Source organism: Lissotriton vulgaris, chromosome 8, assembly GCF_964263255.1.
Source record: "Lissotriton vulgaris chromosome 8, aLisVul1.2, whole genome shotgun sequence".
Classification (NCBI taxonomy): domain Eukaryota; kingdom Metazoa; phylum Chordata; class Amphibia; order Caudata; family Salamandridae; genus Lissotriton; species Lissotriton vulgaris.
Window position 1 is genome coordinate 1,529,583,382 of NC_141696.1, and position 141,837 is coordinate 1,529,725,218.

The 141,837-nt window shown below is 41.2% G+C and overlaps 29 non-coding genes across 29 annotated transcripts; all 29 read right to left on the reverse strand.

Moving 5' to 3' along the window:
- Nucleotides 1-14,883: 14,883 nt before the first annotated feature.
- Nucleotides 14,884-14,956, reverse strand: TRNAF-GAA (transfer RNA phenylalanine (anticodon GAA)). Its single transcript has one exon. It is a non-coding gene; the product is annotated as a tRNA-Phe (tRNA).
- A 1,674-nt stretch (nucleotides 14,957-16,630) lies between these two features.
- On the reverse strand, nucleotides 16,631-16,703 carry TRNAF-GAA (transfer RNA phenylalanine (anticodon GAA)). The gene has a single exon. It is a non-coding gene; the product is annotated as a tRNA-Phe (tRNA).
- Nucleotides 16,704-17,792: 1,089 nt separating this feature from the next.
- TRNAF-GAA (transfer RNA phenylalanine (anticodon GAA)) lies at nucleotides 17,793-17,865 on the reverse strand. The gene has a single exon. It is a non-coding gene; the product is annotated as a tRNA-Phe (tRNA).
- Nucleotides 17,866-24,679: 6,814 nt separating this feature from the next.
- On the reverse strand, nucleotides 24,680-24,752 carry TRNAF-GAA (transfer RNA phenylalanine (anticodon GAA)). Its single transcript has one exon. It is a non-coding gene; the product is annotated as a tRNA-Phe (tRNA).
- Nucleotides 24,753-25,262: 510 nt separating this feature from the next.
- On the reverse strand, nucleotides 25,263-25,335 carry TRNAF-GAA (transfer RNA phenylalanine (anticodon GAA)). Its single transcript has one exon. It is a non-coding gene; the product is annotated as a tRNA-Phe (tRNA).
- A 2,254-nt stretch (nucleotides 25,336-27,589) lies between these two features.
- On the reverse strand, nucleotides 27,590-27,662 carry TRNAF-GAA (transfer RNA phenylalanine (anticodon GAA)). The gene has a single exon. It is a non-coding gene; the product is annotated as a tRNA-Phe (tRNA).
- Nucleotides 27,663-31,660: 3,998 nt separating this feature from the next.
- TRNAL-GAG (transfer RNA leucine (anticodon GAG)) lies at nucleotides 31,661-31,733 on the reverse strand. The gene has a single exon. It is a non-coding gene; the product is annotated as a tRNA-Leu (tRNA).
- A 508-nt stretch (nucleotides 31,734-32,241) lies between these two features.
- TRNAF-GAA (transfer RNA phenylalanine (anticodon GAA)) lies at nucleotides 32,242-32,314 on the reverse strand. Its single transcript has one exon. It is a non-coding gene; the product is annotated as a tRNA-Phe (tRNA).
- Nucleotides 32,315-33,404: 1,090 nt separating this feature from the next.
- Nucleotides 33,405-33,477, reverse strand: TRNAF-AAA (transfer RNA phenylalanine (anticodon AAA)). Its single transcript has one exon. It is a non-coding gene; the product is annotated as a tRNA-Phe (tRNA).
- A 2,254-nt stretch (nucleotides 33,478-35,731) lies between these two features.
- On the reverse strand, nucleotides 35,732-35,804 carry TRNAF-GAA (transfer RNA phenylalanine (anticodon GAA)). Its single transcript has one exon. It is a non-coding gene; the product is annotated as a tRNA-Phe (tRNA).
- Nucleotides 35,805-38,640: 2,836 nt separating this feature from the next.
- On the reverse strand, nucleotides 38,641-38,713 carry TRNAF-GAA (transfer RNA phenylalanine (anticodon GAA)). The gene has a single exon. It is a non-coding gene; the product is annotated as a tRNA-Phe (tRNA).
- Nucleotides 38,714-46,717: 8,004 nt separating this feature from the next.
- Nucleotides 46,718-46,790, reverse strand: TRNAF-GAA (transfer RNA phenylalanine (anticodon GAA)). Its single transcript has one exon. It is a non-coding gene; the product is annotated as a tRNA-Phe (tRNA).
- Nucleotides 46,791-49,628: 2,838 nt separating this feature from the next.
- Nucleotides 49,629-49,701, reverse strand: TRNAF-GAA (transfer RNA phenylalanine (anticodon GAA)). The gene has a single exon. It is a non-coding gene; the product is annotated as a tRNA-Phe (tRNA).
- Nucleotides 49,702-50,209: 508 nt separating this feature from the next.
- On the reverse strand, nucleotides 50,210-50,282 carry TRNAF-AAA (transfer RNA phenylalanine (anticodon AAA)). Its single transcript has one exon. It is a non-coding gene; the product is annotated as a tRNA-Phe (tRNA).
- A 509-nt stretch (nucleotides 50,283-50,791) lies between these two features.
- Nucleotides 50,792-50,864, reverse strand: TRNAF-GAA (transfer RNA phenylalanine (anticodon GAA)). Its single transcript has one exon. It is a non-coding gene; the product is annotated as a tRNA-Phe (tRNA).
- A 15,021-nt stretch (nucleotides 50,865-65,885) lies between these two features.
- TRNAS-GGA (transfer RNA serine (anticodon GGA)) lies at nucleotides 65,886-65,958 on the reverse strand. Its single transcript has one exon. It is a non-coding gene; the product is annotated as a tRNA-Ser (tRNA).
- A 3,421-nt stretch (nucleotides 65,959-69,379) lies between these two features.
- TRNAF-GAA (transfer RNA phenylalanine (anticodon GAA)) lies at nucleotides 69,380-69,452 on the reverse strand. Its single transcript has one exon. It is a non-coding gene; the product is annotated as a tRNA-Phe (tRNA).
- Nucleotides 69,453-84,980: 15,528 nt separating this feature from the next.
- On the reverse strand, nucleotides 84,981-85,053 carry TRNAF-GAA (transfer RNA phenylalanine (anticodon GAA)). The gene has a single exon. It is a non-coding gene; the product is annotated as a tRNA-Phe (tRNA).
- Nucleotides 85,054-91,364: 6,311 nt separating this feature from the next.
- On the reverse strand, nucleotides 91,365-91,437 carry TRNAS-GGA (transfer RNA serine (anticodon GGA)). The gene has a single exon. It is a non-coding gene; the product is annotated as a tRNA-Ser (tRNA).
- Nucleotides 91,438-91,946: 509 nt separating this feature from the next.
- On the reverse strand, nucleotides 91,947-92,019 carry TRNAF-GAA (transfer RNA phenylalanine (anticodon GAA)). Its single transcript has one exon. It is a non-coding gene; the product is annotated as a tRNA-Phe (tRNA).
- A 12,150-nt stretch (nucleotides 92,020-104,169) lies between these two features.
- Nucleotides 104,170-104,242, reverse strand: TRNAF-GAA (transfer RNA phenylalanine (anticodon GAA)). Its single transcript has one exon. It is a non-coding gene; the product is annotated as a tRNA-Phe (tRNA).
- A 3,418-nt stretch (nucleotides 104,243-107,660) lies between these two features.
- TRNAF-GAA (transfer RNA phenylalanine (anticodon GAA)) lies at nucleotides 107,661-107,733 on the reverse strand. Its single transcript has one exon. It is a non-coding gene; the product is annotated as a tRNA-Phe (tRNA).
- A 5,163-nt stretch (nucleotides 107,734-112,896) lies between these two features.
- Nucleotides 112,897-112,969, reverse strand: TRNAF-GAA (transfer RNA phenylalanine (anticodon GAA)). The gene has a single exon. It is a non-coding gene; the product is annotated as a tRNA-Phe (tRNA).
- A 3,992-nt stretch (nucleotides 112,970-116,961) lies between these two features.
- TRNAL-GAG (transfer RNA leucine (anticodon GAG)) lies at nucleotides 116,962-117,034 on the reverse strand. The gene has a single exon. It is a non-coding gene; the product is annotated as a tRNA-Leu (tRNA).
- A 1,668-nt stretch (nucleotides 117,035-118,702) lies between these two features.
- Nucleotides 118,703-118,775, reverse strand: TRNAF-GAA (transfer RNA phenylalanine (anticodon GAA)). Its single transcript has one exon. It is a non-coding gene; the product is annotated as a tRNA-Phe (tRNA).
- Nucleotides 118,776-121,616: 2,841 nt separating this feature from the next.
- On the reverse strand, nucleotides 121,617-121,689 carry TRNAF-GAA (transfer RNA phenylalanine (anticodon GAA)). Its single transcript has one exon. It is a non-coding gene; the product is annotated as a tRNA-Phe (tRNA).
- Nucleotides 121,690-123,946: 2,257 nt separating this feature from the next.
- On the reverse strand, nucleotides 123,947-124,019 carry TRNAF-GAA (transfer RNA phenylalanine (anticodon GAA)). The gene has a single exon. It is a non-coding gene; the product is annotated as a tRNA-Phe (tRNA).
- A 10,390-nt stretch (nucleotides 124,020-134,409) lies between these two features.
- On the reverse strand, nucleotides 134,410-134,482 carry TRNAY-GUA (transfer RNA tyrosine (anticodon GUA)). The gene has a single exon. It is a non-coding gene; the product is annotated as a tRNA-Tyr (tRNA).
- A 1,672-nt stretch (nucleotides 134,483-136,154) lies between these two features.
- Nucleotides 136,155-136,227, reverse strand: TRNAF-GAA (transfer RNA phenylalanine (anticodon GAA)). Its single transcript has one exon. It is a non-coding gene; the product is annotated as a tRNA-Phe (tRNA).
- Nucleotides 136,228-141,837: the final 5,610 nt, after the last annotated feature.

Below are 141,837 nucleotides of genomic sequence, written 5' to 3' on the forward strand. Positions count from 1 at the left end.
GTAGCATTCTATGGGGAGGACTGGACGTCCAAGTCCGGCTCAGGCGGGGGTTCGCATAAATCGCCCCGATACGAATTCCAGGCGCCCCATACAGATCTCCACATTCTGGGCTTGCCCCTGGCCACATACACCGTTTTCTCCCGTAGCATGCACCAGTCCATGTTGTTCTCCCAGAGGCTAAGAGAAGGGGGAGCGGGCGCGCCCCACTTCTGGGCAATGTCCCTCTTGGCCACCATGTTGCCTAAGGTGACCCATCGGGTCTGGGCCACACTGTAATCATTCGGACACCACACATTGAGGAGGCAACGTCGAGCCTCGGCCGGCAGGGCCACTCCAGTCACCTCCTCCATCACCTCATGCACTCGCGTCCAGTACCGGGCCACACCAGGACACTCCCAGATGATGTGTAGGAAGGTAGCAAGCATACCACAACCCCGCCGACACAGGCCATCCGTAGAAAGCCCCATATGGATGAGCCTGGGGCCGGTGATATACACCCTATGCAGGATTTTCAGCTGGACCAGACGTAGTCGCGCCGATATGGCCACCTCCCTGGGGGAAGAGGCCGCTGACTGCCATTCCTCATCGTCCATTTCTATGCCATCATTCACCCAGTGCATCCGCAGTCGTTCAAGCAGGTCCACCCTCACGTTGATCAGTTTTTTGTAGGTCAGGGAAATGGAGCTGTCCGGCATATGGCCGTCCAGCACCCGATCCTCCAGGGGCGAAGACTCAGGGATAGCACCACCGTCAGAGACGTGGGGGGAGAGGGCGTGGCTAAGCTGGGCGTGTCGGAAATATTCCGTCGGCGCCAGCTGATACTCAAGTTGCAGCGAAGCGAACGACTTGACCCTCCCCCGCACAACCATGTCACCAACTTTAGATATGCCGATGGTGTCCCACCGGTCAAAACCTTTGGTCTTCCACAGTTTCCCCAGCACATCAGAGTCATACAGGGGAGTGGCCAAAGTGATCTTATCTTTCCAGCCAAGGGTGTCCGTCACCGTGCGCCACGCCTGTACCATCGTTCTGGTGGGGCCCGTTAACCTGCGATCCAATGACATGGAATAAAGAGCTCTGTAGTAGTTACCGTCATTAACTAGCCACCGATCCATAGCGTAGCCCGGACTTACCGCGGGGCCATAGAGGCCGTGGTTAACCGCCGCAAGTTGGGACGCCCAATAATACCGCCGCATATCCGGTAGTGCAATACCACCGTCATAGCAGGTAATAGTCAGTTTAGGCAGTGATATTCTCGGCCGTCCATCCCACAGCAATGCCCGCTGCAGGGATTCGATCTCGCCAAAGTACTTGGTGGGGACTAGGTCCTGTGAGTTCTGCAGAGCGTATAGGAAGCGGGGCAGCGCCATCATCTTAAACAGTGCAGCCCTGCCCATCAAGGAGATAGGCAGTTTCTTCCATATCTCGACATCCCTCCGTAAGCGCTCTAGCGGTGGCAGAAGATTGCGTGTGTATCGGGCGCGGGGGTCGCGCGACACGTAGATGCCCAGGTACCGGAAGCCCTGTTGGGCCACCTGAATCGAGCACCCACGGGGGAGGCGCGGAGTGGCCCCACACACCGTGTATAGTGAGGATTTCGACCAGTTGATCACCAGCCCCGAGAGCGACCCAAAGGCACCCAACAGGTCAAAAACCACAATGAGCGAGCGACAAGGAGAGGTAAGATAAAGGAGGATGTCGTCCGCGTAAAGCGACACTCGTTCCTCGAAACCCGGCGACCACGTGATCCCCGAAACATCGGGGTGCGTTCTAATCCTCGCTGCCAGTGGCTCCAGCGCTAGTGCAAACAAAAGCGGCGAAAGCGGGCAGCCCTGTCTGGTGCCTCTGTGCAGCGCGAAGGAGGCCGAAAGCCTACCGTTAACAGCCACATTAGCCAACGGTGCAGAATATAACAGTCGGACCCATCCAATGTAGGATGGCCCGAAGCCCAACTTAGCTAGTACTGCCCACAAATAATTCCACTCTAGGGAATCGAAAGCCATAGTAGCGTCAAGTGAGGCCAGGACCGCCGGGTCGCGAAGCAAGTGAGCGCGTGCCAGAACTGCGTGGAGTCTCCTTAAGTTGAGCGCCGTGTTCCGGTGTGGTATGAACCCGGACTGGTCCGGATGTACAAGGTCCGTGATCACGCCCACCAGCCGGTTGGCTAACAGTTTTGCTAAGATCTTGGGTTCAGCATTTAACAGTGAAATGGGCCTGTATGACCGGGCCGAATTCCACGGCTTCCCTTCCTTGTGGATCACCACAATGGTGGCGAGTCTCTGGTCTGGGGGGAGTTCCCCCCGCTCGCGGGCCTCGAGGAACATTTTGCGCAACGGCGCGGCCAGCGCGTCAGCTTTTAGCTTGTACAATTCCACCGGGATACCGTTAGGACCCGGCGCTTTACCAGATCACAACGAGTGGATCGCCAGGGCAACCTCGTCATCAGACAGGTCTCGATCCATGTCCTCACGGTCAAGATCGGATAGGCAGGGGAGGTCAATATCTTCCAGATAGGAGGCCGAAGCGGATTCCGGGAGGGAGGTTGCGGAGGTATAAATCCCCTCGAAGTATTCAGCGAAGGACCCGGCTATAGCCGCCGGGTCCGTCAAGGTTAAACCGTCCTCACCCACCAGTTCCGGGACCACCCGGGACGCCAATTCCCGCTTGTCCAACCAGGCCAAGAGCTTACCTGCTTTATCACCGGAATCATAAATCCTTCCCTGCTGTTCCCTGCCCAAGGCCTTCGCTGCGTCAGCAGTGGTGGCCCGGAGCTCGGATTGTTTAAGCGAGATGGCATGAATCAGGTCGGGTGACGGGCCTAGCTCCAACTGAGCGTCCAGGTCTGCAAGGTCAGACTCCAGCCGCACCACGTTTTCATCGCGGCGGCGGCGTGCCTCCGCGATCAGGGAAAAGGCCTCGCCACGAATAACAGTCTTAAAGGCCTCCCATAGGGAGACGGCTGAGTCTACGGAGCCAGTATTCTCAATAAAGTACCGGTCCATAGCCTTGGTCAGGAGGGATCGGGTCTTCGGATCGCGAAAGTACCACGGGCTAATGGGGGCAACTCGCGAGGATGCGGGGACCTGGAAGTCAAACGAGACCCAGACCGGAGAGTGGTCCGAGATACCTCGGGCCAGGAGGCGCGCGGTGGAGACAGACTGCGCCTGGGCCGCCGGGGCCAGGACGTAGTCCAGCCTAGAGAAGCTACCGTGAGCACCCGAGAGAAAGGAATACTGTCGCTGTGTAGGGTGTAGCAGTCGCCAACAATCAATCATCCCCATGGAACATACAAAGTCAGGCATCCAAGACTGGGAAGGGCGAAGATCCCTGGGAGGAAAACGGTCGAGTTCCCCTGAGACAACCGAATTGAAGTCCCCACCCACCAGCAGCAATCCCTCGGGAAGACCTAAAATGGCGCCACCCAGGTCCCTGAAAGTAGTCTCCTGCAACCCCGGGGACACATAAACCAAAACCAAAACCAGTGTGCGGCCCTCCCATCTACCCACCAACGTCACGTATCTGCCTCTATCATCAGCCAGCACAGACTCCACCTCCAACGGAAGGGACGCGCGCACCATTATGCCCACCCCCCTGGAACCCGAAGAGAAACCTGCGTGAGCCACCATTTTGTAACCCCGTCTATTCAGGGCCTTGCATGCATGACCCACCAAGTGGGTCTCCTGTAGGAAAACTACATCTGGCGAGCATCGCTTAATCATTTGTAACACAACACCCCTCTTGATACGATCCCCCAACCCGTTTACATTCCAGCTCAGCAAATGAAGCAGTTTACCCCCCATCGTCAAGGACGCTCCGCGTCCCCCCCCCCACCTCCCACATCAGCGCCCAGTGCAGCGAAATAACATACCAAAAGTTCCTCAGCCAGAATAAGAGACTAAACAAAGAGAAAGTACAAAAACACACACCCCAACTACCCCCCACCCTGCACCCCTGCATCAGACCAAAATCCACCCCAACTAGCAGTGTGCCTGTCGCCCCTTAACTAACCTACAAAAAGCCCACGAAGGAGAAAGGAGGCATCCCATCCCCTCCCGTCATCCCCCATATCAATAACAAAATGAGTCAATTTAAGCAGCAGTGTCTAAAGTCGAAGCACCTCACGGCCTCCCAGTTCTCGGAAGACAAGTAGCCAAGAAATCATTCCTGTGCAGCCGCTCCTCCGGTGGTTCCCTCCGTCCGGTCGGTTGATTCAGGCCGTTCCTGGGGTAGGGTGTCGAGCCAGTGTCCCGCGTCGTCAGGAAAGTCGAAGAAGAAAGTCCGGTGGTCTCGCTCGATGCGAAGCTTAGCAGGATAGAGCATAGAGTACCGCAGGCCCATTTCCCTGAGTCTCCGCTTCACCCCGGTGAAGCTCTGCCGCTGTTTCTGAACGGCCTGGGTGAAGTCCGGGAAGAAGTTCACTTCCGAGTTCTGGAAATGGAGAGGGCCCGCGGTCCTCGAAGCCTGTAGGATAGCATCTCTATCCCTATAATTGAACAGCCTCGCAATGATGGGGCGCGGGGTAGCTCCCGACTTGGGCGGCCCACCAGGAATCCTGTGGGCCCTCTCTACCGAGAAGAACTTGCTCAGGCCCCCCGGTTGTAGGTTCTTCACCACCAGTTCTTCCACAAAGAGTTCAGTCGAATCCTCCTCGGCCTTTTCCGGTACTCCGGTGATGCGGACATTTTGGCGCCGCGCGCGGCCTTCGAACTCATCCAGCCGACGCGCCAGTACGCCGTTAGCCAGTTTCAAAGTGCGCACCTCCGTCTGTATATCCGAGCCATCCGTGACCAGGCTGGATGTCTTAAGGTCCAAAGATTTCACCCGGTCATTGGTTTTCCCAAGGTCCGTCCTGATGAGATTCAGTTCGATTTTCAGGGAATCGACCTTGCTGGATAGCTCCTCGCGAAGTGTGTGCACCTCCGTCCTCACCCCCGATATCGCACCCATGACGTCCCTTAACGTTATCTCGGAATCGTCCGGCGACTCATCTCTTCTCGGGTCTCTTGTTCGGACCACCTGCACCGGTGATCCCTTAGACTGGGAGAAGCGCTCGGGGATAGTAGACTGGGATTGGGACGGCTTCCTGTTGATCCGTTGAGTCTTGCCCGCATCCGAGCCACCCTTGCCCGCCATGTTGGCAATCACGGGATAGGGGGGGGACACCGGGGGGCGAAAGAGTCCAGCGGGGTATTTTCAATGCACACAACAAGGATTTCAAGGTCCAGAATCAGGATCGGCCAGCAAGGCGATCGAAGCTCAGGTGCACCCCTCGGGCCGGAGAAGCACTGGCAGGGAGGAACTCCGTATGGACACCGCTACATTCCACCCTGGCACAAGCGGTGCGGGAGGAGCCTCCGGAATCGTCGACACAACTAAGGCTAGGAATGTCCAATTTTCAATCCGAAAGCGGGAGCCGCATCAGGCCCGGCTTAGCGACCGATTCCTATCATTGTGGGACAGGATGGAGAGCAGGATTAATTCGGAAGATCGGGAGGTCTTCGGAGCTCCGAGCTCACGCGGCCATCTTGGTTGGCAGCGAAGCTCCTCCCCCCAGGACCTGGATTTTTAACCTCATATAGTAGAGATATGTTTTAAGGAGTCCTGTATCATTCCGCAATTAACTGGTGCAATGGGCAAATTGCAGTTTTGGGATCCAGGTTAGGTAGTTGTTTTTTTTAACTCTGAATGGACTAGCACTATATTACCCAGATATATTTGGCATGAGTAGGTAAGCAATGTCATCTGACTACTGACATCTGTATTCAAGGGGAGGTGGAAGGTAATGCAGACAAGAGTTTACTTTACAAAAAAGCATGAAATGGGAAATATTCATTGTCAAACCTGAAGGTAAGAGAGGTGGAAGCAAGTTTAGAAGGAGGACATAAAGCAAAGTCTATGTTAAATTGATTGTGTTGTAGATCAGTTGGAAAAAATTTGATGAATAGAGAAAAAGTACTACAGCTGATTCCAAGACCTATTTTGTTAGAAGCAAGGAACCTCTCAACTGTGCCGAAACCCGGGATTGAACCAGGGACCTTTAGATCTTCAGTCTAACGCTCTCCAAACTGAGCTATTTCGGCCTTCTCATAGCTGTGGTCTTCATACTTTAATTTGAACCATTTAACAAAATAGATGCAGGACCTGGATTTTTAACCTCATATGGTAGAGATATGTTTTAAGGAGTCCTGTATCATTCCCCAGTTAACTGGTGCAATGGGTAAATAGCATTTTTGGGATCCAGGTTAGGTAGTTGTTTTTTTTAACTCTGAATGGACTAGCACTATATTACCTAGATATATTTGGCATGAGTAGGTAAGCAATGTCATCTGACTACTGACATCTGTGTTCAAGGGGAAGTGGAATGTGATGCAGACAAGAGTTTACTTTACAAAAAAGGACGAAATGGGAAACATTCATTGTCAAACCTGAAGGCAAGATAGGTGGAAGAAAGTTTAAAAAGAGGACAGAAAGCAAAGTCTATGTTGAATTGATCATTTTGTAGATCAGCTGATAAAAATGTTGATAGAGAAAAAAGTACTACAGCTTATTCCAAGACCTATTTTGTTAGAAGCAAGGAACCTCTCAACTGTGCCGAAACCCGGGATTGAAACAGGGACCTTTAGATCTTCAGTCTAACGCTCTCCCAACTGAGCTATTGCAGCCTGCTTATAGCTGTGGTCTTCATACTTTAATTTAAACCATTTAACAAAATAGATGCAGGACCTGGATTTTTAACCTCATATGGTAGAGGTATGTTTTGAGGAGTCCTGTATCATTCCGCAATTAACTGGTGCAATGGGCAAATAGCAGTTTTGGGATCCAGGTTAGGTAGTTGTTTTTTTAACTCTGAATGGACTGGCACTATATTACCCAGATATATTTGGCATGAGTAGGTAAGCAATGTCATCTGACTACTGACATCTGTATTCAAGGGGAGGTGGAAGGTAATGCAGACAAGAGTTTACTTTACAAAAAAGCATGAAATGGGAAATATTCATTGTCAAACCTGAAGGTAAGAGAGGTGGAAGCAAGTTTAGAAGGAGGACATAAAGCAAAGTCTATGTTAAATTGATTGTGTTGTAGATCAGTTGGAAAAAATTTGATGAATAGAGAAAAAGTACTACAGCTGATTCCAAGACCTATTTTGTTAGAAGCAAGGAACCTCTCAACTGTGCCGAAACCCGGGATTGAACCAGGGACCTTTAGATCTTCAGTCTAACGCTGTCCCAACTGAGCTATTTCGGCCTGCTTATAGCTGTGGTCTTCATACTTTAATTTAAACCATTTAACAAAATAGATGCAGGACCTGGATTTTTAACCTCATATGGTAGAGATATGTTTTAAGGAGTCCTGTATCATTCCCCAGTTAACTGGTGCAATGGGTAAATAGCATTTTTGGGATCCAGGTTAGGTAGTTGTTTTTTTAACTCTGAATGGACTAGCACTATATTACCTAGATATATTTGGCATGAGTAGGTAAGCAATGTCATCTGACTACTGACATCTGTGTTCAAGGGGAAGTGGAATGTGATGCAGACAAGAGTTTACTTTACAAAAAAGGACGAAATGGGAAACATTTGTTGTCAAACCTGAAGGCAAGATAGGTGGAAGAAAGTTTAAAAGGAGGACAGAAAGCAAAGTCTATGTTGAATTGATCATTTTGTAGATCAGTTGATAAAACTGTTGATAGAGAAAAAAGTACTACAGCTGATTCCAAGACCTATTTTGTTAGAAGCAAGGAACCTCTCAACTGTGCCGAAACCCGGGATGGAACCAGGGACCTTTTGATCTTCAGTCTAACGCTCTCCCAACTGAGCTATTGCGGCCTGCTTATAGCTGTGGTCTTCATACTCTAATTTAAACCATTTAACAAAATAGATGCAGGACCTGGATTTTTTTTTTTTTTTTTTGGAAAACCTTTATTTGTAGAAAAAGTACACCGCTATTTAGCCATACATCCCGGAGGCCAGGCAGCATTAAGGCGGCAGGTAGATTCATGTACAAAACAGTGCGCAGAAGCAGTCAGGTTTAATTTTCAATAACAAACAACTAAAAACCATAAGGAATAAAAAGGTCCCCGAAGGGTCACCAAAGAACGAAGCGCCTAGGCACGGAAAAATTAGGAAGAGAGAGAGAAGAGAAAGAGTTGGCCGAGGGCAGTGCATAAGTAGTAAAGGGGCACAGCGGGAGGGGGTCGGGGGCCGCACATCCAACACAACTCAGAATAACAATCACAGTACGAAGGTATGGGGGGGATATCATTCCAGGATGTTCCGTCTGGAATCACGGGAAGGGTAGCATTCTATGGGGAGGACTGGACGTCCAAGTCCGGCTCAGGCGGGGGTTCGCATAAATCGCCCCGATACGAATTCCAGGCGCCCCATACAGATCTCCACATTCTGGGCTTGCCCCTGGCCACATACACCGTTTTCTCCCGTAGCATGCACCAGTCCATGTTGTTCTCCCAGAGGCTAAGAGAAGGGGGAGCGGGCGCGCCCCACTTCTGGGCAATGTCCCTCTTGGCCACCATGTTGCCTAAGGTGACCCATCGGGTCTGGGCCACACTGTAATCATTCGGACACCACACATTGAGGAGGCAACGTCGAGCCTCGGCCGGCAGGGCCACTCCAGTCACCTCCTCCATCACCTCATGCACTCGCGTCCAGTACCGGGCCACACCAGGACACTCCCAGATGATGTGTAGGAAGGTAGCAAGCATACCACAACCCCGCCGACACAGGCCATCCGTAGAAAGCCCCATATGGATGAGCCTGGGGCCGGTGATATACACCCTATGCAGGATTTTCAGCTGGACCAGACGTAGTCGCGCCGATATGGCCACCTCCCTGGGGGAAGAGGCCGCTGACTGCCATTCCTCATCGTCCATTTCTATGCCATCATTCACCCAGTGCATCCGCAGTCGTTCAAGCAGGTCCACCCTCACGTTGATCAGTTTTTTGTAGGTCAGGGAAATGGAGCTGTCCGGCATATGGCCGTCCAGCACCCGATCCTCCAGGGGCGAAGACTCAGGGATAGCACCACCGTCAGAGACGTGGGGGGAGAGGGCGTGGCTAAGCTGGGCGTGTCGGAAATATTCCGTCGGCGCCAGCTGATACTCAAGTTGCAGCGAAGCGAACGACTTGACCCTCCCCCGCACAACCATGTCACCAACTTTAGATATGCCGATGGTGTCCCACCGGTCAAAACCTTTGGTCTTCCACAGTTTCCCCAGCACATCAGAGTCATACAGGGGAGTGGCCAAAGTGATCTTATCTTTCCAGCCAAGGGTGTCCGTCACCGTGCGCCACGCCTGTACCATCGTTCTGGTGGGGCCCGTTAACCTGCGATCCAATGACCTGGAATAAAGAGCTCTGTAGTAGTTACCGTCATTAACTAGCCACCGATCCATAGCGTAGCCCGGACTTACCGCGGGGCCATAGAGGCCGTGGTTAACCGCCGCAAGTTGGGACGCCCAATAATACCGCCGCATATCCGGTAGTGCAATACCACCGTCATAGCAGGGAATAGTCAGTTTAGGCAGTGATATTCTCGGCCGTCCATCCCACAGCAATGCCCGCTGCAGGGATTCGATCTCGCCAAAGTACTTGGTGGGGACTGGGTCCTGTGAGTTCTGCAGAGCGTATAGGAAGCGGGGCAGCGCCATCATCTTAAACAGTGCAGCCCTGCCCATCAAGGAGATAGGCAGTTTCTTCCATATCTCGACATCCCTCCGTAAGCGCTCTAGCGGTGGCAGAAGATTGCGTGTGTATCGGGCGCGGGGGTCGCGCGACACGTAGATGCCCAGGTACCGGAAGCCCTGTTGGGCCACCTGAATCGAGCACCCACGGGGGAGGCGCGGAGTGGCCCCACACACCGTGTATAGTGAGGATTTCGACCAGTTGATCACCAGCCCCGAGAGCGACCCAAAGGCACCCAACAGGTCAAAAACCACAATGAGCGAGCGACAAGGAGAGGTAAGATAAAGGAGGATGTCGTCCACGTAAAGCGACACTCGTTCCTCGAAACCCGGCGACCACGTGATCCCCGAAACATCGGGGTGCGTTCTAATCCTCGCTGCCAGTGGCTCCAGCGCTAGTGCAAACAAAAGCGGCGAAAGCGGGCAGCCCTGTCTGGTGCCTCTGTGCAGCGCGAAGGAGGCCGAAAGCCTACCGTTAACAGCCACATTAGCCAACGGTGCAGAATATAACAGTCGGACCCATCCAATGTAGGATGGCCCGAAGCCCAACTTAGCTAGTACTGCCCACAAATAATTCCACTCTAGGGAATCGAAAGCCATAGTAGCGTCAAGTGAGGCCAGGACCGCCGGGTCGCGAAGCAAGTGAGCGCGTGCCAGAACTGCGTGGAGTCTCCTTAAGTTGAGCGCCGTGTTCCGGTGTGGTATGAACCCGGACTGGTCCGGATGTACAAGGTCCGTGATCACGCCCACCAGCCGGTTGGCTAACAGTTTTGCTAAGATCTTGGGTTCAGCATTTAACAGTGAAATGGGCCTGTATGACCGGGCCGAATTCCACGGCTTCCCTTCCTTGTGGATCACCACAATGGTGGCGAGTCTCTGGTCTGGGGGGAGTTCCCCCCGCTCGCGGGCCTCGAGGAACATTTTGCGCAACGGCGCGGCCAGCGCGTCAGCTTTTAGCTTGTACAATTCCACCGGGATACCGTTAGGACCCGGCGCTTTACCAGATCGCAACGAGTGGATCGCCAGGGCAACCTCGTCATCAGACAGGTCTCGATCCATGTCCTCACGGTCAAGATCGGATAGGCAGGGGAGGTCAATATCTTCCAGATAGGAGGCCGAAGCGGATTCCGGGAGGGAGGTTGCGGAGGTATAAATCCCCTCGAAGTATTCAGCGAAGGACCCGGCTATAGCCGCCGGGTCCGTCAAGGGTAAACCGTCCTCACCCACCAGTTCCGGGACCACCCGGGACGCCAATTCCCGCTTGTCCAACCAGGCCAAGAGCTTACCAGCTTTATCACCGGAATCATAAATCCTTCCCTGCTGTTCCCTGCCCAAGGCCTTCGCTGCGTCAGCAGTGGTGGCCCGGAGCTCGGATTGTTTAAGCGAGATGGCATGAATCAGGTCGGGTGACGGGCCTAGCTCCAACTGAGCGTCCAGGTCTGCAAGGTCAGACTCCAGCCGCACCACGTTTTCATCGCGGCGGCGGCGTGCCTCCGCGATCAGGGAAAAGGCCTCGCCACGAATAACAGTCTTAAAGGCCTCCCATAGGGAGACGGCTGAGTCTACGGAGCCAGTATTCTCAATAAAGTACCGGTCCATAGCCTTGGTCAGGAGGGATCGGGTCTTCGGATCGCGAAAGTACCACGGGCTAATGGGGGCAACTCGCGAGGATGCGGGGACCTGGAAGTCAAACGAGACCCAGACCGGAGAGTGGTCCGAGATACCTCGGGCCAGGAGGCGCGCGGTGGAGACAGACTGCGCCTGGGCCGCCGGGGCCAGGACGTAGTCCAGCCTAGAGAAGCTACCGTGAGCACCCGAGAGAAAGGAATACTGTCGCTGTGTAGGGTGTAGCAGTCGCCAACAATCAATCATCCCCATGGAACATACAAAGTCAGGCATCCAAGACTGGGAAGGGCGAAGATCCCTGGGAGGAAAACGGTCGAGTTCCCCTGAGACAACCGAATTGAAGTCCCCACCCACCAGCAGCAATCCCTCGGGAAGACCTAAAATGGCGCCACCCAGGTCCCTGAAAGTAGTCTCCTGCAACCCTGGGGGCACATAAACCGAAACCAAAACCAGTGTGCGGCCCTCCCATCTACCCACCAACGTCACGTATCTGCCTCTATCATCAGCCAGCACAGACTCCACCTCCAACGGAAGGGACGCGCGCACCATTATGCCCACCCCCCTGGAACCCGAAGAGAAACCTGCGTGAGCCACCATTTTGTAACCCCGTCTATTCAGGGCCTTGCATGCATGACCCACCAAGTGGGTCTCCTGTAGGAAAACTACATCTGGCGAGCATCGCTTAATCATTTGTAACACAACACCCCTCTTGATACGATCCCCCAACCCGTTTACATTCCAGCTCAGCAAATGAAGCAGTTTACCCCCCATCGTCAAGGACGCTCCGCGTCCCCCCCCCCACCTCCCACATCAGCGCCCAGTGCAGCGAAATAACATACCAAAAGTTCCTCAGCCAGAATAAGAGACTAAACAAAGAGAAAGTACAAAAACACACACCCCAACTACCCCCCACCCTGCACCCCTGCATCAGACCAAAATCCACCCCAACTAGCAGTGTGCCTGTCGCCCCTTAACTAACCTACAAAAAGCCCACGAAGGAGAAAGGAGGCATCTCATCCCCTCCCGTCATCCCCCATATCAATAACAAAATGAGTCAATTTAAGAGGCAGTGTCTAAAGTCGAAGCACCTCACGGCCTCCCAGTTCTCGGAAGACAAGTAGCCAAGAAATCATTCCTGTGCAGCCGCTCCTTCGGTGGTTCCCTCCGTCCGGTCGGTTGATTCAGGCCGTTCCTGGGGTAGGGTGTCGAGCCAGTGTCCCGCGTCGTCAGGAAAGTCGAAGAAGAAAGTCCGGTGGTCTCGCTCGATGCGAAGCTTAGCAGGATAGAGCATAGAGTACCGCAGGCCCATTTCCCTGAGTCTCCGCTTCACCCCGGTGAAGCTCTGCCGCTGTTTCTGAACGGCCTGGGTGAAGTCCGGGAAGAAGTTCACTTCCGAGTTCTGGAAATGGAGAGGGCCCGCGGTCCTCGAAGCCTGTAGGATAGCATCTCTATCCCTATAATTGAACAGCCTCGCAATGATGGGGCGCGGGGTAGCTCCCGACTTGGGCGGCCCACCAGGAATCCTGTGGGCCCTCTCTACCGAGAAGAACTTGCTCAGGCCCCCCGGTTGTAGGTTCTTCACCACCAGTTCTTCCACAAAGAGTTCAGTCGAATCCTCCTCGGCCTTTTCCGGTACTCCGGTGATGCGGACATTTTGGCGCCGCGCGCGGCCTTCGAACTCATCCAGCCAACGCGCCAGCACGCCGTTAGCCAGTTTCAAAGTGCGCACCTCCGTCTGTATATCCGAGACATCCGTGACCAGGCTGGATGTCTTAAGGTCCAAAGATTTCACCCGGTCATTGGTTTTCCCAAGGTCCGTCCTGATGAGATTCAGTTCGATTTTCAGGGAATCGACCTTGCTGGATAGCTCCTCGCGAAGTGTGTGCACCTCCGTCCTCACCCCCGATATCGCACCCATGACGTCCCTTAACGTTATCTCGGAATCGTCCGGCGACTCATCTCTTCTCGGGTCTCTTGTTCGGACCACCTGCACCGGTGATCCCTTAGACTGGGAGAAGCGCTCGGGGATAGTAGACTGGGATTGGGACGGCTTCCTGTTGATCCGTTGAGTCTTGCCCGCATCCGAGCCACCCTTGCCCGCCATGTTGGCAATCACGGGATGGGGGGGGACACCGGGGGGCGAAAGAGTCCAGCGGGGTATTTTCAATGCACACAACAAGGATTTCAAGGTCCAGAATCAGGATCGGCCAGCAAGGCGATCGAAGCTCAGGTGCACCCCTCGGGCCGGAGAAGCACTGGCAGGGAGGAACTCCGTATGGACACCGCTACATTCCACCCTGGCACAAGCGGTGCGGGAGGAGCCTCCGGAATCGTCGACACAACTAAGGCTAGGAATGTCCAATTTTCAATCCGAAAGCGGGAGCCGCATCAGGCCCGGCTTAGCGACCGATTCCCACCATTGTGGGACAGGATGGAGAGCAGGATTAATTCGGAAGATCGGGAGGTCTTCGGAGCTCCGAGCTCACGCGGCCATCTTGGTTGGCAGCGAAGCTCCTCCCCCCAGGACCTGGATTTTTAACCTCATATAGTAGAGATATGTTTTAAGGAGTCCTGTATCATTCCGCAATTAACTGGTGCATTGGGCAAATTGCAGTTTTGGGATCCAGGTTAGGTAGTTGTTTTTTTTAACTCTGAATGGACTAGCACTATATTACCCAGATATATTTGGCATGAGTAGGTAAGCAATGTCATCTGACTACTGACATCTGTATTCAAGGGGAGGTGGAAGGTAATGCAGACAAGAGTTTACTTTACAAAAAAGCATGAAATGGGAAATATTCATTGTCAAACCTGAAGGTAAGAGAGGTGGAAGCAAGTTTAGAAGGAGGACATAAAGCAAAGTCTATGTTAAATTGATTGTGTTGTAGATCAGTTGGAAAAAATTTGATGAATAGAGAAAAAGTACTACAGCTGATTCCAAGACCTATTTTGTTAGAAGCAAGGAACCTCTCAACTGTGCCGAAACCTGGGATTGGACCAGGGACCTTTAGATCTTCAGTCTAACGCTCTCCCAACTGAGCTATTTCGGCCTGCTTATAGCTGTGGTCTTCATACTTTAATTTAAACCATTTAACAAAATAGATGCAGGACCTGGATTTGTAACCTCATATGGTAGAGATATGTTTTAAGGAGTCCTGTATCATTCCGCAATTAACTGGTACAATGGGTAAATAGCATTTTTTGGATCCAGGTTAGGTAGTTGTTTTTTTAACTCTGAATGGACTAGCACTATATTACCCAGATATATTTGGCATGAGTAGGTAAGCAATGTCATCTGACTACTGACATCTGTGTTCAAGTGGAAGTGGAAGGTAATGCAGACAAGAGTTTACTTTACAAAAAAGCATGAAATGGGAAATATTCATTGTCAAACCTGAAGGTAAGAGAGGTGGAAGCAAGTTTAGAAGGAGGACATAAAGCAAAGTCTATGTTAAATTGATTGTGTTGTAGATCAGTTGGAAAAAATTTGATGAATAGAGAAAAAGTACTACAGCTGATTCCAAGACCTATTTTGTTAGAAGCAAGGAACCTCTCAACTGTGCCGAAACCCGGGATTGAACCAGGGACCTTTAGATCTTCAGTCTAACGCTCTCCCAACTGAGCTATTTCGGCCGTCTGAGCGCTGGGGTCTTCATACTTTAATTTGAACCATTTAACAAAATAGATGCAGGACCTGGATTTTTAACCTCATATGGTAGAGATATGTTTTAAGGAGTCCTGTATCATTCCCCAGTTAACTGGTGCAATGGGTAAATAGCATTTTTGGGATCCAGGTTAGGTAGTTGTTTTTTTAACTCTGAATGGACTAGCACTATATTACCTAGATATATTTGGCATGAGTAGTTAAGCAATGTCATCTGACTACTGACATCTGTGTTCAAGGGGAAGTGGAATGTGATGCAGACAAGAGTTTACTTTACAAAAAAGGACGAAATGGGAAACATTCATTGTGAAACCTGAAGGCAAGATAGGTGGAAGAAAGTTTAAAAGGAGGACAGAAAGCAAAGTCTATGTTGAATTGATCATTTTGTAGATCAGTTGATAAAAATGTTGATAGAGAAAAAAGCACTACAGCTGATTCCTAGACCTATTTTGTTAGAAGCAAGGAACTTTTCAACTGTGCCGAAACCCGGGATTGAACCAGGGACCTTTAGATCTTCAGTCTAACGCTCTCCCAACTGAGCTATTGCGGCCTGCTTATAGCTGTGGTCTTCATACTTTATTTTAAATCATTTAACAAAATAGATGCAGGACCTGGATTTTTAACCTCATATGTTAGAGATATGTTTTAAGGAGTCCTGTATCATTCCGCAATTAACTGGTGCAATGGGCAAATAGCATTTTTGGGATCCAGGTTAGGTAGTTGTTTTTTTAACTCTGAATGGACTAGCACTATATTACCCAGATATATTTGGCATGAGTAGGTAAGCAATGTCATCTGACTACTGACATCTGTGTTCAAGGGGAAGTGGAAGGTAATGCAGACAAGAGTTTACTTTACAAAAAAGCATGAAATGGGAAATATTCATTGTCAAACCTGAAGGTAAGAGAGGTGGAAGCAAGTTTAGAAGGAGGACATAAAGCAAAGTCTATGTTAAATTGATTGTGTTGTAGATCAGTTGGAAACAATTTGATGAATAGAGAAAAAGTACTACAGCTGATTCCAAGACCTATTTTGTTAGAAGCAAGGAACCTCTCAACTGTGCCGAAACCCGGGATTGAACCAGGGACCTTTAGATCTTCAGTCTAACACTCTCCCAACTGAGCTATTTCGGCCTGCTTACAGCTGTGGTCTTCATACTTTAATTTAAACCATTTAACAAAATAGATGCAGGACCTGGATTTTTAACCTCATATGGTAGAGATATGTTTTAAGGAGTCTTGTATCATTCCGCAATTAACTGGTGCAATGGGTAAATAGCATTTTTTGGATCCAGGTTAGGTAGTTGTTTTTTTAACTCTGAATGGACTAGCACTATATTACCCTGATATATTTGTCATGAGTAGGCAAGCAATGTCATCTAACTACTGACATCTGTGTTCAAGGGGAAGTGGAAGGTAATGCAGACAAGAGTTTACTTTACAAAAAAGCATGAAATGGGAAATATTCATTGTCAAACCTGAAGGTAAGAGAGGTGGAAGCAAGTTTAGAAGGAGGACATAAAGCAAAGTCTATGTTAAATTGATTGTGTTGTAGATCAGTTGGAAAAAATTTGATGAATAGAGAAAAAGTACTATAGCTGATTCCAAGACCTATTTTGTTGGAAGCAAGGAACCTCTCAACTGTGCCGAAACCCGGGATTGAACCAGGGACCTTTAGATCTTCAGTCTAACGCTCTCCCAACTGAGCTATTTCGGCCTGCTTATAGCTGTGGTCTTCATACTTTAATTTAAACCATTTAACAAAATAGATGCAGGACCTGGATTTTTAACCTCATATGGTAGAGATATGTTTTAAGGAGTCCTGTATCATTCCGCAATTAACTGGTACAATGGGTAAATAGCATTTTTTGGATCCAGGTTAGGTAGTTGTTTTTTTAACTCTGAATGGACTAGCACTATATTACCCAGATATATTTGGCATGAGTAGGTAAGCAATGTCGTCTGACTACTGACATCTGTGTTCAAGGGGAAGTGGAATGTGATGCACACAAGAGTTTACTTTACAAAAAAGGACGAAATGGAAAACATTCATAGTCAAACCTGAAGGCAAGATAGGTGGAAGAAAGTTTAAAAGGAGGACAGAAAGCAAAGTCTATGTTGAATTGATCATTTTGTAGATCAGTTGACAAAAATGTTAATAGAGAAAAAGTACTACAGCTGATTCCAAGACCTATTTTGTTAGAAGCAAGGAACCTCTCAACTGTGCCGAAACCCGGGAATGAACCAGGGACCTTTAGATCTTCAGTCTAACGCTCTCCCAACTGAGCTATTTCGGCCTTCTGATAGCTGGGGTCTTCATACTTTAATTTAAACCATTTAACAAAATAGATGCAGGACCTGGATTTTTAACCTCATATGGTGAGATATGTTTTAAGGAGTCCTACATCATTCCGCAATTAACTGGTGCAATGGGTAAATAGCATTTTTGGGATCCAGGTTAGGTAGTTGTTTTTTTAACTCTGAATGGACTAGCACTATATTACCCAGATATATTTGGCATGAGTAGGTAAGCAATGTCATCTGACTACTGACATCTGTGTTCAAGGGGAAGTGGAAGGTAATGCAGACAAGAGTTTACTTTACAAAAAAGCATGAAATGGGAAATATTCATTGTCAAACCTGAAGGTAAGAGAGGTGGAAGCAAGTTTAGAAGGAGGATATAAAGCAAAGTCTATGTTAAATTGATTGTGTTGTAGATCAGTTGGAAAAAATTTGATGAATAGAGAAAAAGTACTACAGCTGATTCCAAGACCTATTTTGTTAGAAGCAAGGAACCTCTCAACTGTGCCGAAACCCGGGATTGAACCAGGGACCTTTAGATCTTCAGTCTAACGCTCTCCCAACTGAGCTATTTCGGCCTTCTGATAGCTGTGGTCTTCATACTTTAATTTGAACCATTTAACAAAATAGATGCAGGACCTGGATTTTTAACCTCATATGGTAGAGATATGTTTTAAGGAGTCCTGTATCATTCCCCAGTTAACTGGTGCAATGGGTAAATAGCATTTTTGGGATCCAGGTTAGGTAGTTGTTTTTTTAACTCTGAATGGACTAGCACTATATTACCTAGATATATTTGGCATGAGTAGGTAAGCAATGTCATCTGACTACTGACATCTGTTCAAGGGGAAGTGAAATGTGATGCAGACAAGAGTTTACTTTACAAAAAAGGACGAAATGGGAAACATTCATTGTCAAACCTGAAGGCAAGATAGATGGAAGAAAGTTTAAAAAGAGGACAGAAAGCAAAGTCTATGTTGAATTGATCATTTTGTAGATCAGTTGATAAAAATGTTGATAGAGAAAAAAGTACTACAGCTTATTCCAAGACCTATTTTGTTAGAAGCAAGGAACCTCTCAACTGTGCCGAAACCCGGGATTGAACCAGGGACCTTTAGATCTTCAGTCTAACGCTCTCCCAACTGAGCTATTGCGGCCTGCTTATAGCTGTGGTCTTCATACTTTAATTTAAACCATTTAACAAAATAGATGCAGGACCTGGATTTTTAACCTCATATGGTAGAGATATGTTTTAAGGAGTCCTGTATCATTCCGCAATTAACTGGTGCAATGGGTAAATAGCATTTTTGGGATCCAGGTTAGGTAGTTGTTTTTTTAACTCTGAATGGACTAGCACTATATTACCCAGATATATTTGACATGAGTAGGTAAGCAATGTCATCTGACTACTGACATCTTTGTTCAAGGGGAAGTGGAAGGTAATGCAGACAAGAGTTTACTTTACAAAAAAGCATGAAATGGGAAATATTCATTGTCAAACCTGAAGGTAAGAGAGGTGTAAGCAAGTATAGAAGGAGGATATAAAGCAAAGTCTATGTTAAATTGATTGTGTTGTAGATCAGTTGGAAAAAATTTGATGAATAGAGAAAAAGTACTACAGCTTATTCCAAGACCTATTTTGTTAGAAGCAAGGAACCTCTCAACTGTGCCGAAACCCGGGATTGAACCAGGGACCTTTGGATCTTCAGTCTAACGCTCTCCCAACTGAGCTATTGTGGCCTGCTTATAGCTGTTGTCTTCATACTTTAATTTAAACCATTTAACAAAATAGATGCAGGACCTGGATTTTTAACCTCATATGGTAGAGATATGTTTTAAGGAGTCTTGTATCATTCCGCAATTAACTGGTGCAATGGGTAAATAGCATTTTTTGGATCCAGGTTAGGTAGTTGTTTTTTTAACTCTGAATGGACTAGCACTATATTACCCTGATATATTTGTCATGAGTAGGCAAGCAATGTCATCTGACTACTGACATCTGTGTTCAAGGGGAAGTGGAAGGTAATGCAGACAAGAGTTTACTTTACAAAAAAGCATGAAATGGGAAATATTCATTGTCAAACCTGAAGTTAAGAGAGGTGGAAGCAAGTTTAGAAGGAGGACATAAAGCAAAGTCTATGTTAAATTGATTGTGTTGTAGATCAGTTGGAAAAAATTTGATGAATAGAGAAAAAGTACTACAGCTGATTCCAAGACCTATTTTGTTAGAAGCAAGGAACCTCTCAACTGTGCCGAAACCCGGGATTGAACCAGGGACCTTTAGATCTTCAGTCTAACGCTCTCCCAACTGAGCTATTTCAGCATTCTGATAGCTGGGGTCTTCATACTTTAATTTGAACCATTTAACAAAATAGCTGCAGGACCTGGATTTTTAACCTCATATGGTAGAGATATGTTTTAAGGAGTCCTGTATCATTCCCCAGTTAACTGGTGCAATGGGTAAATAGCATTTTTGGGATCCAGGTTAGGTAGTTGTTTTTTTAACTCTGAATGGACTAGCACTATATTACCTAGATATATTTGGCATGAGTAGGTAAGCAATGTCATCTGACTACTGACATCTGTGTTCAAGGGGAAGTGGAATGTGATGCAGACAAGAGTTTACTTTACAAAAAAGGACGAAGTGGGAAACATTCATTGTCAAACCTGAAGGCAAGATAGGTGGAAGAAAGTTTAAAAGGAGGACAGAAAGCAAAGTCTATGTTGAATTGATCATTTTGTAGATCAGTTGATAAAAATGTTGATAGAGAAAAAAGTACTACAGCTGATTCCAAGACCTATTTCGTTAGAAGCAAGGAACCTCTCAACTGTGCCGAAACCCGGGATGGAACCAGGGACCTTTAGATCTTCAGTCTAACGCTCTCCCAACTGAGCTATTGCGGCCTGCTTATAGATGTGGTCTTCATACTTTAATTTAAACCATTTAACAAAATAGATGCAGGACCTGAATTTTTAACCTCATATGGTAGAGATATGTTTTAAGGAGTCCTGTATCATTCCGCAATTAACTGGTGCAATGGGCAAATAGCAGTTTTGGGATCCAGGTTAGGTAGTTGTTTTTTTAACTCTGAATGGAGTAGCACTATATTACCCAGATATATTTGGCATGAGTAGGTAAGCAATGTCATCTGACTACTGACATCTGTATTCAAGGGGAGGTGGAAGGTAATGCAGACAAGAGTTTACTTTACAAAAAAGCATGAAATGGGAAATATTCATTGTCAAACCTGAAGGTAAGAGAGGTGGAAGCAAGTTTAGAAGGAGGACATAAAGCAAAGTCTATGTTAAATTGATTGTGTTGTAGATCAGTTGGAAAAAATTTGATGAATAGAGAAAAAGTACTACAGCTGATTCCAAGACCTATTTTGTTAGAAGCAAGGAACCTCTCAACTGTGCCGAAACCCGGGATTGAACCAGGGACCTTTAGATCTTCAGTCTAACGCTCTCCCAACTGAGCTATAGATGGCAGACAAAGTGCATTCTCCCCCTGCCACACTGCATGCTTTACAAGGTCCCAACCCCACATCAAACTCGGGAGTCGTACTTGATTTTCTGCAGTGTGCTGCTTGTTTATTAAAGTTTAAGTTCTCTGGTCAATTACCTCATTGACCCACCAATCTCTTTATTTATTCGTACATATTCAAATACAGTATTTAGGAATAAACTTATAATACAATATATACATTCACCGCCCATTCCACTGGGCCTTTTATTTGACTTCAGGGTTGCGCCAGCAGGCCACAATCCAGATCACCTGCCCCATACGTTAACCCCCTTCTGGTCAACAGAGCCGCAGGTGAGGAAAGCGCCCACTTGGGCAACCAGCGGCCTCTGGGGTAGGGCTGAAAAGCCAAGGCCACCAGCAGGTCGGCCCCAACTCTCCCGCCAGCCCAGAGTCCATACTGATTTAGCAAACCTGTTCAGAGTTAACTGTCTCTAGACAAGAAGTTCCCGTGGTATTCTTGTCCGGAACCCCGCTACTGCCCTAATGGAATCCTTATTAATAGGGATGGGTGGGTGGGTGTCTTCTCTTGGAGACGTCCGACTCCTGGATGATCAGCGGACAAAGAGGGGGCCTCTAGGCTGGTCGCGGGCTTTTAAGCCTCGCGCCCTACTAACACTTCCGGGGCGTACCTCGTCCTTTGTTCCCATTGGTCCTGACGCGACGCTCACTTCCGGGTCACGCAACCCGGAAGTGACCCGGCTCCGGGTCGGCCCTTTGGCTGCCACTAACGACGCCATTCCCCGATGGGGGTTGGCGCCTTCCATAGATGGCAGACAAAGTGCATTCTCCCCCCGCCACACTGCATGCTTTACAAGGTCCCAACCCCACATCAAACTCGGGAGTCGTACTTGATTTTCTGCAGTGTGCTGCTTGTTTATTAAAGTTTAAGTTCTCTGGTCAATTACCTCATTGACCCACCAATCTCTTTATTTATTCGTACATATTCAAATACAGTATTTAGGAATAAACTTGCACTTATAATACAATATATACATTCACCGCCCATTCCACTGGGCCTTTTATTTGACTTCAGGGTTGCGCCAGCAGGCCACAATCCAGATCACCTGCCCCATACGTTAACCCCCTTCTGGTCAACAGAGCCGCAGGTGAGGAAAGCGCCCACTTGGGCAACCAGCGGCCTCTGGGGTAGGGCTGAAAAGCCAAGGCCACCAGCAGGTCGGCCCCAACTCTCCCGCCAGCCCAGAGTCCATACTGATTTAGCAAACCTGTTCAGAGTTAACTGTCTCTAGACAAGAAGTTCCCGTGGTATTCTTGTCCGAAACCCCGCCACAGGACGAGGAGCTTACTGGCGGACTCGACCTCCCCCCCCTGCGCTCAAGAGCTTCGGAGACGGCTCCTAGGACTGTTTCTATGAATATCTCCATACCCGCCTCCGACAAGTGGACTCCGTCCTTTGCATATAACTCCGGCCTTTCTGCCTGAATTAATTTATGGCGAATCGCTTTAATACTCGATTGTTTCAGGATTTCCGCCACCGATTGGTTCAGCCTTTTGACAGATCTGTTTATTGCCTTCATGGGTGCGCCCCGAGCCCACACGAGTCTCGGGATGACTTCCGACCACAGTACTATAGCTTCTGGGAAAATGTTTTTGATGGCTGCTAGGGTAGAAAACAGGGATTCCTTCACTTCTCTCCTCCCGCCTGGAATCATGTCGTTGCCTCCGCAGTGCAACACGAATACGTCTGGCGAAGGCATGCCTTTTGCCAGAGCCGCTTTTACATCCCTCGGGACGTCCGCTAGGCGCTGCCCGCCTATTCCCACCCAATGATGGTCACAACCTCGCATCATGGTCACCCTGTCCCTGAGTGTCTTTTCGAAGTGCGCCCCGGCCCTGCGAATGAAGGAGTGGCCGCACCAACAGATTTGGGTTCTCTTAGGGGAGGTACCTAAAGTAAATATGAAGAGTAAATGTGAAGAGATACAGGCAGTCGATTCTCACAAAAAGGAACACAAGCGAAAGATACGTCAGACTAATTGCGGGCGGATATAACGTTCGTAACAAGATGATTTCCAGCGACCCAACCTTTTGATTACTTGTTCGGGTAGGCCTAGGCCAGCAGCCGTTGTCGCTGCTCCAATTCTAAACGAATGTGATGTAAATTCGGCCGGATCCACTCCGATCCGTGCCAAGGCCATTTTTACCACCCGAGTGAACTGGAACCTGGTAAGGGGTAACCCATTCTCATGAATCAAGAGTCTATCATCAGTTCCTTGGGGCCTAACTTGGAGAAATACCTTCAGCAAATTGACCGGACAGAAGGGCTCACCCTCTACTCTACCCAGTTGTAACCAGGTACCTCTACCCAGCGGATCCGTTTTCGATCTCCGCACCCTTTTTTTAACCGTTTTTTTAACTCTGAATGGACTAGCACTATATTACCCAGATATATTTGGCATGAGTAGGTAAGCAATGTCATCTGACTACTGACATCTGTGTTCAAGGGGAAGTGGAATGTGATGCAGACAAGAGTTTACTTTACAAAAAAGGACGAAATGGAAAACATTCATAGTCAAACCGGAAGGCAAGATAGGTGGAAGAAAGTTTAAAAGGAGGACAGAAAGCAAAGTCTATGTTGAATTGATCATTTTGTAGATCAGTTGACAAAAATGTTAATAGAGAAAACGTACTACAGCTGATTCCAAGACCTATTTTGTTAGAAGCAAGGAACCTCTCAACTGTGCCGAAACCCGGGATTTAACCAGGGACCTTTAGATCTTCAGTCTAACGCTCTCCCAACTGAGCTATTTCGGCCTTCTGATAGCTGGGGTCTTCATACTTTAATTTGAACCATTTAACAAAATAGATGCAGGACCTGGATTTTTAACCTCATATGGTAGAGATATGTTTTAAGGAGTCCTGTATCATTCCCCAGTTAACTGGTGCAATGGGTAAATAGCATTTTTGGGATCCAGGTTAGGTAGTTGTTTTTTTAACTCTGAATGGACTAGCACTATATTACCTAGATATATTTGGCATGAGTAGGTAAGCAATGTCATCTGACTACTGACATCTGTGTTCAAGGGGAAGTGGAATGTGATGCAGACAAGAGTTTACTTTACAAAAAAGGACGAAATGGGAAACATTCATTGTCAAACCTGAAGGCAAGATAGGTGGAAGAAAGTTTAAAAGGAGGACAGAAAGCAAAGTCTATGTTGAATTGATCATTTTGTAGATCAGTTGATAAAAATGTTGATAGAGAAAAAAGTACTACAGCTGATTCCAAGACCTATTTTGTTAGAAGCAAGGAACCTCTCAACTGTGCCGAAACCCGGGATGGAACCAAGGACCTTTGGATCTTCAGTCTAACGCTCTCCCAACTGAGCTATTGCGGCCTGCTTATAGCTGTGGTCTTCATACTTTAATTTAAACCATTTAACAAAATAGATTCAGGACCTGGATTTTTAACCTCATATGGTAGAGATATGTTTTAAGGAGTCCTGTATCATTCCGCAATTAACTGGTGCAATGGGCAAATAGCAGTTTTGGGATCCAGGTTAGGTAGTTGTTTTTTTAACTCTGAATGGACTAGCACTATATTACCCAGATATATTTGGCATGAGTAGGTAAGCAATGTCATCTGACTACTGACATCTGTATTCAAGGGGAGGTGGAAGGTAATGCAGACAAGAGTTTACTTTACAAAAAAGCATGAAATGGGAAATATTCATTGTCAAACCTGAAGGTAAGAGAGGTGGAAGCAAGTTTAGAAGGAGGACATAAAGCAAAGTCTATGTTAAATTGATTGTGTTGTAGATCAGTTGGAAAAAATTTGATGAATAGAGAAAAAGTACTACAGCTGATTCCAAGACCTATTTTGTTAGAAGCAAGGAACCTCTCAACTGTGCCGAAACCCGGGATTGAACCAGGGACCTTTAGATCTTCAGTCTAACGCTCTCCCAACTGAGCTATTTCGGCCTTCTTATAGCTGTGGTCTTCATACTTTAATTTAAACCATTTAACAAAATAGATGCAGGACCTGGATTTTTAACCTCATATGGTAGAGATATGTTTTAAGGAGTCCTGTATCATTCCGCAATTAACTGGTACAATGGGTAAATAGCATTTTTTGGATCCAGGTTAGGTAGTTGTTTTTTTAACTCTGAATGGACTAGCACTATATTACCCAGATATATTTGGCATGAGTAGGTAAGCAATGTCATCTGACTACTGACATCTGTGTTCAAGGGGAAGTGGAAGGTAATGCAGACAAGAGTTTACTTTACAAAAAAGCATGAAATGGGAAACATTCATAGTAAAACCTGAAGGTAAGAGAGGTGGAAGCAAGTTTAGAAGGAGGACATAAAGCAAAGTCTATGTTAAATTGATTGTGTTGTAGATAAGTTGGAAAAAATTTGATGAATAGAGAAAAAGTACTACAGCTGATTCCAAGACCTATTTTGTTAGAAGCAAGGAACCTCTCAACTGTGCCGAAACCCGGGATTGAACCAGGGACCTTTAGATCTTCAGTCTAACGCTCTCCCAACTGAGCTATTTCGGCCTTCTGATAGTTGGCGTCTTCATACTTTAATTTGAACCATTTAACAAAATAGATGCAGGACCTGGATTTTTAACCTCATATGGTAGAGATATGTTTTAAGGAGTCCTGTATCATTCCCAATTAACTGGTGCAATGGGTAAATAGCATTTTTGGGATCCAGGTTAGGTAGTTGTTTTTTTAACTCTGAATGGACTAGCACTATATTACCTAGATATATTTGGCATGAGTAGTTAAGCAATGTCATCTGACTACTGACATCTGTGTTCAAGGGGAAGTGGAATGTGATGCAGACAAGAGTTTACTTTACAAAAAAGGACGAAATGGGAAACATTCATTGTGAAACCTGAAGGCAAGATAGGTGGAAGAAAGTTTAAAAGGAGGACAGAAAGCAAAGTCTATGTTGAATTGATCATTTTGTAGATCAGTTGATAAAAATGTTGATAGAGAAAAAAGTACTACAGCTGATTCCAAGACCTATTTTGTTAGAAGCAAGGAACCTCTCAACTGTGCCGAAACCCAGGATTGAACCAGGGACCTTTAGATCTTCAGTCTTACGCTCTCCCAATTGAGCTATTGCGGCCTGCTTATAGCTGTGGTCTTCATACTTTAATTTAAATCATTTAACAAAATAGATGCAGGACCTGGATTCTTAACCTCATATGGTAGAGATATGTTTTAAGGAGTCCTGTATCATTCCGCAATTAACTGGTGCAATGGGCAAATAGCATTTTTGGGATCCAGGTTAGGTAGTTGTTTTTTTAACTCTGAATGGACTAGCACTATATTACCCAGATATATTTGGCATGAGTAGGTAAGCAATGTCATCTGACTACTGACATCTGTGTTCAAGGGGAAGTGGAAGGTAATGCAGACAAGAGTTTACTTTACAAAAAAGCATGAAATGGGAAATATTCATTGTCAAACCTGAAGGTAAGAGAGGTGGAAGCAAGTTTAGAAGGAGGACATAAAGCAAAGTCTATGTTAAATTGATTGTGTTGTAGATCAGTTGGAAAAAAATTGATGAATAGAGAAAAAGTACTACAGCTGATTCCAAGACCTATTTTGTTAGAAGCAAGGAACCTCTCAACTGTGCCGAAACCCGGGATTGAACCAGGGACCTTTAGATCTTCAGTCTAACGCTCTCCCAACTGAGCTACTTCAGCATTCTGATAGCTGGGGTCTTCATACTTTAATTTGAACCATTTAACAAAATAGATGCAGTACCTGGATTTTTAACCTCATATGGTAGAGATATGTTTTAAGGAGTCCTGTATCATTCCCCAGTTAACTGGTGCAATGGGTAAATAGCATTTTTGGGATCCAGGTTAGGTAGTTGTTTTTTTAACTCTGAATGGACTAGCACTATATTACCTAGATATATTTGGCATGAGTAGGTAAGCAATGTCATCTGACTACTGACATCTGTGTTCAAGGGGAAGTGGAATGTGATGCAGACAAGAGTTTACTTTACAAAAAAGGACGAAATGGGAAACATTCATTGTCAAACCTGAAGGCAAGATAGGTGGAAGAAAGTTTAAAAGGAGGACAGAAAGCAAAGTCTATGTTGAATTGATCATTTTGTAGATCAGTTGATAAAAATGTTGATAGAGAAAAAAGTACTACAGCTGATTCCAAGACCTATTTTGTTAGAAGCAAGGAACCTCTCAACTGTGCCGAAACCCGGGATGGAACCAAGGACCTTTAGATCTTCAGTCTAACGCTCTCCCAACTGAGCTATTGCGGCCTGCTTATAGCTGTGGTCTTCATACTTTAATTTAAACCATTTAACAAAATAGATTCAGGACCTGGATTTTTAACCTCATATGGTAGAGATATGTTTTAAGGAGTCCTGTATCATTCCGCAATTAACTGGTGCAATGGGCAAATAGCAGTTTTGGGATCCAGGTTAGGTAGTTGTTTTTTTAACTCTGAATGGACTAGCACTATATTACCCAGATATATTTGGCATGAGTAGGTAAGCAATGTCATCTGACTACTGACATCTGTATTCAAGGGGAGGTGGAAGGTAATGCAGACAAGAGTTTACTTTACAAAAAAGCATGAAATGGGAAATATTCATTGTCAAACCTGAAGGTAAGAGAGGTGGAAGCAAGTTTAGAAGGAGGACATAAAGCAAAGTCTATGTTAAATTGATTGTGTTGTAGATCAGTTGGAAAAAATTTGATGAATAGAGAAAAAGTACTACAGCTGATTCCAAGACCTATTTTGTTAGAAGCAAGGAACCTCTCAACTGTGCCGAAACCCGGGATTGAACCAGGGACCTTTAGATCTTCAGTCTAACGCTCTCCCAACTGAGCTATTTCGGCCTTCTTATAGCTGTGGTCTTCATACTTTAATTTAAACCATTTAACAAAATAGATGCAGGACCTGGATTTTTAACCTCATATGGTAGAGATATGTTTTAAGGAGTCCTGTATCATTCCGCAATTAACTGGTACAATGGGTAAATAGCATTTTTTGGATCCAGGTTAGGTAGTTGTTTTTTTAACTCTGAATGGACTAGCACTATATTACCCAGATATATTTGGCATGAGTAGGTAAGCAATGTCATCTGACTACTGACATCTGTGTTCAAGGGGAAGTGGAAGGTAATGCAGACAAGAGTTTACTTTACAAAAAAGCATGAAATGGGAAATATTCATTGTCAAACCTGAAGGTAAGAGAGGTGGAAGCAAGTTTAGAAGGAGGACATAAAGCAAAGTCTATGTTAAATTGATTGTGTTGTAGATAAGTTGGAAAAAATTTGATGAATAGAGAAAAAGTACTACAGCTGATTCCAAGACCTATTTTGTTAGAAGCAAGGAACCTCTCAACTGTGCCGAAACCCAGGATTGAACCAGGGACCTTTAGATCTTCAGTCTAACGCTCTCCCAACTGAGCTATTTCGGCCTTCTGATAGTTGGCGTCTTCATACTTTAATTTGAACCATTTAACAAAATAGATGCAGGACCTGGATTTTTAACCTCATATGGTAGAGATATGTTTTAAGGAGTCCTGTATCATTCCCAATTAACTGGTGCAATGGGTAAATAGCATTTTTGGGATCCAGGTTAGGTAGTTGTTTTTTTAACTCTGAATGGACTAGCACTATATTACCTAGATATATTTGGCATGAGTAGTTAAGCAATGTCATCTGACTACTGACATCTGTGTTCAAGGGGAAGTGGAATGTGATGCAGACAAGAGTTTACTTTACAAAAAAGGACGAAATGGGAAACATTCATTGTGAAACCTGAAGGCAAGATAGGTGGAAGAAAGTTTAAAAGGAGGACAGAAAGCAAAGTCTATGTTGAATTGATCATTTTGTAGATCAGTTGATAAAAATGTTGATAGAGAAAAAAGTACTACAGCTGATTCCAAGACCTATTTTGTTAGAAGCAAGGAACCTCTCAACTGTGCCGAAACCCAGGATTGAACCAGGGACCTTTAGATCTTCAGTCTTACGCTCTCCCAATTGAGCTATTGCGGCCTGCTTATAGCTGTGGTCTTCATACTTTAATTTAAATCATTTAACAAAATAGATGCAGGACCTGGATTCTTAACCTCATATGGTAGAGATATGTTTTAAGGAGTCCTGTATCATTCCGCAATTAACTGGTGCAATGGGCAAATAGCATTTTTGGGATCCAGGTTAGGTAGTTGTTTTTTTAACTCTGAATGGACTAGCACTATATTACCCAGATATATTTGGCATGAGTAGGTAAGCAATGTCATCTGACTACTGACATCTGTGTTCAAGGGGAAGTGGAAGGTAATGCAGACAAGAGTTTACTTTACAAAAAAGCATGAAATGGGAAATATTCATTGTCAAACCTGAAGGTAAGAGAGGTGGAAGCAAGTTTAGAAGGAGGACATAAAGCAAAGTCTATGTTAAATTGATTGTGTTGTAGATCAGTTGGAAAAAAATTGATGAATAGAGAAAAAGTACTACAGCTGATTCCAAGACCTATTTTGTTAGAAGCAAGGAACCTCTCAACTGTGCCGAAACCCAGGATTGAACCAGGGACCTTTAGATCTTCAGTCTAACGCTCTCCCAACTGAGCTATTTCAGCATTCTGATAGCTGGGGTCTTCATACTTTAATTTGAACCATTTAACAAAATAGATGCAGGACCTGGATTTTTAACCTCATATGGTAGAGATATGTTTTAAGGAGTCCTGTATCATTCCCCAGTTAACTGGTGCAATGGGTAAATAGCATTTTTGGGATCCAGGTTAGGTAGTTGTTTTTTTAACTCTGAATGGACTAGCACTATATTACCTAGATATATTTGGCATGAGTAGGTAAGCAATGTCATCTGACTACTGACATATGTGTTCAAGGGGAAGTGGAATGTGATGCAGACAAGAGTTTACTTTACAAAAAAGGACGAAGTGGGAAACATTCATTGTCAAACCTGAAGGCAAGATAGGTGGAAGAAAGTTTAAAAGGAGGACAGAAAGCAAAGTCTATGTTGAATTGATCATTTTGTAGATCAGTTGATAAAAATGTTGATAGAGAAAAAAGTACTACAGCTGATTCCATGACCTATTTTGTTAGTAGCAAGGAACCTCTCAACTGTGCCGAAAACCGGGATGGAAACAGGGACCTTTAGATCTTCAGTCTAACGCTCTCCCAACTGAGCTATTTCGGCCTGCTTATAGCTGTGGTCTTCATACTTTAATTTAAACCATTTAACAAAATAGATGCAGGACCTGGATTTTTAACCTCATGTGGTAGAGATATGTTTTAAGGAGTCCTGTATCATTCCCCAGTTAACTGGTGCAATGGGTAAATAGCATTTTTGGGATCCAGGTTAGGTAGTTGTTTTTTTAACTCTGAATGGACTAGCACTATATTACCCAGATATATTTGGCATGAGTAGGTAAGCATTGTCATCTGACTACTGACATCTGTGTTCAAGGGGAAGTGGAAGGTAATGCAGACAAGAGTTTACTTTACAAAAAAGCATGAAATGGGAAATATTCATTGTCAAACCTGAAGGTAAGAGAGGTGGAAGCAAGTTTAGAAGGAGGACATAAAGCAAAGTCTATGTTAAATTGATTGTGTTGTAGATCAGTTGGAAAAAATTTGATGAATAGAGAAAAAGTACTACAGCTGATTCCAAGACCTATTTTGTTAGAAGCAAGGAACCTCTCAACTGTGCCGAAACCCAGGATTGAACCAGGGACCTTTAGATCTTCAGTCTTACGCTCTCCCAATTGAGCTATTGCGGCCTGCTTATAGCTGTGGTCTTCATACTTTAATTTAAATCATTTAACAAAATAGATGCAGGACCTGGATTTTTAACCTCATATGGTAGAGATATGTTTTAAGGAGTCCTGTATCATTCCGCAATTAACTGGTGCAATGGGCAAATAGCATTTTTGGGATCCAGGTTAGGTAGTTGTTTTTTTAACTCTGAATGGACTAGCACTATATTACCCAGATATATTTGGCATGAGTAGGTAAGCAATGTCATCTGACTACTGACATCTGTGTTCAAGGGGAAGTGGAAGGTAATGCAGACAAGAGTTTACTTTACAAAAAAGCATGAAATGGGAAATATTCATTGTCAAACCTGAAGGTAAGAGAGGTGGAAGCAAGTTTAGAAGGAGGACATAAAGCAAAGTCTATGTTAAATTGATTGTGTTGTAGATCAGTTGGAAAAAATTTGATGAATAGAGAAAAAGTACTACAGCTGATTCCAAGACCTATTTTGTTAGAAGCAAGGAACCTCTCAACTGTGCCGAAACCCGGGATTGAACCAGGGACCTTTAGATCTTCAGTCTAACGCTCTCCCAACTGAGCTATTTCAGCATTCTGATAGCTGGGGTCTTCATACTTTAATTTGAACCATTTAACAAAATAGATGCAGGACCTGGATTTTTAACCTCATATGGTAGAGATATGTTTTAAGGAGTCCTGTATCATTCCCCAGTTAACTGGTGCAATGGGTAAATAGCATTTTTGGGATCCAGGTTAGGTAGTTGTTTTTTTAACTCTGAATGGACTAGCACTATATTACCTAGATATATTTGGCATGAGTAGGTAAGCAATGTCATCTGACTACTGACATCTGTGTTCAAGGGGAAGTGGAATGTGATGCAGACAAGAGTTTACTTTACAAAAAAGGACGAAGTGGGAAACATTAATTGTCAAACCTGAAGGCAAGATAGGTGGAAGAAAGTTTAAAAGGACAGAAAGCAAAGTCTATGTTGAATTGATCATTTTGTAGATCAGTTGATAAAAATGTTGATAGAGAAAAAAGTACTACAGCTGATTCCATGACCTATTTTGTTAGAAGCAAGGAACCTCTCAACTGTGCCGAAACCCGGGATTGAACCAGGGACCTTTAGATCCTCAGTCTAACGTTCTCCCAACTGAGCTATTTCGGCCTTCTGATAGCTGGGGTCTTCATACTTTAAATTGAACCATTTAACAAAATAGATGCAGGACCTGGATTTTTAACCTCATATGGTAGAGATATGTTTTAAGGAGTCCTGTATCATTCCCCAGTTAACTGGTGCAATGGGTAAATAGCATTTTTGGGATCCAGGTTAGGTAGTTGTTTTTTTAACTCTGAATGGACTAGCACTATATTACCCAGATATATTTGGCATGAGTAGGTAAGCAATGTCATCTGACTACTGACATCTGTGTTCAAGGGGAAGTGGAATGTGATGCAGACAAGAGTTTACTTTACAAAAAAGGACGAAATGGAAAACATTCATAGTCAAACCTGAAGGCAAGATAGGTGGAAGAAAGTTTAAAAGGAGGACAGAAAGCAAAGTCTATGTTGAATTGATCATTTTGTAGATCAGTTGATAAAAATGTTGATAGAGAAAAAAGTACTACAGCTGATTCCAAAACCTATTTTGTTAGAAGCAAGGAACCTCTCAACTGTGCCGAAACCCGGGATTGAACCAGGGACCTTTAGATCTTCAGTCTAACGCTCTCCCAACTGAGCTATTTCGGCCTTCTGATGGCTGGGGTCTTCATACTTTAATTTGAACCATTTAACAAAATAGATGCAGCACCTGGATTTTTAACCTCATATGGTAGAGATATGTTTTAAGGAGTCCTGTATCATTCCCAATTAACTGGTGCAATGATTAAATAGCATTTTTGGGATCCAGGTTAGGTAGTTGTTTTTTTAACTCTGAATGGACTAGCACTATATTACCTAGATATATTTGGCATGAGTAGTTAAGCAATGTCATCTGACTACTGACATCTGTGTTCAAGGGGAAGTGGAATGTGATGCAGACAAGAGTTTACTTTACAAAAAAGGACGAAATGGGAAACATTCATTGTGAAACCTGAAGGCAAGATAGGTGGAAGAAAGTTTAAAAGGAGGACAGAAAGCAACGTCTATGTTGAATTGATCATTTTGTAGATCAGTTGATAAAAATGTTGATAGAGAAAAAAGTACTACAGCTGATTCCAAGACCTATTTTGTTAGAAGCAAGGAACCTCTCAACTGTGCCGAAACCCGGGATTGAACCAGGGACCTTTAGATCTTCAGTCTTACGCTCTCCCAACTGAGCTATTGCGGCCTGCTTATAGCTGTAGTCTTCATACTTTAATTTAAATCATTTAACAAAATAGATGCAGGACCTGGATTTTTAACCTCATATGGTAGAGATATGTTTTAAGGAGTCCTGTATCATTCCGCAATTAACTTGTGCAATGGGCAAATAGCATTTTTGGGATCCAGGTTAGGTAGTTGTTTTTTTAACTCTGAATGGACTAGCACTATATTACCCAGATATATTTGGCATGAGTAGGTAAGCAATGTCATCTGACTACTGACATCTGTGTTCAAGGGGAAGTGGAAGGTAATGCAGACAAGAGTTTACTTTACAAAAAAGCATGAAATGGGAAATATTCATTGTCAAACCTGAAGGTAAGAGAGGTGGAAGCAAGTTTAGAAGGAGGACATAAAGCAAAGTCTATGTTAAATTGATTGTGTTGTAGATCAGTTGGAAAAAATTTGATGAATAGAGAAAAAGTACTACAGCTGATTCCAAGACCTATTTTGTTAGAAGCAAGGAACCTCTCAACTGTGCCAAAACCCGGGATTGAACCAGGGACCTTTAGATCTTTAGTCTAACGCTCTCCCAACTGAGCTATTTCAGCATTCTGATAGCTAGGGTCTTCATACTTTAATTTGAACTATTTAACAAAATAGATGCAGGACCTGGATTTTTAACCTCATATGATAGAGATATGTTTTAAGGAGTCCTGTATCATTCCCCAGTTAACTGGTGCAATGGGTAAATAGCATTTTTGGGATCCAGGTTAGGTAGTTGTTTTTTTAACTCTGAATGGACTAGCACTATATTACCCAGATATATTTGGCATGAGTAGGTAAGCAATGTCATCTGACTACTGACATCTGTGTTCAAGGGGAAGTGGAATGTGATGCAGACAAGAGTTTACTTTACAAAAAAGGACGAAATGGAAAACATTCATAGTCAAACCTGAAGGCAAGATAGGTGGAAGAAAGTTTAAAAGGAGGACAGAAAGCAAAGTCTATGTTGAATTGATCATTTTGTAGATCAGTTGATAAAAATGTTGATAGAGAAAAAAGTACTACAGCTGATTCCAAGACCTATTTTGTTAGAAGCAAGGAACCTCTCAACTGTGCAGAAACCCGGGATTGAACCAGGGACCTTTAGATCTTCAGTCTAACGCTCTCCCAATTTAGCTATTTCGGCCTGCTTATAGCTGTGGTCTTCATACTTTAATTTAAACCATTTAACAAAATAGATGCAGGACCTGGATTTTTAACCTCATATGGTGAGATATGTTTTAAGGAGTCCTGTATCATTCCGCAATTAACTGGTGCAATGGGTAAATAGCATTTTTGGGATCCAGGTTAGGTAGTTGTTTTTTTAACTCTGAATGGACTAGCACTATATTACCCAGATATATTTGGCATGAGTAGGTAAGCAATGTCATCTGACTACTGACATCTGTGTTCAAGGGGAAGTGGAAGGTAATGCAGACAAGAGTTTACTTTACAAAAAAGCATGAAATGGGAAATATTCATTGTCAAACCTGAAGGTAAGAGAGGTGGAAGCAAGTTTAGAAGGAGGATATAAAGCAAAGTCTATGTTAAATTGATTGTGTTGTAGATCAGTGTGAAAAAATTTGATGAATAGAGAAAAAGTACTACAGCTGATTCCAAGACCTATTTTGTTAGAAGCAAGGAACCTCTCAACTGTGCTGAAACCCAGGATTGAACCAGGGACCTTTAGATCTTCAGGCTAACGCTCTCCCAACTGAGCTATTTCGGCCTTCTGATAGCTGTGGTCTTCATACTTTAATTTGAACCATTTAACAAAATAGATGCAGGACCTGGATTTTTAACCTCATATGGTAGAGATATGTTTTAAGGAGTCCTGTATCATTCCCCAGTTAACTGGTGCAATGGGTAAATAGCATTTTTGGGATCCAGGTTAGGTAGTTGTTTTTTTAACTCTGAATGGACTAGCACTATATTACCCAGATATATTTGGCATGAGTAGGTAAGCAATGTCATCTGACTACTGACATCTGTGTTCAAGGGGAAGTGGAAGGTAATGCAGACAAGAGTTTACTTTACAAAAAAGCATGAAATGGGAAATATTCATTGTCAAACCTGAAGGTAAGAGAGGTGGAAGCAAGTTTAGAAGGAGGACATAAAGCAAAGTCTATGTTAAATTGATTGTGTTGTAGATCAGTTGGAAAAAAATTGATGAATAGAGAAAAAGTACTACAGCTGATTCCAAGACCTATTTTGTTAGAAGCAAGGAACCTCTCAACTGTGCCGAAACCCGGGATTGAACCAGGGACCTTTAGATCTTCAGTCTAACGCTCTCCCAACTGAGCTATTTCAGCATTCTGATAGCTGGGGTCTTCATACTTTAATTTGAACCATTTAACAAAATAGATGCAGGACCTGGATTTTTAACCTCATATGGTAGAGATATGTTTTAAGGAGTCCTGTATCATTCCCCAGTTAACTGGTGCAATGGGTAAATAGCATTTTTGGGATCCAGGTTAGGTAGTTGTTTTTTTAACTCTGAATGGACTAGCACTATATTACCTAGATATATTTGGCATGAGTAGGTAAGCAATGTCATCTGACTACTGACATCTGTGTTCAAGGGGAAGTGGAATGTGATGCAGACAAGAGTTTACTTTACAAAAAAGGACGAAGTGGGAAACATTAATTGTCAAACCTGAAGGCAAGATAGGTGGAAGAAAGTTTAAAAGGAGGACAGAAAGCAAAGTCTATGTTGAATTGATCATTTTGTAGATCAGTTGATAAAAATGTTGATAGAGAAAAAAGTACTACAGCTGATTCCAAAACCTATTTTGTTAGAAGCAAGGAACCTCTCAACTGTGCCGAAACCCGGGATTGAACCAGGGACCTTTAGATCTTCAGTCTAACGCTCTCCCAACTGAGCTATTTCGGCCTTCTGATAGCTGGGGTCTTCATACTTTAATTTGAACCATTTAACAAAATAGATGCAGCACCTGGATTTTTAACCTCATATGGTAGAGATATGTTTTAAGGAGTCCTGTATCATTCCCAATTAACTGGTGCAATGATTAAATAGCATTTTTGGGATCCAGGTTAGGTAGTTGTTTTTTTAACTCTGAATGGACTAGCACTATATTACCTAGATATATTTGGCATGAGTAGTTAAGCAATGTCATCTGACTACTGACATCTGTGTTCAAGGGGAAGTGGAATGTGATGCAGACAAGAGTTTACTTTACAAAAAAGGACAAAATGGGAAACATTCATTGTGAAACCTGAAGGCAAGATAGGTGGAAGAAAGTTTAAAAGGAGGACAGAAAGCAAAGTCTATGTTGAATTGATCATTTTGTAGATCAGTTGATAAAAATGTTGATAGAGAAAAAAGTACTACAGCTGATTCCAAGACCTATTTTGTTAGAAGCAAGGAACCTCTCAACTGTGCCGAAACCCGGGATTGAACCAGGGACCTTTAGATCTTCAGTCTTACGCTCTCCCAACTGAGCTATTGCGGCCTGCTTATAGCTGTAGTCTTCATACTTTAATTTAAATCATTTAACAAAATAGATGCAGGACCTGGATTTTTAACCTCATATGGTAGAGATATGTTTTAAGGAGTCCTGTATCATTCCGCAATTAACTTGTGCAATGGGCAAATAGCATTTTTGGGATCCAGGTTAGGTAGTTGTTTTTTTAACTCTGAATGGACTAGCACTATATTACCCAGATATATTTGGCATGAGTAGGTAAGCAATGTCATCTGACTACTGACATCTGTGTTCAAGGGGAAGTGGAAGGTAATGCAGACAAGAGTTTACTTTACAAAAAAGCATGAAATGGGAAATATTCATTGTCAAACCTGAAGGTAAGAGAGGTGGAAGCAAGTTTAGAAGGAGGACATAAAGCAAAGTCTATGTTAAATTGATTGTGTTGTAGATCAGTTGGAAAAAATTTGATGAATAGAGAAAAAGTACTACAGCTGATTCCAAGACCTATTTTGTTAGAAGCAAGGAACCTCTCAACTGTGCCAAAACCCGGGATTGAACCAGGGACCTTTAGATCTTCAGTCTAAAGCTCTCCCAACTGAGCTATTTCAGCATTCTGATAGCTGAGGTCTTCATACTTTAATTTGAACCATTTAACAAAATAGATGCAGGACCTGGATTTTTAACCTCATATGATAGAGATATGTTTTAAGGAGTCCTGTATCATTCCCCAGTTAACTGGTGCAATGGGTAAATAGCATTTTTGGGATCCAGGTTAGGTAGTTGTTTTTTTAACTCTGAATGGACTAGCACTATATTACCCAGATATATTTGGCATGAGTAGGTAAGCAATGTCATCTGACTACTGACATCTGTGTTCAAGGGGAAGTGGAATGTGATGCAGACAAGAGTTTACTTTACAAAAAAGGACGAAATGGAAAACATTCATAGTCAAACCTGAAGGCAAGATAGGTGGAAGAAAGTTTAAAAGGAGGACAGAAAGCAAAGTCTATGTTGAATTGATCATTTTGTAGATCAGTTGATAAAAATGTTGATAGAGAAAAAAGTACTACAGCTGATTCCAAGACCTATTTTGTTAGAAGCAAGGAACCTCTCAACTGTGCAGAAACCCGGGATTGAACCAGGGACCTTTAGATCTTCAGTCTAACGCTCTCCCAATTTAGCTATTTCGGCCTGCTTATAGCTGTGGTCTTCATACTTTAATTTAAACCATTTAACAAAATAGATGCAGGACCTGGATTTTTAACCTCATATGGTGAGATATGTTTTAAGGAGTCCTGTATCATTCCGCAATTAACTGGTGCAATGGGTAAATAGCATTTTTGGGATCCAGGTTAGGTAGTTGTTTTTTTAACTCTGAATGGACTAGCACTATATTACCCAGATATATTTGGCATGAGTAGGTAAGCAATGTCATCTGACTACTGACATCTGTATTCAAGGGGAGGTGGAAGGTAATGCAGACAAGAGTTTACTTTACAAAAAAGCATGAAATGGGAAATATTCATTGTCAAACCTGAAGGTAAGAGAGGTGGAAGCAAGTTTAGAAGGAGGATATAAAGCAAAGTCGATGTTAAATTGATTGTGTTGTAGATCAGTTGGAAAAAATTTGATGAATAGAGAAAAAGTACTACAGCTGATTCCAAGACCTATTTTGATAGAAGCAAGGAACCTCTCAACTGTGCCGAAACCCAGGATTGAACCAGGGACCTTTAGATCTTCAGGCTAACGCTCTCCCAACTGAGCTATTTCGGCCTTCTGATAGCTGTGGTCTTCATACTTTAATTTGAACCATTTAACAAAATAGATGCAGGACCTGGATTTTTAACCTCATATGGTAGAGATATGTTTTAAGGAGTCCTGTATCATTCCCCAGTTAACTGGTGCAATGGGTAAATAGCATTTTTGGGATCCAGGTTAGGTAGTTGTTTTTTTAACTCTGAATGGACTAGCACTATATTACCCAGATATATTTGGCATGAGTAGGTAAGCAATGTCATCTGACTACTGACATCTGTGTTCAAGGGGAAGTGGAAGGTAATGCAGACAAGAGTTTACTTTACAAAAAAGCATGAAATGGGAAATATTCATTGTCAAACCTGAAGGTAAGAGAGGTGGAAGCAAGTTTAGAAGGAGGACATAAAGCAAAGTCTATGTTAAATTGATTGTGTTGTAGATCAGTTGGAAAAAATTTGATGAATAGAGAAAAAGTACTACAGCTGATTCCAAGACCTATTTTGTTAGAAGCAAGGAACCTCTCAACTGTGCCGAAACCCGGGATTGAACCAGGGACCTTTAGATCTTCAGTCTAACGCTCTCCCAACTGAGCTATTTCGGCCTGCTTATAGCTGTGGTCTTCATACTTTAATTTAAACCATTTAACAAAATAGATGCAGGACCTGGATTTTTAACCTCATATGGTAGAGATATGTTTTAAGGAGTCCTGTATCATTCCCCAGTTAGCTGGTGCAATGGGTAAATAGCATTTTTGGGATCCAGGTTAGGTAGTTGTTTTTTTAACTCTGAATGGACTAGCACTATATTACCTAGATATATTTGGCATGAGTAGGTAAGCAATGTCATCTGACTACTGACATCTGTGTTCAAGGGGAAGTGGAATGTGATGCAGACAAGAGTTTACTTTACAAAAAAGGACGAAATGGAAAACATTCATAGTCAAACCTGAAGGCAAGATAGGTGGAAGAAAGTTTAAAAGGAGGACAGAAAGCAAAGTCTATGTTGAATTGATCATTTTGTAGATCAGTTGATAAAAATGTTGATAGAGAAAAAAGTACTACAGCTGATTCCAAGACCTATTTTGTTAGAAGCAAGGAACCTCTCAACTGTGCCGAAACCTGGGATTGAACCAGGGACCTTTAGATCTTCAGTCTAACGCTCTCCCAACTTAGCTATTTCGGCCTGCTTATAGCTGTGGTCTTCATACTTTAATTTAAACCATTTAACAAAATAGATGCAGGACCTGGATTTTTAACCTCATATGGTGAGATATGTTTTAAGGAGTCCTGTATCATTCCGCAATTAACTGGTGCAATGGGTAAATAGCATTTTTGGGATCCAGGTTAGGTAGTTGTTTTTTTAACTCTGAATGGAAAGGGGCGACCATTCGGTCCCCCCGAAAGTATGGCGGAGTACCACGATCCCCCCGGGAAGCCATCTTGGGCGGGAGGCGAGTCTCGGCTGCTATGCCCGAAGCGGCGTAGCCGGGGCGCGCCTTTTTCCCGCCCTGGAGTGGGCTGGCCTAGACACTGACGCGGCCGGCCACGCCCTTGGGCCAGGCAGGGGCGGGTTTACGCCCGCCCTGAAGACGGATAAAAGGAGCAACAAGCCAAGAAAGCATCCTCTTGTTCCTGTGCTCTGAAGCTGCACCTCCTCGCTGCACGTGAGCTCGAGACGGAACGAAGAGCCAATTTTGAGCGTTGTAATCTTTCTTGTTTGTTTTACAGATACTCTGTTGGAGAATGCCCAAGAAAGCGGGAAAGCGAATGACTACCGACCAGATGCTGCATGTTCTTATGAAAGAGGTGACCGACCTAAAGAGGCGAATGGCGGATAAAGACGAGGAAGGGGGACCGAAACGTCCTTTGGCAGGAGCAGCTCCGGGAGGAAAAGGCAAGAGGCCCAGAAGGGGAGCAGCTGGGGGAGACATCCCGGTTCCCTGTACCCCACTCGAAGAACCAACTCCGATGCCGGAAGAGGGGAATCTGATTCCCGTGGTGGTCACCCCCGTGTCCGGGGAGGATATGCCGCCCGAGCTGGCAGCACAATTAGCAGCGTGGTTGGGTAAAGGTAGCGAGGGCACCACGGCTGACGACGCGCGGGTGTTGATGAAGCAACTGCGTGAAACAAGGGCTGCGGCAGTAGAGAAACCACCTGGGACAGGTCCAGTCGCAGATACAGCTTCCGGTTCAGGTAAGCGGCCATTGCCGATTGCGAGGGATGAGTCTGCACCCTCACGAAGGGAAAAGTTGGGTCAACATGTCCCTCTGGCTATTAAAGAGAAGATATGGGCAGATGAGTATATAAACATCTTCTCGTTGCTTACCGATCATTATGAGATGGAGCATGTTAAGAGCCAGAAGGAGCTCATGCATCCGAGTGTTTGGCGCGCAAAGATGGCCGCCTTTAAGGTAAATGAAAACATTGGCACTTGGGGCAGAGCGTGGGGGATTTTTACATCCATCATGGGTGAACGTAGGCCCGAGTTGCTGTCCGAATTGCCGATTTATCAGTCACGGATCATGGGGTATTCTGTATCACACGAGGGCAATCAATGGTTCTGTTACGATAATATTTTCAGAAAAGCGAAAGAACATGATAAAAACTTAACTTGGGATTGTTATGATTCTGTGTCTTGGTCCAAAATGGAAGATACTGGTATGTTGAAGTTGCCATTGGTAGGGAGTAGCGTGGGTGAATCCTCCCGCCAATATGCTGGGACGCCCTTTCGATCAGGTACGAGTAACGACTACCACTCGAGGCCGATCGGCAACGCAGGTAAAAGGGGGATTTGTTGGAACTTTAACAGGGGTAAATGTACGAGGCCCCAGGGGTCATGCAAATTTAGGCACGAATGTGGTGGGTGTGGGCAATCATCCCATCCTGAGTCCATGTGCAGAGCCAAAACGGGTGATAACGGGAGTAGAGGAGGCGCCAAACAGGTCTGATATAGTCCGAGGGGCGCCTTTACCTACTCCGATTGATACCATGGCAATGATTCCCTGGCTCAGCGAATACCCGGATCACGCTTCCGCTGGGGTGTTGCGGAACGGGTTTTCATATGGTTTCCGCATCCCAGTGGGGGAGTTTCAGGGTATAGCGAAATGTAAAAACCAAATATCGGTCTTGCAACATACGACCGTGGTACAGGAAAAGATCGGGAAAGAGGTTACTCGAGGTCGAGTCGCCGGTCCATTTAATGTGCCTCCAGTTGCTAACTTTGTTTGTTCCCCTTTAGGGGTGGTCCCCAAGAAGGACCCGGGTGAGTTTCGGCTGATACATAATTTATCAGCCCCACGTGGTCTTTCCGTAAACGATGCGATAGACCCGGAAGTGTGTTCGGTGCGGTACGCATCCTTCGATGAGGCCGTAGCCATATTGAATCGCCTGGGGCCCGGTGCGCTGATGGCAAAATCTGATATCGAGTCAGCGTTCCGGTTGCTCCCGGTACATCCAGACGACCAGCGTCTTCTTGGTTTCATGTTTCAGGGTCACTATTACATGGATAGGTGTATGCCAATGGGGTGCTCTATATCTTGTGCCTATTTTGAAAAGTTCAGTTGTTTCCTGCAATGGGTCTTCACAAAGAAGACGGGGTTTCAACATGTTATGCATTATCTCGATGACTTTTTGTTTCTGGGGGCAGCCGGGGATCCGGAATGTGGACAGGCTTTGACTGAATTTTGTGTCTTGATGAATCAGTTTGGCGTGCCATTGGCACCAGGTAAGACTGTGGGTCCCTCGACTTGCCTCGAGTTTCTGGGGATCGAGCTCGACTCTGAAGAAGGTTGTTTTCGTTTACCAGGAGACAAAGTGTTAAGATTCAGGGCATGCCTGCAAACGTGTATAAGTGAGTCTAAGGTTAAGCTACATCAATTGGTGGGACAGTTGAATTTTGCCCTAAGAGTAATACCGATGGCCCGCCCCTTTTCCCGCTCGATCGCTCAAGCCATGGTCAGCCTGAAGGAGGGTCATCACCGCACGAGGCTCTCAGCAGAGGTTCGCCAGGACATGCGCATTTGGTTGGCATTTCTGGCGGATTTCAATGGTCGAATTGTCTGGAACAAACCGGCGGTGTCCTCTGAGGAGCTGGGGCTGTGGACAGATTCGGCAGGGAGCATTGGTTTTGGTGCCATATTCGGCACTCAATGGTCGGCACAAAAATGGCCGTCATGGTGGCATGATGGGGGACTGACAAGTAACATTGCTTTTCTGGAACTTTTCCCCATTCTGGTGGCCCTGAGAACTTGGCCCGAGGGGTTCAGAGATCACTCTGTGGTATTCTGGTCTGATAACATGACCGTGGTTGAGTGTATCAATAGCCAGGCAGCACGATGCAAATGGATTCTGAGATTGCTCAAGGAAATTGTATTACTGTGTATGCAATTGAATGTGCTATTTAAGGCAAGACATGTGCCGGGGGTGATGAACCAGGCGGCTGATGCGCTTTCTCATTTTCGTATGCAGGCCTTCTGGGGTTTTCTGCCCACAGCGGACCCGGTGGCGGCACCCTTTCCCGAAGCTCTCTGGTCTCTCGGTGCCCCGAACTTCGAAACCTCGTGGGAGAGAGTTTAGCACCCAGGACGAGGAAGGCATATGAAGGGGCGTTCCGTTCCTATTGGGCCTTTTTGGGGGGCGGCTAGAGGGGAGCTTTCGGGCCAGGAGGAGTTAGTAGTGAAATTCCTGCTGTCTTTACATCAGGCAGGCAAATCAGTGGCTACGGCCCAGAGGCATCGGGCCGCCATTTCCTTTGTGGCTAGGGCTCATGGGATCCAGGACCCGACAGCGTCTTTCGTTGTGCAAAAAGCGCTACGTGGGTGGCAACGCCTTGAGGGTCGCAGAGTAGACGAAAGGCGCCCGATAGGTTTGGATAGGTTGGCCCTGTTATTATCCATACTCCCTGCAACGTGTTCATCCCAGTATGAAACAGTGTTATTCCGAGCCGCTTTTACGCTGGCATTCCATGGGGCTATGCGGGTAAGCGAACTAGTGGCAAGGAACAAGCAGGATGTGATGGGGGGACTGTGCCGAGAGCACGTTCAGGTCAGAGGGGAGACAATGACTGTCTCGTTTGTCAGGTCCAAGACCGATCAGGGGGCGATGGGCGACTGCATAATCATACAAAGGATTCCCGGGTCCTCCATGTGCCCGGTGAGTTGTGTAGAGGAATATTTAGCACAAAGGGTGGCAGCATGGGGGGGGACCTTGTTGAGACACGCTGACGCCACCCCACTGACGAGGTTTCAGTTTCAGCGGGTGCTTGCGATGTCGATTGCCGCTGCGGGCTTGAACCCGGGCGAGTTTGGGACCCATTCCTTTCGGATAGGGGCTGCTACAGAGGCTACAGCCAGGGGTCTGAATGTCGAACAAGTTAAACGTGTGGGGCGTTGGTCCTCCAACTGTTATAAAAGGTATGTGCGGTTGCACATGTTGTGAAGCTGTAATGATGTACTCACGCTTCTTGTTTTTGTTTGGTTTCAGTTGCGCAAGCCTACGAGGCGGGGCGGACTATGCAGTCGACCCAACACCGAGCCAGCGGTCAGACATCACCGGCTGTGAAAAAGGAGGTGTGGGTCGTGGGCCACTCATACGTGAGGCGTGCCGCGGACGTATTCAAAGCAGGTGACATGATTCACGTGGCTGGGGAATACGGGTACAGTGTGTCCTTCTACGGAAGGGGCGGACTCTGTATTGACCAGTTTCAATCATTTTTCGAGGGTTTGCTAGGGCGGACGAGGTCACCGCCGTCTATAGTCATAGTACATCTTGGGGGCAATGATTTGGTCACCACTGGTAGACGACTTCTTCTTGAGGCGATGCTTTCCACTGTAAGTTGGTTAGCGAGGAGAGTTCCAGGGTGCACAATTGCATGGTCCCATATGATCCCACGAAAAGTATGGCGGGGGGCTATTTCTGTTTCTGCTCTGAATCATTCAGTAAGAAAAATTAATAACAAAGTGAGTAGATTGTTCCGTTCCAATACACTGCATTCTATTTCGCATGGTTGTATTAATGGTGACAGTATGTATTTGGGGGATGGTGTTCATTTGTCCCGGGTGGGGAACGAGTTACTCATAGGAGACTTGATAGCTTGGCTAAAGACTTTAAGACATGACCTTTAGGTAGGAGTGTTGTGCGGGGTCCGGATAGCCGGTCAACTATCCGGCCTGTGGCGGTAAGGTCATGATCGGTGAGCACTAATTGGAAGATCCCTATGAGTGGGCGTCACCCATTACGGATGGGAGCGCTCGAGGGAGGTGGCCATTGGCCCCTCAACGGGGAGGCGGTCCCTTCTAAGGATGGGCCGCCGAAAGGAAAGGAAAGGCGGTCAAGGCCCCTTCCTGGGTAGGAGGGGCTACAGCCCCCTCCTGGGGAATTTCCCGGGGCCAGGACATCTGCGACGGCAGATGTGGTAAGTTGTGTGGGGTTTGGGGGGGGGTCTACGCTACCTTCTAGATACCTCACACGAGTCCTCGGACGACCTTTAAGTGGCGTCGAGTTTATTGGGGCCCCCGTCAAGTCAAGGGAAATTGGTAGTTGCACTTGAGGTACACCTCTGTGCGGTCGCCCCTCACAAGTGAGGGGGATATTTCTGGTTTAGGGATCTTGACACCGGTTACGACCTTGCCGTTGGCCCTTAAACGTTAGGATGTACAATTTCAAAATTTCAAGTTAAATGTTTTGTAGGATGTTAGTTCGGCTAGGAGAACCTTTGTATTAGAGAATATGTTAAGGTTAGCCAAACATCGCAATGTGGTAATGAAATTGTACATAATATGAAACTGTTATTTTAATGTTTTAATTTTGTTTCATATTTTAATAAATACGGCCGGGAGGGTCACTCCCTCCCGTCTTCCAAAAGTTCAGAACTGTTTCCAGTTTCCCATCCTTGGGGATTGTGTTGAGAGGGGGTGGCGGGTATCTCAGCCATATGGAAAGGGGCGACCATTCGGTCCCCCCGAACGTATGGCGGAGTACCACGATCCCCCCGGGAAGCCATCTTGGGCGGGAGGCGAGTCTCGGCTGGTATGCCCGAAGCGGCGTAGCCGGGGCGCGCCTTTTTCCCGCCCTGGAGTGGGCTGGCCTAGACACTGACGCGGCCGGCCACGCCCTTGGGGCAGGCAGGGGCGGGTTTACGCCCGCCCTGAAGACGGATAAAAGGAGCAACAAGCCAAGAAAGCATCCTCTTGTTCCTGTGCTCTGAAGCTGCACCTCCTCGCTGCACGTGAGCTCGAGACGGAACGAAGAGCCAATTTTGACCCACCCACCAGCCCCTGAGGACAGCGAGTGGTTTTGAATAAAGTTTGATGTGGTAACTCGAATTTTTGTTTGCAGGTTGGGAGTATTATCGTGATAACTTTGAATATGCAATAAAGAATGGTCAATTTGTGGTATGTTTTGCAAATAAAGTAATCCTGCTCTAGTGTTTGATCAGTAAGCATGCTTTTAATAAAGTTGTTGTTGTTACTGTCTTTTAAGTAATTTAGTCATTTAGTTTAGAATTGTCGTATTTATTTTGGTCGGGCGGTAAGGTCATGATCGGTGAGCACTAATTGGAAGATCCCTATGAGTGGGCGTCACCCATTACGGATGGGAGCGCTCAAGGGAGGTGGCCATTGGCCCCTCAACGGGGAGGCGGTCCCTTCTAAGGATGGGCCGCCGAAAGGAAAGGAAAGGCGGTCAAGGCCCCTTCCTGGGTAGGAGGGGCTACAGCCCCCTCCTGGGGAATTTCCCGGGGCCAGGACATCTGCGACGGCAGATGTGGTAAGTTGTGTGGGGTTTGGGGGGGGGTCTACGCTACCTTCTAGATACCTCACACGAGTCCTCGAACGACCTTTAAGTGGCGTCGAGTTTATTGGGGCCCCCGTCAAGTCAAGGGAAATTGGTAGTTGCACTTGAGGTACACCTCTGTGCGGTCGCCCCTCACAAGTGAGGGGGATATTTCTGGTTTAGGGATCTTGACACCGGTTACGACCTTGCCGTTGGCCCTTAAACGTTAGGATGTACAATTTCAAAATTTCAAGTTAAATGTTTTGTAGGATGTTAGTTCGGCTAGGAGAACCTTTGTATTAGAGAATATGTTAAGGTTAGCCAAACATTGCAATGTGGTAATGAAATTGTACATAATATGAAACTGTTATTTTAATGTTTTAATTTTGTTTCATATTTTAATAAATACGGCCGGGAGGGTCACTCCCTCCCGTCTTCCAAAAGTTCAGAACTGTTTCCAGTTTCCCATCCTTGGGGATTGTGTTGAGAGGGGGTGGCGGGTATCTCAGCCATATGGACTAGCACTATATTACCCAGATATATTTGGCATGAGTAGGTAAGCAATGTCATCTGACTACTGACATCTGTGTTCAAGGGGAAGTGGAAGGTAATGCAGACAAGAGTTTACTTTACAAAAAAGCATGAAATGGGAAATATTCATTGTCAAACCTGAAGGTAAGAGAGGTGGAAGCAAGTTTAGAAGGAGGATATAAAGCAAAGTCTATGTTAAATTGATTGTGTTGTAGATCAGTTGGAAAACATTTGATGAATAGAGAAAAAGTACTACAGCTGATTCCAAGACCTATTTTGTTAGAAGCAAGGAACCTCTCAACTGTGCCGAAACCCGGGATTGAACCAGGGACCTTTAGATCTTCAGTCTAACGCTCTCCCAACTGAGCTATTTCGGCCTTCTGATAGCGGTGGTCTTCATACTTTAATTTGAACCATTTAACAAAATAGATGCAGGACCTGGATTTTTAACCTCATATGGTAGAGATATGTTTTAAGGAGTCCTGTATCATTCCCCAGTTAACTGGTGCAATGGGTAAATAGCATTTTTGGGATCCAGGTTAGGTAGTTGTTTTTTTAACTCTGAATGGACTAGCACTATATTACCTAGATATATTTGGCATGAGTAGGTAAGCAATGTCATCTGACTACTGACATCTGTGTTCAAGGGGAAGTGGAATGTGATGCAGACAAGAGTTTACTTTACAAAAAAGGACGAAATGGGAAACATTTATTGTCAAACCTGAAGGCAAGATAGGTGGAAGAAAGTTTAAAAAGAGGACAGAAAGCAAAGTCTATGTTGAATTGATCATTTTGTAGATCAGTTGATAAAAATGTTGATAGAGAAAAAAGTACTACAGCTTATTCCAAGACCTATTTTGTTAGAAGCAAGGAACCTCTCAACTGTGCCGAAACCCGGGATTGAACCAGGGACCTTTAGATCTTCAGTCTAACGCTCTCCCAACTGAGCTATTGCGGCCTGCTTATAGCTGTGGTCTTCATACTTTAATTTAAACCATTTAACAAAATAGATGCAGGACCTGGATATTTAACCTCATATGGTAGAGATATGTTTTAAGGAGTCCTGTATCATTCCGCAATTAACTGGTGCAATGGGTAAATAGCATTTTTGGGATCCAGGTTAGGTAGTTGTTTTTTTAACTCTGAATGGACTAGCACTATATTACCCAGATATATTTGGCATGAGTAGGTAAGCAATGTCATCTGACTACTGACATCTGTGTTCAAGGGGAAGTGGAAGGTAATGCAGACAAGAGTTTACTTTACAAAAAAGCATGAAATGGGAAATATTCATTGTCAAACCTGAAGGTAAGAGAGGTGGAAGCAAGTTTAGAAGGAGGATATAAAGCAAAGTCTATGTTAAATTGATTGTGTTGTAGATCAGTTGGAAAAAATTTGATGAATAGAGAAAAAGTACTACAGCTTATTCCAAGACCTATTTTCCTAGAAGCAAGGAACCTCTCAACTGTGCCGAAACCCGGGATTGAACCAGGGACCTTTAGATCTTCAGTCTAAGGCTCTCCCAACTGAGCTATTGCGGCCTGCTTATAGCTGTGGTCTTCATACTTTAATTTAAACCATTTAACAAAATAGATGCAGGACCTGGATTTTTAACCTCATATGGTAGAGATATGTTTTAAGGAGTCCTGTATCATTCCGCAATTAACTGGTGCAATGGGTAAATAGCATTTTTGGGATCCAGGTTAGGTAGTTGTTTTTTTAACTCTGAATGGACTAGCACTATATTACCCAGATATATTTGGCCTGAGTAGGTAAGCAATGTCATCTGACTACTGACATCTGTGTTCAAGGGGAAGTGGAAGGTAATGCAGACAAGAGTTTACTTTACAAAAAAGCATGAAATGGGAAATATTCATTGTCAAACCTGAAGGTAAGAGAGGTGGAAGCAAGTTTAGAAGGAGGATATAAAGCAAAGTCTATGTTAAATTGATTGTGTTGTAGATCAGTTGGAAAAAATTTGATGAATAGAGAAAAAGTACTACAGCTGATTCCAAGACCTATTTTGTTAGAAGCAAGGAACCTCTCAACTGTGCCGAAACCCGGGATTGAACTAGGGACCTTTAGATGTTCAGTCTAACGCTCTCCCAACTGAGCTATTTCGGCCTTCTGATAGCTGTGGTCTTCATACTTCAATTTGAACCATTTAACAAAATAGATGCATGACCTGGATTTTTAACCTCATATGGTAGAGATATGTTTTAAGGAGTCCTGTATCATTCCCCAGTTAACTGGTGCAATGGGTAAATAGCATTTTTGGGATCCAGGTTAGGTAGTTGTTTTTTTAACTCTGAATGGACTAGCACTATATTACCTAGATATATTTGGCATGATTAGGTAAGCAATGTCATCTGACTACTGACATCTGTGTTCAAGGGGAAGTGGAATGTGATGCAGACAAGAGTTTACTTTACAAAAAAGGACGAAATGGGAAACATTCATTGTCAAACCTGAAGGCAAGATAGGTGGAAGAAAGTTTAAAAAGAGGACAGAAAGCAAAGTCTATGTTGAATTGTTCATTTTGTAGATCAGTTGATAAAAATGTTGATAGAGAAAAAAGTACTACAGCTTATTCCAAGACCTATTTTGTTAGAAGCAAGGAACCTCTCAACTGTGCCGAAACCCGGGATTGAACCAGGGACCTTTAGATCTTCAGTCTAACGCTCTCCCAACTGAGCTATTGCGGCCTGCTTATAGCTGTGGTCTTCATACTTTAATTTAAACCATTTAACAAAATAGATGCAGGACCTGGATTTTTAACCTCATATGGTAGAGATATGTTTTAAGGAGTCCTGTATCATTCCGCAATTAACTGGTGCAATGGGCAAATAGCAGTTTTGGGATCCAGGTTAGGTAGTTGTTTTTTTAACTCTGAATGGACTAGCACTATATTACCCAGATATATTTGGCATGAGTAGGTAAGCAATGTCATCTGACTACTGACATCTGTATTCATGGGGAGGTGGAAGGTAATGCAGACAAGAGTTTACTTTACAAAAAAGCATGAAATGGGAAATATTCATTGTCAAACCTGAAGGTAAGAGAGGTGGAAGCAAGTTTAGAAGGAGGACATAAAGCAAAGTCTATGTTAAATTGATTGTGTTGTAGATCAGTTGGAAAAAATTTGATGAATAGAGAAAAAGTACTACAGCTGATTCCAAGACCTATTTTGTTAGAAGCAAGGAACCTCTCAACTGTGCCGAAACCCGGGATTGAACCAGGGACCTTTAGATCTTCAGTCTAACGCTCTCCCAACTGAGCTATTTCGGCCTGCTTATAGCTGTGGTCTTCATACTTTAATTTAAACCATTTAACAAAATAGATGCAGGACCTGGATTTTTAACCTCATATGGTAGAGATATGTTTTAAGGAGTCCTGTATCATTCCCCAGTTAGCTGGTGCAATGGGTAAATAGCATTTTTGGGATCCAGGTTAGGTAGTTGTTTTTTTAACTCTGAATGGACTAGCACTATATTACCTAGATATATTTGGCATGAGTAGGTAAGCAATGTCATCTGACTACTGACATCTGTGTTCAAGGGGAAGTGGAATGTGATGCAGACAAGAGTTTACTTTACAAAAAAGGACGAAATGGGAAACATTCATTGTCAAACCTGAAGGCAAGATAGGTGGAAGAAAGTTTAAAAGGAGGACAGAAAGCAAAGTCTATGTTGAATTGATCATTTTGTAGATCAGTTGATAAAAATGTTGATAGAGAAAAAAGTACTACAGCTGATTCCAAGACCTATTTTGTTAGAAGCAAGGAACCTCTCAACTGTGCCGAAACCCGGGATGGAACCAGGGACCTTTAGATCTTTAGTCTAACGCTCTCCCAACTTAGCTATTTCGGCCTGCTTATAGCTGTGGTCTTCATACTTTAATTTAAACCATTTAACAAAATAGATGCAGGACCTGGATTTTTAACGTTATATGGTGAGATATGTTTTAAGGAGTCCTGTATCATTCCGCAATTAACTGGTGCAATGGGCAAATAGCAGTTTTGGGATCCAGGTTAGGTAGTTGTTTTTTTAACTCTGAATGGACTAGCACTATATTACCCAGATATTTTTGGCATGAGTAGGTAAGCAATGTCATCTGACTACTGACATCTGTATTCAAGGGGAGGTGGAAGGTAATGCAGACAAGAGTTTACTTTACAAAAAAGCATGAAATGGGAAATATTCATTGTCAAACCTGAAGGTAAGAGAGGTGGAAGCAAGTTTAGAAGGAGGACATAAAGCAAAGTCTATGTTAAATTGATTGTGTTGTAGATCAGTTTGAAAAAATTTGATGAATAGAGAAAAAGTACTACAGCTGATTCCAAGACCTATTTTGTTAGAAGCAAGGAACATCTCAACTGTGCCGAAACCCGGGATTGAACCAGGGACCTTTAGATCTTCAGTCTAACGCTCTCCCAACTGAGCTATTTCGGCCTGCTTATAGCTGTGGTCTTCATACTTTAATTTAAACCATTTAACAAAATAGATGCAGGACCTGGATTTTTAACCTCATATGGTAGAGATATGTTTTAAGGAGTCCTGTATCATTCCGCAATTAACTGGTACAATGGGTAAATAGCATTTTTTGGATCCAGGTTAGGTAGTTGTTTTTTTAACTCTGAATGGACTAGCACTATATTACCCAGATATATTTGGCATGAGTAGGTAAGCAATGTCATCTGACTACTGACATCTGTGTTCAAGGGGAAGTGGAAGGTAATGCAGACAAGAGTTTACTTTACAAAAAAGCATGAAATGGGAAATATTCATTGTCAAACCTGAAGGTAAGAGAGGTGGAAGCAAGTTTAGAAGGAGGACATAAAGCAAAATCTATGTAAAATTGATTGTGTTGTAGATCAGTTGGAAAAAATTTGATGAATAGAGAAAAAGTACTACAGCTGATTCCAAGACCTATTTTGTTAGAAGCAAGGAACCTCTCAACTGTGCGAAACCCGGGATTGAACCAGGGACCTTTAGATCTTCAGTCTAACGCTCTCCCAACTGAGCTTTTTCAGCCTTCTGATAGCTGTGGTCTTCATACTTTAATTTGAACCATTTAACAAAATAGATGCATGACCTGGATTTTTAACCTCATATGGTAGAGATATGTTTTAAGGAGTCCTGTATCATTCCCCAGTTAACTGGTGCAATGGGTAAATAGCATTTTTGGGATCCAGGTTAGGTAGTTGTTTTTTTAACTCTGACTGGACTAGCACTATATTACCTAGATATATTTGGCATGAGTAGGTAAGCAATGTCATCTGACTACTGACATCTGTGTTCAAGGGGAAGTGGAATGTGATGCAGACAAGAGTTTACTTTACAAAAAAGGACGAAATGGGAAACATTCATTGTCAAACCTGAAGGCAAGATAGGTGGAAGAAAGTTTAAAAAGAGGACAGAAAGCAAAGTCTATGTTGAATTGATCATTTTGTAGATCAGTTGATAATAATGTTGATAGAGAAAAAAGTACTACAGCTTATTCCAAGAGCTATTTTGTTAGAAGCAAGGAACCTCTCAACTGTGCCGAAACCCGGTATTGAACCAGGGACCTTTAGATCTTCAGTCTAACGCTCTCCCAACTGAGCTATTGCGGCCTGCTTATAGCTGTGGTCTTCATACTTTAATTTAAACCATTTAACAAAATAGATGCAGGACCTGGACTTTTAACCTCATATGGTAGAGATATGTTTTAAGGAGTCCTGTATCATTCCGCAATTAACTGGTGCAATGGGCAAATAGCAGTTTTGGGATCCAGGTTAGGTAGTTGTTTTTTTAACTCTGAATGGACTAGCACTATATTACCCAGATATATTTGGCATGAGTAGGTAAGCAATGTCATCTGACTACTGACATCTGTATTCAAGGGGAGGTGGAAGGTAATGCAGACAAGAGTTTACTTTACAAAAAAGCATGAAATGGGAAATATTCATTGTCAAACCTGAAGGTAAGAGAGGTGGAAGCAAGTTTAGAAGGAGGACATAAAGCAAAGTCTATGTTAAATTGATTGTGTTGTAGATCAGTTGGAAAAAATTTGATGAATAGAGAAAAAGTACTACAGCTGATTCCAAGACCTATTTTGTTAGAAGCAAGGAACCTCTCAACTGTGCCGAAACCCAGGATTGAACAAGGGACCTTTAGATCTTCAGTCTAACGCTCTCCCAACTGAGCTATTTCGACCTGCTTATAGCTGTGGTCTTCATACTTTAATTTAAACCATTTAACAAAATAGATGCAGGACCTGGATTTTTAACCTCATATGGTAGAGATATGTTTTAAGGAGTCCTGTATCATTCCCCAGTTAACTGGTGCAATGGGTAAATAGCATTTTTGGGATCCAGGTTAGGTAGTTGTTTTTTTAACTCTGAATGGACTAGCACTATATTACCTAGATATATTTGGCATGAGTAGGTAAGCAATGTCATCTGACTACTGACATCTGTGTTCAAGGGGAAGTGGAATGTGATGCAGACAAGAGTTTACTTTACAAAAAAGGACGAAATGGGAAACATTCATTGTCAAACCTGAAGGCAAGATAGGTGGAAGAAAGTTTAAAAGGAGGACAGAAAGCAAAGTCTATGTTGAATTGATCATTTTGTAGATCAGTTGATAAAAATGTTGATAGAGAAAAAAGTACTACAGCTGATTCCAAGACCTATTTTGTTAGAAGCAAGGAACCTCTCAACTGTGCCGAAACCCGGGATGGAACCAGGGACCTTTAGATCTTCAGTCTAACGCTCTCCCAACTGAGCTATTGCGGCCTGCTTATAGCTGTGGTCTTCATACTTTAATTTAAACCATTTAACAAAATAGATTCAGGACCTGGATTTTTAACCTCATATGGTAGAGATATGTTTTAAGGAGTCCTGTATCATTCCGCAATTAACTGGTGCAATGGGCAAATAGCAGTTTTGGGATCCAGGTTAGGTAGTTGTTTTTTTAACTCTGAATGGACTAGCACTATATTACCCAGATATATTTGGCATGAGTAGGTAAGCAATGTCATCTGACTACTGACATCTGTATTCAAGGGGAGGTGGAAGGTAATTCAGACAAGAGTTTACTTTACAAAAAAGCATGAAATGGGAAATATTCATTGTCAAACCTGAAGGTAAGAGAGGTGGAAGCAAGTTTAGAAGGAGGACATAAAGCAAAGTCTATGTTAAATTGATTGTGTTGTAGATCAGTTGGAAACAATTTGATGAATAGAGAAAAAGTACTACAGCTGATTCCAAGACCTATTTTGTTAAAAGCAAGGAACCTCTCAACTGTGCCGAAACCCGGGATTGGACCAGAGACCTTTAGATCTTCAGTCTAACGCTCTCCCAACTGAGCTATTTCGGCCTGCTTATAGCTGTGGTCTTCATACTTTAATGTAAACCATTTAACAAAATAGATGCAGGACCTGGATTTTTAACCTCATATGGTAGAGATATGTTTTAAGGAGTCCTGTATCATTCCGCAATTAACTGGTACAATGGGTAAATAGCATTTTTTGGATCCAGGTTAGGTAGTTGTTTTTTTAACTCTGAATGGACTAGCACTATATTACCCAGATATATTTGGCATGAGTAGGTAAGCAATGTCATCTGACTACTGACATCTGTGTTCAAGGGGAAGTGGAAGGCAATGCAGACAAGAGTTTACTTTACAAAAAAGCATGAAATGGGAAATATTCATTGTCAAACCTGAAGGTAAGAGAGGTGGAAGCAAGTTTAGAAGGAGGACATAAAGCAAAGTCTATGTTAAATTGATTGTGTTGTAGATCAGTTGGAAAAAATTTGATGAATAGAGAAAAAGTACTACAGCTGATTCCAAGACCTATTTTGTTAGAAGCAAGGAACCTCTCAACTGAGCCGAAACCCGGGATAGAACCAGGGACCTTTAGATCTTCAGTCTAACGCTCTCCCAACTGAGCTATTTCGGCCTTCTGATAGCTGGGGTTTTCATACTTTAATTTGAACCATTTAACAAAATAGATGCAGGACCTGGATTTTTAACCTCATATGGTAGAGATATGTTTTAAGGAGTCCTGTATCATTCCCAATTAACTGGTGCAATGGGTAAATAGCATTTTTGGGATCCAGGTTAGGTAGTTGTTTTTTTAACTCTGAATGGACTAGCACTATATTACCTAGATATATTTGGCATGAGTAGTTAAGCAATGTCATCTGACTACTGACATCTGCGTTCAAGGGGAAGTGGAATGTGATGCAGACAAGAGTTTACTTTACAAAAAAGGACGAAATGGGAAACATTCATTGTGAAACCTGAAGGCAAGATAGGTGGAAGAAAGTTTAAAAGGAGGACAGAAAGCAAAGTCTATGTTGAATTGATCATTTTGTAGATCAGTTGATAAAAATGTTGATAGAGAAAAAAGTACTACAGCTGATTCCAATACCTATTTTGTTAGAAGGAAGGAACCTCTCAACTGTGCCGAAACCCGGGATTGAACCAGGGACCTTTAGATCTTCAGTCTTACGCTCTCCCAACTGAGCTATTGCGGCCTGCTTATAGCTGTGGTCTTCATACTTTAATTTAAATCATTTAACAAAATAGATGCAGGACCTGGATTTTTAACCTCATATGGTAGAGATATGTGTTAAGCAGTCCTGTATCATTCCGCAATTAACTGGTGCAATGGGCAAATAGCATTTTTGGGATCCAGGTTAGGTAGTTGTTTTTTTAACTCTGAATGGACTAGCACTATATTACCCAGATATATTTGGCATGAGTAGGTAAGCAATGTCATCTGACTACTGACATCTGTGTTCAAGGGGAAGTGGAAGGTAATGCAGACAAGAGTTTACTTTACAAAAAAGCATGAAATGGGAAATATTCATTGTCAAACCTGAAGGTAAGAGAGGTGGAAGCAAGTTTAGAAGGAGGACATAAAGCAAAGTCTATGTTAAATTGATTGTGTTGTAGATCAGTTGGAAAAAATTTGATGAATAGAGAAAAAGTACTACAGCTGATTCCAAGACCTATTTTGTTAGAAGCAAGGAACGTCTCAACTGTGCCGAAACCCGGGATTGAACCAGGGACCTTTAGATCTTCACTCTAACGCTCTCCCAACTGAGCTATTTCGGCCTTCTGATAGCTGGGGTCTTCATACTTTAATTTGAACCATTTAACAAAATAGATGCAGGACCTGGATTTTTAACCTCATATGGTGAGATATGTTTTAAGGAGTCCTGTATCATTCCCCAGTTAACTGGTGCAATGGGTAAATAGCATTTTTGGGATCCAGGTTAGGTAGTTGTTTTTTTAACTCTGAATGGACTAGCACTATATTACCCAGATATATTTGGCATGAGTAGGTAAGCAATGTCATCTGACTACTGACATCTGTGTTCAAGGGGAAGTGGAATGTGATGCAGACAAGAGTTTACTTTACAAAAAAGGACGAAATGGAAAACATTCATAGTCAAACCTGAAGGCAAGATAGGTGGAAGAAAGTTTAAAAGGAGGACAGAAAGCAAAGTCTATGTTGAATTGATCATTTTGTAGATCAGTTGATAAAAATGTTGATAGAGAAAAAAGTACTACAGCTGATTCCAAGACCTATTTTGTTAGAAGCAAGGAACCTCTCAACTGTGCCGAAACCCAGGATTGAACCAGGGACCTTTAGATCTTCAGTCTAACGCTCTCCCAACTTAGCTATTTCAGCCTGCTTATAGCTGTGGTCTTCATACTTTAATTTGAACCATTTAACAAAATAGATGCAGGACCTGGATTTTTAACCTCATATGGTAGAGATATGTTTTAAGGAGTCCTGTATCATTCCCCAGTTAACTGGTGCAATGGGTAAATAGCATTTTTGGGATCCAGGTTAGGTAGTTGTTTTTTTAACTCTGAATGGACTAGCACTATATTACCTAGATATATTTGGCGTGAGTAGGTAAGCAATGTCATCTGACTACTGACATCTGTGTTCAAGGGGAAGTGGAATGTGATGCAGACAAGAGTTTACTTTACAAAAAAGGACGAAATGGGAAACATTCATTGTCAAACCTGAAGGCAAGATAGGTGGAAGAAAGTTTAAAAGGAGGACAGAAAGCAAAGTCTATTTTGAATTGATCATTTTGTAGATCAGTTGATAAAAATGTTGATAGAGAAAAAAGTACTACAGCTGATTCCAAGACCTATTTTGTTAGAAGCAAGGAACCTCTCAACTGTGCCGAAACCCGGGATCTTTAGATCTTCAGTCTAACGCTCTCCCAACTGAGCTATTGCGGCCTGCTTATAGCTGTGGTCTTCATACTTTAATTTAAACCATTTAACAAAATAGATGCAGGACCTGGATTTTTAACCTCATATGGTAGAGATATGTTTTAAGGAGTCCTGTATCATTGCGCAATTAACTGGTGCAATGGGCAAATAGCAGTTTTGGGATCCAGGTTAGGTAGTTGTTTTTTTAACTCTGAATGGACTAGCACTATATTATCCAGATATATTTGGCATGAGTAGGTAAGCAATGTCATCTGACTACTGACATCTGTATTCAAGGGGAGGTGGAAGGTAATGCAGACAAGAGTTTACTTTACAAAAAAGCATGAAATGGGAAATATTCATTGTCAAACCTGAAGGTAAGAGAGGTGGAAGCAAGTTTAGAAGGAGGACATAAAGCAAAGTCTATGTTAAATTGATTGTGTTGTAGATCAGTTGGAAAAAATTTGATGAATAGAGAAAATGTACTACAGCTGATTCCAAGACCTATTTTGTTAGAAGCAAGGAACCTCTCAACTGTGCCGAAACCCGGGATTGAACCAGGGACCTTTAGATCTTCAGTCTAACGCTCTCCCAACTGAGCTATTTCAGCCTGCTTATAGCTGTGGTCTTCATACTTTAATTTAAACCATTTAACAAAATAGATGCAGGACCTGGATTTTTAACCTCATATGGTAGAGATATGTTTTAAGGAGTCCTGTATCATTCCGCAATTAACTGGTACAATGGGTAAATAGCATTTTTTGGATCCAGGTTAGGTAGTTGTTTTTGTAACTCTAAATGGACTAGCACTGTATTACCCAGATATATTTGGCATGAGTAGGTAAGCAATGTCATCTGACTACTGACATCTGTGTTCAAGGGGAAGTGGAAGGTAATGCAGACAAGAGTTTACTTTACAAAAAAGCATGAAATGGGAAATATTCATTGTCAAACCTGAAGGTAAGAGAGGTGAAAGCAAGTTTAGAAGGAGGACATAAAGCAAAGTCTATGTTAAATTGATTGTGTTGTAGATCAGTTGGAAAAAATTTGATGAATAGAGAAAAAGTACTACAGCTGATTCCAAGACCTATTTTGTTAGAAGCAAGGAACGTCTCAACTGTGCCTAAACCCGGGATTGAACCAGGGACCTTTAGATCTTCAGTCTAACGCTCTCCCAACTGAGCTATTTGGGCCTTCTGATAGCTGGGGTCTTCATACTTTAATTTGAACCATTTAACAAAATAGATGCAGGACCTGGATTTTTAACCTCATATGGTAGAGATATGTTTTAAGGAGTCCTGTATCATTCCCCAGTTAACTGGTGCAATGGGTAAATAGCATTTTTGGGATCCAGGTTAGGTAGTTGTTTTTTTAACTCTGAATGGACTAGCACTATATTACCCAGATATATTTGGCATGAGTAGGTAAGCAATGTCATCTGACTACTGACATCTGTGTTCAAGGGGAAGTGGAATGTGATGCAGACAAGAGTTTACTTTACAAAAAAGGACGAAATGGAAAACATTCATAGTCAAACCGGAAGGCAAGATAGGTGGAAGAAAGTTTAAAAGGAGGACAGAAAGCAAAGTCTATGTTGAATTGATCATTTTGTAGATCAGTTGACAAAAATGTTAATAGAGAAAAAGTACTACAGCTGATTCCAAGACCTGTTTTGTTAGAAGCAAGGAACCTCTCAACTGTGCCGAATCCCAGGATTGAACCAGGGACCTTTAGATCTTCAGTCTAACGCTCTCCCAACTGAGCTATTTCGGCCTTCTGATAGCTGGGGTCTTCATACTTTAATTTGAACCATTTAACAAAATAGATGCAGGACCTGGATTTTTAACCTCATATGGTAGAGATATGTTTTAAGGAGTCCTGTATCATTCCCCAGTTAACTGGTGCAATGGGTAAATAGCATTTTTGGGATCCAGGTTAGGTAGTTATTTTTTTAACTCTGAATGGACTAGCACTATATTACCCAGATATATTTGGCATGAGTAGGTAAGCAATGTCATCTGACTACTGACATCTGTGTTCAAGGGGAAGTGGAATGTGATGCAGACAAGAGTTTACTTTACAAAAAAGGACGAAATGGAAAACATTCATAGTCAAACCTGAAGGCAAGATAGGTGGAAGAAAGTTTAAAAGGAGGACAGAAAGCAAAGTCTATGTTGAATTGATCATTTTGTGGATCAGTTGATAAAAATGTTGATAGAGAAAAAAGTACTACAGCTGATTCCAAGACCTATTTTGTTAGAAGCAAGGAACCTCTCAACTGTGCCGAAACCCGGGATTGAACCAGGGACCTTTAGATCTTCAGTCTAACGCTCTCCCAACTGAGCTATTTCAGCCTTCTGATAGCTGGGGTCTTCATACTTTAATGTGAACCATTTAACAAAATAGATGCAGGACCTGGATTTTTAACCTTATATGGTAGAGATATGTTTTAAGGAGTCCTGTATCATTCCCAATTAACTGGTGCAATGGGTAAATAGCATTTTTGGGATCCAGGTTAGGTAGTTGTTTTTTTAACTCTGAATGGACTAGCACTATATTACCCAGATATATTTGGCATGAGTAGGTAAGCAATGTCATCTGACTACTGACATCTGTGTTCAAGGGGAAGTGGAATGTGATGCAGACAAGAGTTTACTTTACAAAAAAGGACGAAATGGAAAACATTCATAGTCAAACCGGAAGGCAAGATAGGTGGAAGAAAGTTTAAAAGGAGGACAGAAAGCAAAGTCTATGTTGAATTGATCATTTTGTAGATCAGTTGACAAAAATGTTAATAGAGAAAAAGTACTACAGCTGATTCCAAGACCTGTTTTGTTAGAAGCAAGGAACCTCTCAACTGTGCCGAATCCCGGGATTGAACCAGGGACCTTTAGATCTTCAGTCTAACGCTCTCCCAACTGAGCTATTTCGGCCTTCTGATAGCTGGGGTCTTCATACTTTAATTTGAACCATTTAACAAAATAGATGCAGGACCTGGATTTTTAACCTCATATGGTAGAGATATGTTTTAAGGAGTCCTGTATCATTCCCCAGTTAACTGGTGCAATGGGTAAATAGCATTTTTGGGATCCAGGTTAGGTAGTTATTTTTTTAACTCTGAATGGACTAGCACTATATTACCCAGATATATTTGGCATGAGTAGGTAAGCAATGTCATCTGACTACTGACATCTGTGTTCAAGGGGAAGTGGAATGTGATGCAGACAAGAGTTTACTTTACAAAAAAGGACGAAATGGAAAACATTCATAGTCAAACCTGAAGGCAAGATAGGTGGAAGAAAGTTTAAAAGGAGGACAGAAAGCAAAGTCTATGTTGAATTGATCATTTTGTAGATCAGTTGATAAAAATGTTGATAGAGAAAAAAGTACTACAGCTGATTCCAAGACCTATTTTGTTAGAAGCAAGGAACCTCTCAACTGTGCCGAAACCCGGGATTGAACCAGGGACCTTTAGATCTTCAGTCTAACGCTCTCCCAACTGAGCTATTTCAGCCTTCTGATAGCTGGGGTCTTCATACTTTAATGTGAACCATTTAACAAAATAGATGCAGGACCTGGATTTTTAACCTTATATGGTAGAGATATGTTTTAAGGAGTCCTGTATCATTCCCAATTAACTGGTGCAATGGGTAAATAGCATTTTTGGGATCCAGGTTAGGTAGTTGTTTTTTTAACTCTGAATGGACTAGTACTATATTACCTAGATATATTTGGCATGAGTAGTTAAGCAATGTCATCTGACTACTGACATCTGTGTTCAAGGGGAAGTGGAATGTGATGCAGACAAGAGTTTACTTTACAAAAAAGGACAAAATGGGAAACATTCATTGTGAAACCTGAAGGCAAGATAGGTGGAAGAAAGTTTAAAAGGAGGACAGAAAGCAAAGTCTATGTTGAATTGATCATTTTGTAGATCAGTTGATAAAAATGTTGATAGAGAAAAAAGTACTACAGCTGATTCCAAGACCTATTTTGTTAGAAGCAAGGAACCTCTCAACTGTGCCGAAACCCGGGATTGAACCAGGGACCTTTAGATCTTCAGTCTTACGCTCTCCCAACTGAGCTATTGCGGCCTGCTTATAGCTGTGGTCTTCATACTTTAATTTGAACCATTTAACAAAATAGATGCAGGACCTGGATTTTTAACCTCATATGGTAGAGATATGTTTTAAGGAGTCCTGTATCATTCCCCAGTTAACTGGTGCAATGGGTAAATAGCATTTTTGGGATCCAGGTTAGGTAGTTGTTTTTTTAACTCTGAATGGACTAGCACTATATTACCTAGATATATTTGGCATGAGTAGGTAAGCAATGTCATCTGACTACTGACATCTGTGTTCAAGGGGAAGTGGAATGTGATGCAGACAAGAGTTTACTTTACAAAAAAGGACGAAATGGGAAACATTCATTGTCAAACCTGAAGGCAAGATAGGTGGAAGAAAGTTTAAAAAGAGGACAGAAAGCAAAGTCTATGTTGAATTGATCATTTTGTAGATCAGTTGATAAAAATGTTGATGGAGAAAAAAGTACTACAGCTTATTCCAAGACCTATTTTCTTCGAAGCAAGGAAACTCTCAACTGTGCCGAAACCCGGGATTGAACCAGGGACCTTTAGATCTTCAGTCTAACGCTCTCCCAACTGAGCTTTTGCGGCCTGCTTATAGCTGTGGTCTTCATACTTTAATTTAAACCATTTAACAAAATAGATGCAGGACCTGGATTTTTAACCTCATATGGTAGAGATATGTTTTAAGGAGTCCTGTATCATTCCGCAATTAACTGGTACAATGGGTAAATAGCATTTTTTGGATCCAGGTTAGGTAGTTGTTTTTTTAACTCTGAATGGACTAGCACTATATTACCCAGATATATTTGGCATGAGTAGGTAAGCAATGTCATCTGACTACTGACATCTGTGTTCAAGGGGAAGTGGAAGGTAATGCAGACAAGAGTTTACTTTACAAAAAATCATGAAATGGGAAATATTCATTGTCAAACCTGAAGGTAAGAGAGGTGGAAGCAAGTTTAGAAGGAGGACATAAAGCAAAGTCTATGTTAAATTGATTGTGTTGTAGATCAGTTGGAAAAAATTTGATGAATAGAGAAAAAGTACTACAGCTGATTCCAAGACCTATTTTGTTTGAAGCAAGGAACCTCTCAAATGTGCCGAAACCCGGGATTGAACCAGGGACCTTTAGATCTTCAGTCTAACGCTCTCCCAACTGAGCTATTTCAGCCTTCTGATAGCTGTGGTCTTCATACTTTAATTTGAACCATTTAACAAAATAGATGCAGGACCTGGATTTCTAACCTCATATGGTAGAGATATGTTTTAAGGAGTCCTGTGTCATTCCCCAGTTAACTGGTGCAATGGGTAAATAGCATTTTTGGGATCCAGGTTAGGTAGTTGTTTTTTTAACTCTGAATGGACTAGCACTATATTACCTAGATATATTTGGCATGAGTAGGTAAGCAATGTCATCTGACTACTGACATCTGTGTTCAAGGGGAAGTGGAATGTGATGCAGACAAGAGTTTACTTTACAAAAAAGGATGAAATGGGAAACATTCATTGTCAAACCTGAAGGCAAGATAGGTGGAAGAAAGTTTAAAAAGAGGACAGAAAGCAAAGTCTATGTTGAATTGATCATTTTGTAGATCAGTTGATAAAAATGTTGATAGAGAAAAAAGTACTACAGCTTATTCCAAGACCTATTTTGTTAGAAGCAAGGAACCTCTCAACTGTGCCGAAACCCAGGATTGAACCAGGGACCTTTAGATCTTCAGTCTAACGCTCTCCCAACTGAGCTATTTCGGCTTGCCTATAGCTGTGGTCTTCATACTTTAATTTAAACCATTTAACAAAATAGATGCAGGACCTGGATTTTTAACCTCATATGGTAGAGATATGTTTTAAGGAGTCCTGTATCATTCCCCAGTTAACTGGTGCAATGGGTAAATAGCATTTTTGGGATCCAGGTTAGGTAGTTGTTTTTTTAACTCTGAATGGACTAGCACTATATTACCTAGATATATTTGGCGTGAGTAGGTAAGCAATGTCATCTGACTACTGACATCTGTGTTCAAGGGGAAGTGGAATGTGATGCAGACAAGAGTTTACTTTACAAAAAAGGACGAAATGGGAAACATTCATTGTCAAACCTGAAGGCAAGATAGGTGGAAGAAAGTTTAAAAGGAGGACAGAAAGCAAAGTCTATGTTGAATTGATCATTTTGTAGATCAGTTGATAAAAATGTTGATAGAGAAAAAAGTACTACAGCTGATTCCAAGACCTATTTTGTTAGAAGCAAGGAACCTCTCAACTGTGCCGAAACCCGGGATCTTTAGATCTTCAGTCTAACGCTCTCCCAACTGAGCTATTGCGGCCTGCTTATAGCTGTGGTCTTCATACTTTAATTTAAACCATTTAACAAAATAGATGCAGGACCTGGATTTTTAACCTCATATGGTAGAGATATGTTTTAAGGAGTCCTGTATCATTCCGCAATTAACTGGTGCAATGGGCAAATAGCAGTTTTGGGATCCAGGTTAGGTAGTTGTTTTTTTAACTCTGAATGGACTAGCACTATATTACCCAGATATATTTGGCATGAGTAGGTAAGCAATGTCATCTGACTACTGACATCTGTATTCAAGGGGAGGTGGAAGGTAATGCAGACAAGAGTTTACTTTACAAAAAAGCATGAAATGGGAAATATTCATTGTCAAACCTGAAGGTAAGAGAGGTGGAAGCAAGTTTAGAAGGAGGACATAAAGCAAAGTCTATGTTAAATTGATTGTGTTGTAGATCAGTTGGAAAAAATTTGATGAATAGAGAAAAAGTACTACAGCTGATTCCAAGACCTATTTTGTTAGAAGCAAGGAACCTCTCAACTGTGCCGAAACCCGGGATTGAACCAGGGACCTTTAGATCTTCAGTCTAACGCTCTCCCAACTGAGCTATTTCAGCCTGCTTATAGCTGTGGTCTTCATACTTTAATTTAAACCATTTAACAAAATAGATGCAAGTCCTGGATTTTTAACCTCATATGGTAGAGATATGTTTTAAGGAGTCCTGTATCATTCCGCAATTAACTGGTACAATGGGTAAATAGCATTTTTTGGATCCAGGTTAGGTAGTTGTTTTTGTAACTCTGAATGGACTAGCACTATATTACCCAGATATATTTGGCATGAGTAGGTAAGCAATGTCATCTGACTACTGACATCTGTGTTCAAGGGGAAGTGGAAGGTAATGCAGACAAGAGTTTACTTTACAAAAAAGCATGAAATGGGAAATATTCATTGTCAAACCTGAAGGTAAGAGAGGTGAAAGCAAGTTTAGAAGGAGGACATAAAGCAAAGTCAATGTTAAATTGATTGTGTTGTAGATCAGTTGGAAAAAATTTGATGAATAGAGAAAAAGTACTACAGCTGATTCCAAGACCTATTTTGTTAGAAGCAAGGAACGTCTCAACTGTGCCGAAACCCGGGATTGAACCAGGGACCTTTAGATCTTCAGTCTAACGCTCTCCCAACTGAGCTATTTGGGCCTTCTGATAGCTGGGGTCTTCATACTTTAATTTGAACCATTTAACAAAATAGATGCAGGACCTGGATTTGTAACCTCATATGGTAGAGATATGTTTTAAGGAGTCCTGTATCATTCCCCAGTTAACTGGTGCAATGGGTAAATAGCATTTTTGGGATCCAGGTTAGGTAGTTGTTTTTTTAACTCTGAATGGACTAGCACTATATTACCCAGATATATTTGGCATGAGTAGGTAAGCAATGTCATCTGACTACTGACATCTGTGTTCAAGGGGAAGTGGAATGTGATGCAGACAAGATTTTACTTTACAAAAAAGGACGAAATGGAAAACATTCATAGTCAAACCTGAAGGCAAGATAGGTGGAAGAAAGTTTAAAAGGAGGACAGAAAGCAAAGTCTATGTTGAATTGATCATTTTGTAGATCAGTTGATAAAAATGTTAATAGAGAAAAAAGTACTACAGCTGATTCCAAGACCTATTTTGTTAGAAGCAAGGAACCTCTCAACTCTGCCGAAACCCGGGAATGAACCAGGGACCTTTAGATCTTCACTCTAACGCTCTCCCAACTGAGCTATTTCGGCCTTCTGATAGCTGGGGTCTTCATACTTTAATTTGAACCATTTAACAAAATAGATGCAGGACCTGGATTTTTAACCTCATATGGTGAGATATGTTTTAAGGAGTCCGGTATCATTCCCCAGTTAACTGGTGCAATGGGTAAATAGCATTTTTGGGATCCAGGTTAGGTAGTTGTTTTTTTAACTCTGAATGGACTAGCACTATATTACCCAGATATATTTGGCATGAGTAGGTAAGCAATGTCATCTGACTACTGACATCTGTGTTCAAGGGGAAGTGGAATGTGATGCAGACAAGAGTTTACTTTACAAAAAAGGACGAAATGGAAAACATTCATAGTCAAACCTGAAGGCAAGATAGGTGGAAGAAAGTTTAAAAGGAGGACAGAAAGCAAAGTCTATGTTGAATTGATCATTTTGTAGATCAGTTGATAAAAATGTTGATAGAGAAAAAAGTACTACAGCTGATTCCAAGACCTATTTTGTTAGAAGCAAGGAACCTCTCAACTGTGCCGAAACCCAGGATTGAACCAGGGACCTTTAGATCTTCAGTCTAACGCTCTCCCAACTTAGCTATTTCAGCCTGCTTATAGCTGTGGTCTTCATACTTTAATTTGAACCATTTAACAAAATAGATGCAGGACCTGGATTTGTAACCTCATATGGTAGAGATATGTTTTAAGGAGTCCTGTATCATTCCCCAGTTAACTGGTGCAATGGGTAAATAGCATTTTTGGGATCCAGGTTAGGTAGTTGTTTTTTTAACTCTGAATGGACTAGCACTATATTACCCAGATATATTTGGCATGAGTAGGTAAGCAATGTCATCTGACTACTGACATCTGTGTTCAAGGGGAAGTGGAATGTGATGCAGACAAGAGTTTACTTTACAAAAAAGGACGAAATGGAAAACATTCATAGTCAAACCTGAAGGCAAGATAGGTGGAAGAAAGTTTAAAAGGAGGACAGAAAGCAAAGTCTATGTTGAATTGATCATTTTGTAGATCAGTTGATAAAAATGTTGATAGAGAAAAAAGTACTACAGCTGATTCCAAGACCTATTTTGTTAGAAGCAAGGAACCTCTCAACTGTGCCGAAACCCAGGATTGAACCAGGGACCTTTAGATCTCCAGTCTACCGCTCTCCCAACTTAGCTATTTCAGCCTACTTATAGCTGTGGTCTTCATACTTTAATTTAAACCATTTAACAAAATAGATGCAGGACCTGGATTTTTAACCTCATATGGTGAGATATGTTTTAAGGAGTCCTGTATCATTCCGCAATTAACTGGTGCAATGGGTAAATAGCATTTTTGGGATCCAGGTTAGGTAGTTGTTTTTTTAACTCTGAATGGACTAGCACTATATTACCCAGATATATTTGGCATGAGTAGGTAAGCAATGTCATCTGACTACTGACATCTGTGTTCAAGGGGAAGTGGAAGGTAATGCAGACAAGAGTTTACTTTACAAAAAAGCATGAAATGGGAAATATTCATTGTCAAACCTGAAGGTAAGAGAGGTTGAAGCAAGTTTAGAAGGAGGATATAAAGCAAAGTCCATGTTAAATTGATTGTGTTGTAGATCAGTTGGAAAAAATTTGATGAATAGAGAAAAAGTACTACAGCTGATTCCAAGACCTATTTTGTTAGAAGCAAGGAACCTCTCAACTGAGCCGAAACCCGGGATTGAACCAGGGACCTTTAGATCTTCAGTCTAACGCTCTCCCAACTGAGCTATTTCTGCCTTCTGATAGCTGGGGTCTTCATACTTTAATTTGAACCATTTAACAAAATAGATGCAGGACCTGGATTTTTAACCTCATATGGTAGAGATATGTTTTAAGGAGTCCTGTATCATTCCCAATTAACTGGTGCAATGGGTAAATAGCATTTTTGGGATCCAGGTTAGGTAGTTGTTTTTTTAACTCTGAATGGACTAGCACTATATTACCTAGATATATTTGGCATGAGTAGTTAAGCAATGTCATCTGAGTGACTACTGACATCTGTGTTCAAGGGGAAGTGGAATGTGATGCAGACAAGAGTTTACTTTACAAAAAAGGACGAAATGGGAAACATTCATTGTGAAACCTGAAGGCAAGATAGGTGGAAGAAAGTTTAAAAGGAGGACAGAAAGCAAAGTCTATGTTGAATTGATCATTTTGTAGATCAGTTGATAAAAATGTTGATAGAGAAAAAAGTACTACAGCTGATTCCAAGACCTATTTTGTTAGAAGCAAGGAACCTCTCAACTGTGCCGAAACCCGGGATTGAACCAGGGACCTTTAGATCTTCAGTCTTACGCTCTCCCAACTGAGCTATTGCGGCCTGCTTATAGCTGTGGTCTTCATACTTTAATTTAAATCATTTAACAAAATAGATGCAGGACCTGGATTTTTAACCTCATATGGTAGAGATATGTTTTAAGGAGTCCTGTATCATTCCGCAATTAACTGGTGCAATGGGCAAATAGCATTTTTGGGATCCAGGTTAGGTAGTTGTTTTTTTAACTCTGAATGGACTAGCACTATATTACCCAGATATATTTGGCATGAGTAGGTAAGCAATGTCATCTGACTACTGACATCTGTGTTCAAGGGGAAGTGGAAGGTAATGCAGACAAGAGTTTACTTTACAAAAAAGCATGAAATGGGAAATATTCATTGTCAAACCTGAAGGTAAGAGAGGTGGAAGCAAGTTTAGAAGGAGGACATAAAGCAAAGTCTATGTTAAATTGATTGTGTTGTAGATCAGTTGGAAAAAAATTGATGAATAGAGAAAAAGTACTACAGCTGATTCCAAGACCTATTTTGTTAGAAGCAAGGAACCTCTCAACTGTGCCGAAACCCGGGATTGAACCAGGTACCTTTAGATCTTCAGTCTAACGCTCTCCCAAATGAGCTATTTCAGCATTCTGATAGCTGGGGTCTTCATACTTTAATTTGAACCATTTAACAAAATAGATGCAGGACCTGGATTTTTAACCTCATATGGTGGAGATATGTTTTAAGGAGTCCTGTATCATTCCCCAGTTAACTGGTGCAATGGGTAAATAGCATTTTTGGGATCCAGGTTAGGTAGTTGTTTTTTTAACTCTGAATGGACTAGCACTATATTACCTAGATATATTTGGCATGAGTAGGTAAGCAATGTCATCTGACTACTGACATCTGTGTTCAAGGGGAAGTGGAATGTGATGCAGACAAGAGTTTACTTTACAAAAAAGGACGAAGTGGGAAACATTCATTGTCAAACCTGAAGGCAAGATAGGTGGAAGAAAGTTTAAAAGGAGGACAGAAAGCAAAGTCTATGTTGAATTGATCATTTTGTAGATCAGTTGATAAAAATGTTGATAGAGAAAAAAGTACTACAGCTGATTCCATGACCTATTTTGTTAGAAGCAAGGAACCTCTCAACTGTGCCGAAACCCGGGATGGAAACAGGGACCTTTAGATCTTCAGTCTAACGCTCTCCCAACTGAGCTATTTCGGCCTGCTTATAGCTGTGGTCTTCATACTTTAATTTAAACCATTTAACAACAATAGATGCAGGACCTGGATTTTTAACCTCATGTGGTAGAGATATGTTTTAAGGAGTCCTGTATCATTCCCCAGTTAACTGGTGCAATGGGTAAATAGCATTTTTGGGATCCAGGTTAGGTAGTTGTTTTTTTAACTCTGAATGGACTAGCACTATATTACCCAGATATATTTGGCATGAGTAGGTAAGCAATGTCATCTGACTACTGACATCTGTGTTCAAGGGGAAGTGGAAGGTAATGCAGACAAGAGTTTACTTTACAAAAAAGCATGAAATGGGAAATATTCATTGTCAAACCTGAAGGTAAGAGAGGTGGAAGCAAGTTTAGAAGGAGGACATAAAGCAAAGTCTATGTTAAATTGATTGTGTTGTAGATCAGTTGGAAAAAATTTGATGAATAGAGAAAAAGTACTACAGCTGATTCCAAGACCTATTTTGTTAGAAGCAAGGAACGTCTCAACTGTGCCGAAACCCGGGATTGAACCAGGGACCTTTAGATCTTCAGTCTAACGCTCTCCCAACTGAGCTATTTCAGCCTTCTGATAGCTGGGTTCTTCATACTTTAATTTGAACCATTTAACAAAATAGATGCAGGACCTGGATTTTTAACCTCATATGGTAGAGATATGTTTTAAGGAGTCCTGTATTATTCCCCAGTTAACTGGTGCAATGGGTAAATAGCATTTTTGGGATCCAGGTTAGGTAGTTGTTTTTTTAACTCTGAATGGACTAGCACTATATTACCCAGATATATTTGGCATGAGTAGGTAAGCAATGTCATCTGACTACTGACATCTGTGTTCAAAGGGAAGTGGAATGTGATGCAGACAAGAGTTTACTTTACAAAAAAGGACGAAATGGAAAACATTCATAGTCAAACCGGAAGGCAAGATAGGTGGAAGAAAGTTTAAAAGGAGGACAGAAAGCAAAGTCTATGTTGAATTGATCATTTTGTAGATCAGTTGACAAAAATGTTAATAGAGAAAAAGTACTACAGCTGATTCCAAGACCTGTTTTGTTAGAAGCAAGGAACCTCTCAACTGTGCCGAAACCCGGGATTGAACCAGGGACCTTTAGATCTTCAGTCTAACGCTCTCCCAACTGAGCTATTTCGGCCTTCTGATAGCTGGGGTCTTCATACTTTAATTTGAACCATTTAACAAAATAGATGCAGGACCTGTATTTTTAACCTCATATGGTAGAGATATGTTTTAAGGAGTCCTGTATCATTCCCCAGTTAACTGGTGCAATGGGTAAATAGCATTTTTGGGATCCAGGTTAGGTAGTTGTTTTTTTAACTCTGAATGGACTAGCACTATATTACCCAGATATATTTGGCATGAGTAGGTAAGCAATGTCATCTGACTACTGACATCTGTGTTCAAGGGGAAGTGGAATGTGATGCAGACAAGAGTTTACTTTACAAAAAAGGACGAAATGGAAAACATTCATAGTCAAACCTGAAGGCAAGATAGGTGGAAGAAAGTTTAAAAGGAGGACAGAAAGCAAAGTCTATGTTGAATTGATCATTTTGTAGATCAGTTGATAAAAATGTTGATAGAGAAAAAAGTACTACAGCTGATTCCAAGACCTATTTTGTTAGAAGCAAGGAACCTCTCAACTGTGCCGAAACCCGGGATTGAACCAGGGACCTTTAGATCTTCAGTCTAACGCTCTCCCAACTGAGCTATTTCAGCCTTCTGATAGCTGGGGTCTTCATACTTTAATTTGAACCATTTAACAAAATAGATGCAGGACCTGGATTTTTAACCTCATATGGTAGAGATATGTTTTAAGGAGTCCTGTATCATTCCCAATTAACTGGTGCAATGGGTAAATAGCATTTTTGGGATCCAGGTTAGGTAGTTGTTTTTTTAACTCTGAATGGACTAGTACTATATTACCTAGATATATTTGGCATGAGTAGTTAAGCAATGTCATCTGACTACTGACATCTGTGTTCAAGGGGAAGTGGAATGTGATGCAGACAAGAGTTTACTTTACAAAAAAGGACGAAATGGGAAACATTCATTATGAAACCTGAAGGCAAGATAGGTGGAAGAAAGTTTAAAAGGAGGACAGAAAGCAAAGTCTATGTTGAATTGATCATTTTGTAGATCAGTTGATAAAAATGTTGATAGAGAAAAAAGTACTACAGCTGATTCCAAGACCTATTTTGTTAGAAGCAAGGAACCTCTCAACTGTGCCGAAACCCGGGATTGAACCAGGGACCTTTAGATCTTCAGTCTTACGCTCTCCCAACTGAGCTATTGCGGCCTGCTTATAGCTGTGGTCTTCATACTTTAATTTGAACCATTTAACAAAATAGATGCAGGACCTGGATTTTTAACCTCATATGGTAGAGATATGTTTTAAGGAGTCCTGTATCATTCCCCAGTTAACTGGTGCAATGGGTAAATAGCATTTTTGAGATCCAGGTTAGGTAGTTGTTTTTTTTAACTCTGAATGGACTAGCACTATATTACCCAGATATATTTGGCATGAGTAGGTAAGCAATGTCATCTGACTACTGACATCTGTGTTCAAGGGGAAGTGGAAGGTAATGCAGACAAGAGTTTACTTTACAAAAAATCATGAAATGGGAAATATTCATTGTCAAACCTGAAGGTAAGAGAGGTGGAAGCAAGTTTAGAAGGATGACATAAAGCAAAGTCTATGTTAAATTGATTGTGTTGTAGATCAGTTGGAAAAAATTTGATGAATAGAGAAAAAGTACTACAGCTGATTCCAAGACCTATTTTGTTAGAAGCAAGGAACCTCTCAACTGTGCCGAAACCCGGGATTGAACCAGGGACCTTTAGATCTTCAGTCTAACGCTCTCCCAACTGAGCTATTTCAGCCTTCTGATAGCTGTGGTCTTCATACTTTAATTTGAACCATTTAACAAAATAGATGCAGGACCTGGATTTCTAACCTCATATGGTAGAGATATGTTTTAAGGAGTCCTGTATCATTCCCCAGTTAACTGGTGCAATGGGTAAATAGCATTTTTGGGATCCAGGTTAGGTAGTTGTTTTTTTAACTCTGAATGGACTAGCACTATATTACCTAGATATATTTGGCATGAGTAGGTAAGCAATGTCATCTGACTACTGACATCTGTGTTCAAGGGGAAGTGGAATGTGATGCAGACAAGAGTTTACTTTACAAAAAAGGACGAAATGGGAAACATTCATTGTCAAACCTGAAGGCAAGATAGGTCGAAGAAAGTTTAAAAAGAGGACAGAAAGCAAAGTCTATGTTGAATTGATCATTTTATAGATCAGTTGATAAAAATGTTGATAGAGAAAAAAGTACTACAGCTTATTCCAAGACCTATTTTGTTAGAAGCAAGGAACCTCTCAACTGTGCCGAAACCCAGGATTGAACCAGGGACCTTTAGATCTTCAGTCTAACGCTCTCCCAACTGAGCTATTTCGGCCTGCCTATAGCTGTGGTCTTCATACTTTAATTTAAACCATTTAACAAAATAGATGCAGGACCTGGATTTTTAACCTCATATGGTAGAGATATGTTTGAAGGAGTCCTGTATCATTCCCCAGTTAACTGGTGCAATGGGTAAATAGCATTTTTGGGATCCAGGTTAGGTAGTTGTTTTTTTAACTCTGAATGGACTAGTACTATATTACCCAGATATATTTGGCATGAGTAGGTAAGCAATGTCATCTGACTACTGACATCTGTGTTCAAGGGGAAGTGGAATGTGATGCAGACAAGAGTTTACTTTACAAAAAAGGACGAAATGGAAAACATTCATAGTCAAACCTGAAGGCAAGAAAGGTGGAAGAAAGTTTAAAAGGAGGACAGAAAGCAAAGTCTATGTTGAATTGATCATTTTGTAGATCAGGTGATAAAAATGTTGATAGAGAAAAAAGTACTACAGCTGATTCCAAGACCTATTTTGCTAGAAGCAAGGAACCTCTCAACTGGAAAGGGGCGACCACTCGGTCCCCCCGAACGTATGGCGGAGTGCCTCGATCCCCCCGGGAAGCCATTTTTGGGCGGGAGGCGCGTCTCGGCTGGTATGCCCGAAGCGGCGTAGCCAGGGCGCGCTTTTTCCCGCCCTAGAGTGGGCTGGCCTAGACACCGACGTAGCCAGCCCCGCCCTAGGGGCAGGCAGGGGCGGGTTCTCGCCCGCCCTGAAGACGGATAAAAAGAGACGCAAGACCAGATGACGTCCTCTTGTTCTTGTGCTCCGAAGCTGCACCTCCTCGCTACCCGTGAGCTCGGGACAGAACGAAGAGCCAATTTTGAGCGTTTTGATCTTTTTTCTTTGTCTTCTAGATACTTCGTCGGAGAGATGCCCAAGAAAGGCGTAAAGAGAATGACGACCGACCAGATGGTGCGGGCCCTTTTCAAAGAGATGTCCGACATAAAGAAACGGTTGGCGGAGCGAGACGGGGAGGAGGGTTCGGGCCCTGCGCCGGCTGGAGGGAGACCTAAGAGGCCAAAGAGGGTTCCAGCCGGTGGAGACGTCCCGGTTCCCTCTGCCCCGCTCGAGGCGCCGACCCCAGTACCAATGGAGGGGAATCCAATCCCCGTTGTCGTCACACCGACATCCAATGAAGACATGCCCCCCGAGCTGGCAGCACAGCTAGCAGCATGGCTGGGGGATAGTAGTGATGGCGCCACGGCTGCCGAGGCACAGGCGTTGATAAGAGGGCTGCGTGAGAAGAGAGATGCAGCTAAAGTGACTGCGCCGTTGGCGGGAATAGACAAGCCGCAAGCGGCAGAAACAGCGTCCGGTTCAGGTAAGCGGCCATTGCCGATTGCAAGGGACGAGTCAGCACCCTCTCGTAGAGAGAGATTGGGACAACATGTGCCTTTAGCTATAAAGGAAAAGATCTGGGCGGGGGAATATGTGAATATTTTCTCCTTGCTTGTTGATCATTATGAGGTGGAGCATGTTAAGAGTCAGAAGGACCTAATGCACCCGAGTGTTTGGCGCGCAAAAATGGCCGCCTTTAAGGTAAATGAGAATATTGGCAACTGGGGCAATGTGTGGGGTATTTTTACATCGATTTTGGGGGAACGTAGGCCCGAGTTGCTTCCTGAGTTTCCCATTTATCAATCTCGAATCATGGGTTACTCGACAGCGTATCAGGGTAACCATTGGTTCTGTTATGACAATCTGTTCAGGAAAGAAAAGGAGCATAACAAGGGTTTGACTTGGGATTGTTACGATTCTGTCACATGGGATAAAATGAAAGAATCAGGAATGTTAAAAATGCCATTGGTTGGGAGCAATGTTGTTGATTACTCCCGCCAAAATGTGGGGACGCCCTTTCGACCAAGTACGAGCACCGACGATTATTCGAGACCCGCAGGCAATACAGGGAGAAAGGGTTTCTGCTTTAATTTCAACAAAGGGAAATGTACCAGGCCTCCGGGATCGTGTAAATTCAAACACGAATGTAGTACTTGTGGGTCATCCCATCCTGAGTCATCGTGCAGAGCCAGAACGAGTGAAAATGGGGGTAAGGGAGGCGCCAAACAGGTCTAAGTTAGTCCGAGGGGCGCCTTTACCAACCCCGATTGATACCTTGGCAATGATCCCCTGGCTCAGCGAATACCCGGATCGTACTTCTGCTGGGGTGCTGCAGAACGGTTTTTCACACGGTTTCCGCATCCCGGTGGGGGACTTTCAGGGTGTAGGGATGTGCAAAAATCAACTCTCCGTTTTACAACATACATCTGTAGTGCAAGAGAAGATTCAGAAAGAGGTTAGGCGGGGACGGGTCGCTGGCCCGTTTAGTGTACCCCCGGTACCGAATTTTGTCTGTTCTCCGTTAGGGGTGGTCCCCAAGAAGGACCCAGGTGAGTTTCGTTTGATCCATAATCTGTCTGCTCCACATGGTCTTTCGGTGAACGATGCAATTGATCCAGAAGTTTGTTCGGTGCGATACGCATCGTTTGACGAGGCAGTAGCCATCTTGAATCGCCTGGGGCCCGGGACGTTGATGGCGAAATCGGATATCGAGTCAGCGTTCCGGTTGCTCCCGGTACACCCAGACGACCAGCGTCTTCTGGGATTCGGGTTTCAGGGGTCATTTTACATGGATAAGTGTATGCCAATGGGATGCTCTATATCATGTGCTTATTTTGAGAAATTCAGTACTTTCCTGCAATGGGTGTTCACTAAGAAAACGGGTTTCCGAAATGTAATGCACTACCTTGACGACTTTTTGTTCCTTGGCCCCGCCGGAAATCCCGAATGTGCCCAGGCCTTAGCTGAATTCTGTGTGTTGATGGGTCATTTTGGCGTGCCATTGGCACCGGGTAAAACTATGGGTCCCACGACTTGCCTCGAGTTTTTGGGGATCGAGTTGGACTCAAGGGAGGGGTGTTTCCGTTTACCAGCTAGCAAAGTGTTGACACTCAGGGCAGCCCTCCAAGTATGTTTGAATGCATCTAAGGTTACACTGCATCAGTTGCAACAATTGGTGGGAAAGTTGAACTTTGCCTTGAGGGTGATCCCAATGGCCCGCCCCTTTTCCCGCTCAATTGCCCAGGCGATGGTTGGGCTGAAGGAGGGTCATCATCGCACGAGGTTATCGGCTGAGGTCCGCCAGGACATGCGGATTTGGTTAGCATTCTTGGCGGACTTCAATGGCCGAGTCATCTGGAACAAGCCAGCCGTGTCCTCCGAAGAGTTGGGGCTATGGACAGATTCAGCCGGAAGCATAGGCTTTGGCGCCATCTTCGGCACAAAATGGTCTGCACAAAGGTGGCCCCCATGGTGGCACGAGAAGGGGCTGACGAGTAATATCGCTTTCCTTGAACTATTTCCCATTCTGGTGGCCCTGAGAACATGGCCAGAAGGTTTCAGAAATCATTCTGTCGTGTTCTGGTCCGACAATATGACCGTTGTAGAATGCATCAATAGCCAGGCAGCCCGTTGTAAATTGATTTTGAGGCTGCTCAAAGAAATTGTCTTACTGTGTATGCGACTGAACGTGATATTCAGAGCAAAACATGTCCCGGGGGTGATGAATCAGGCTGCTGATGCACTGTCTCGTTTTCACATGCAGGCTTTCTCGGGTTTCCTTCCTTCAGCGGACCCAGAGCCGGCACCCTTCCCCGAAGCTCTCTGGTCTCTCGGTGCCCCGAACTTCGTCACCTCGTGGGAGAGAGTCTAGCACCCAGGACAAGGAAGGCATATGAAGGGGCGTTTCAGGCCTATTTAGCCTTTTTGGGGGCAGAGAGAAGGGGACTTTGGGGTCTGGAAGAGTGGGTAGTACATTTTCTGATGTCACTACGTAGGGCTGGGAAGTCGGTGGCTACGGCCCAAAGGCATCGTGCCGCCATTTCCTTTGTTGCCAGGGCCCATGGCATCCAGGACCCGACAGCGTCTTTTACAGTACAAAAGGCGCTGCGTGGGTGGCAACGCCTAGAGGGTCGCAGAGTAGACGTGAGACGACCGATAGGTCTAGATAGGTTGTCCCTGTTACTGGCCACACTCCCTAACACATGTTCGTCTCCTTTCGAGACCTGTTTGTTCCGGACTGCATTTACGCTAGCATTTCACGGGGCTATGAGGATAAGTGAGCTGGTTGCAAGGAACAAACAGGATGTGGCGGGGGGCTTGTGCAGGGAACATGTTCAGATCAGGGGCGATGCGATGATTGTCTCCTTTCTCAGGTCCAAGACCGACCAAGATGGGAGGGGGGACTGCACGATCATTCGCAGGACCCCCGGGTCATCCATGTGTCCGGTTCAGTGCTTAGAAGATTACCTAGCACGAAGGGTGGCATCATGGGGGGGGACATTGTTGAGGCATGCAGACGCCACCCCGCTGACGAGGTTTCAGTTTCAGCGGGTGCTTGCAATGGCCATTGCCGCAGCGGGCTTGGACCCGGGCGAATTTGGGACCCATTCCTTTCGAATAGGGGCTGCCACTGAAGCTACAGCCAGGGGTCTTAATGTAGAACAAGTGAAACGAGTGGGGCGTTGGTCCTCCAATTGTTATAAGAGGTACGTGCGATTGCACATGTTGTGAAGCTGTAATCATGTACTCACGCTTCTTGTCTTTTGTTTGTTTTCAGTTGCGCAAGCCTACGCGGCAGGGCGGACTGTACAGTCGACCCAACACCAGGCCAGCGGTCGCACATCACCGGCTGTGAGGAAGGAGGTGTGGGTCGTGGGCCACTCATACGTGAGACGGGCCGCAGACGTATTCAAAGCAGGTGACATGATTCACGTACCTGGGGAATACGGGTACAGAGTGTCCTTCTACGGAAGGGGCGGTCTCTGTATTGACCAGTTTCAAGCATTCTTTGAGGGTTTGTTAGAGCGGATGAGGTCACCGCCGTCCATAGTCATAGTACATTTGGGGGGCAATGATTTGGTCACCACCGGTAGACGACTTCTCCTCGAGGCTATGCTTTCCACGGTAAGTTGGTTAGCAAGGAGAGTTCCGGGGTGCATAATTGCGTGGTCTCATATGATCCCACGAAAAGTGTGGCGGGGGGCTATCTCGATCCCTGCTTTGAATCATTCTGTTAGAAAATTGAATAACAAAGTGAGTAGGTTGTTCCGTTCCAAGACATTGCATTCGATCTCGCATAGTTGTATTAATGATGACAGTATGTATTTGGGGGATGGTGTGCATTTGTCGAGGGTGGGGAATGAGTTACTCATAGGAGACTTCTTAGCTTGGTTAAAATCGTTAAAACAAGACCTTTAGGTAGGAGTTTTGTGGGGGGTCCGGATAGCCGGTCAACTATCCGGACCTGTGGCGGTAAGGTCATGATCGGTGAGCACTAATTGGTAGATCCCTATGAGTGGGCGTCACCCAACACGGATGGGAGCGCTCGGGAGAGGTGGCCATTGGCCCCTCAATGGGGAGGCGGTCCCGTCTAAGGGCGGGTCGCCGGAAGTAAAGGAAAGGCGGTCAAGGCCCCTTCCTTTGTAGGAGGGGTTACAGCCCCCTCCTGGGGAATTTCCCGGGGCCTGTGTCATCTGCGACGGCAGATGCGGTAAGTTGTGTGGGGTGGGGGGAGGTCCACGATACCTTCTAGATACCACACACAAGTCTTAGAACGACCTTTAAATGGCGTCGAGTCTTAAGTGCCCCCGTCAAGTCAAGGGAAATTGTTAGTAGTTGCACTTGAGGTAAGCCTCTGTGCTGTCGCCCCTCCCAAGTGGGAGGGGTAAGTCTCGTTAGGGATCTTGACACCGGTTATGACCTTGCCGTTGGCCCTTAAACGTTAGGATGTACAATTTCAGTGTTTTAGAGAATGTTTTTGTAGGATGCTAGTTCGGCTAGGAGAACCTCTGTATTAGAGAATATGTTAAGGTTAGCCAAACATCGCAATGTGATAATGAAATTGTACATAACATGAAACGTTTAATGTTTTAATTTTTTGTTTTAATAAATACGGCCGGGAGGGTCACTCCCTCCCACATCCAAAAACTTTAAGAACTGTTTCCGGTTTCCCTCCTTTTGGGGATTGTGTTGAGAGGGGGTGGCGGGTATCTCAGCCATATGGAAAGGGGCGACCACTCTTTCCCCCCGAACGTATGGCGGAGTGCCTCGATCCCCCCGGGAAGCCATTTTTGGGCGGGAGGCGCGTCTCGGCTGGTATGCCCGAAGCGGCGTAGCCAGGGCGCGCTTTTTCCCGCCCTAGAGTGGGCTGGCCTAGACACCGACGTAGCCAGCCCCGCCCTAGGGGCAGGCAGGGGCGGGTTCTCGCCCGCCCTGAAGACGGATAAAAAGAGACGCAAGACCAGATGACGTCCTCTTGTTCTTGTGCTCCGAAGCTGCACCTCCTTGCTACCCGTGAGCTCGGGACAGAACGAAGAGCCAATTTTGACCCACCCACCAGCCCCTGAGGACAGCAAGTTGTTGTGCAATAAAGTGATTTTTATAAGTATGTTTTCCGTTTCGTTGACAGGCTGTGAAAGTATCAGTTTGTTGTAGATCATAATAAAGTATGGTGAATATCGTGTAAGTTGTTACGATTAAAATGTTTTGATGTAGTGTTGCATTTTAAGCATGTTCTTTCGGTCGTAGCGACCAATGTTGTCATAGGTTTGATTAAGAATTGTCGTATTTATTTTGGTAGGCGGTAAGGTCATGATCGGTGAGCACTAATTGGTAGATCCCTATGAGTGGGCGTCACCCAACACGGATGGGAGCGCTCGGGAGAGGTGGCCATTGGCCCCTCAATGGGGAGGCGGTCCCGTCTAAGGGCGGGTCGCCGGAAGTAAAGGAAAGGCGGTCAAGGCCCCTTCCTTTGTAGGAGGGGTTACAGCCCCCTCCTGGGGAATTTCCCGGGGCCTGTGTCATCTGCGACGGCAGATGCGGTAAGTTGTGTGGGGTGGGGGGAGGTCCACGATACCTTCTAGATACCACACACAAGTCTTAGAACGACCTTTAAATGGCGTCGAGTCTTAAGTGCCCCCGTCAAGTCAAGGGAAATTGTTAGTAGTTGCACTTGAGGTAAGCCTCTGTGCTGTCGCCCCTCCCAAGTGGGAGGGGTAAGTCTGGTTAGGGATCTTGACACCGGTTATGACCTTGCCGTTGGCCCTTAAACGTTAGGATGTACAATTTCAGTGTTTTAGAGAATGTTTTTGTAGGATGCTAGTTCGGCTAGGAGAACCTCTGTATTAGAGAATATGTTAAGGTTAGCCAAACATCGCAATGTGATAATGAAATTGTACATAACATGAAACGTTTAATGTTTTAATTTTTTGTTTTAATAAATACGGCCGGGAGGGTCACTCCCTCCCACATCCAAAAACTTTAAGAACTGTTTCCGGTTTCCCTCCTTTTGGGGATTGTGTTGAGAGGGGGTGGCGGGTATCTCAGCCATATGTGCCGAAACCCGGGATGGAACCAGGGACCTTTAGATCTTCAGTCTAACGCTCTCCCAACTGAGCTATTGTGGCCTGCTTATAGATGTGGTCTTCATACTTTAATTTAAACCATTTAACAAAATAGATGCAGGACCTGGATTTTTAACCTCATATGGTAGAGATATGTTTTAAGGAGTCCTGTATCATTCCGCAATTAACTGGTGCAATGGGCAAATAGCAGTTTTGGGATCTAGGTTAGGTAGTTGTTTTTTTAACTCTGAATGGACTAGCACTATATTACCCAGATATATTTGGCATGAGTAGGTAAGCAATGTCATCTGACTACTGACATCTGTTTTCAAGGGGAGGTGGAAGGTAATGCAGACAAGAGTTTACTTTACAAAAAAGCATGAAATGGGAAATATTCATTGTCAAACCTGAAGGTAAGAAAGGTGGAAGCATGTTTAGAAGGAGGACATAAAACAAAGTCTATGTTAAATTGATTGTGTTGTAGATCAGTTGGAAAAAATGTGATGAATAGAGAAAAAGTACTACAGCTGATTCCAAGACCTATTTTGTTAGAAGCAAGGAACCTCTCAACTGTGCCGAAACCCGGGATTGAACCAGGGACCTTTAGATCTTCAGTCTAACACTCTCCCAACTGAGCTATTTCAGCCTGCTTATAGCTGTGGTCTTCATACTTTAATTTAAACCATTTAACAAAATAGATGCAGGACCTGGATTTTTAACCTCATATGGTAGAGATATGTTTTAAGGAGTCCTGTATCATTCCGCAATTAACTGGTACAATGGGTAAATAGCATTTTTTGGATCCAGGTTAGGTAGTTGTTTTTTTAACTCTGAATGGACTAGCACTATATTACCCAGATATATTTGGCATGAGTAGGTAAGCAATGTCATCTGACTACTGACATCTGTGTTCAAGGGGAAGTGGAAGGCAATGCAGACAAGAGTTTACTTTACAAAAAAGCATGAAATGGGAAATATTCATTGTCAAACCTGAAGGTAAGAGAGGTGGAAGCAAGTTTAGAAGGAGGACATAAAGCAAAGTCTATGTTAAATTGATTGTGTTGTAGATCAGTTGGAAAAAATTTGATGAATAGAGAAAAAGTACTACAGCTGATTCCAAGACCTATTTTGTTAGAAGCAAGGAACCTCTCAACTGAGCCGAAACCCGGGATAGAACCAGGGACCTTTAGATCTTCAGTCTAACGCTCTCCCAACTGAGCTATTTCGGCCTTCTGATAGCTGGGGTCTTCATACTTTAATTTGAACCATTTAACAAAATAGATGCAGGACCTGGATTTTTATCCTCATATGGTAGAGATATGTTTTAAGGAGTCCTGTATCATTCCCAATTAACTGGTGCAATGGGTAAATAGCATTTTTGGGATCCAGGTTAGGTAGTTGTTTTTTTAACTCTGAATGGACTAGCACTATATTACCTAGATATATTTGGCATGAGTAGTTAAGCAATGTCATCTGACTACTGACATCTGCGTTCAAGGGGAAGTGGAATGTGATGCAGACAAGAGTTTACTTTACAAAAAAGGACGAAATGGAAAACATTCATAGTCAAACCTGAAGGCAAGATAGGTGGAAGAAAGTTTAAAAGGAGGACAGAAAGCAAAGTCTATGTTGAATTGATCATTTTGTAGATCAGTTGATAAAAATGTTGATAGAGAAAAAAGTACTACAGCTGATTCCAAGACCTATTTTGTTAGAAGCAAGGAACCTCTCAACTGTTCCGAAACCCAGGATTGAACCAGGGACCTTTAGATCTTCAGTCTAACGCTCTCCCAACTTAGCTATTTCAGCCTGCTTATAGCTGTGGTCTTCATACTTTAATTTGAACCATTTAACAAAATAGATGCAGGACCTGGATTTGTAACCTCATATGGTAGAGATATGTTTTAAGGAGTCCTGTATCATTCCCCAGTTAACTGGTGCAATGGGTAAATAGCATTTTTGGGATCCAGGTTAGGTAGTTGTTTTTTTAACTCTGAATGGACTAGCACTATATTACCCAGATATATTTGGCATGAGTAGGTAAGCAATGTCATCTGACTACTGACATCTGTGTTCAAGGGGAAGTGGAATGTGATGCAGACAAGAGTTTACTTTACAAAAAAGGACGAAATGGAAAACATTCATAGTCAAACCGGAAGGCAAGATAGGTGGAAGAAAGTTTAAAAGGAGGACAGAAAGCAAAGTCTATGTTGAATTGATCATTTTGTAGATCAGTTGATAAAAATGTTGATAGAGAAAAAAGTACTACAGCTTATTCCAAGACCTATTTTGTTAGAAGCAAGGAACCTCTCAACTGTGCCGAAACCCAGGATTGAACCAGGGACCTTTAGATCTTCCGTCTAACGCTCTCCCAACTGAGCTATTTCGGCCTGCCTATAGCTGTGGTCTTCATACTTTAATTTAAACCATTTAACAAAATAGATGCAGGACCTGGATTTTTAACCTCATATGGTAGAGATATGTTTTAAGGAGTCCTGTATCATTCCCCAGTTAACTGGTGCAATGGGTAAATAGCATTTTTGGGATCCAGGTTAGGTAGTTGTTTTTTTAACTCTGAATGGACTAGCACTATATTACCTAGATATATTTGGCGTGAGTAGGTAAGCAATGTCATCTGACTACTGACATCTGTGTTCAAGGGGAAGTGGAATGTGATGCAGACAAGAGTTTACTTTACAAAAAAGGACGAAATGGGAAACATTCATTGTCAAACCTGAAGGCAAGATAGGTGGAAGAAAGTTTAAAAGGAGGACAGAAAGCAAAGTCTATGTTGAATTGATCATTTTGTAGATCAGTTGATAAAAATGTTGATAGAGAAAAAAGTACTACAGCTGATTCCAAGACCTATTTTGTTAGAAGCAAGGAACCTCTCAACTGTGCCGAAACCCGGGATCTTTAGATCTTCAGTCTAACGCTCTCCCAACTGAGCTATTGCGGCCTGCTTATAGCTGTGGTCTTCATACTTTAATTTAAACCATTTAACAAAATAGATGCAGGACCTGGATTTTTAACCTCATATGGTAGAGATATGTTTTAAGGAGTCCTGTATCATTCCGCAATTAACTGGTGCAATGGGCAAATAGCAGTTTTGGGATCCAGGTTAGGTAGTTGTTTTTTTAACTCTGAATGGACTAGCACTATATTACCCAGATATATTTGGCATGAGTAGGTAAGCAATGTCATCTGACTACTGACATCTGTATTCAAGGGGAGGTGGAAGGTAATGCAGACAAGAGTTTACTTTACAAAAAAGCATGAAATGGGAAATATTCATTGTCAAACCTGAAGGTAAGAGAGGTGGAAGCAAGTTTAGAAGGAGGACATAAAGCAAAGTCTATGTTAAATTGATTGTGTTGTAGATCAGTTGGAAAAAATTTGATGAATAGAGAAAAAGTACTACAGCTGATTCCAAGACCTATTTTGTTAGAAGCAAGGAACCTCTCAACTGTGCCGAAACCCGGGATTGAACCAGGGACCTTTAGATCTTCAGTCTAACGCTCTCCCAACTGAGCTATTTCAGCCTGCTTATAGCTGTGGTCTTCATACTTTAATTCAAACCATTTAACAAAATAGATGCAGGACCTGGATTTTTAACCTCATATGGTAGAGATATGTTTTAAGGAGTCCTGTATCATTCCGCAATTAACTGGTACAATGGGTAAATAGCATTTTTTGGATCCAGGTTAGGTAGTTGTTTTTGTAACTCTAAATGGACTAGCACTGTATTACCCAGATATATTTGGCATGAGTAGGTAAGCAATGTCATCTGACTACTGACATCTGTGTTCAAGGGGAAGTGGAAGGTAATGCAGACAAGAGTTTACTTTACAAAAAAGCATGAAATGGGAAATATTCATTGTCAAACCTGAAGGTAAGAGAGGTGAAAGCAAGTTTAGAAGGAGGACATAAAGCAAAGTCAATGTTAAATTGATTGTGTTGTAGATCAGTTGGAAAAAATTTGATGAATAGAGAAAAAGTACTACAGCTGATTCCAAGACCTATTTTGTTAGAAGCAAGGAACGTCTCAACTGTGCCGAAACCCGGGATTGAACCAGGGACCTTTAGATCTTCAGTCTAACACTCTCCCAACTGAGCTATTTGGGCCTTCTGATAGCTGGGGTCTTCATACTTTAATTTGAACCATTTAACAAAATAGATGCAGGACCTGGATTTTTAACCTCATATGGTAGAGATATGTTTTAAGGAGTCCTGTATCATTCCCCAGTTAACTGGTGCAATGGGTAAATAGCATTTTTGGGATCCAGGTTAGGTAGTTGTTTTTTTAACTCTGAATGGACTAGCACTATATTACCCAGATATATTTGGCATGAGTAGGTAAGCAATGTCATCTGACTACTGACATCTGTGTTCAAGGGGAAGTGGAATGTGATGCAGACAAGAGTTTACTTTACAAAAAAGGACGAAATGGAAAACATTCATAGTCAAACCTGAAGGCAAGATAGGTGGAAGAAAGTTTAAAAAGAGGACAGAAAGCAAAGTCTATGTTGAATTGATCATTTTGTAGATCAGTTGATAAAAATGTTAATAGAGAAAAAAGTACTACAGCTGATTCCAAGACCTAGTTTGTTAGAAGCAAGGAACCTCTCAACTCTGCCGAAACCCGGGATTGAACCAGGGACCTTTAGATCTTCACTCTAACGCTCTCCCAACTGAGCTATTTCGGCCTTCTGATAGCTGGGGTCTTCATACTTTAATTTGAACCATTTAACAAAATAGATGCAGGACCTGGATTTTTAACCTCATATGGTGAGATATGTTTTAAGGAGTCCTGTATCATTCCCCAGTTAACTGGTGCAATGGGTAAATAGCATTTTTGGGATCCAGGTTAGGTAGTTGTTTTTTTAACTCTGAATGGACTAGCACTATATTACCCAGATATATTTGGCATGAGTAGGTAAGCAATGTCATCTGACTACTGACATCTGTGTTCAAGGGGAAGTGGAATGTGATGCAGACAAGAGTTTACTTTACAAAAAAGGACGAAATGGAAAACATTCATAGTCAAACCTGAAGGCAAGATAGGTGGAAGAAAGTTTAAAAGGAGGACAGAAAGCAAAGTCTATGTTGAATTGATCATTTTGTAGATCAGTTGATAAAAATGTTGATAGAGAAAAAAGTACTACAGCTGATTCCAAGACCTATTTTGTTAGAAGCAAGGAACCTCTCAACTGTGCCGAAACCCAGGATTGAACCAGGGACCTTTAGATCTTCAGTCTAACGCTCTCCCAACTTAGCTATTTCAGCCTGCTTATAGCTGTGGTCTTCATACTTTAATTTGAACCATTTAACAAAATAGATGCAGGACCTGGATTTGTAACCTCATATGGTAGAGATATGTTTTAAGGAGTCCTGTATCATTCCCCAGTTAACTGGTGCAATGGGTAAATAGCATTTTTGGGATCCAGGTTAGGTAGTTGTTTTTTTAACTCTGAATGGACTAGCACTATATTACCCAGATATATTTGGCATGAGTAGGTAAGCAATGTCATCTGACTACTGACATCTGTGTTCAAGGGGAAGTGGAATGTGATGCAGACAAGAGTTTACTTTACAAAAAAGGACGAAATGGAAAACATTCATAGTCAAACCGGAAGGCAAGATAGGTGGAAGAAAGTTTAAAAGGAGGACAGAAAGCAAAGTCTATGTTGAATTGATCATTTTGTAGATCAGTTGACAAAAATGTTAATAGAGAAAAAGTACTACAGCTGATTCCAAGACCTGTTTTGTTAGAAGCAAGGAACCTCTCAACTGTGCCGAAACCCGGGATTGAACCAGGGACCTTTAGATCTTCAGTCTAACGCTCTCCCAACTGAGCTATTTCGGCCTTCTGATAGCTGGGGTCTTCATACTTTAATTTGAACCATTTAACAAAATAGATGCAGGACCTGGATTTTTAACCTCATATGGTAGAGATATGTTTTAAGGAGTCCTGTATCATTCCCCAGTTAACTGGTGCAATGGGTAAATAGCATTTTTGGGATCCAGGTTAGGTAGTTGTTTTTTTAACTCTGAATGGACTAGCACTATATTACCCAGATATATTTGGCATGAGTAGGTAAGCAATGTCATCTGACTACTGACATCTGTGTTCAAGGGGAAGTGGAATGTGATGCAGACAAGAGTTTACTTTACAAAAAAGGACGAAATGGAAAACATTCATAGTCAAACCTGAAGGCAAGATAGGTGGAAGAAAGTTTAAAAGGAGGACAGAAAGCAAAGTCTATGTTGAATTGATCATTTTGTAGATCAGTTGATAAAAATGTTGATAGAGAAAAAAGTACTACAGCTGATTCCAAGACCTATTTTGTTAGAAGCAAGGAACCTCTCAACTGTGCCGAAACCCGGGATTGAACCAGGGACCTTTAGATCTTCAGTCTAACGCTCTCCCAACTGAGCTATTTCAGCCTTCTGATAGCTGGGGTCTTCATACTTTAATGTGAACCATTTAACAAAATAGATGCAGGACCTGGATTTTTAACCTCATATGGTAGAGATATGTTTTAAGGAGTCCTGTATCATTCCCAATTAACTGGTGCAATGGGTAAATAGCATTTTTGGGATCCAGGTTAGGTAGTTGTTTTTTTTAACTCTGAATGGACTAGTACTATATTACCTAGATATATTTGGCATGAGTAGTTAAGCAATGTCATCTGACTACTGACATCTGTGTTCAAGGGGAAGTGGAATGTGATGCAGACAAGAGTTTACTTTACAAAAAAGGACGAAATGGGAAACATTCATTGTGAAACCTGAAGGCAAGATAGGTGGAAGAAAGTTTAAAAGGAGGACAGAAAGCAAAGTCTATGTTGAATTGATCATTTTGTAGATCAGTTGATAAAAATGTTGATAGAGAAAAAAGTACTACAGCTGATTCCAAGACCTATTTTGTTAGAAGCAAGGAACCTCTCAACTGTGCCGAAACCCGGGATTGAACCAGGGACCTTTAGATCTTCAGTCTTACGCTCTCCCAACTGAGCTATTGCGGCCTGCTTATAGCTGTGGTCTTCATACTTTAATTTGAACCATTTAACAAAATAGATGCAGGACCTGGATTTTTAACCTCATATGGTAGAGATATGTTTTAAGGAGTCCTGTATCATTCCCCAGTTAACTGGTGCAATGGGTAAATAGCATTTTTGGGATCCAGGTTAGGTAGTTGTTTTTTTAACTCTGAATGGACTAGCACTATATTACCTAGATATATTTGGCATGAGTAGGTAAGCAATGTCATCTGACTACTGACATCTGTGTTCAAGGGGAAGTGGAATGTGATGCAGACAAGAGTTTACTTTACAAAAAAGGACGAAATGGGAAACATTCATTGTCAAACCTGAAGGCAAGATAGGTGGAAGAAAGTTTAAAAAGAGGACAGAAAGCAAAGTCTATGTTGAATTGATCATTTTGTAGATCAGTTGATAAAAATGTTGATAGAGAAAAAAGTACTACAGCTTATTCCAAGACCTATTTTCTTCGAAGCAAGGAACCTCTCAACTGTGCCGAAACCCGGGATTGAACCAGGGACCTTTAGATCTTCAGTCTAACGCTCTCCCAACTGAGCTTTTGCGGCCTGCTTATAGCTGTGGTCTTCATACTTTAATTTAAACCATTTAACAAAATAGATGCAGGACCTGGATTTTTAACCTCATATGGTAGAGATATGTTTTAAGGAGTCCTGTATCATTCCGCAATTAACTGGTACAATGGGTAAATAGCATTTTTTGGATCCAGGTTAGGTAGTTGTTTTTTTAACTCTGAATGGACTAGCACTATATTACCCAGATATATTTGGCATGAGTAGGTAAGCAATGTCATCTGACTACTGACATCTGTGTTCAAGGGGAAGTGGAAGGTAATGCAGACAAGAGTTTACTTTACAAAAAATCATGAAATGGGAAATATTCATTGTCAAACCTGAAGGTAAGAGAGGTGGAAGCAAGTTTAGAAGGAGGACATAAAGCAAAGTCTATGTTAAACCGATTGTGTTGTAGATCAGTTGGAAAAAATTTGATGAATAGAGAAAAAGTACTACAGCTGATTCCAAGACCTATTTTCTTAGAAGCAAGGAACCTCTCAACTGTGCCGAAACCCGGGATTGAACCAGGGACCTTTAGATCTTCAGTCTAACGCTCTCCCAACTGAGCTATTTCAGCCTTCTGATAGCTGTGGTCTTCATACTTTAATTTGAACCATTTAACAAAATAGATGCAGGACCTGGATTTCTAACCTCATATGGTAGAGATATGTTTTAAGGAGTCCTGTGTCATTCCCCAGTTAACTGGTGCAATGGGTAAATAGCATTTTTGGGATCCAGGTTAGGTAGTTGTTTTTTTAACTCTGAATGGACTAGCACTATATTACCTAGATATATTTGGCATGAGTAGGTAAGCAATGTCATCTGACTACTGACATCTGTGTTCAAGGGGAAGTGGAATGTGATGCAGACAAGAGTTTACTTTACAAAAAAGGACGAAATGGGAAACATTCATTGTCAAACCTGAAGGCAAGATAGGTGGAAGAAAGTTTAAAAAGAGGACAGAAAGCAAAGTCTATGTTGAATTGATCATTTTGTAGATCAGTTGATAAAAATGTTGATAGAGAAAAAAGTACTACAGCTTATTCCAAGACCTATTTTGTTAGAAGCAAGGAACCTCTCAACTGTGCCGAAACCCAGGATTGAACCAGGGACCTTTAGATCTTCAGTCTAACGCTCTCCCAACTGAGCTATTTCGGCTTGCCTATAGCTGTGGTCTTCATACTTTAATTTAAACCATTTAACAAAATAGATGCAGGACCTGGATTTTTAACCTCATATGGTAGAGATATGTTTTAAGGAGTCCTGTATCATTCCCCAGTTAACTGGTGCAATGGGTAAATAGCATTTTTGGGATCCAGGTTAGGTAGTTGTTTTTTTAACTCTGAATGGACTAGCACTATATTACCTAGATATATTTGGCGTGAGTAGGTAAGCAATGTCATCTGACTACTGACATCTGTGTTCAAGGGGAAGTGGAATGTGATGCAGACAAGAGTTTACTTTACAAAAAAGGACGAAATGGGAAACATTCATTGTCAAACCTGAAGGCAAGATAGGTGGAAGAAAGTTTAAAAGGAGGACAGAAAGCAAAGTCTATGTTGAATTGATCATTTTGTAGATCAGTTGATAAAAATGTTGATAGAGAAAAAAGTACTACAGCTGATTCCAAGACCTATTTTGTTAGAAGCAAGGAACCTCTCAACTGTGCCGAAACCCGGGATCTTTAGATCTTCAGTCTAACGCTCTCCCAACTGAGCTATTGCGGCCTGCTTATAGCTGTGGTCTTCATACTTTAATTTAAACCATTTAACAAAATAGATGCAGGACCTGGATTTTTAACCTCATATGGTAGAGATATGTTTTACGGAGTCCTGTATCATTCCGCAATTAACTGGTGCAATGGGCAAATAGCAGTTTTGGGATCCAGGTTAGGTAGTTGTTTTTTTAACTCTGAATGGACTAGCACTATATTACCCAGATATATTTGGCATGAGTAGGTAAGCAATGTCATCTGACTACTGACATCTGTATTCAAGGGGAGGTGGAAGGTAATGCAGACAAGAGTTTACTTTACAAAAAAGCATGAAATGGGAAATATTCATTGTCAAACCTGAAGGTAAGAGAGGTGGAAGCAAGTTTAGAAGGAGGACATAAAGCAAAGTCTATGTTAAATTGATTGTGTTGTAGATCAGTTGGAAAAAATTTGATGAATAGAGAAAAAGTACTACAGCTGATTCCAAGACCTATTTTGTTAGAAGCAAGGAACCTCTCAACTGTGCCGAAACCCGGGATTGAACCAGGGACCTTTAGATCTTCAGTCTAACGCTCTCCCAACTGAGCTATTTCAGCCTGCTTATAGCTGTGGTCTTCATACTTTAATTTAAACCATTTAACAAAATAGATGCAGGACCTGGATTTTTAACCTCATATGGTAGAGATATGTTTTAAGGAGTCCTGTATCATTCCGCAATTAACTGGTACAATGGGTAAATAGCATTTTTTGGATCCAGGTTAGGTAGTTGTTTTTGTAACTCTGAATGGACTAGCACTATATTACCCAGATATATTTGGCATGAGTAGGTAAGCAATGTCATCTGACTACTGACATCTGTGTTCAAGGGGAAGTGGAAGGTAATGCAGACAAGAGTTTACTTTACAAAAAAGCATGAAATGGGAAATATTCATTGTCAAACCTGAAGGTAAGAGAGGTGAAAGCAAGTTTAGAAGGAGGACATAAAGCAAAGTCAATGTTAAATTGATTGTGTTGTAGATCAGTTGGAAAAAATTTGATGAATAGAGAAAAAGTACTACAGCTGATTCCAAGACCTATTTTGTTAGAAGCAAGGAACGTCTCAACTGTGCCGAAACCCGGGATTGAACCAGGGACCTTTAGATCTTCAGTCTAACGCTCTCCCAACTGAGCTATTTGGGCCTTCTGATAGCTGGGGTCTTCATACTTTAATTTGAACCATTTAACAAAATAGATGCAGGACCTGGATTTTTAACCTCATATGGTAGAGATATGTTTTAAGGAGTCCTGTATCATTCCCCAGTTAACTGGTGCAATGGGTAAATAGCATTTTTGGGATCCAGGTTAGGTAGTTGTTTTTTTAACTCTGAATGGACTAGCACTATATTACCCAGATATATTTGGCATGAGTAGGTAAGCAATGTCATCTGACTACTGACATCTGTGTTCAAGGGGAAGTGGAATGTGATGCAGACAAGATTTTACTTTACAAAAAAGGACGAAATGGAAAACATTCATAGTCAAACCTGAAGGCAAGATAGGTAGAAGAAAGTTTAAAAGGAGGACAGAAAGCAAAGTCTATGTTGAATTGATCATTTTGTAGATCAGTTGATAAAAATGTTAATAGAGAAAAAAGTACTACAGCTGATTCCAAGACCTATTTTGTTAGAAGCAAGGAACCTCTCAACTCTACCGAAACCCGGGATTGAACCAGGGACCTTTAGATCTTCACTCTAACGCTCTCCCAACTGAGCTATTTCGGCCTTCTGATAGCTGGGGTCTTCATACTTTAATTTGAACCATTTAACAAAATAGATGCAGGACCTGGATTTTTAACCTCATATGGTGAGATATGTTTTAAGGAGTCCTGTATCATTCCCCAGTTAACTGGTGCAATGGGTAAATAGCATTTTTGGGATCCAGGTTAGGTAGTTGTTTTTTTAACTCTGAATGGACTAGCACTATATTACCCAGATATATTTGGCATGAGTAGGTAAGCAATGTCATCTGACTACTGACATCTGTGTTCAAGGGGAAGTGGAATGTGATGCAGACAAGAGTTTACTTTACAAAAAAGGACGAAATGGAAAACATTCATAGTCAAACCTGAAGGCAAGATAGGTGGAAGAAAGTTTAAAAGGAGGACAGAAAGCAAAGTCTATGTTAAATTGATCATTTTGTAGATCAGTTGATAAAAATGTTGATAGAGAAAAAAGTACTACAGCTGATTCCAAGACCTATTTTGTTAGAAGCAAGGAACCTCTCAACTGTGCCGAAACCCAGGATTGAACCAGGGACCTTTAGATCTTCAGTCTAACGCTCTCCCAACTTAGCTATTTCAGCCTGCTTATAGCTGTGGTCTTCATACTTTAATTTGAACCATTTAACAAAATAGATGCAGGACCTGGATTTGTAACCTCATATGGTAGAGATATGTTTTAAGGAGTCCTGTATCATTCCCCAGTTAACTGGTGCAATGGGTAAATAGCATTTTTGGGATCCAGGTTAGGTAGTTGTTTTTTTAACTCTGAATGGACTAGCACTATATTACCCAGATATATTTGGCATGAGTAGGTAAGCAATGTCATCTGACTACTGACATCTGTGTTCAAGGGGAAGTGGAATGTGATGCAGACAAGAGTTTACTTTACAAAAAAGGACGAAATGGAAAACATTCATAGTCAAACCTGAAGGCAAGATAGGTGGAAGAAAGTTTAAAAGGAGGACAGAAAGCAAAGTCTATGTTGAATTGATCATTTTGTAGATCAGTTGATAAAAATGTTGATAGAGAAAAAAGTACTACAGCTGATTCCAAGACCTATTTTGTTAGAAGCAAGGAACCTCTCAACTGTGCCGAAACCCACGATTGAACCAGGGACCTTTAGATCTCCAGTCTAACGCTCTCCCAACTCAGCTATTTCAGCCTGCTTATAGCTGTGGTCTTCATACTTTAATTTAAACCATTTAACAAAATAGATGCAGGACCTGGATTTTTAACCTCATATGGTGAGATATGTTTTAAGGAGTCCTGTATCATTCCGCAATTAACTGGTGCAATGGGTAAATAGCATTTTTGGGATCCAGGTTAGGTAGTTGTTTTTTTAACTCTGAATGGACTAGCACTATATTACCCAGATATATTTGGCATGAGTAGGTAAGCAATGTCATCTGACTACTGACATCTGTGTTCAAGGGGAAGTGGAAGGTAATGCAGACAAGAGTTTACTTTACAAAAAAGCATGAAATGGGAAATATTCATTGTCAAACCTGAAGGTAAGAGAGGTTGAAGCAAGTTTAGAAGGAGGATATAAAGCAGAGTCCATGTTAAATTGATTGTGTTGTAGATCAGTTCGAAAAAATTTGATGAATAGAGAAAAAGTACTACAGCTGATTCCAAGACCTATTTTGTTAGAAGCAAGGAACCTCTCAACTGAGCCGAAACCCGGGATTGAACCAGGGACCTTTAGATCTTCAGTCTAACGCTCTCCCAACTGAGCTATTTCGGCCTTCTGATAGCTGGGGTCTTCATACTTTAATTTGAACCATTTAACAAAATAGATGCAGGACCTGGATTTTTAACCTCATATGGTAGAGATATGTTTTAAGGAGTCCTGTATCATTCCCAATTAACTGGTGCAATGGGTAAATAGCATTTTTGGGATCCAGGTTAGGTAGTTGTTTTTTTAACTCTGAATGGACTAGCACTATATTACCTAGATATATTTGGCATGAGTAGTTAAGCAATGTCATCTGAGTGACTACTGACATCTGTGTTCAAGGGGAAGTGGAATGTGATGCAGACAAGAGTTTACTTTACAAAAAAGGACGAAATGGGAAACATTCATTGTGAAACCTGAAGGCAAGATAGGTGGAAGAAAGTTTAAAAGGAGGACAGAAAGCAAAGTCTATGTTGAATTGATCATTTTGTAGATCAGTTGATAAAAATGTTGATAGAGAAAAAAGTCCTACAGCTGATTCCAAGACCTATTTTGTTAGAAGCAAGGAACCTCTCAACTGTGCCGAAACCCGGGATTGAACCAGGGACCTTTAGATCTTCAGTCTTACGCTCTCCCAACTGAGCTCGTGCGGCCTGCTTATAGCTGTGGTCTTCATACTTTAATTTAAATCATTTAACAAAATAGATGCAGGACCTGGATTTTTAACCTCATATGGTAGAGATATGTTTTAAGGAGTCCTGTATCATTCCGCAATTAACTGGTGCAATGGGCAAATAGCATTTTTGGGATCCAGGTTAGGTAGTTGTTTTTTTTAACTCTGAATGGACTAGCACTATATTACCCAGATATATTTGGCATGAGTAGGTAAGCAATGTCATCTGACTACTGACATCTGTGTTCAAGGGGAAGTGGAAGGTAATGCAGACAAGAGTTTACTTTACAAAAAAGCATGAAATGGGAAATATTCATTGTCAAACCTGAAGGTAAGAGAGGTGGAAGCAAGTTTAGAAGGAGGACATAAAGCAAAGTCTATGTTAAATTGATTGTGTTGTAGATCAGTTGGAAAAAAATTGATGAATAGAGAAAAAGTACTACAGCTGATTCCAAGACCTATTTTGTTAGAAGCAAGGAACCTCTCAACTGTGCCGAAACCCGGGATTGAACCAGGTACCTTTAGATCTTCAGTCTAACGCTCTCCCAAATGAGCTATTTCAGCATTCTGATAGCTGGGGTCTTCATACTTTAATTTGAACCATTTAACAAAATAGATGCAGGACCTGGATTTTTAACCTCATATGGTAGAGATATGTTTTAAGGAGTCCTGTATCATTCCCCAGTTAACTGGTGCAATGGGTAAATAGCATTTTTGGGATCCAGGTTAGGTAGTTGTTTTTTTAACTCTGAATGGACTAGCACTATATTACCTAGATATATTTGGCATGAGTAGGTAAGCAATGTCATCTGACTACTGACATCTGTGTTCAAGGGGAAGTGGAATGTGATGCAGACAAGAGTTTACTTTACAAAAAAGGACGAAGTGGGAAACATTCATTGTCAAACCTGAAGGCAAGATAGGTGGAAGAAAGTTTAAAAGGAGGACAGAAAGCAAAGTCTATGTTGAATTGATCATTTTGTAGATCAGTTGATAAAAATGTTGATAGAGAAAAAAGTACTACAGCTGATTCCATGACCTATTTTGTTAGAAGCAAGGAACCTCTCAACTGTGCCGAAACCCGGGATGGAAACAGGGACCTTTAGATCTTCAGTCTAACGCTCTCCCAACTGAGCTATTTCAGCCTTCTGATAGCTGGGTTTTTCATACTTTAATTTGAACCATTTAACAAAATAGATGCAGGACCTGGATTTTTAACCTCATATGGTAGAGATATGTTTTAAGGAGTCCTGTATTATTCCCCAGTTAACTGGTGCAATGGGTAAATAGCATTTTTGGGATCCAGGTTAGGTAGTTGTTTTTTTAACTCTGAATGGACTAGCACTATATTACCCAGATATATTTGGCATGAGTAGGTAAGCAATGTCATCTGACTACTGACATCTGTGTTCAAAGGGAAGTGGAATGTGATGCAGACAAGAGTTTACTTTACAAAAAAGGACGAAATGGAAAACATTCATAGTCAAACCGGAAGGCAAGATAGGTGGAAGAAAGTTTAAAAGGAGGACAGAAAGCAAAGTCTATGTTGAATTGATCATTTTGTAGATCAGTTGACAAAAATGTTAATAGAGAAAAAGTACTACAGCTGATTCCAAGACCTGTTTTGTTAGAAGCAAGGAACCTCTCAACTGTGCCGAAACCCGGGATTGAACCAGGGACCTTTAGATCTTCAGTCTAACGCTCTCCCAACTGAGCTATTTCAGCCTTCTGATAGCTGGGGTCTTCATACTTTAATTTGAACCATTTAACAAAATAGATGCAGGACCTGTATTTTTAACCTCATATGGTAGAGATATGTTTTAAGGAGTCCTGTATCATTCCCCAGTTAACTGGTGCAATGGGTAAATAGCATTTTTGGGATCCAGGTTAGGTAGTTGTTTTTTTAACTCTGAATGGACTAGCACTATATTACCCAGATATATTTGGCATGAGTAGGTAAGCAATGTCATCTGACTACTGACATCTGTGTTCAAGGGGAAGTGGAATGTGATGCAGACAAGAGTTTACTTTACAAAAAAGGACGAAATGGAAAACATTCATAGTCAAACCTGAAGGCAAGATAGGTGGAAGAAAGTTTAAAAGGAGGACAGAAAGCAAAGTCTATGTTGAATTGATCATTTTGTAGATCAGTTGATAAAAATGTTGATAGAGAAAAAAGTACTACAGCTGATTCCAAGACCTATTTTGTTAGAAGCAAGGAACCTCTCAACTGTGCCGAAACCCGGGATTGAACCAGGGACCTTTAGATCTTCAGTCTTACGCTCTCCCAACTGAGCTCGTGCGGCCTGCTTATAGCTGTGGTCTTCATACTTTAATTTAAATCATTTAACAAAATAGATGCAGGACCTGGATTTTTAACCTCATATGGTAGAGATATGTTTTAAGGAGTCCTGTATCATTCCGCAATTAACTGGTGCAATGGGCAAATAGCATTTTTGGGATCCAGGTTAGGTAGTTGTTTTTTTTAACTCTGAATGGACTAGCACTATATTACCTAGATATATTTGGCATGAGTAGTTAAGCAATGTCATCTGAGTGACTACTGACATCTGTGTTCAAGGGGAAGTGGAATGTGATGCAGACAAGAGTTTACTTTACAAAAAAGGACGAAATGGGAAACATTCATTGTGAAACCTGAAGGCAAGATAGGTGGAAGAAAGTTTAAAAGGAGGACAGAAAGCAAAGTCTATGTTGAATTGATCATTTTGTAGATCAGTTGATAAAAATGTTGATAGAGAAAAAAGTCCTACAGCTGATTCCAAGACCTATTTTGTTAGAAGCAAGGAACCTCTCAACTGTGCCGAAACCCGGGATTGAACCAGGGACCTTTAGATCTTCAGTCTTACGCTCTCCCAACTGAGCTCGTGCGGCCTGCTTATAGCTGTGGTCTTCATACTTTAATTTAAATCATTTAACAAAATAGATGCAGGACCTGGATTTTTAACCTCATATGGTAGAGATATGTTTTAAGGAGTCCTGTATCATTCCGCAATTAACTGGTGCAATGGGCAAATAGCATTTTTGGGATCCAGGTTAGGTAGTTGTTTTTTTTAACTCTGAATGGACTAGCACTATATTACCCAGATATATTTGGCATGAGTAGGTAAGCAATGTCATCTGACTACTGACATCTGTGTTCAAGGGGAAGTGGAAGGTAATGCAGACAAGAGTTTACTTTACAAAAAAGCATGAAATGGGAAATATTCATTGTCAAACCTGAAGGTAAGAGAGGTGGAAGCAAGTTTAGAAGGAGGACATAAAGCAAAGTCTATGTTAAATTGATTGTGTTGTAGATCAGTTGGAAAAAAATTGATGAATAGAGAAAAAGTACTACAGCTGATTCCAAGACCTATTTTGTTAGAAGCAAGGAACCTCTCAACTGTGCCGAAACCCGGGATTGAACCAGGTACCTTTAGATCTTCAGTCTAACGCTCTCCCAAATGAGCTATTTCAGCATTCTGATAGCTGGGGTCTTCATACTTTAATTTGAACCATTTAACAAAATAGATGCAGGACCTGGATTTTTAACCTCATATGGTAGAGATATGTTTTAAGGAGTCCTGTATCATTCCCCAGTTAACTGGTGCAATGGGTAAATAGCATTTTTGGGATCCAGGTTAGGTAGTTGTTTTTTTAACTCTGAATGGACTAGCACTATATTACCTAGATATATTTGGCATGAGTAGGTAAGCAATGTCATCTGACTACTGACATCTGTGTTCAAGGGGAAGTGGAATGTGATGCAGACAAGAGTTTACTTTACAAAAAAGGACGAAGTGGGAAACATTCATTGTCAAACCTGAAGGCAAGATAGGTGGAAGAAAGTTTAAAAGGAGGACAGAAAGCAAAGTCTATGTTGAATTGATCATTTTGTAGATCAGTTGATAAAAATGTTGATAGAGAAAAAAGTACTACAGCTGATTCCATGACCTATTTTGTTAGAAGCAAGGAACCTCTCAACTGTGCCGAAACCCGGGATGGAAACAGGGACCTTTAGATCTTCAGTCTAACGCTCTCCCAACTGAGCTATTTCGGCCTGCTTATAGCTGTGGTCTTCATACTTTAATTTAAACCATTTAACAACAATAGATGCAGGACCTGGATTTTTAACCTCATGTGGTAGAGATATGTTTTAAGGAGTCCTGTATCATTCCCCAGTTAACTGGTGCAATGGGTAAATAGCATTTTTGGGATCCAGGTTAGGTAGTTGTTTTTTTAACTCTGAATGGACTAGCACTATATTACCCAGATATATTTGGCATGAGTAGGTAAGCAATGTCATCTGACTACTGACATCTGTGTTCAAGGGGAAGTGGAAGGTAATGCAGACAAGAGTTTACTTTACAAAAAAGCATGAAATGGGAAATATTCATTGTCAAACCTGAAGGTAAGAGAGGTGGAAGCAAGTTTAGAAGGAGGACATAAAGCAAAGTCTATGTTAAATTGATTGTGTTGTAGATCTGTTGGAAAAAATTTGATGAATAGAGAAAAAGTACTACAGCTGATTCCAAGACCTATTTTGTTAGAAGCAAGGAACGTCTCAACTGTGCCGAAACCCGGGATTGAACCAGGGACCTTTAGATCTTCAGTCTAACGCTCTCCCAACTGAGCTATTTCAGCCTTCTGATAGCTGGGTTTTTCATACTTTAATTTGAACCATTTAACAAAATAGATGCAGGACCTGGATTTTTAACCTCATATGGTAGAGATATGTTTTAAGGAGTCCTGTATTATTCCCCAGTTAACTGGTGCAATGGGTAAATAGCATTTTTGGGATCCAGGTTAGGTAGTTGTTTTTTTAACTCTGAATGGACTAGCACTATATTACCCAGATATATTTGGCATGAGTAGGTAAGCAATGTCATCTGACTACTGACATCTGTGTTCAAAGGGAAGTGGAATGTGATGCAGACAAGAGTTTACTTTACAAAAAAGGACGAAATGGAAAACATTCATAGTCAAACCGGAAGGCAAGATAGGTGGAAGAAAGTTTAAAAGGAGGACAGAAAGCAAAGTCTATGTTGAATTGATCATTTTGTAGATCAGTTGACAAAAATGTTAATAGAGAAAAAGTACTACAGCTGATTCCAAGACCTGTTTTGTTAGAAGCAAGGAACCTCTCAACTGTGCCGAAACCCGGGATTGAACCAGGGACCTTTAGATCTTCAGTCTAACGCTCTCCCAACTGAGCTATTTCAGCCTTCTGATAGCTGGGGTCTTCATACTTTAATTTGAACCATTTAACAAAATAGATGCAGGACCTGTATTTTTAACCTCATATGGTAGAGATATGTTTTAAGGAGTCCTGTATCATTCCCCAGTTAACTGGTGCAATGGGTAAATAGCATTTTTGGGATCCAGGTTAGGTAGTTGTTTTTTTAACTCTGAATGGACTAGCACTATATTACCCAGATATATTTGGCATGAGTAGGTAAGCAATGTCATCTGACTACTGACATCTGTGTTCAAGGGGAAGTGGAATGTGATGCAGACAAGAGTTTACTTTACAAAAAAGGACGAAATGGAAAACATTCATAGTCAAACCTGAAGGCAAGATAGGTGGAAGAAAGTTTAAAAGGAGGACAGAAAGCAAAGTCTATGTTGAATTGATCATTTTGTAGATCAGTTGATAAAAATGTTGATAGAGAAAAAAGTACTACAGCTGATTCCAAGACCTATTTTGTTAGAAGCAAGGAACCTCTCAACTGTGCCGAAACCCGGGATTGAACCAGGGACCTTTAGATCTTCAGTCTAACGCTCTCCCAACTGAGCTATTTCAGCCTTCTGATAGCTGGGGTCTTCATACTTTAATTTGAACCATTTAACAAAATAGATGCAGGACCTGGATTTTTAACCTCATATGGTAGAGATATGTTTTAAGGAGTCCTGTATCATTCCCAATTAACTGGTGCAATGGGTAAATAGCATTTTTGGGATCCAGGTTAGGTAGTTGTTTTTTTAACTCTGAATGGACTAGTACTATATTACCTAGATATATTTGGCATGAGTAGTTAAGCAATGTCATCTGACTACTGACATCTGTGTTCAAGGGGAAGTGGAATGTGATGCAGACAAGAGTTTACTTTACAAAAAAGGACGAAATGGGAAACATTCATTGTGAAACCTGAAGGCAAGATAGGTGGAAGAAAGTTTAAAAGGAGGACAGAAAGCAAAGTCTATGTTGAATTGATCATTTTGTAGATCAGTTGATAAAAATGTTGATAGAGAAAAAAGTACTACAGCTGATTCCAAGACCTATTTTGTTAGAAGCAAGGAACCTCTCAACTGTGCCGAAACCCGGGATTGAACCAGGGACCTTTAGATCTTCAGTCTTACGCTCTCCCAACTGAGCTATTGCGGCCTGCTTATAGCTGTGGTCTTCATACTTTAATTTGAACCATTTAACAAAATAGATGCAGGACCTGGATTTTTAACCTCATATGGTAGAGATATGTTTTAAGGAGTCCTGTATCATTCCCCAGTTAACTGGTGCAATGGGTAAATAGCATTTTTGGGATCCAGGTTAGGTAGTTGTTTTTTTAACTCTGAATGGACTAGCACTATATTACCTAGATATATTTGGCATGAGTAGGTAAGCAATGTCATCTGACTACTGACATCTGTGTTCAAGGGGAAGTGGAATGTGATGCAGACAAGAGTTTACTTTACAAAAAAGGACGAAATGGGAAACATTCATTGTCAAACCTGAAGGCAAGATAGGTGGAAGAAAGTTTAAAAAGAGGACAGAAAGCAAAGTCTATGTTGAATTGATCATTTTGTAGATCAGTTGATAAAAATGTTGATAGAGAAAAAAGTACTACAGCTTATTCTAAGACCTATTTAGTTAGAAGCAAGGAACCTCTCAACTGTGCCGAAACCCGGGATTGAACCAGGGACCTTTAGATCTTCAGTCTAACACTCTCCCAACTGAGCTATTGCGGCCTGCTTATAGCTGTGGTCTTCATACTTTAATTTAAACCATTTAACAAAATAGATGCAGGACCTGGATTTTTAACCTCATATGGTAGAGATATGTTTTAAGGAGTCCTGTATCATTCCGCAATTAACTGGTACAATGGGTAAATAGCATTTTTTGGATCCAGGTTAGGTAGTTGTTTTTTTTAACTCTGAATGGACTAGCACTATATTACCCAGATATATTTGGCATGAGTAGGTAAGCAAAGTCATCTGACTACTGACATCTGTGTTCAAGGGGAAGTGGAAGGTAATGCAGACAAGAGTTTACTTTACAAAAAATCATGAAATGGGAAATATTCATTGTCAAACCTGAAGGTAAGAGAGGTGGAAGCAAGTTTAGAAGGAGGACATAAAGCAAAGTCTATGTTAAATTGATTGTGTTGTAGATCAGTTGGAAAAAATTTGATGAATAGAGAAAAAGTACTACAGCTGATTCCAAGACCTATTTTGTTAGAAGCAAGGAACCTCTCAACTGTGCCGAAACCCGGGATTGAACCAGGGACCTTTAGATCTTCAGTCTAACGCTCTCCCAACTGAGCTATTTCAGCCTTCTGATAGCTGTGGTCTTCATACTTTAATTTGAACCATTTAACAAAATAGATGCAGGACCTGGATTTCTAACCTCATATGGTAGAGATATGTTTTAAGGAGTCCTGTATCATTCCCCAGTTAACTGGTGCAATGGGTAAATAGCATTTTTGGGATCCAGGTTAGGTAGTTGTTTTTTTAACTCTGATTGGACTAGCACTATATTACCTAGATATATTTGGCATGAGTAGGTAAGCAATGTCATCTGACTACTGACATCTGTGTTCAAGGGGAAGTGGAATGTGATGCAGACAAGAGTTTACTTTACAAAAAAGGACGAAATGGGAAACATTCATTGTCAAACCTGAAGGCAAGATAGGTCGAAGAAAGTTTAAAAAGAGGACAGAAAGCAAAGTCTATGTTGAATTGATCATTTTATAGATCAGTTGATAAAAATGTTGATAGAGAAAAAAGTACTACAGCTTATTCCAAGACCTATTTTGTTAGAAGCAAGGAACCTCTCAACTGTGCCGAAACCCAGGATTGAACCAGGGACCTTTAGATCTTCAGTCTAACGCTCTCCCAACTGAGCTATTTCGGCCTGCCTATAGCTGTGGTCTTCATACTTTAATTTAAACCATTTAACAAAATAGATGCAGGACCTGGATTTTTAACCTCATATGGTAGAGATATGTTTGAAGGAGTCCTGTATCATTCCCCAGTTAACTGGTGCAATGGGTAAATAGCATTTTTGGGATCCAGGTTAGGTAGTTGTTTTTTTAACTCTGAATGGACTAGCACTATATTACCTAGATATATTTGGCGTGAGTAGGTAAGCAATGTCATCTGACTACTGACATCTGTGTTCAAGGGGAAGTGGAATGTGATGCAGACAAGAGTTTACTTCACAAAAAAGGACGAAATGGGAAACATTCATTGTCAAACCTGAAGGCAAGATAGGTGGAAGAAAGTTTAAAAGGAGGACAGAAAGCAAAGTCTATCTTGAATTGATCATTTTGTAGATCAGTTGATAAAAATGTTGATAGAGAAAAAAGTACTACAGCTGATTCCAAGACCTATTTTGTTAGAAGCAAGGAACCTCTCAACTGTGCCGAAACCCGGGATGGAACCAGGGACCTTTAGATCTTCAGTCTAACGCTCTCCCAACTGAGCTATTGCGGCCTGCTTATAGCTGTGGTCTTCATACTTTAATTTAAACCATTTAACAAAATAGATGCAGGACCTGGATTTTTAACCTCATATGGTAGAGATATGTTTTAAGGAGTCCTGTATCATTCCGCAATTAACTGGTGCAATGGGCAAATAGCAGTTTTGGGATCCAGGTTAGGTAGTTGTTTTTTAAACTCTGAATGGACTAGCACTATATTACCCAGATATATTTGGCATGAGTAGGTAAGCAATGTCATCTGACTACTGACATCTGCATTCAAGGGGAGGTGGAAGGTAATGCAGACAAGAGTTTACTTTACAAAAAAGCATGAAATGGGAAATATTCATTGTCAAACCTGAAGGTAAGAGAGGTGGAAGCAAGTTTAGAAGGAGGACATAAAGCAAAGTCTATGTTAAATTGATTGTGTTGTAGATCAGTTGGAAAAAATTTGATGAATAGAGAAAAAGTACTACAGCTGATTCCAAGACCTATTTTGTTAGAAGCAAGGAACCTCTCAACTGTGCCGAAACCCGGGATTGAACCAGGGACCTTTAGATCTTCAGTCTAACGCTCTCCCAACTGAGCTATTTCAGCCTGCTTATAGCTGTGGTCTTCATACTTTAATTTAAACCATTTAACAAAATAGATGCAGGACCTGGATTTTTAACCTCATATGGTAGAGATATGTTTTAAGGAGTCCTGTATCATTCCGCAATTAACTGGTACAATGGGTAAATAGAATTTTTTGGATCCAGGTTAGGTAGTTGTTTTTGTAACTCTGAATGGACTAGCACTATATTACCCAGATATATTTGGCATGAGTAGGTAAGCAATGTCATCTGACTACTGACATCTGTGTTCAAGGGGAAGTGGAAGGTAATGCAGACAAGAGTTTACTTTACAAAAAAGCATGAAATGGGAAATATTCATTGTCAAACCTGAAGGTAAGAGAGGTGAAAGCAAGTTTAGAAGGAGGACATAAAGCAAAGTCAATGTTAAATTGATTGTGTTGTAGATCAGTTGGAAAAAATTTGATGAATAGAGAAAAAGTACTACAGCTGATTCCAAGACCTATTTTGTTAGAAGCAAGGAACGTCTCAACTGTGCCGAAACCCGGGATTGAACCAGGGACCTTTAGATCTTCAGTCTAACGCTCTCCCAACTGAGCTATTTGGGCCTTCTGATAGCTGGGGTCTTCATACTTTAATTTGAACCATTTAACAAAATAGATGCAGGACCTGGATTTTTAACCTCATATGGTAGAGATATGTTTTAAGGAGTCCTGTATCATTCCCCAGTTAACTGGTGCAATGGGTAAATAGCATTTTTGGGATCCAGGTTAGGTAGTTGTTTTTTTAACTCTGAATGGACTAGCACTATATTACCCAGATATATTTGGCATGAGTAGGTAAGCAATGTCATCTGACTACTGACATCTGTGTTCAAGGGGAAGTGGAATGTGATGCAGACAAGAGTTTACTTTACAAAAAAGGACGAAATGGAAAACATTCATAGTCAAACCTGAAGGCAAGATAGGTGGAAGAAAGTTTAAAACGAGGACAGAAAGCAAAGTCTATGTTGAATTGATCATTTTGTAGATCAGTTGATAAAAATGTTAATAGAGAAAAAAGTACTACAGCTGATTCCAAGACCTATTTTGTTAGAAGCAAGGAACCTCTCAACACTGCCGAAACCCAGGATTGAACCAGGGACCTTTAGATCTTCACTCTAACGCTCTCCCAACTGAGCTATTTCGGCCTTCTGATAGCTGGGGTCTTCATACTTTAATTTGAACCATTTAACAAAATAGATGCAGGACCTGGATTTTTAACCTCATATGGTAGAGATATGTTTTAAGGAGTCCTGTATCATTCCCCAGTTAACTGGTGCAATGGGTAAATAGCATTTTTGGGATCCAGGTTAGGTAGTTGTTTTTTTAACTCTGAATGGACTAGTACTATATTACCCAGATATATTTGGCATGAGTAGGTAAGCAATGTCATCTGACTACTGACATCTGTGTTCAAGGGGAAGTGGAATGTGATGCAGACAAGAGTTTACTTTACAAAAAAGGACGAAATGGAAAACATTCATAGTCAAACCTGAAGGCAAGAAAGGTGGAAGAAAGTTTAAAAGGAGGACAGAAAGCAAAGTCTATGTTGAATTTATCATTTTGTAGATCAGTTGATAAAAATGTTGATAGAGAAAAAAGTACTACAGCTGATTCCAAGACCTATTTTGTTAGAAGCAAGGAACCTCTCAACTGTGCCGAAACCCAGGATTGAACCAGGGACCTTTAGATCTTCAGTCTAACGCTCTCCCAACTTAGCTATTTCAGCCTGCTTATAGCTGTGGTCTTCATACTTTAATTTAAACCATTTAACAAAATAGATGCAGGACCTGGATTTTTAACCTCATATGGTGAGATATGTTTTAAGGAGTCCTGTATCATTCCGCAATTAACTGGTGCAATGGGTAAATAGCATTTTTGGGATCCAGGTTAGGTAGTTGTTTTTTTAACTCTGAATGGACTAGCACTATATTACCCAGATATATTTGGCATGAGTAGGTAAGCAATGTCATCTGACTACTGACATCTGTGTTCAAGGGGAAGTGGAAGGTAATGCAGACAAGAGTTTACTTTACAAAAAAGCATGAAATGGGAAATATTCATTGTCAAACCTGAAGGTAAGAGAGGTGGAAGCAAGTTTAGAAGGAGGATATAAAGCAAAGTCCATGTTAAATTGATTGTGTTGTAGATCAGTTGGAAAAAATTTGATGAATAGAGAAAAAGTACTACAGCTGATTCCGAGACCTATTTTGTTAGAAGCAAGGAACCTCTCAAATGTGCCGAAACCCGGGATTGAACCAGGGACCTTTAGATCTTCAGTCTAACGCTCTCCCAACTGAGCTATTTCGGCCTTCTGATAGCTGTGGTCTTCATACTTTAATTTGAACCATTTAACAAAATAGATGCAGGACCTGGATTTTTAACCTCATATGGTAGAGATATGTTTTAAGGAGTCCTGTATCATTCCCCAGTTAACTGGTGCAATGGGTAAATAGCATTTTTGGGATCCAGGTTAGGTAGTTGTTTTTTTAACTCTGAATGGACTAGCACTATATTACCTAGATATATTTGGCATGAGTAGGTACGCAATGTCATCTGACTACTGACATCTGTGTTCAAGGGGAAGTAGAATGTGATGCAGACAAGAGTTTACTTTACAAAAAAGGACGAAGTGGGAAACATTCATTGTCAAACCTGAAGGCAAGATAGGTGGAAGAAAGTTTAAAAGGAGGACAGAAAGCAAAGTCTATGTTGAATTGATCATTTTGTAGATCAGGTGATAAAAATGTTGATAGAGAAAAAAGTACTACAGCTGATTCCAAGACCTATTTTGCTAGAAGCAAGGAACCTCTCAACTGTGCCGAAACCCGGGATGGAACCAGAGACCTTTAGATCTTCAGTCTAACGCTCTCCCAACTGAGCTATTGTGGCCTGCTTATAGATGTGGTCTTCATACTTTAATTTAAACCATTTAACAAAATAGATGCAGGACCTGGATTTTTAACCTCATATGGTAGAGATATGTTTTAAGGAGTCCTGTATCATTCCGCAATTAACTGGTGCAATGGGCAAATAGCAGTTTTGGGATCTAGGTTAGGTAGTTGTTTTTTTAACTCTGAATGGACTAGCACTATATTACCCAGATATATTTGGCATGAGTAGGTAAGCAATGTCATCTGACTACTGACATCTGTTTTCAAGGGGAGGTGGAAGGTAATGCAGACAAGAGTTTACTTTACAAAAAAGCATGAAATGGGAAATATTCATTGTCAAACCTGAAGGTAAGAGAGGTGGAAGCATGTTTAGAAGGAGGACATAAAACAAAGTCTATGTTAAATTGATTGTGTTGTAGATCAGTTGGAAAAAATGTGATGAATAGAGAAAAAGTACTACAGCTGATTCCAAGACCTATTTTGTTAGAAGCAAGGAACCTCTCAACTGTGCCGAAACCCGGGATTGAACCAGGGACCTTTAGATCTTCAGTCTAACACTCTCCCAACTGAGCTATTTCAGCCTGCTTATAGCTGTGGTCTTCATACTTTAATTTAAACCATTTAACAAAATAGATGCAGGACCTGGATTTTTAACCTCATATGGTAGAGATATGTTTTAAGGAGTCCTGTATCATTCCGCAATTAACTGGTACAATGGGTAAATAGCATTTTTTGGATCCAGGTTAGGTAGTTGTTTTTGTAACTCTGAATGGACTAGCACTATATTACCCAGATATATTTGGCATGAGTAGGTAAGCAATGTCATCTGACTACTGACATCTGTGTTCAAGGGGAAGTGGAAGGTAATGCAGACAAGAGTTTACTTTACAAAAAAGCATGAAATGGGAAATATTCATTGTCAAACCTGAAGGTAAGAGAGGTGAAAGCAAGTTTAGAAGGAGGACATAAAGCAAAGTCAATGTTAAATTGATTGTGTTGTAGATCAGTTGGAAAAAATTTGATGAATAGAGAAAAAGTACTACAGCTGATTCCAAGACCTATTTTGTTAGAAGCAAGGAACGTCTCAACTGTGCCGAAACCCGGGATTGAACCAGGGACCTTTAGATCTTCAGTCTAACGCTCTCCCAACTGAGCTATTTGGGCCTTCTGATAGCTGGGGTCTTCATACTTTAATTTGAACCATTTAACAAAATAGATGCAGGACCTGGATTTTTAACCTCATATGGTAGAGATATGTTTTAAGGAGTCCTGTATCATTCCCCAGTTAACTGGTGCAATGGGTAAATAGCATTTTTGGGATCCAGGTTAGGTAGTTGTTTTTTTAACTCTGAATGGACTAGCACTATATTACCCAGATATATTTGGCATGAGTAGGTAAGCAATGTCATCTGACTACTGACATCTGTGTTCAAGGGGAAGTGGAATGTGATGCAGACAAGAGTTTACTTTACAAAAAAGGACGAAATGGAAAACATTCATAGTCAAACCTGAAGGCAAGATAGGTGGAAGAAAGTTTAAAAGGAGGACAGAAAGCAAAGTCTATGTTGAATTGATCATTTTGTAGATCAGTTGATAAAAATGTTGATAGATAAAAAAGTACTACAGCTGATTCCAAGACCTATTTTGTTAGAAGCAAGGAACCTCTCAACTGTGCCGAAACCCAGGATTGAACCAGGGACCTTTAGATCTTCAGTCTAACGCTCTCCCAACTTAGCTATTTCAGCCTGCTTATAGCTGTGGTCTTCATACTTTAATTTGAACCATTTAACAAAATAGATGCAGGACCTGGATTTTTAACCTCATATGGTAGAGATATGTTTTAAGGAGTCCTGTATCATTCCCCAGTTAACTGGTGCAATGGGTAAATAGCATTTTTGGGATCCAGGTTAGGTAGTTGTTTTTTTAACTCTGAATGGACTAGCACTATATTACCCAGATATATTTGGCATGAGTAGGTAAGCAATGTCATCTGACTACTGACATCTGTGTTCAAGGGGAAGTGGAATGTGATGCAGACAAGAGTTTACTTTACAAAAAAGGACGAAATGGAAAACATTCATAGTCAAACCTGAAGGCAAGATAGGTGGAAGAAAGTTTAAAAGGAGGACAGAAAGCAAAGTCTATGTTGAATTTATCATTTTGTAGATCAGTTGATAAAAATGTTGATAGAGAAAAAAGTACTACAGCTGATTCCAAGACCTATTTTGTTAGAAGCAAGGAACCTCTCAACTGTGCCGAAACCCAGGATTGAACCAGGGACCTTTAGATCTTCAGTCTAACGCTCTCCCAACTTAGCTATTTCAGCCTGCTTATAGCTGTGGTCTTCATACTTTAATTTAAACCATTTAACAAAATAGATGCAGGACCTGGATTTTTAACCTCATATGGTGAGATATGTTTTAAGGAGTCCTGTATCATTCCGCAATTAACTGGTGCAATGGGTAAATAGCATTTTTGGGATCCAGGTTAGGTAGTTGTTTTTTTAACTCTGAATGGACTAGCACTATATTACCCAGATATATTTGGCATGAGTAGGTAAGCAATGTCATCTGACTACTGACATCTGTGTTCAAGGGGAAGTGGAAGGTAATGCAGACAAGAGTTTACTTTACAAAAAAGCATGAAATGGGAAATATTCATTGTCAAACCTGAAGGTAAGAGAGGTGGAAGCAAGTTTAGAAGGAGGATATAAAGCAAAGTCCATGTTAAATTGATTGTGTTGTAGATCAGTTGGAAAAAATTTGATGAATAGAGAAAAAGTACTACAGCTGATTCCAAGACCTATTTTGTTAGAAGCAAGGAACCTCTCAAATGTGCCGAAACCCGGGATTGAACCAGGGACCTTTAGATCTTCAGTCTAACGCTCTCCCAACTGAGCTATTTCGGCCTTCTGATAGCTGTGGTCTTCATACTTTAATTTGAACCATTTATCAAAATAGATGCAGGACCTGGATTTTTAACCTCATATGGTAGAGATATGTTTTAAGGAGTCCTGTATCATTCCCCAGTTAACTGGTGCAATGGGTAAATAGCATTTTTGGGATCCAGGTTAGGTAGATGTTTTTTTAACTCTGAATGGACTAGCACTATATTACCTAGATATATTTGGCATGAGTAGGTAAGCAATGTCATCTGACTACTGACATCTGTGTTCAAGGGGAAGTAGAATGTGATGCAGACAAGAGTTTACTTTACAAAAAAGGACGAAGTGGGAAACATTCATTGTCAAACCTGAAGGCAAGATAGGTGGAAGAAAGTTTAAAAGGAGGACAGAAAGCAAAGTCTATGTTGAATTGATCATTTTGTAGATCAGGTGATAAAAATGTTGATAGAGAAAAAAGTACTACAGCTGATTCCAAGACCTATTTTGTTAGAAGCAAGGAACCTCTCAACTGTGCCGAAACCCGGGATGGAACCAGGGACCTTTAGATCTTCAGTCTAACACTCTCCCAACTGAGCTATTTCGGCCTTTTGATAGCTGGGGTCTTCATACTTTAATTTGAACCATTTAACAAAATAGATGCAGGACCTGGATTTTTAACCTCATATGGTAGAGATATGTTTTAAGGAGTCCTGTATCATTCCGCAATTAACTGGTGCAATGGGCAAATAGCAGTTTGGGATCTAGGTTAGGTAGTTGTTTTTTTAACTCTGAATGGACTAGCACTATATTACCCAGATATATTTGGCATGAGTAGGTAAGCAATGTCATCTGACTACTGACATCTGTTTTCAAGGGGAGGTGGAAGGTAATGCAGACAAGAGTTTACTTTACAAAAAAGCATGAAATGGGAAATATTCATTGTCAAACCTGAAGGTAAGAAAGGTGGAAGCATGTTTAGAAGGAGGACATAAAACAAAGTCTATGTTAAATTGATTGTGTTGTAGATCAGTTGGAAAAAATGTGATGAATAGAGAAAAAGTACTACAGCTGATTCCAAGACCTATTTTGTTAGAAGCAAGGAACCTCTCAACTGTGCCGAAACCCGGGATTGAACCAGGGACCTTTAGATCTTCAGTCTAACACTCTCCCAACTGAGCTATTTCAGCCTGCTTATAGCTGTGGTCTTCATACTTTAATTTAAACCATTTAACAAAATAGATGCAGGACCTGGATTTTTAACCTCATATGGTAGAGATATGTTTTAAGGAGTCCTGTATCATTCCGCAATTAACTGGTACAATGGGTAAATAGCATTTTTTGGATCCAGGTTAGGTAGTTGTTTTTTTAACTCTGAATGGACTAGCACTATATTACCCAGATATATTTGGCATGAGTAGGTAAGCAATGTCATCTGACTACTGACATCTGTGTTCAAGGGGAAGTGGAAGGTAATGCAGACAAGAGTTTACTTTACAAAAAAGCATGAAATGGGAAATATTCATTGTCAAACCTGAAGGTAAGAGAGGTGGAAGCAAGTTTAGAAGGAGGACATAAAGCAAAGTCTATGTTAAATTGATTGTGTTGTAGATCAGTTGGAAAAAATGTGATGAATAGAGAAAAAGTACTACAGCTGATTCCAAGACCTATTTTGTTAGAAGCAAGGAACGTCTCAACTGTGCCGAAACCCAGGATTGAACCAGGGACCTTTAGATCTTCAGTCTAATGCTCTCCCAACTGAGCTATTTGGGCCTTCTGATAGCTGGGGTCTTCATACTTTAATTTGAACCATTTAACAAAATAGATGCAGGACCTGGATTTTTAACCTCATATGGTAGAGATATGTTTTAAGGAGTCCTGTATCATTTCCCAGTTAACTGGTGCAATGGGTAAATAGCATTTTTGGGATCCAGGTTAGGTAGTTGTTTTTTTAACTCTGAATGGACTAGCACTATATTACCCAGATATATTTGGCATGAGTAGGTAAGCAATGTCATCTGACTACTGACATCTGTGTTCAAGGGGAAGTGGAATGTGATGCAGACAAGAGTTTACTTTACAAAAAAGGACGAAATGGAAAACATTCATAGTCAAACCTGAAGGCAAGATAGGTGGAAGAAAGTTTAAAAGGAGGACAGAAAGCAAAGTCTATGTTGAATTGATCATTTTGTAGATCAGTTGATAAAAATATTGATAGAGAAAAAAGTACTACAGCTGATTCCAAGACCTATTTTGTTAGAAGCAAGGAACCTCTCAACTGTGCCGAAACCCAGGATTGAACCAGGGACCTTTAGATCTTCAGTCTAACGCTCTCCCAACTTAGCTATTTCAGCCTGCTTATAGCTGTGGTCTTCATACTTTAATTTGAACCATTTAACAAAATAGATGCAGGACCTGGATTTTTAACCTCATATGGTAGAGATATGTTTTAAGGAGTACTGTATCATTCCCCAGTTAACTGGTGCAATGGGTAAATAGCATTTTTGGGATCCAGGTTAGGTAGTTGTTTTTTTAACTCTGAATGGACTAGCACTATATTACCCAGATATATTTGGCATGAGTAGGTAAGCAATGTCATCTGACTACTGACATCTGTGTTCAAGGGGAAGTGGAATGTGATGCAGACAAGAGTTTACTTTACAAAAAAGGACGAAATGGAAAACATTCATAGTCAAATCTGAAGGCAAGATAGGTGGAAGAAAGTTTAAAAGGAGGACAGAAAGCAAAGTCTATGTTGAATTGATCATTTTGTAGATCAGTTGATAAAAATGTTAATAGAGAAAAAAGTACTACAGCTGATTCCAAGACCTATTTTGTTAGAAGCAAGGAACCTCTCAACTGTGCCGAAATCCGGGATTGAACCAGGGACCTTCAGATCTTCACTCTAACGCTCTCCCAACTGAGCTATTTCGGCCTTCTGATAGCTGGGGTCTTCATACTCTAATTTGAACCATTTAACAAAATAGATGCAGGACCTGGATTTTTAACCTCATATGGTAGAGATATGTTTTAAGGAGTCCTGTATCATTCCCCAGTTAACTGGTGAAATGGGTAAATAGCATTTTTGGGATCCAGGTTAGGTAGTTGTTTTTTTAACTCTGAATGGACTAGCACTATATTACCCAGATATATTTGGCATGAGTAGGTAAGCAATGTCATCTGACTACTGACATCTGTGTTCAAGGGGAAGTGGAATGTGATGCAGACAAGAGTTTACTTTACAAAAAAGGACGAAATGGAAAACATTCATAGTCAAACCTGAAGGCAAGATAGGTGGAAGAAAGTTTAAAAGGAGGACAGAAAGCAAAGTCTATGTTGAATTGATCATTTTGTAGATCAGTTGATAAAAATGTTGATAGAGAAAAAAGTACTACAGCTGATTCCAAGACCTATTTTGTTAGAAGCAAGGAACCTCTCAACTGTGCCGAAACCCAGGATTGAACCAGAGACCTTTAGATTTTCAGTCTAATGCTCTCCCAACTTAGCTATTTCAGCCTGCTTATAGCTGTGGTCTTCATACTTTAATTTAAACCATTTAACAAAATAGATGCAGGACCTGGATTTTTAACCTCATATGGTGAGATATGTTTTAAGGAGTCCTGTATCATTCCGCAATTAACTGGTGCAATGGGTAAATAGCATTTTTGGGATCCAGGTTAGGTAGTTGTTTTTTTAACTCTGAATGGACTAGCACTATATTACCCAGATATATTTGGCATGAGTAGGTAAGCAATGTCATCTGACTACTGACATCTGTGTTCAAGGGGAAGTGGAAGGTAATGCAGACAAGAGTTTACTTTACAAAAAAGCATGAAATGGGAAATATTCATTGTCAAACCTGAAGGTAAGAGAGGTGGAAGCAAGTTTAGAAGGAGGATATAAAGCAAAGTCCATGTTAAATTGATTGTGTTGTAGATCAGTTGGAAAAAATTTGATGAATAGAGAAAAAGTACTACAGCTGATTCCAAGACCTATTTTGTTAGAAGCAAGGAACCTCTCAACTGTGCCGAAACCCGGGATTGAACCAGAGACCTTTAGATCTTCAGTCTAACGCTCTCCCAACTGAGCTATTTCGGCCTTCTGATAGCTGTGGTCTTCATAATTTAATTTGAACCATTTAACAAAATAGATGCAGGACCTGGATTTTTAACCTCATATGGTAGAGATATGTTTTAAGGAGTCCTGTATCATTCCCCAGTTAACTGGTGCAATGGGTAAATAGCATTTTTGGGATCCAGGTTAGGTAGTTGTTTTTTTAACTCTGAATGGACTAGCACTATATTACCTAGATATATTTGGCATGAGTAGGTAAGCAATGTCATCTGACTACTGACATCTGTGTTCAAGGGGAAGTGGAATGTGATGCAGACAAGAGTTTACTTTACAAAAAAGGACGAAATGGGAAACATTCATTGTCAAACCTGAATGCAAGATAGGTGGAAGAAAGTTTAAAAAGAGGACAGAAAGCAAAGTCTATGTTGAATTGATCATTTTGTAGATCAGTTGATAAAAATGTTGATAGAGAAAAAAGTACTACAGCTGATTCCAAGACCTATTTTGTTAGAAGCAAGGAACCTCTCAACTGTGCCGAAACCCGGGCTTGAACCAGGGACCTTTAGATCTTCAGTCTAACGCTCTCCCAACTGAGCTATTGCAGCCTGCTTATAGCTGTGGTCTTCATACTTTAATTTAAACCATTTAACAAAATAGATGCAGGACCTGGATTTTTAACCTCATATGGTAGAGATATGTTTTAAGGAGTCCTGTATCATTCCGCAATTAACTGGTGCAATGGGCAAATACAGTTTTGGGATCCAGGTTAGGTAGTTGTTTTTTTAACTCTGAATGAACTAGCACTATATTACCCAGATATATTTGGCATGAGTAGGTAAGCAATGTCATCTGACTACTGACATCTGTATTCAAGGGGAGGTGGAAGGTAATGCAGACAAGAGTTTACTTTACAAAAAAGCATGAAAAAGGGGAAATATTCATTGTCAAACCTGAAGGTAAGAGAGGTGGAAGCAAGTTTAGAAGGAGGACATAAAGCAAAGTCTATGTTAAATTGATTGTGTTGTAGATCAGTTGGAAAAAATTTGATGAATAGAGAAAAAGTACTACAGCTGATTCCAAGACCTATTTTGTTAGAAGCAAGGAACCTCTCAACTGTGCCGAAACCCGGGATTGAACCAGGGACCTTTAGATCTTCAGTCTAACGCTCTCCCAACTGAGCTATTTCGGCCTGCTTATAGCTGTGGTCTTCATACTTTAATTTAAACCATTTAACAAAATAGATGCAGGACCTGGATTTTTACCCTCATATGGTAGAGATATGTTTTAAGGAGTCCTGTATCATTCCGCAATTAACTGGTACAATGGGTAAATAGCATTTTTTGGATCCAGGTTAGGTGGTTGTTTTTTTAACTCTGAATGGACTAGCACTATATTACCCAGATATATTTGGCATGAGTAGGTAAGCAATGTCATCTGAATACTGACATCTGTGTTCAAGGGGAAGTGGAAGGTAATGCAGACAAGAGTTTACTTTACAAAAAAGCATGAAATGGGAAATATTCATTGTCAAACCTGAAGGTAGGAGAGGTGGAAGCAAGTTTAGAAGGAGGACATAAAGCAAAGTCTATGTTAAATTGATTGTGTTGTAGATCAGTTGGAAAAAATTCGATGAATAGAGAAAAAGTACTACAGCTGATTCCAAGACCTATTTTGTTAGAAGCAAGGAACCTCTCAACTGTGCAGTAACCCGGGATTGAACCAGGGACCTTTAGATCTTCAGTCTAACGCTCTCCCAACTGAGATATTTTGGCCTTCTGATAGCTGGGGTCTTCATACTTTAATTTGAACCATTTAACAAAATAGATGCAGGACCTGGATTTTTAACCTCATATGGTAGAGATATGTTTTAAGGAGTCCTGTATCATTCCCCAGTTAACTGGTGCAATGGGTAAATAGCATTTTTGGGATCCAGGTTAGGTAGTTGTTTTTTTAACTCTGAATGAACTAGCACTATATTACCTAGATATATTTGGCATGAGTAGGTAAGCAATGTCATCTGAATACTGACATCTGTGTTCAAGGGGAAGTGGAATGTGATGCAGACAAGAGTTTACTTTACAAAAAAGGACGAAATGGGAAACATTCATTGTCAAACCTGAAGGCAAGATAGGTGGAAGAAAGTTTAAAAGGAGGACAGAAAGCAAAGTCTATGTTGAATTGATCATTTTGTAGATCAGTTGATAAAAATGTTGATAGAGAAAAAAGTACTACAGCTGATTCCAAGACCTATTTTGTTAGAAGCAAGGAACCTCTCAACTGTGCTGAAACCCGGGATTGAACCAGGGACCTTTAGTCTAACGGTCTCCCAACTGAGCTATTGCGGCATGCTTATAGCTGTGGTCTTCATACTTTAATTTAAATCATTTAACAAAATAGATGCAGGACCTGGATTTTTAACCTCATATGGTAGAGATATGTTTTAAGGAGTCTTGTATCATTCCGCAATTAACTGGTGCAATGGGCAAATAGCATTTTTGGGATCCAGGTTAGGTAGTTGTTTTTTTAACTCTGAATGGACTAGCACTATATTACCCAGATATATTTGGCATGAGTAGGTAAGCAATGTCATCTGACTACTAACATCTGTGTTCAAGGGGAAGTGGAAGGTAATGCAGACAAGAGTTTACTTTACATAAAAGCATGAAATGGGAAATATTCATTGTCAAACCTGAAGGTAAGAGAGGTGGAAGCAAGTTTAGAAGGAGGACATAAAGCAAAGTCTATGTTAAATTGATCATTTTGTAGATCAGTTGATAAAAATGTTGATAGAGAAAAAAGTACTACAGCTGATTCCAAGACCTATTTTGTTAGAAGCAAGGAACCTCTCAACTGTGCCGAAACCCAGGATTGAATCAGGGACCTTTAGATCTTCAGTCTAACGCTCTCCCAACTTAGCTATTTCGGCCTGCTTATAGCTGTGGTCTTCATACTTTAATTTAAACCATTTAACAAAATAGATGCAGGACCTGGATTTTTAACCTCATATGGTGAGATATGTTTTAAGGAGTCCTGTATCATTCTGCAATTAACTGGTGCAATGGGTAAATAGCATTTTTGGGATCCAGGTTAGGTAGTTGTTTTTTTAACTCTGAATGGACTAGCACTATATTACCCAGATATATTTGGCATGAGTAGGTAAGCAATGTCATCTGACTACTGACATCTGTGTTCAAGGGGAAGTGGAAGGTAATGCAGACAAGAGTTTACTTTACAAAAAAGCATGAAATGGGAAATATTCATTGTCAAACCTGAAGGTAAGAGAGGTGGAAGCAAGTTTAGAAGGAGGATATAAAGCAAAGTCTATGTTAAATTGATTGTGTTGTAGATCAGTTGGAAAAAATTTGATGAATAGAGAAAAAGTACTACAGCTGATTCCAAGACCTATTTTGTTAGAAGCAAGGAACCTCTCAACTGTGCCGAAACCCGGGATTGAACCAGGGACCTTTAGATCTTCAGTCTAACACTCTCCCAACTGAGCTATTTCGGCATTCTGATAGCTGTGGTCTTCATACTTTAATTTGAACCATTTAACAAAATAGATGCAGGACCTGGATTTTTAACCTCATATGGTAGAGATATGTTTTAAGGAGTCCTGTATCATTCCCCAGTTAACTGGTGCAATGGGTAAATAGCATTTTTGGGATCCAGGTTAGGTAGTTGTTTTTTTAACTCTGAATGGACTAGCACTATATTACCTAGATATATTTGGCATGAGTAGGTAAGCAATGTCATCCGACTACTGACATCTGTGTTCAAGGGGAAGTGGAATGTGATGCAGACAAGAGTTTACTTTACAAAAAAGGACGAAATGGGAAACATTCATTGTCAAACCTGAAGGCAAGATAGGTGGAAGAAAGTTTAAAAAGAGGACAGAAAGCAAAGTCTATGTTGAATTGATCATTTTGTAGATCAGTTGATAAAAATGTTGATAGAGATAAAAGTACTACAGCTTTTTCCAAGACCTATTTTGTTCGAAGCAAGGAACCTCTCAACTGTGCCGAAACCCGGGATTGAACCAGGGAGCTTTAGATCTTCAGTCTAACGCTCTCCCAACTGAGCTATTGCAGCCTGCTTATAGCTGTGGTCTTCATACTTTAATTTAAACCATTTAACAAAATAGATGCAGGACCTGGATTTTTAACCTCATATGGTAGAGATATGTTTTAAGGAGTCCTGTATCATTCCGCAATTAACTGGTGCAATGGGCAAATAGCAGTTTTGGGATCCAGGTTAGGTAGTTGTTTTTTTACCTCTGAATGGACTAGCACTATATTACCCATATATATTTGGCATGAGTAGGTAAGCAATGTCATCTGACTACTGACATCTGTATTCAAGGGGAGGTGGAAGGTAATGCAGACAAGAGTTTACTTTACAAAAAAGCATGAAATGGGAAATATTCATTGTCAAACCTGAAGGTAAGAGAGGTGGAAGCAAGTTTAGAAGGAGGACATAAAGCAAAGTCTATGTTAAATTGATTGTGTTGTAGATCAGTTGGAAAAAATTTGATGAATAGAGAAAAAGTACTACAGCTGATTCCAAGACCTATTTTGTTAGAAGCAAGGAACCTCTCAACTGTGCCGAAACCCGGGATTGAACCAGGGACCTTTAGATCTTCATTCTAACGCTCTCCCAACTGAGCTATTTTGGCCTGCTTATAGCTGTGGTCTTCATACTTTAATTTAAACCATTTAACAAAATAGATGCAGGACCTGGATTTTTAACCTCATATGGTAGAGATATGTTTTAAGGAGTCCTGTATCATTCCCCAGTTAACTGGTGCAATGGGTAAATAGCATTTTTGGGATCCAGGTTAGGTAGTTTTTTTTTAACTCTGAATGGACTAGCACTATATTACCTAGATATATTTGGCATGAGTAGGTAAGCAATGTCATCTGACTACTGACATCTGTATTCAAGGGGAGGTGGAAGGTAATGCAGACAAGAGTTTACTTTACAAAAAAGCATGAAATGGGAAATATTCATTGTCAAACCTGAAGGTAAGAGAGGTGGAAGCAAGTTTAGAAGGAGGACATAAAGCAAAGTCTATGTTAAATTGATTGTGTTGTAGATCAGTTGGAAAAAATTTGATGAATAGAGAAAAAGTACTACAGCTGATTCCAAGACCTATTTTGTTAGAAGCAAAGAACCTCTCAACTGTGCCGAAACCCGGGATTGAACCAGGGACCTTTAGATCCTCAGTCTAGCGCTCTCCCAACTGAGCTATTTCGGCCTGCTTATAGTTGTGGTCTTCATACTTTAATTTAAACCATTTAACAAAATAGATGCAGGACCTGGATTTTTAACCTCATATGGTAGAGATATGTTTTAAGGAGTCCTGTATCATTCCGCAATTAACTGGTACAATGGGTAAATAGCATTTTTTGGATCCAGGTTAGGTAGTTGTTTTTTTAACTCTGAATGGACTAGCACTATATTACCCAGATATATTTGGCATGAGTAGGTAAGCAATGTCATATGACTACTGACATCTGTGTTCAAGGGGAAGGTAATGCAGACAAGAGTTTACTTTGCAAAAAAGCATGAAATGGGAAATATTCATTGTCAAACCTGAAGGTAAGAGAGGTGGAAGCAAGTTTAGAAGGAGGACATAAAGCAAAGTCTATGTTAAATTGATTGTGTTGTAGATCAGTTGGAAAAACTTTGATGAATAGAGAAAAAGTACTACAGCTGATTCCAAGACCTATTTTGTTAGAAGCAAGGAACCTCTCAACTGTGCCGAAACCCGGGATTGAACCAGGGACCTTTAGATCTTCAGTCTAACGCTCTCCCAACTGAGCTATTTCCGCATTCTGATAGCTGGGGTCTTCATACTTTAATTTGAACCATTTAACAAAATAGATGCAGGACCTGGATTTTTAACCTCATATGGTAGAGATATGTTTTAAGGAGTCCTGTATCATTCCCCAGTTAACTGGTGCAATGGGTAAATAGCATTTTTGGGATCCAGGTTAGGTAGTTGTTTTTTTAACTCTGAATGGACTAGCACTATATTACCTAGATATATTTGGCATGAGTAGGTAAGCAATGTCATCTGACTACTGACATCTGTGTTCAAGGGGAAGTGGAATGTGATGCAGACAAGAGTTTACTTTACAAAAAAGGACGAAATGGGAAACATTCATTGTGAAACCTGAAGGCAAGATAGGTGGAAGAAAGTTTAAAAGGAGGACAGAAAGCAAAGTCTATGTTGAATTGATCATTTTGTAGATCAGTTGATAAAAATGTTGATAGAGAAAAAAGTACTACAGCTGATTCCAAGACCTATTTTGCTAGAAGCAAGGACTCTCTCAACTGTGCCGAAACCCGGTATTGAACCAGGGACCTTTAGATCTTCAGTCTAACGCTCTCCCAACTGAGCTATTGCGGCCTGCTTAAAGCTGTGGTCTTCATACTTTAATTTAAATCATTTAACAAAATAGATGCAGGACCTGGATTTTTAACCTCATATGGTAGAGATATGTTTTAAGGAGTCCTGTATCATTCCGCAATTAACTGGTGCAATGGGTAAATAGCATTTTTTGGATCCAGGTTAGGTAGTTGTTTTTTTAACTCTGAATGGACTAGCACTATATTACCCAGATATATTTGGCATGAGTAGGCAAGCAATGTCATCTGACTACTGACATCTGTGTTCAAGGGGAAGTGGAAGGTAATGCAGACAAGAGTTTACTTTACAAAAAAGCATGAAATGGGAAATATTCATTGTCAAACCTGAAGTTAAGAGAGGTGGAAGCAAGTTTAGAAGGAGGACATAAAGCAAAGTCTATGTTAAATTGATTGTGTTATAGATCAGTTGGAAAAAATTTGATGAATAGAGAAAAAGTACTACAGCTGATTCCAAGACCTATTTTGTTAGAAGCAAGGAACCTCTCAACTGTGCCGAAACCCGGGATTGAACCAGGGACCTTTAGATCTTCAGTCTAACGCTCTCCCAACTGAGCTATTTCGGCCTTCTGATAGCTGGGGTCTTCATACTTTAATTTGAACCATTTAAAAAAATAGATGCAGGACCTGGATTTTTAACCTCATATGGTAGAGATATGTTTTAAGGAGTCCTGTATCATTCCCCAGTTAACTGGAGCAATGGGTAAATAGCATTTTTGGGATCCAGGTTAGGTAGTTGTTTTTTTTTAACTCTGAATGGACTAGCACTATATTACCTAGATATATTTGGCATGAGTAGGTAAGCAATGTCATCTGACTACTGACATCTGTGTTCAAGGGGAAGTGGAATGTGATGCAGACAAGAGTTTACTTTACAAAAAAGGACGAAATGGGAAACATTCATTGTGAAACCTGAAGGCAAGATAGGTGGAAGAAAGTTTAAAAGGAGGACAGAAAGCAAAGTCTATGTTGAATTGATCATTTTGTAGATCAGTTGATAAAAATGTTGATAGAGAAAAAAGTACTACAGCTGATTCCAAGACCTATTTTGTTAGAAGCAAGGAACCTCTCAACTGTGCTGAAACCCGGGATTGAACCAGGGACCTTTAGATCTTCAGTCTAACGCTCTCCCAACTGAGCTATTGCGGCCTGCTTATAGCTGTGGTCTTCATACTTTAATTTAAATCATTTAACAAAATAGATGCAGGACCTGGATTTTTAACCTCATATGGTAGAGATATGTTTTAAGGAGTCTTGTATCATTCCGCAATTAACTGGTGCAATGGGTAAATAGCATTTTTTGGATCCAGGTTAGGTAGTTGTTTTTTTAACTCTGAATGGACTAGCACTATATTACCCAGATATATTTGGCATGAGTAGGCAAGCAATGTCATCTGACTACTGACATCTGTGTTCAAGGGGAAGTGGAAGGTAATGCAGACAAGAGTTTACTTTACAAAAAAGCATGAAATGGGAAATATTCATTGTCAAACCTGAAGGTAAGAGAGGTGGAAGCAAGTTTAGAAGGAGGACATAAAGCAAAGTCTATGTTAAATTGATTGTGTTGTAGATCAGTTGGAAAAAATTTGATGAATAGAGAAAAAGTACTACAGCTGATTCCAAGACCTATTTTGTAAGAAGCAAGGAACCTCTCAACTGTGCCGAAAACCCAGGAATGAACCAGGGACCTTTAGATCTTCAGTCTAACGCTCTCCCAACTGAGCTATTTCGGCCTGCTTACAGCTGTGGTCTTCATACTTTAAATTAAACCATTTAACAAAATAGATGCAGGACCTGGATTTTTAACCTCATATCGTAGAGATATGTTTTAAGGAGTCTTGTATCATTCCGCAATTAACTGGTGCAATGGGTAAATAGCATTTTTTGGATCCAGGTTAGGTAGTTGTTTTTTTAACTCTGAATGGACTAGCACTATATTACCCAGATATATTTGGCATGAGTAGGCAAGCAATGTCATCTGACTACTGACATCTGTGTTCAAGGGGAAGTGGAAGGTAATGCAGACAAGAGTTTACTTTACAAAAAAGCATGAAATGGGAAATATTCATTGTCAAACCTGAAGGTAAGAGAGGTGGAAGCAAGTTTAGAAGGAGGATATAAAGCAAAGTCTATGTTAAATTGATTGTGTTGTAGATCAGTTGGAAAAAATTTGATGAATAGAGAAAAAGTACTACAGCTGATTCCAAGACCTATTTTGTTAGAAGCAAGGAACCTCTCAACTGTGCCGAAACCAGGGATTGAACCAGGGACCTTTAGATCTTCAGTCTAACGCTCTCCCAACTGAGCTATTTCGGCCTTCTGATAGCTGGGGTCATCATACTTTAATTTGAACCATTTAACAAAATAGATGCAGGACCTGGATTTTTAACCTCATATGGTAGAGATATGTTTTAAGGAGTCCTGTATCATTCCCCAGTTAACTGGTGCAATGGGTAAATAGCATTTTTGGGATCCAGGTTAGGTAGTTGTTTTTTTAACTCTGAATGGACTAGCACTATATTACCTAGATATATTTGGCATGAGTAGGTAAGCAATGTCATCTGACTACTGACATCCGTGTTCAAGGGGAAGTGGAGTGTGATGCAGACAAGAGTTTACTTTACAAAAAAGGACGAAATGGGAAACATTCATTGTCAAACCTGAAGGCAAGATAGGTGGAAGAAAGTTTAAAAGGAGGACAGAAAGCAAAGTCTATGTTGAATTGATCATTTTGTAGATCAGTTGATAAAAATGTTGATAGAGAAAAAAGTACTACAGCTGATTCCAAGACCTATTTTGTTAGAAGCAAGGAACCTCTCAACTGTGCCGAAACCCGGGAATGAACCAGGGACCTTTAGATCTTCAGTCTAACGCTCCCCCAACTGAGCTACTGCGGCCTGCTTATAGCTGTGTTCTTCATACTTTAATTTAAACCATTTAACAAAATAGATGCAGGACCTGGATTTTTAACCTCATACGGTAGAGATATGTTTTAAGGAGTCCTGTATCATTCCGCAATTAACTGGTGCAATGGGCAAATAGCATTTTTGGGATCCAGGTTAGGTAGTTGTTTTTTTAACTCTGAATGGACTAGCACTATATTACCCAGATATATTTGGCATGAGTAGGTAAGCAATGTCATCTGACTACTGACATCGGTGTTCAAGGGGAAGTGGAAGGTAATGCAGACAAGAGTTTACTTTACAAAAAAGCATGAAATGGGAAATATTAATTGTCAAACCTGAAGGTAAGAGAGGTGGAAGCAAGTTTAGAAGGAGGACATAAAGCAAAGTCTATGTTAAATTGATTGTGTTGTAGATCAGTTGGAAAAAATTTGATGAATAGAGAAAAAGTACTACAGCTGATTCCAAGACCTATTTTGTTAGAATCAAGGAACCTCTCAACTGTGCCGAAACCCGGGATTGAACCAGGGACCTTTAGATCTTCAGTCTAACGCTCTCCCAACTGAGCTATTTCGGCCTGCTCATAGCTGTGGTCTTCATACTTTAATTTAAACCATTTAACAAAATAGATGCAGGACCTGGATTTTTAACCTCATATGGTAGAGATATGTTTTAAGGAGTCCTGTATCATTCCGCAATTAACTGGTGCAATGGGTAAATAGCATTTTTTGGATCCAGGTTAGGTAGTTGTTTTTTTAACTCTGAATGGACTAGCACTATATTACCCAGATATATTTGGCATGAGTAGGTAAGCAATGTCATCTGACTACTGACATCTGTGTTCAAGGGGAAGTGGAAGGTAATGCAGACAAGAGTTTACTTTACAAAAAAGCATGAAATGGGAAATATTCATTGTCAAACCTGAAGGTAAGAGAGGTGGAAGCAAGTTTAGAAGGAGGACATAAAGCAAAGTCTATGTTAAATTGATTGTGTTGTAGATCAGTTGGAAAAAATTTGATGAATAGAGAAAAAGTACTACAGCTGATTCCAAGACCTATTTTATTAGAAGCAAGGAACCTCTCAACTGTGCCGAAACCCGGGATTGAACCAGGGACCTTTAGATCTTCAGTCTAACGCTCTCCCAACTGAGCTATTTTGGCCTTCTGATAGCTAGGGTCTTCATACTTTAATTTGAACCATTTAACAAAATAGATGCAGGACCTGGATTTTTAACCTCATATGGTAGAGATATGTTTTAAGGAGTCCTGTATCATTCCCCAGTTAACTGGTGCAATGGGTAAATAGCATTTTTGGGATCCAGGTTAGGTAGTTGTTTTTTTAACTCTGAATGGACTAGCACTATATTACCTAGATATATTTGGCATGAGTAGGTAAGCAATGTCATCTGACTACTGACATCTGTGTTCAAGGGGAAGTGGAATGTGATGCAGACAAGAGTTTACTTTACAAAAAAGGACGAAATGGGAAACATTCATTGTCAAACCTGAAGGCAAGATAGGTGGAAGAAAGTTTAAAAGGAGGACAGAAAGCAAAGTCTATGTTGAATTGATCATTTTGTAGATCAGTTGATAAAAATGTTGATAGAGAAAAAAGTACTACAGCTGATTCCAAGACCTATTTTGTTAGAAGCAAGGCACCTCTCAACTGTGCCGAAACCCGGGATTGAACCAGGGACCTTTAGATCTTCAGTCTAACGCTCTCCCAACTGAGCTATTGCGGCCTGCTTATAGCTGTGGTCTTCATACTTTAATTTAAACCATTTAACAAAATAGATGCAGGACCTGGATTTTTAACCTCATATGGTAGAGATATGTTTTAAGGAGTCCTGTATCATTCCGCAATTAACTGGTGCAATGAGCAAATAGCATTTTTGGGATCCAGGTTAGGTAGTTGTTTTTTTAACTCTGAATGGACTAGCACTATATTACCCAGATATATTTGGCATGAGTATGTAAGCAATGTCATCTGACTACTGACATCTGTGTTCAAGGGGAAGTGGAAGGTAATGCAGACAAGAGTTTACTTTACAAAAAAGCATGAAATGGGAAATATTCATTGTCAAACCTGAAGGTAAGAGAGGTGGAAGCAAGTTTAGAAGGAGGACATAAAGCAAAGTCTATGTTAAATTGATTGTGTTGTAGATCAGTTGGAAAAAATTTGATGAATAGAGAAAAAGTACTACAGCTGATTCCAAGACCTATTTTGTTAGAAGCAAGGAACCTCTCAACTGTGCCGAAACCCAGGATTGAACCAGGGACCTTTAGATCTTCAGTCTGACGCTCTCCCAACTGAGCTATTTCGGCCTGCTTAAAGCTGTGGTCTTCATACTTTAATTTAAACCATTTAACAAAATAGATGCAGGACCTGGATTTTTAACCTCATATGGTAGAGATATGTTTTAAGGAGTCCTGTATCATTCCCCAGTTAACTGGTGCAATGGGTAAATAGCATTTTTGGGATCCAGGTTAGGTAGTTGTTTTTTTAACTCTGAATGGACTAGCACTATATTACCTAGATATATTTGGCATGAGTAGGTAAGCAATGTCATCTGACTACTGACATCTGTGTTCAAGGGGAAGTGGAATGTGATGCAGACAAGAGTTTACTTTACAAAAAAGCACGAAATGGGAAACATTCATTGTCAAACCTGAAGGTAAGAGAGGTGGAAGCAAGTTTAGAAGGAGGACATAAAGCAAAGTCTATGTTAAATTGATTGTGTTGTAGATCAGTTGGAAAAAATTTGATGAATAGAGAAAAAGTACTACAGCTGATTCCAAGACCTATTTTGTTAGAAGCAAGGAACCTCTCAACTGTGCCGAAACCCGGGATTGAACCAGGGACCTTTAGATCTTCAGTCTAACGCTCTCCCAACTGAGCTATTTCGGCCTTCTGATAGCTGGGGTCTTCATACTTTAATTTGAACCATTTAACAAAATAGATGCAGGACCTGGATTTTTAACCTCATATGGTAGAGATATGTTTTAAGGAGTCCTGTATCATTCCCCAGTTAACTGGTGCAATGGGTAAATAGCATTTTTGGGATCCAGGTTAGGTAGTTGTGTTTCTGAATGGACTAGCACTATATTACCTAGATATATTTGGCATGAGTAGGTAAGCAATGTCATCTGACTACTGACATCTGTGTTCAAGGGGAAGTGGAATGTGATGCAGACAAGAGTTTACTTTACAAAAAAGGACGAAATGGGAAACATTCATTGTCAAACCTGAAGGCAAGATAGGTGGAAGAAAGTTTAAAAGGAGGACAGAAAGCAAAGTCTATGTTGAATTGATCATTTTGTAGATCAGTTGATAAAAATGTTGATAGAGAAAAAAGTACTACAGCTGATTCCAAGACCTATTTTGTTAGAAGCAAGGAACCTCTCAACTGTGCCGAAACCCGGGATTGAACCAGGGACCTTTAGATCTTCAGTCTAACGCTCTCCCAACTGAGCTATTGCGGCCTGCTTATAGCTGTGGTCTTCATACTTTAATTTAAACCATTTAACAAAATAGATGCAGGACCTGGATTTTTAACCTCATATGGTAGAGATATGTTTTAAGGAGTCCTGTATCATTCCGCAATTAACTGGTGCAATGAGCAAATAGCATTTTTGGGATCCAGGTTAGGTAGTTGTTTTTTTAACTCTGAATGGACTAGCACTATATTACCCAGATATATGTGGCATGAGTAGGTAAGCAATGTCATCTGACTACTGACATCTGTGTTCAAGGGGAAGTGGAAGGTAATGCAGACAAGAGTTTACTTTACAAAAAAGCATGAAATGGGAAATATTCATTGTCAAACCTGAAGGTAAGAGAGGTGGAAGCAAGTTTAGAAGGAGGACATAAAGCAAAGTCTATGTTAAATTGATTGTGCTGTAGATCAGTTGGAAAAAATTTGATGAATAGAGAAAAAGTACTACAGCTGATTCCAAGACCTATTTTGTTAGAAGCAAGGAACCTCTCAACTGTGCCGAAACCCGGGATTGAACCAGGGACCTTTAGATCTTCAGTCTAACACTCTCCCAACTAAGCTATTTCGGCCTTCTGATAGCTGGGGTCTTCATACTTTAATTTGAACCATTTACCAAAATAGATGCAGGACCTGGATTTTTAACCTCATATGGTAGAGATATGTTTTAAGGAGTCCTGTATCATTCCCCAGTTAACTGGTGCAATGGGTAAATAGCATTTTTGGGATCCAGGTTAGGTAGTTGTTTTTTTAACTCTGAATGGACTAGCTCTATATTACCTAGATATATTTGGCATGAGTAGGTAAGCAATGTCATCTGACTACTGACATCTGTGTTCAAGGGGAAGTGGAATGTGATGCAGACAAGAGTTTACTTTACAAAAAAGGACGAAATGGGAAACATTCATTGTCAAACCTGAAGGCAAGATAGGTGGAAGAAAGTTTAAAAGGAGGACAGAAAGCAAAGTCTATGTTGAATTGATCATTTTGTAGATCAGTTGATAAAAATGTTGATAGAGAAAAAAGTACTACAGCTGATTCCAAGACCTATTTTGTTAGAAGCAAGGAACCTCTCAACTGTGCCGAAACCCGGGATTGAACCAGGGACCTTTAGATCTTCAGTCTAACGCTCTCCCAACTGAGCTATTGCGACCTGCTTATAGCTGTGGTCTTCATACTTTAATTTAAACCATTTAACAAAATAGATGCAGGACCTGGATTTTTAACCTCATATGGTAGAGATATGTTTTAAGGAGTCTTGTATCATTCCGCAATTAACTGGTGCAATGGGCACATAGCATTTTTGGGATCCAGGTTAGGTAGTTGTTTTTTTAACTCTGAATGGACTAGCACTATATTACCCACATATATTTGGCATGAGTAGGTAAGCAATGTCATCTGACTACTGACATCTGTGTTCAAGGGGAAGTGGAATGTGATGCAGACAAGAGTTTACTTTACAAAAAAGGACGAAATGGGAAACATTCATTGTCAAACCTGAAGGTAAGAGAGGTGGAAGAAAGTTTAAAAGGAGGACAGAAAGCAAAGTCTATGTTGAATTGATCATTTTGTAGATCAGTTGATAAAAATGTTGATAGAGAAAAAAGTACTACAGCTGATTCCAAGACCTATTTTGTTAGAAGCAAGGAACCTCTCAACTGTGCCGAAACCCGGGATTGAACCAGGGACCTTTAGATCTTCAGTCTAACGCTCTCCCAACTGAGCTATTGCAGCCTGCTTATAGCTGTGGTCTTCATACTTTAATTTAAACCATTTAACAAAATAGATGCAGGACCTGGATTTTTAACCTCATATGGTAGAGATATGTTTTAAGGAGTCCTGTATCATTCCGCAATTAACTGGTGCAATGAGCAAATAGCATTTTTGGGATCCAGGTTAGGTAGTTGTTTTTTTAACTCTGAATGGACTAGCACTATATTACCCAGATATATTTGGCATGAGTAGGTAAGCAATGTCATCTGACTACTGACATCTGTGTTCAAGGGGAAGTGGAAGGTAATGCAGACAAGAGTTTACTTTACAAAAAAGCATGAAATGGGAAATATTCATTGTCAAACCTGAAGGTAAGAGAGGTGGAAGCAAGTTTAGAAGGAGGACATAAAGCAAAGTCTATGTTAAATTGATTGTGCTGTAGATCAGTTGGAAAAAATTTGATGAATAGAGAAAAAGTACTACAGCTGATTCCAAGACCTATTTTGTTAGAAGCAAGGAACCTCTCAACTGTGCCGAAACCCGGGATTGAACCAGGGACATTTAGATCTTCAGTCTAACGCTCTCCCAACTAAGCTATTTCGGCCTTCTGATAGCTGGGGTCTTCATACTTTAATTTGAACCATTTAACAAAATAGATGCAGGACCTGCATTTTTAACCTCATATGGTAGAGATATGTTTTAAGGAGTCCTGTATCATTCCCCAGTTAACTGGTGCAATGGGTAAATAGCATTTTTGGGATCCAGGTTAGGTAGTTGTGTTTTTTAACTCTGAATGGACTAGCACTATATTACCTAGATATATTTGGCATGAGTAGGTAAGCAATGTCATCTGACTACTGACATCTGTGTTCAAGGGGAAGTGGAATGTGATGCAGACAAGAGTTTACTTTACAAAAAAGGACGAAATGGGAAACATTCATTGTCAAACCTGAAGGCAAGATAGGTGGAAGAAAGTTTAAAAGGAGGACAGAAAGCAAAGTCTATGTTGAATTGATCATTTTGTAGATCAGTTGATAAAAATGTTGATAGAGAAAAAAGTACTACAGCTGATTCCAAGCCCTATTTTGTTAGAAGCAAGGAACCTCTCAACTGTGCCGAAACCCGGGATTGAACCAGGGACCTTTAGATCTTCAGTCTAACGCTCTCCCAACTGAGCTATTGCGACCTGCTTATAGCTGTGGTCTTCATACTTTAATTTAAACCATTTAACAAAATAGATGCAGGACCTGGATTTTTAACCTCATATGGTAGAGATATGTTTTAAGGAGTCCTGTATCATTCCGCAATTAACTGGTACAATGGGTAAATAGCATTTTTTGGATCCAGGTTAGGTAGTTGTTTTTTTAACTGTGAATGGACTAGCACTATATTACCCAGATATATTTGGCATGAGTAGGTAAGCAATGTCATCTGACTACTGACATCTGTGTTCAAGGGGAAGTGCAAGGTAATGCAGACAAGAGTTTACTTTACAAAAAAGCATGACATGGGAAATATTCATTGTCAAACCTGAAGGTAAGAGAGGTGGAAGCAAGTTTAGAAGGAGGACATAAAGCAAAGTCTATGTTAAATTGATTGTGTTGTAGATCAGTTGGAAAAAATTTGATGAATAGAGAAAAAGTACTACAGCTGATTCCAAGACCTATTTTGTTAGAAGCAAGGAACCTCTCAACTGTGCCGAAACCCGGGATTGAACCAGGGACCTTTATATCTTCAGTCTAACGCTCTCCCAACTGAGCTATTTCGGCCTTCTGATAGCTGGGGTCTTCATACTTTAATTTGAACCATTTAACAAAATAGATGCAGGACCTGGATTTTTAACCTCATATGGTAGAGATATGTTTTAAGGAGTCCTGTCTCATTCCCCAGTTAACTGGTGCAATGGGTAAATAGCATTTTTGGGATCCAGGTTAGGTAGTTGTGTTTTTTAACTCTGAATGGACTAGCACTATATTACCTAGATATATTTGGCATGAGTAGGTAAGCAATGTCATCTGACTACTGACATCTGTGTTCAAGGGGAAGTGGAATGTGATGCAGACAAGAGTTTACTTTACAAAAAAGGACGAAATGGGAAACATTCATTGCCAAACCTGAAGGCAAGATAGGTGGAAGAAAGTTTAAAAGGAGGACAGAAAGCAAAGTCTATGTTGAATTGATCATTTTGTAGATCAGTTGATAAAAATGTTGATAGAGAAAAAAGTACTACAGCTGATTCCAAGACCTATTTTGTTAGAAGCAAGGAACCTCTCAACTGTGCCGAAATCCGGGATTGAACCAGGGACCTTTAGATCTTCAGTCTAACGCTCTCCCAACTGAGCTATTGCGGCCTGCTTATAGCTGTGGTCTTCATACTTTAATTTAAACCATTTAACAAAATAGATGCAGGACCTGGATTTTTAACCTCATATGGTAGAGATATGTTTTAAGGAGTCCTGTATCATTCCGCAATTAACTGGTGCAATGAGCAAATAGCATTTTTGGGATCCAGGTTAGGTAGTTGTTTTTTTAACTCTGAATGGACTAGCACTATATTACCCAGATATATTTGGCATGAGTAGGTAAGCAATGTCATCTGACTACTGACATCTGTGTTCAAGGGGAAGTGGAAGGTAATGCAGACAAGAGTTTACTTTACAAAAAAGCATGAAATGGGAAATATTCATTGTCAAACCTGAAGGTAAGAGAGGTGGAAGCAAGTTTAGAAGGAGGACATAAAGCAAAGTCTATGTTAAATTGATTGTGTTGTAGATAAGTTGGAAAAAATTTGATGAATAGAGAAAAAGTACTACAGCTGATTCCAAGACCTATTTTGTTAGAAGCAAGGAACCTCTCAACTGTGCCGAAACCCGGGATTGAACCAGGGACCTTTAGATCTTCAGTCTAACGCTCTCCCAACTGAGTTATTTCAGCCTTCTGATAGCTGGGGTCTTCATACTTTAATTTGAACCATTTAACAAAATAGATGCAGGACCTGGATTTTTAACCTCATATGATAGAGATATGTTTTAAGGAGTCCTGTATCATTCCCCAGTTAACTGGTGCAATGGGTAAATAGCATTTTTGGGATCCAGGTTAGGTAGTTGTTTTTTTAACTCTGAATGGACTAGCATACACCCAGATATATTTGGCATGAGTAGGTAAGCAATGTCATCTGACTACTGACATCTGTGTTCAAGGGGAAGTGGAATGTGATGCAGAAAAGAGTTTACTTTACAAAAAAGGACGAAATGGGAAACATTCATAGTCAAACCTAAAGGCAAGATAGGTGGAAGAAAGTTTAAAAGGAGGACAGAAAGCAAAGTCTATGTTGAATTGATCATTTTGTAGATCAGTTGATAAAAATGTTGATAGAGAAAAAAGTACTACAGCTGATTCCAAGACTTATTTTGTGAGAAGCAAGGAACCTCTCAACAGTGCCGAAACCCGGGATTAATCCAGGGACCTTTAGACTACAGTCTAACGCTCTACCAACTGAGCTATTTCTGCCTCCTGCTAGCTGTAGTCTTCATACTTTGATTTGAACCATTTAACAAAATAGATGCATGACCTGGATATTTGACCTTATAGGTTAGAGATATGTTTTAAGGAATCCTGTATCATTCAGCAGTTAACTGGTGCAATGGGTAAATACTATTTTTGGGATCCAGGTTAGGTCATTTTTTTTTTAACTCGGTATGGACTAGCACTATATTACCCAGACGTATTTTGCCTGAGTAGGTAAGTAATGTCATCTGACCACTGACATCTGTGTTCAAGGGGAAGTGGAATGTGATGCAGACAAGAGTTTACTTTACAAAAAAGGACGAAATGGGAAACATTCATAGTCAAACCTGAAGGCAAGATAGGTGGAAGAAAGTTTAAAAGGAGGACAGAAAGCAAAGTCTATGTTGAATTGATCATTTTGTAGATCAGTTGATAAAAATGTTGATAGAGAAAAAAGTACTACAGCTGATTCCAAGACCTATTTTGTTAGAAGCAAGGAACCTCTCAACTGTGCCGAAACCCGGGATTGAACCAGGGACCTTTAGATCTTCAGTCTAACGCTCTCCCAACTTAGCTTTTTCGGCCTGCTTATAGCTGTGGTCTTCATACTTTAATTTAAACTATTTAACAAAATAGATGCAGGACCTGGATGTTTAACCTCATATGGTAGAGATATGTTTTAAGGAGTCCTATATCATTCCGCAATTAACTGGTGCAATGGGTAAATAGCATTTTTGGGATCCAGGTTAGGTAGTTGTTTTTTTAACTCTGAATGGACTAGCACTATATTACCCAGATATATTTGGCATGAGTAGGTAAGCAATGTCATCTGACTACTGACATCTGTGTTCAAGGGGAATTGGAAGGTAATGCAGACAAGAGTTTACTTTACAAAAAAGCATGAAATGGGAAATATTGATTGTCAAACCTGAAGGTAAGAGAGGTGGAAGCAAGTTTAGAAGGAGGACATAAAGCAAAGTCTATGTTAAATTGATTGTGTTGTAGATAAGTTGGAAAAAATGTGATGAATAGAGAAAAAGTACTACAGCTGATTCCAAGACCTATTTTGTTAGAAGCAAGGAACCTCTCAACTGTGCCGAAACCCGGGATTGAACCAGGGACCTTTAGATCTTCAGTCTAACGCTCTCCCAACTGAGCTATATCTGCCTTCTGATAGCTGGGGTCTTCATACTTTAATTTGAACCATTTAACAAAATAGATGCAGGACCTGGATTTTTAACCTCATATGGTAGAGATATGTTTTAAGGAATCCTGTATCATTCCCCAGTTAACTGGTGCAATGGGTAAATAGCATTTTTGGGATCCAGGTTAGGTAGTTGTTTTTTTAACTCTGAATGGACTAGCACTATATTACCCAGATATATTTGGCATGAGTAGGTAAGCAATGTCATCTGACTACTGACATCTGTGTTCAAGGGGAAGTGGAATGTGATGCAGACAAGAGTTTACTTTACAAAAAAGGACGAAATGGGAAACATTCATAGTCAAACCTGAAGGCAAGATAGGTGGAAGAAAGTTTAAAAGGAGGACAGAAAGCAAAGTCTATGTTGAATTGATCATTTTGTAGATCAGTTGATAAAAATGTTGATAGAGAAAAAAGTACTACAGCTGATTCCAAGACCTATTTTGTTAGAAGCAAGGAACCTCTCAACTGTGCCGAAACCCGGGATTGAACCAGGGACCTTTAGATCTTCAGTCTAACGCTCTCCCAACTTAGCTTTTTCGGCCTGCTTATAGCTGTGGTCTTCATACTTTAATTTAAACTATTTAACAAAATAGATGCAGGACCTGGATGTTTAACCTCATATGGTAGAGATATGTTTTAAGGAGTCCTATATCATTCCGCAATTAACTGGTGCAATGGGTAAATAGCATTTTTGGGATCCAGGTTAGGTAGTTGTTTTTTTAACTCTGAATGGACTAGCACTATATTACCCAGATATATTTGGCATGAGTAGGTAAGCAATGTCATCTGACTACTGACATCTGTGTTCAAGGGGAATTGGAAGGTAATGCAGACAAGAGTTTACTTTACAAAAAAGCATGAAATGGGAAATATTGATTGTCAAACCTGAAGGTAAGAGAGGTGGAAGCAAGTTTAGAAGGAGGACATAAAGCAAAGTCTATGTTAAATTGATTGTGTTGTAGATAAGTTGGAAAAAATGTGATGAATAGAGAAAAAGTACTACAGCTGATTCCAAGACCTATTTTGTTAGAAGCAAGGAACCTCTCAACTGTGCCGAAACCCGGGATTGAACCAGGGACCTTTAGATCTTCAGTCTAACGCTCTCCCAACTGAGCTATATCTGCCTTCTGATAGCTGGGGTCTTCATACTTTAATTTGAACCATTTAACAAAATAGATGCAGGACCTGGATTTTTAACCTCATATGGTAGAGATATGTTTTAAGGAGTCCTTTATCAATCCCCAGTTAACTGGTGCAATGGGTAAATAGCATTTTTGGGATCCAGGTTAGATAGTTGTTTTTTCAACTCTGAATGGACTAGCACTATATTACCCAGACGTATTTGGCATGAGTAGGTAAGCAATGTCATCTGACTGCTGACATCTGTGTTCAAGGGGAAGTGGAAGGTAATGCAGACAAGAGTTTACTTTACAAAAAAAGCATGAAATGGGAAATATTCATTGTCAAACCTGAAGGTAAGAGAGGTGGAAGGAAGTTTAGAAGGAGGACATAAAGCAAAGTCTATGTTAAATTGATTGTGTTGTAGATCAGTTGGAAAACATTTGATGAATAGAGAAAAAGTACTACAGCTGATTCCAAGACCTATTTTGTTAGAAGCAAGGAACCTCTCAACTGTGCTGAAACCCGGGATTGAACCAGGGACCTTTAGATCTTCAGTCTAACGCTCTCCCAACTGAGCTATTTCGGCCTTCTAATAGCTGGGGTCTTCATACTTTAATTTGAACCATTTAACAAAATAGATGCAGGACCTGGATTTTTAACCTCATATGGTAGAGATATGTTTTAAGGAGTCCTTTATCAATACGCAGTTAATTGGTACAATGGGTAAATAGCATTTTTGGGATCCAGGTTAGGTATTTGTTTTTCTTAACTCTGAATGGACTAGCACTATATTACCCAGATATATTTGGCATGAGTAGGTAAGCAATGTCATCTGACTAATGACATCTGTGTTCAAGGGGAAGTGGAATGTGATGCAGACAAGAGTTTACTTTACAAAAAAGGACGAAATGGGAAACATTCATAGTCAAACCTGAAGGCAAGATAGGTGGAAGAAAGTTTAAAAGGAGGACAGAAAGCAAAGTCTATGTTGAATTGATCATTTTGTAGATCAGTTGATAAAAATGTTGATAGAGAAAAAAGTACTACAGCTGATTCCAAGACCTATTTTGTTAGAAGCAAGGAACCTCTCAACTGTGCCGAAACCCGGGATCGAACCAGGGACCTTTAGATCTTCAGTCTAACGCTCTCCCAACTGAACTATTTTGGCCTGCTTATATATGTGGTCTTCATACTTTAATTTAAACCATTTAACAAAATAGATGCAGGACCTGGATTTTTAACCTCATATGGTAGAGATATGTTTTAAGGAGTCCTGTATCATTCCGCAATTAACTGTTGCAATGGGTAAATAGCATTTTGGGGATCCAAGTTAGGTAGTTGTTTTTTTAACTCTGAATGGACTAGCACTATATTACCCAGATATATTTGGCATGAGTAGGTAAGCAATGTCATCTGACTACTGACATCTGTGTTCAAGGGGAAGTGGAAGGGAATGCAGACAAGAGTTTACTTTACAAAAAAGCATGAAATGGGAAATATTCATTGTCAAACCTGAAGGTAAGAGAGGTGGAAGCAAGTTTAGAAGGAGGACATAAAGCAAAGTCTATGTTAAATTGCTTGTGTTGTAGATCAGTTGGAAAAAATGTGATGAATAGAGAGAAAGTACTACAGCTGATTCCAAGACCTATTTTGTTAGAAGCAAGGAACCTCTCAACTGTGCCGAAACCCGGGATTGAACCAGGGACCTTTAGATCTTCAGTCTAACGCTCTCCCAACTGAGTTATTTCAGCCTTCTGATAGCTGGGGTCTTCATACTTTAATTTGAACCATTTAACAAAATAGATGCAGGACCTGGATTTTTAACCTCATATGATAGAGATATGTTTTAAGGAGTCCTGTATCATTCCCCAGTTAACTGGTGCAATGGGTAAATAGCATTTTTGGGATCCAGGTTAGGTAGTTGTTTTTTTAACTCTGAATGGACTAGCATACACCCAGATATATTTGGCATGAGTAGGTAAGCAATGTCATCTGACTACTGACATCTGTGTTCAAGGGGAAGTGGAATGTGATGCAGAAAAGAGTTTACTTTACAAAAAAGGACGAAATGGGAAATATTCATAGTCAAACCTAAAGGCAAGATAGGTGGAAGAAAGTTTAAAAGGAGGACAGAAAGCAAAGTCTATGTTGAATTGATCATTTTGTAGATCAGTTGATAAAAATGTTGATAGAGAAAAAAGTACTACAGCTGATTCCAAGACTTATTTTGTGAGAAGCAAGGAACCTCTCAACAGTGCCGAAACCCGGGATTAATCCAGGGACCTTTAGATCTACAGTCTAACGCTCTACCAACTGAGCTATTTCTGCCTCCTGCTAGCTGTAGTCTTCATACTTTTATTTGAACCATTTAACAAAATAGATGCATGACCTGGATATTTGACCTTATAGGTTAGAGATATGTTGTAAGGAGTCCTGTATCATTCAGCAGTTAACTGGTGCAATGGGTAAATACTATTTTTGGGATCCAGGTTAGGTCATTTTTTTTTTAACTCGGTATGGACTAGCACTATATTACCCAGACGTATTTTGCCTGAGTAGGTAAGCAATGTCATCTGACCACTGACATCTGTGTTCAAGGGGAAGTGGAAGGTAATGCAGACCAGAGTTTACATTACAAAAAAGCATGACATGGGAAACATTCATAGTCAAACCTGAAGGCAAGAGAGGTGGAAGCAAGTCTAGAAGGAGGACAGAAAGCAAAGTCTATGTTAAATTGATTGTGTTGTAGATCAGTTAGAAAAAAATTGATGCATAGAGAAAAAGTACTACAGCTGATTCCAAGACCTATTTTGTTAGAAGCAAGGAACCTCTCAACTGTGCTGAAACCCGGGATTGAACCAGGGACCTTTAGATCTTCAGTCTAAGGCTCTCCCAACTGAGCTATTTCTGCCTTCTGATATCTGGGGTCTTCATACTTTAATTTGAACCATTTAACAAAATAGATGCAGGACCTGGATTTTTAACCTCATATGGTAGAGATATGTTTTAAGGAGTCCTGTATCATTCCCCAGTTAACTGGTGCAATGGGTAAATAGCATTTTTGGGATCCAGGTTAGGTAGTTGTTTTTTTAACTCTGAATGGACTATAACTATATTACCCAGATATATTTGGCATGAGTAGGTAAGCAATGTCATCTGACTACTGACATCTGTGTTCAAGCGGAAGTGGAATGTGATGCAGACAAGAGTTTACTTTACAAAAAAGGACGAAATGGGAAACATTCATAGTCAAACCTGAAGGCAAGATAGGTGGAAGAAAGTTTAAAAGGAGGACAGAAAGCATAGTCTATCTTGAATTGATCATTTTGTAGATCAGTTGATAAAAATGTTGATAGAGAAAAAAGTACTACAGCTGATTCCAAGACCTATTTTGTTAGAAGCAAGGAACCTCTCAACTGTGCCGAAACCCGGGATTGAAACAGGGACCTTTAGATCTTCAGTCTAACGCTCTCCCAACTGAGCTATTTCGGCCTGCTTATAGCTGTGGTCTTCATACTTTAATTTAAACCATTTAACAAAATAGATGCAGGACCTGGATTTTTAACCTCATATGGTAGAGATATGTTTTAAGGAGTCCTGTATCATTCCGCAATTAACTGGTGCAATGGGTAAATAGCATTTTTGGGATCCAGGTTAGGTAGTTGTTTTTTTAACTCTGAATGGACTAGCACTATATTACCCAGATATATTTGGCATGAGTAGGTAAGCAATGTCATCTGACTACTGACATCTGTGTTCAAGGGGAAGTGGAATGTGATGCAGACAAGAGTTTACTTTACAAAAAAGGACGAAATGGGAAACATTCATAGTAAAACCTGAAGGCAAGATAGGTGGAAGAAAGTTTAAAAGGAGGACGGAAAGCAAAGTCTATGTTGAATTGATCATTTTGTAGATCAGTTGATAAAAATGTTGATAGAGAAAAAAGTACTACAGCTGATTCCAAGACTTATTTTGTGAGAAGCAAGGAACCTCTCAACAGTGCCGAAACCTGGGATTGAACCAGGGACCTTTAGATCTTCAGTCTAACGCTCTCCCAACTGAGCTATTTCGGCCTCCTGCTAGCTGTAGTCTTCATACTTTGATTTGAACCATTTAACAAAATAGATGCATGACCTGGATATTTGACCTTATAGGTTAGAGATATGTTTTAAGGAGTCCTGTATCATTCAGCAGTTAACTGGTGCAATGGGTAAATACTATTTTTGGGATCCAGGTTAGGTCATTTTTTTTTAACTCCGAATGGACTAGCACTATATTACCCAGACGTATTTTGCCTGAGTAGGTAAGCAATGTCATCTGACCACTGACATCTGTGTTCAAGGGGAAGTGGAAGGTAATGCAGACCAGAGTTTACTTTACAAAAAAGCATGACATGGGAAACATTCATAGTAAAACCTGAAGGCAAGAGAGGTGGAAGCAAGTCTAGAAGGAGGACAGAAAGCAAAGTCTATGTTAAATTGATTGTGTTGTAGATCAGTTGGAAAAAATTTGATGAATACAGAAAAAGGACTACAGCTGATTCCAAGACCTATTTTGTTAGAAGCAAAGAACCTCTCAACAGTGCCGAAACCCGGGATTGAACCAGGGACCTTTAGATCTTCAGTCTAACACTCTCCCAAATGAGCTATTTCGGCCTGCTGATATCTGTGGTCTTCATACTTTAATTTGAACCATTTAACAAAATAGATGCAGGACCTGGATTTTTAACCTCATATGGTAGAGATATGTTTTAAGGAATCCTGTATCATTCCCCAGTTAACTGGTGCAATGGGTAAATAGCATTTTTGGGATCCAGGTTAGGTAGTTGTTTTTTTAACTCAGAATGGACTAGCACTATATTACCCAGATATATTTGGCATGAGTAGGTAAGCAATGTCATCTGACTACTGACATCTGTGTTCAAGGGGAAGTGGAATGTGATGCAGACAAGAGTTTACTTTACAAAAAAGGACGAAATGGGAAACATTCATAGTCAAACCTGAAGGCAAGATAGGTGGAAGAAAGTTTAAAAGGAGGACAGAAAGCAAAGTCTATGTTGAATTGATCATTTTGTAGATCAGTTGATAAAAATGTTGATAGAGAAAAAAGTACTACAGCTGATTCCAAGACCTATTTTGTTAGAAGCAAGGAACCTCTCAACTGTGCCGAAACCCGGGATCGAACCAGGGACCTTTAGATCTTCAGTCTAACGCTCTCCCAACTGAACTATTTTGGCCTGCTTATATATGTGGTCTTCATACTTTAATTTAAACCATTTAACAAAATAGATGCAGGACCTGGATTTTTAACCTCGTATGGTAGAGATATGTTTTAAGGAGTCCTGTATCATTCCGCAATTAACTGTTGCAATGGGTAAATAGCATTTTGGGGATCCAAGTTAGGTAGTTGTTTTTTTAACTCCGAATGGACTAGCACTATATTACCCAGATATATTTGGCATGAGTAGGTAAGCAATGTCATCTGACTACTGACATCTGTGTTCAAGGGGAAGTGGAAGGGAATGCAGACAAGAGTTTACTTTACAAAAAAGCATGAAATGGGAAATATTCATTGTCAAACCTGAAGGTAAGAGAGGTGGAAGCAAGTTTAGAAGGAGGACATAAAGCAAAGTCTATGTTAAATTGCTTGTGTTGTAGATCAGTTGGAAAAAATGTGATGAATAGAGAGAAAGTACTACAGCTGATTCTAAGATCTATTTTGTTAGAAGCAAGGAATCTCTCAACTTTGCCAAAACCCAGGATTGAACCAGGGACCTTTAGATCTTCAGTCTAATGCTCTCCCAACCGAGCTATTTCGGCATTCTGATAGCTGGGGTCTTCATACTTTAATTTGAACCATTTAACAAAATAGATGCAGGACCTGGATTTTTAACCTCATATGGTAGAGATATGTTTTAAGGAGTCCTGTATCAATCCGCAGTTAACTGGTACAATGGGTAAATAGCATTTTTGGGATCCAGGTTAGGTAGTTGTTTTTTTAACTCAGAATGGACTAGCACTATATTACCCAGATATATTTGGCATGAGTAGGTAAGCAATGTCATCTGACTACTGACATCTGTGTTCAAGGGGAAGTGGAATGTGATGCAGACAAGAGTTTACTTTACAAAAAAGGACGAAATGGGAAACATTCATAGTCAAACCTGAAGGCAAGATAGGTGGAAGAAAGTTTAAAAGGAGGACAGAAAGCAAAGTCTATGTTGAATTGATCATTTTGTAGATCAGTTGATAAAAATGTTGATAGAGAAAAAAGTACTACAGCTGATTCCAAGACATATTTTGTTAGAAGCAAGGAACCTCTCAACTGTGCCGAAACCCGGGATTGAACCAGGGACCTTTAGATCTTCAGTCTAACGCTCTCCCAACTTAGCTTTTTCGGCCTGCTTATAGCTGTGGTCTTCATACTTTAATTTAAACTATTTAACAAAATAGATGCAGGACCTGGATTTTTAACCTCATATGGTAGAGATATGTTTTAAGGAGTCCTATATCATTCCGCAATTAACTGGTGCAATGGGTAAATAGCATTTTTGGGATCCAGGTCAGGTAGTTGTTTTTTTAACTCTGAATGGACTAGCACTATATTACCCAGATATATTTGGCATGAGTAGGTAAGCAATGTCATCTGACTACTGACATCTGTGTTCAAGGGGAATTGGAAGGTAATGCAGACAAGAGTTTACTTTACAAAAAAGCATGAAATGGGAAATATTGATTGTCAAACCTGAAGGTAAGAGAGGTGGAAGCAAGTTTAGAAGGAGGACATAAAGCAAAGTCTATGTTAAATTGATTGTGTTGTAGATAAGTTGGAAAAAATGTGATGAATAGAGAAAAAGTACTACAGCTGATTCCAAGACCTATTTTGTTAGAAGCAAGGAACCTCTCAACTGTGCCGAAACCCGGGATTGAACCAGGGACCTTTAGATCTTCAGTCTAACGCTCTCCCAACTGAGCTATATCTGCCTTCTGATAGCTGGGGTCTTCATACTTTAATTTGAACAATTTAACAAAATAGATGCAGGACCTGGATTTTTAACCTCATATGGTAGAGATATGTTTTAAGGAGTCCTTTATCATTCCCCAGTTAACTGGTGCAATGGGTAAATAGCATTTTTGGGATCCAGGTTGGATAGTTGTTTTTTCAACTCTGAATGGACTAGCACTATATTACCCAGACGTATTTGGCATGAGTAGGTAAGCAATGTCATCTGACTACTGACATCTGTGTTCAAGGGGAAGTGGAAGGTAATGCAGACAAGAGTTTACTTTACAAAAAAAGCATGAAATGGGAAATATTCATTGTCAAACCTGAAGGTAAGAGAGGTGGAAGGAAGTTTAGAAGGAGGACATAAAGCAAAATCTATGTTAAATTGATTGTGTTGTAGATCAGTTGGAAAACATTTGATGAATAGAGAAAAAGTACTACAGCTGATTCCAAGACCTATTTTGTTAGAAGCAAGGAACCTCTCAACTGTGATGAAACCAGGGATTGAACCAGGGACCTTTAGATCTTCAGTCTAACGCTCTCCCAACTGAGCTATTTCGGCCTTCTGATAGCTGGGGTCTTCATACTTTAATTTGAACCATTTAACAAAATAGATGCAGGACCTGGATTTTTAACCTCATATGGTAGAGATATGTTTTAAGGAGTCCTGTATCAATACGCAGTTAATTGGTACAATGGGTAAATAGCATTTTTGGGATCCAGGTTAGGTATTTGTTTTTCTTAACTCTGAATGGACTAGCACTATATTACCCAGATATATTTGGCATGAGTAGGTAAGCAATGTCATCTGACTAATGACATCTGTGTTCAAGGGGAAGTGGAATGTGATGCAGACAAGAGTTTACTTTACAAAAAAGGACGAAATGGGAAACATTCATAGTCAAACCTGAAGGCAAGATAGGTGGAAGAAAGTTTAAAAGGAGGACAGAAAGCAAAGTCTATGTTGAATTGATCATTTTGTAGATCAGTTGATAAAAATGTTGATAGAGAAAAAAGTACTACAGCTGATTCCAAGACCTATTTTGTTAGAAGCAAGGAACCTCTCAACTGTGCCGAAACCCGGGATCGAACCAGGGACCTTTAGATCTTCAGTCTAACGCTCTCCCAACTGAACTACTTTGGCCTGCTTATATATGTGGTCTTCATACTTTAATTTAAACCATTTAACAAAATAGATGCAGGACCTGGATTTTTAACCTCGTATGGTAGAGATATGTTTTAAGGAGTCCTGTATCATTCCGCAATTAACTGTTGCAATGGGTAAATAGCATTTTGGGGATCCAAGTTAGGTAGTTGTTTTTTTAACTCCGAATGGACTAGCACTATATTACCCAGATATATTTGGCATGAGTAGGTAAGCAATGTCATCTGACTACTGACATCTGTGTTCAAGGGGAAGTGGAAGGGAATGCAGACAAGAGTTTACTTTACAAAAAAGCATGAAATGGGAAATATTCATTGTCAAACCTGAAGGTAAGAGAGGTGGAAGCAAGTTTAGAAGGAGGACATAAAGCAAAGTCTATGTTAAATTGCTTGTGTTGTAGATCAGTTGGAAAAAATGTGATGAATAGAGAGAAAGTACTACAGCTGATTCTAAGATCTATTTTGTTAGAAGCAAGGAATCTCTCAACTTTGCCAAAACCCAGGATTGAACCAGGGACCTTTAGATCTTCAGTCTAATGCTCTCCCAACCGAGCTATTTCGGCATTCTGATAGCTGGGGTCTTCATACTTTAATTTGAACCATTTAACAAAATAGATGCAGGACCTGGATTTTTAACCTCATATGGTAGAGATATGTTTTAAGGAGTCCTGTATCAATCCGCAGTTAACTGGTACAATGGGTAAATAGCATTTTTGGGATCCAGGTTAGGTAGTTGTTTTTTTAACTCTGAATGGACTAGCACTATATTACCCAGATATATTTGGCATGAGTAGGAAAGCAATGTCATCTGACTACTGACATCTATGTTCAAGGGGAAGTGGAATGTGATGCAGACAAGAGTTTACTTTACAAAAAAGGACGAAATGGGAAACATTCATAGTCAAACCTGAAGGCAAGATAGGCGGAAGAAAGTTTAAAAGAAGGACAGAAAGCAAAGTCTATGTTGAATTGATCATTTTGTAGATCAGTTGATAAAAATGTTGATAGAGAAAAAAGTACTACAGCTGATACCAAGACCTATTTTGTTAGATGCAAGGAACCTCTCAACTGTGCCGAAACCCGGGATTGAAACAGGGACCTTTAGATCTTCAGTCTAACGCTCTCCCAACTAAGCTATTTCGGCCTTCTGATAGGTGGGGTCTTCATACTTTAATTTGAACCATTTAACAAAATAGATGCAGGACCTGGATTTTTAACCTCATATGGTAGAAATATGTTTTAAGGAGTCCTGTATCATTCCCCAGTTAACTGGTGCAATAGGTAAATAGCATTTTTGGGATCCAGGTTAGGTAGTTGTTTTTTTTAACTCTGAATGGACTAGCACTATATTACCCAGATATATTTGGCATGAGTAGGTAAGCAATGTCATCTGACTACCGACATCTGTGTTCAAGGGGAAGTGGAATGTGATGCAGACAAGAGTTTACTTTACAAAGAAGGACGGAATGGGAAACATTCATAGTCAAACCTGAAGGCAAGATAGGTGGAAGAAA